This window comes from Leiobunum rupestre, chromosome 7 (assembly GCF_980474605.1).
Source record: "Leiobunum rupestre chromosome 7, qqLeiRupe1.1.hap1, whole genome shotgun sequence".
Lineage (NCBI taxonomy): Eukaryota > Metazoa > Arthropoda > Arachnida > Opiliones > Sclerosomatidae > Leiobunum > Leiobunum rupestre.
In genome coordinates, this window is record NC_143390.1 from 5,649,750 (window position 1) to 5,761,659 (window position 111,910).

Consider the following 111,910-nt stretch of genomic DNA (forward strand, 5'->3'; position numbering starts at 1 on the left):
TCAAAGAGTGTATTTTTAGTGTTTAAATTCCCCTCGTATATTGGAAAAAGCTAAAAGAACCATAGTAGAGATGGCCTAACCATCACTAGAAGCAAAGTAAGATTATCCCCTCAGTTCCCCCCGCAATTTTGTTCATTTGTTTTTGTATTTTAGTGTTATTTATAAATTTGAGTGTTAAATAAAGATTTTGTGATTGATTAACGACAAAGGGTTTCCATTCTGAATTCGAATCTCCCCCTCTTTTTTATTTTTTTCTTTCCCCTGTATGTAACCCCCTCTCTCAGATTTAATTCACTCCACGATAAGGCCACGACTCGCATTTTGTCGCCATCTTCCCCCCCGCCTTGGTGAATGAAAATCTATGAGCAAGGGTTAGGAATATTTCCGTCCATCAATTGTATGACGAATTCCTTAAAAACCTTACAAATATTTGTATTTTTCACTATATTTTGTTTTGCACATACCCCGCAGTTAAAAATTTCTTGTATAAGAATCTTTAAACCAACTTTTTTGTCTTTATCACTTAAAGTGGTATCATAATTTCGGCATTCCTCAATTAGTGATTCTATATCACTATGAAATAGCTTTTTGAACTTGGGGTAGATTTCATCTTCTGGGCACTGTTCAAAAATTTCCCTAAAGAGCTCTCTTACTTCGATATAACAAGAGCTCTCAGCTTTGATTTCTGAGGCCCATTTCACTCTTCTAATTTGATCATCTAAGCCTCCATTTTCAATCAGTTTGTTTAAGGCTTTCTTCGCTTCATCGAAGGTTGAATAAAAGTGCTGATCGTAGTTCAAATGCAATAGAGATTTAGAAGAATTATTTGATTCCAATTTAAAAACATTTGTAACAGACTTCAAAGCTTTTGTCTTTGGAGGTTTAGCCTTTTTTGGAGGAGATAATGCATTTTCTAGACCTGATTCTGGACTATCTATATGAAAAAAATTAAAACCAAACAGTTAAGCCTTGGTACTAATAGTTAATATGATAATTATGATGCTTACCATAACAAATTTGAGGGCCAAAGTTCCCACAAGAAACTGAAGATTCACCAAAAATTAATTCGTATGAATGATTTGAAAAATTTGCCATTATGGTCTAAGAACTATATTTAAATTAGAAAACCAGCAAAAAAAAACAAGCATGGTATTGGTACTAAGAGACGGATGGACATCTGCGGAAAAATATTTCATCCCCCCCCCCCTTCTTGAATTTGTATCAGTACCTATACAAGAATTTCCTGTAATGCACGCAAGCGCCACTAGGTGGCGTCATAATTTGTTCTTTTTACATTTTCTCCCTACCAGACTGTCCCTGTAGTTAATTAGTCCATGTTGCAGCTATTGAGTTGTGATATTATCTTCTCCTATCTAGTTCATTCAGATTTTCCATGAAAAATGTTTTCCTCGATTATCCAAGTGTCTTGCTTAAGGGTCCAATCATGAAAGTGTTCACCTATTTGGTCTTGTTTTACCAGGAAATTTTTCCAAAATGTTTCACACTTGTAAAAACCAATTATTTCATTTATTACGTAAAACTTTTTGATCCTTTTTCCGTAAATCAGCTGGACTTATGAAATTTTGAACTTTTGTCACAGTCTTCTTTGGTTTCTTGGTTTGCTGTTGAGTGAAATACAATCATTATTGGTTTAAAACAATATAACGCAAGAAATATCTGGTATCTTGAAAACCACAAGTCAAAAACCGCGGCGCAATTTTTACTAAAACTTCACGTTTTAACTAGATGGCGGTAGCGCTACCACCTTCCATGGAGCAGCCTTGGAAATAAGGTTTTTTTTTAAACTGGTCCTTATGACCAGTGATCCCCTAGCTTATGAATTATTTAAATGGTCTCATATAAAATGTTCTAATGCCATTTATAAGCCTAAAAAAACCTATATTACATGTTTAGAAGTTAGATTATGTTGGTAACATTAACTTTACACGTATTCAAAATAGTTGACTTTATTTTATGAGTACCACAAGAATAGTACAATATAGTACTATCTCACCTAAGACTACTACAGAGCCTAGAAGACCCTCGTAATTTACCGTATTATCTCTCTTTCTCTAGGCCCCGTAACTCCAGAGCCCCCGGTCCGTTACCGCGTAGCCAGGGTAGCCTACCGTACTTGGGGGAAAGTGAGACTAGAGGATTGAGGGTTTGAGGCCGGAGGGGGGTTAGACAGTCTCACTCGTTTGAGGGATGCGAGCGAAGGGACTCTACATAAAACTTCGGCGTGCGGCCGCGGCGGTAGTAAGTGGAGTCGCTGTACATCCAGTGAATAGTTAAATCAAAATTGATATAAACCTTGAATTAAAAGGTCATCTCCTATTATTTGGAATTATTAAACTGGTCACCTTCTGTTTTTTTGTTACTATTTCGAATTAAAAACTGGACACGGTGACCAGTGACCCCCCAAATTTTTAATAAATAAACTGGTCTGAGCAATTAATTAACTGGTCTTTGACCACCTGACCACCGTTATTTCCAAGGCTGCCATGGAGGCCAGTGTGAGAAATAAGGCACTATCACAGGCCAATGGCCAGTTTAAAAATTAGCTGGGCCAGTTTAAAAATTAAATGTTAAACGGAACCACTTATGGACTGCAATGCAAAGGATGAAGAAATTAGAAATCCCATTATGAAAAGGGATAAAAAAGCTAAACCCTAAACAAATTTGAAGAAAATTAAAAACTTACAAATAGCTCGTACCGATAGGTCTTCGAGCAAACAAAAAGACGCGAAACTCGGACCAAATAGATCTTCGAGTGAAAAATTAAATTAAATAAAATATCCAGAATTTACAACGGTAGACTAGTTTCGTCCTATTTGGGACTCGTCAGTACCGTGCGGGAAGGCTAGCTTGCGACTATTCTATTACACCGAAAAGAGAAGCTAAGCCTAAACATAAAAAATTTCAAAACGAGTTGCGTAGCAACGGAAAGCCGAATAAGGGGGGACATGCATCAGTTTTATAGCCCGGTGTACCGATAAGATTTAAACCACACCACCGGAGGTCCATCATCATAATGCCCTACGCTAGCGTCCGAAAGCCCGGACAGCAGAACCCTACTACTGATGGTCGCACCCTCGACGCAAGCCACTCAACCCAGCAGAAGGTGCAGCAATGGGTCGACCAGCCCCCACTTTGCACACAGCAGTGGGAATAAGAGCGAATGCTCTGGCAACTCCAGCCGACAGAGTTGCCAGATGATTTCCCATTATTTTCAATAGGATCTCATCTCAGTGACGTCACGATGTTCGTTAGCAACGAAGTTAAAAACCTTAGCCCTTAGCAACCACAGCGTATCGAGGCAACCTTTTATAGCCTAAAATTTACTAACCTTGATCATAGCCAACTAAATACATATATGTATTTAGTTGGCTATGCCTTGATGAAGGGCAACTTAATAGAAAAAGGGGGAGACTAGGCCACCTGTTATTCAGATCTGGTACTACAAAATCATATACAATAATTGTAATTTTTTGATTGGACGGAGACCGATTTAGGCTTTAAAATGGCGGACTCCATATCACCGACGAAATTGAATACGCAAAGATGTCAAATGTGTAGCGACAGTAGATATCCATAAACTCAACTGCAAGTTACTGGAAATATTAAGCTTAAAAAACGCGAAAAAAGTAGAGGACAAAAATTGGGGGTAAAAACTAACTTGTAAGATGATCAGTAGTAGAAGCAGATTCGGGTCTCATTCGGAAAATTCTAAAATGCTCGAGGCGACCGAGAAATAATATCTTATATATATCTTATATATATATATATATATATATATATGCTTATTATGTTACCCGCAATTAAACGACGAAAGTAGTTTTTTCCTCAACAATAAGATTTAACGAGTTGTCGGAACGCTGTAGTTATATGCCGGATTAATAATATTGAATAATTAGGCATTTTAGAATTTTCTGAATGAGACCCGAATTTTCGATAGGTCATATCTTAGCAGCCGTTCGACGTAGCCGGATAACACTGGCACTTTCCATGAATCAACCCTTTTGAATCCAAAAATGCAGGTTTCAGGGCCGTAACATCAGTATTAAAAAAGTTGTCAAAAATGATATTTGGCGTTTCCGGCGGATATGGAAATGCTACACGTGAATCAAGACATAGGTATGAAAGATATTAGTAAAATATGAAAAATAAAATTGGTTTCAACTTGCTATCATTCATAGTTTTTGAGATAATCGCAAATAAGTGCCAAAATCCCAACGGCCGAAGACTTATTTAACAGAGTGTACGTGTAATTTACCAAAATGCCAATTTAGGCCTACAGTAGGCCTAAAAACGTAACAGTAGGCCAACTACGCACAAAGGTCAAGTTTTCAATTAGTATTTAATGTGAAATGTTTTGTTATCAACCATTCTCTAACTGTTATTGAGTCTAATCAACATGTCACTAAATTATTCTCGTGATTAGCGTGCTTTTATGGTCGAGTTATTTTATGGTGAAGCCAATCGTAACGCGCATAGGGTTAGTGAATTGTTCGCCGTTCGATATCCAGATAGAAGACCAAGCCACCACAACACCGTTCTTGGAGCTGTTCGTGACTTTCAGACTTACGGAAACGTCAATCCCAGATTTCGTGGACCAGGTCGTCAAAACATCAACATGGAAGACACCGTTCTAGCCTATTTTGTTGTGTATCCTCGGTTAAGCGTCAGAGGTGCAAGCAACGATCTCGGATTATCGACGAACTACGTGTGGACCACTCTTCACAATCACAACTTCCATCCGTATCGAGCAACCCTCGACCAAGCTCTGCACGAAGGAGATATGGAACGTAGATTTGATTTCTGTAACTGGCTAATAACCTTGTCTGATGAGAACCCAAATTTCATGAATCAAATGCTGGTGACCAATGAGTGTTCCTTTGGGAGAGATGGGCCTTTAAACCATCAAAACACCCACATGTGGTGTGACGAAAATCCTCACTGGGGTTTTCCTCACCATCATCAACAACAACTCTGACTGAATGTTTGGGCGGGTTTGCTCGGGGATCGAGTTTTTGGCCCATTTTTCTTCCCAGCTCGTCTTAATGGACAACGCTACTTGGCAATTTTGCAGAACGAAATAGCAGACGCCTAAGAAGATATTTCGCTGGAAGCTTACAGACTGATGTGGTCCAACATGATGTTGCACCACCCCCTAGATGTGTAGTGGAGCATCTTAACAACGAGATCCCTCAGCGGTCACGTTCGATGGTCTGCGAGGTCTCCGGACCTAACTCCGATGGAATTTTCCTTGTGAAGGTTCATCAATGCACAAGTTTACGTGACGCCCGTTGAGAACATCGAAGATTGGCATCACCGAATCATTGCGGCCTTCGAACTTGTCACTTCTGATAAGATCAGACGCTCGTTTCAAAACATGCTTCATCGTGCCCAAAGATGTATCGCGGCAAACGGACTTATCGTAGAACCTCAATGGTAAAATTCTTATGTTTATTCGAATAAAATGTTCAACAAAATCTTTCAGACATTTCTTTCATTTACGTACAAAAATTCGAAGGCTATTGGCCCCTATGGACCGCTTGTTTTTTTCATCAGCTCATATCTTCGTGAAAAAGTGTTTTTTTCCAATAAAACCAATTTCATTGAACATTTTCGATAGCACTCTACAACTTTCTCATTGAAACGTTTTTTCTAGCACCTACCGGTGAAAAAAACCCGAAATTATTTCCGATTTTTATGAAATTTGGGATTTAAAGTGATCTCACACTAGAAATAATACCCTGAAAATTTCGAAACTCTATCTCTTGCAGTTTCTGAAAAAAATGCCCAGTCAGATCAATTCAAAACACCCTGTATACAGTACTATCAAATGATTTTGGTTTACGTAGAATTTAAATATCTATAAAAGGTAACATATTGTCATTTTCGATCTCTGACGCGAATTGTTTATTTAGGTCAATTGAATTTAAAAGGATTGAAAAGGTTTCAAAGTTTTATCCAAAACAATAAACACATCGTCAACATATCGTAGCCAAAATATTGGTAGATTAGTATTTTTGTTAAATATTTTTTTTCTTAAAATCATTTAGGTAAAGATCACATAATAAGGGTGATAATGAACTGCATTATTAAATTTGAAATACGTAGAGGATAAACAAAATTCAACTAGTTCCAGGCACAAAGATAGAGTTGAAACACTTTTTTATGTCGCTTTTGATATTATTTTTACAAAAGTTCCAACGTACAACAATTTTGACAATTATTTTCGTTCACACTTTAACAATGTGTGAACCCTTTGATTATATAAAAACCGAAAGCAAGTACAAGGTAATTCCCAACCATGCAGTGCCGGATTATGCCCTATGGAGGCCCCTAGGTAGTCGGAATCTCGGGGCCCCTGCCGTCCACTATCACCTTAAACATTAATAAACTGTACTTCTAAAATTTATGAAACACAAAAATTCTGTAATTTTTATAAACCAACACTACTTTAGATGACAAATTTTTCAGCAGTTTTAACTTCGAAAAGGTTTTTGTTCAGTTTTGATTTACATCTTCAGCTTTCTGAAAGCTGGTGTAGCGTTTAGATAGAGCCTTGGTTGCATCGGCCCGAGGCTTGCACACCAAATAGTTTCAGTGGATCTTTTTGAAACTAGTGCAGAGCCTTTCTGACGTTCTCCATCTTTGTCCTCAAGATATTCTAGCATAACCGCGCAACGGTAGGTAGATGCCGAGAAGAAGTTGAACATTGCTTGTACAAGCCCGAAGAATGATATTGCGGTAACACAGCTTTCTACAGCACATACACCAACCAAATTAAGTGAGTGAGCTGTGCACGGCATGTAGTGTGCGAGTTGATTTACCTTGGAAATATGAGCTTGAAGATCATAAGACTGCTTTATCAAGTTTTTAATCTCAAAGCAGCATTTGAGCAAGAAGGTCAAAACAGTTTCGGCAAGCTCTTTTCCAGTGCGGCTGATTATGGGGATTAATTTAATCTGAAAACACGTTCTACCACTTCACCATCTGGCAATCCAACATATCTCAGAACAACAGTCAGTTGGTCAATGTGAGATACGTCAGGTGTCGAATCAACACTTATAGAATAACACTTCGCTTCTTGGATATCGTTAATAATTATTTTCAGACCCTTATTGCCCATTATTTCGACAAGTTCTTCACATATTGTCGATGACAAATAAGAGGGTTTTCCTCACCCTTGATTACCATATATTGCTAAATGAGAGCTTAAAAAAGGACCGTACTCAGTTATTAACTCTAAAATACCCAAGTAGTTGCCATTATGTTGAGAACCAAGGAGTTCTGTATAACCGCGAAATGCTAATCCACGTTGCGAAAGGAATTTTTTCGCGTGGTCTAGTTATCAATGTCTGTACACATGTCCGATGTTTTGCACTGTCCTCGTGCATTTTAATTTTCAAATCAGAAAAACCATTGGAAAATTGAGTTCGGCCTATTTGTGTTCCAATAAATAGGACGCATAGAAACAGTACCAATTTCCTGTGGGTGGAGAGTACAGGATGTGGCGCATACTAGACTGATCGTAGACGGAATAACTTTTAAAACTTAATTAAAATTTCTATATACAATTTACTAGATGACGGGTTAAACGGTACATAAACTGGAAGGCTAATTAATCAAAAAGCACTGCCATTTGACAGATACACTACGTATTTATAGAAAAATGTAATGATAAAAAATAATAGTTTTGATAACAAATCGAAGGTAAAAAATGCCATATTTACACAAAACTACGTAGTCGTAAACATTCCGGTGTCCTTAAAAGACCATTTTAAATTATAAAAAATATAGTCCATGTATCTAATGGTAATAGGCATATCTTTGAGACAGGTCGTTGTAGTATGCGATAAGTTCTAATTGTGGCTTCACGAACGCAGCCATCAGCTCCAGGATGGACTTCTTGGATGCGGCCGGGTCTCCATTTTGTAGGCGGAAGCTCATCTTCCTTGAAAAGGATCAGGTCATCGATCTTGAGATTTCGCTTGATGGACGGCCATTGGGACGTTGTTGCAACCTCGTCAGATATTCATTGTACCATCTGCGCCAGAAGGGTTGCACGAGCTGTTGACCGAGCTGCCATCTTGTTAAGCGATTTGTCTAGGTGCCCGTAGGATCAGGCTCTGGGATCGCCATCAAGGCCCAGGAGTGAGAGTGCAGATAATGGCCGAGAATTCAGGCAATCTTCAACTTGGCACAAGATTGTATTCATCTCCTCGAATGTTAGTGTGGTGAGACCCACGACTTGCTTCAAATGGAATTTGGTGGATTTGACACCTGCTTCCCAAAAACCTCCGAAATTGGGTGCCGCGGGTGGGTTGAAATGCCAATGGATTCCTTCCTCGAAGGACCAATGAGCGACTGAGCTGCGGTTGTATTGCATTTTTGCGAACTTCAGGAAATCTCGAAGTTCTCTGCTGGCGCCTTGGAAGTTAGCACCACAGTCACCGTACATATCAGAGCTCTTTCCCCTTCCTGCTGTAAATTGTTTTAGTGCTGCAATGACGGCATCAGAAGTCATGTCACTGACTATTTCCAAATGGATGGCTCGGGTGACAAAATAGACAAAGAGTGTGATATACGCCTTGAATATCCGTTGTCCACGTAGTTTCATGACCTTTAAGGTAAATGGCCCGGCGTTGTCAACCCCGTATCGAAGAAAGGCTCTGGCTGCATTGACACGAGCGGCTGGAAGGTCTGCCATTTGCCCAGTAGCGGCGCTAAGGGTGGGCTGAAGTGGGCTTTAGCCCCCTTGCATTTCTGAGAGGGGCCACATATTTATATTAAAAGGGCCACATATTCATAATTAAGAGGCCACATATTTTAATTTATGAATTTTCATTATCTCTAGAAATTTGTTTTATTGCGAAGAAACGTTTTTCTGGAAAAAATCTTTCAAAATCAATTTGTTTACTCAAAAAGGTAGTAGACCATAAACATATAGATTCGGGAGGAAGGTACCGGAAATTGAGAAAAAGTTGAAAAGAAAGGGGCTTATGGGAATTTAGGGAAATATCCCAGGCATGCACGTGTCCCCTCCAGGTCAGATACAAGGTCAGTAGGGTGTCCAGAAAACGCGACGAGAGCCGCAACAATAAAACGACCTTGCTCTTCTCGCTTCCTGGAAAATTTTGGGTTTATTCGATTTCACCACTTTTGCGAAATATGGTCCATCCAAGGTTCCCGCTAAGGGCCACAAAATTCTTAGGGGCCACAAAATAATTAGCCCACCTGTGAAAAAACCTTAGCGCCGCTACTGCATTTGCCGTTAAAATGTGGTCGCCTTCTGACGAATGCATGGCACACAGCGTCTGATTTGAAATCGCACTGCATCTCTTAGACCACAAACCCAGAAGCGTCGTTGAATAACTGACACTAGGAGATGTTGTTACATGACTGGCGTGGACCGTTTCCAGTCTTGTTAGCTGCCCCTTGGCATGACGTTTGTTAAGTAGTACATCCATGACGCCCTGATGAAGTTTGAATGACTTCCGTATAAATCAGACTGTTCCACAGGCAAAGATTAGACGACCCGCTCTCCTAGATGAGTTGTAGCTACTCACTGATGTACTGAGATCCGGCTCGACGGACCAAAAAAATGTAGCGCATACTAGACTGATCGTAGACGGAATAACTCTTAAAACTTAATTAAAATTTCTACAATTTATTACATGACGGGTTAAACGGCACAGAAACTGGAAGGCCAATTAATCAAAAAGCATGCTCATTTTTCTTCCTTTTTTTTGCCACCGAACTTTGGAGACCCTTTAAGCTTTTTTGATTTCTCTAGCTGCATGTTTTCTTCGTTTTCCTGCACCACTTTGGTATCTCTTAATTTTTTTGGAGCTGACAGTTTGGGTATACGAAAGAGCTTAAAACTATTTCGAACCCTATTTCAACTCAGATGCAAATTGATTAGCGGATACTTCGAACGAAAAATTAATGTAAGAATTATAATTTTTTAGCGTCTAAAAATTATTGTGTTAGTATACAAAATTGTCATCCTAAACTGAAACTTTTTCTTGGCTACGTGCAACGGTGCGAGAAAAAACCCTTATTGTCTTGGTAGTTCGCGAGAGTATAGAGCTTGTGAACAAAGGTATTTGTCTTTTCAACACCAAAGCCGCGGTTTAACCTTTAGACCGATGGGAGAGCGAGAAAAAAAATATTGAGGCAGCGGCTCTAATTATGGTTCAAATGACCTGTATAAAGAACGACATGTGAAATTCAATTTGCAACATAGCGTAGTGTTTGTCGTTGCTTTAGTTAAATAACATTGAACTGAGCTAAATGAAAAGGTAGCAATTTTTTCAATACTAAACTGATATAATAATAATATTGATCAGTTATATTGTCGCGAGGCCCCTAAAAGGCACGGGGCCCATAGGCTGGAGCCTACTTAGCCTATTGGGAGAGAGGGTAGTCACTTAAGAAATCTGGTGAACAATTAGTGAGAAATATAAATTATTTTTTTCCGGAAATCTATAAATACCCGGCCACCTGAATTAATGGCTTTAAAATTCGCTTGATGACTTAGGCCTAAGGAAATCTAGAAATCCAAAGAAATATAAGGAAATCTCGAGAAATCGAAAGAAATATTGGAAATCTAGAGAAATAAACGGAAATATTTCAGAAATATCGTAAATATTTAAGAAATATTTAAGGAATATCGGAAATATTTAAGGAATATAGGAAATATTTAAGATATATCGGAAATATTTAAGAAATATCTTAAATATTTAATAAATATCGGAATTATTTAAGAAGTATTTGGAAATCAGAAATCTGGCTGGTGTACATTTTTTTTCTAAGTGGCTACCCCCTCGCTATTAACTGTTGTTGAGTAGCTATTATAGGTTACATTTGGTTTGAGGTAAATTGATTATGACAGGCGTGGGTACGTACCCTAGTCAACCGACCCTTCCCTAAGCTCACCAACCAAAAACCTACATGTAGTTGTCAGAATCCTAAGTAAAGGATACATAACACATACTTCAGCGTATCTGTAGAACGCCAACCACCCTGTTTACCTCGATTACCGCTAACCTTTTGCTATTATGTAGGTCAATATTGATTCAATGCCGATGGAACACGTACATACACGTGTGTCATGGGACGACTACTCGTATCAAAAATAATATCAAACCACTACAAATACTTATTGTGTAGGTATCACTCGCAATATAATATTTTTAAAATGTTCCTCTGAACTAATATGCTTATATTACTAATACCACTCTTGATCTCGCTATGTGACCTCTATCCGTTCTATACAGGTAAGAATTTTAAATATTTCGAATTTCAAAGTCTCAGTTAAACTATTGTCCAAACGACATAAGACCCAAAATCGTGTCAACTCTACATTTGATTAGAACTATGTTTTCTTCTACTAGTCGTAAGTTGGTTTTCCAAGGACGATTTTATACCTTGCGGAAACCTTATTCTCCTTGGTGTAGCGACGTGGTGCAATTTTGCTCTCATTCGCGAATTTTTCGATTTTCTTTAGGTATACCATTGTCCGTGGCACGGACGTGGCTTATCACCAACGAACCCAGGATTTTATTATTTAGAAAATAACTGAATTAGATTCCGAGAGTTTGACGTTGATATTTTCAATAATGGAGGTTGAAACATTAGGGCTTGCACCCGGTAAATCTGACGCTCACACACTTGGCCCTATAACCAGTCTCCCTTTACAATTTACAAATCATTATTCCCGGACAGAATATTTATGTATTAAGTTTTTTTATATAAAGGATCCTATTTGTCGGTAACCTCGAAAACGTCTTTTTCCTCGGAGTGCATGGATTTTGCTATCGCCTAAGAACCGCGAAACAGTGATGTTCTGAGCGATTTCGGGAACGTACTTCCTCCAATCACAGAACGTATTTTCGAAGCATTTTTTGAGGAAAAACGTACTTTTCGATTTTCCACTTAATACGCCATCTATGAAACAAATTTTCTCCGTTTTTAAACTTCAAAAGATTGAATTCGGCATTGTAACTGCTGTCAACAATTACAATGCCCTTGAAAACACGTTGAATGTCACTTTCAATAGAGGAATTCGGAAAAAGCCAGTTGCTTTGGTGGTGAAATTAGACCACACACTATTTATAAAACTTTCAACGAACCCAAAAAATATCAAAAAATTTAAAACGTATTAAAAAAGTACAACTGTCCCGCTCGGAAAATCACTGCCGCGAGAGGCGCATTTGTACAAAATAAATTCGGAAAATATAATAAACATTCAAAGTTCGGAAAATATATTTCTGCTTTTATTACAGAGGGAAAGGCCATGGCAGATATCGCATGCGCAGTCGTTCTTTTTATCTATAAGATAATTTACCCCCTGCATGGCCACTTGCGTTGCCCTTTAATATTACGTTAATAAACAGCCTTTTAAACGACGTTTAGTAATCTTTCGTACATGGTGTAAGAAGTCTTCAGAGTCGAATGGTACTTGGTCGTCTTAAAGCTTTTCGGGTAGTCACTGTCTATGCCGGCGACGATTGAATCGAAGTATATCAAGCAAACGACAAAGGTCCTTCCACCGGTGACAAGATGCAGACTGCGATGAAGCCCACTACATTGTACCAGGTATCAGCGCCTGATGATTTCAACTTCGCCAATCCATCAGATTGGAGTTCTTAGAAGCGAAGCTTTGAACGATTTCGCTTCCGGTCTAAAGCATCATTCCGAGAAGTTGCAAGTGAATTCCCTGCTTTATATCATGGGCGAGAGATCGGAGGACGTCTTCGAAGCTTTTAAATTGACTTAAGCGTAGTGACTGGTTTACAACAAATCATGGGGAAGTTCGATTCCCATTTCATTGGCAAACGAAATATTCCATATGAGAGGGCAAAATTCAATATCCGTGTCCAGGCAGAAGACGAAGGTGTGGAAGAACTCCTTACCTAGCTACACACTTTGGCAAAAATACTGCGAAATTGGAGCCCTGTATGATGAGCTTGTACGAAGTAGGTGTATCGTTGGCCTCCGTGGCAAGAAGCTATGGCAGAGGTTGCAGTTGGATTCAGACCTGACACTGGAGAGAGCCACCAGCAAGGCCCCTACAAGTTGAGCGGTATAAATGGTATCTTTTAATAACAGGTTATGAAGCTGTGGGACCAAACGGCGAAGACGATTATTGAAGAAACCAAGCCCGTTTTTGCAAGGTACAGGATTCCGGATGTTGTTCGCACGGACAATGGTTTGCAGTTAGGAGCAGCACGATCCGAGGAGTTCCGGAAGTTTTCCCACAGCAATGGCTTTATCGAATCAGCAGTCAAGATAATAAAAGGCTGGTTGAAGAAGCCAGAGGATCTCTACCTAGGACTTCTGGCGTACCGATCGATCAACACCACTATCGAATGATTACAGCCCGGCCGAACTTCTAATGCTCAGTTGAATACGAACTACGGTTCCAACAAGTCCATCCCTTCTGCTACCAGCAGTTCCGCCTCGACAAATTCTGGTCCAGAGCGAACAACGATCGAAGGCGACGCAGAAGTACAATAGGCGCTTCAATAAAACATCCTTGAAGGAAATCGCCAAAAAGTAATATATCCGAGAGCCAGGACCTGCAGGCTACTGTTTATAGTGCTTGTTGAAATAATGGAAACTTTTCACCTGTAAACAGAACGTCGTTTTTTTCTAAGCCTTAATAGGTCAAAAAAAGCTACGTGGTTAAAAGGGAACACTTGTTGCTACCGTAAAGGTGAAACATTTCAATTATTTTAACAAACACTATATAAACAGTGATTTGCAGGTCCTTGCTCTCGGAAATATTAATTGTTGGAGATTTCCTTGAAGATGTTTTATGGAAGTGTCTATTACGATCGTCGTCATGGTACGAGGGAGATGTTCGATCTCAAAGGAGGTGACCGAGTGTGGGTTGTCGACAAAATGGTAGAAGGTCATGCCATCAAGCGAGCAGATCGTCCGAGGCCTTTCGTCCAACACAGATAGCGCGAGGTGTAAATAACCCTGATTCCGAGGGTGGGGCGCCTCTTAACCTACAAGTTAAACCAAAGTCGTTACCAGGTAGTTACTCCCCCACTCTACTCCCTTCCATGGCCGACGTGAACTCGTTGCCGTGGTAAGCAAAGTAACCTTCGATTGTGCTTGGCCCTAATTGAAGTCTTTGTTAATTTCAGTGGAAGGTCAGCACGTGAGTTTAGCGAGCTCTTCATTGACGGAAACCAAGGCGACCACTGTTAGTGGTAATAACAGCAACAACCCCTTTTACGGCTCCGCGAAAGGAATGGCGATTGGCGCTGGGCCTAACGCTGAAGCGGACGCGGGTGGAGTGGTCGGAGGGGAGACGACGACGTACGACAACGGAACTTCCGTCAGACGCGTCGATGGAGGTTCATTCGCCAGAACCACGTCAGAGTTCAATGCGACACCATCTGATCCAATCTCCGTCAAATCTTCCTCTAACTCATCTAGTTCTACCTCCACCGTAACTAGAGTGACTAATTACAACAACACTAAAGTTCAGTCAAAAAATGACGCAATTCCAAGTTCTAATAACAACATTTCTCCGAAACCTTCTGCTAACAAAGGTACTGCTTGTCCATTTGAATATTTAAATAACTTGGATAAGGGACAAGATACCACAGCAGGGGGAACCGGTCAGAGCCAAGGCCTAGGTGCTAACGCTTCAAATATGCTCTCTTATAACAATGAATAAACGTCTAAAACAACTCCAGATAATCTATTTAATTCACTGACAGATATATCTTTTGGATCGAGTGATTTTGGAATGGATTCCGAAACAGTTCCTTCTACCACGGAAAAGCCAAATTCATCCATATATCCAAGTAAGTTTTTTCCCCACTCTCATGGTGTATCAATAAAACCATTCATATACAGGGTGTCTAATTTTGCTATAACATCGCATTTTTCTCAAAAACTAATTGTCGGAAAATTCGAAAAAGTAATTCTTGTTTTTCAAAAATGTATTATTTGATCAGTAGGTGATATACGAAAACATTCAATAAAAAAGTTGTAGAGCATACTTGAAAACGTACAAATTAAAGAGGCTCCAAAGTTTGGTGGCAAAATGTGTGTAAAGTCAGTAAAGTGCGAAATTTACGGTTGACTCTGCCCGCCTCTGCCAAGGCCGAGTGAGGGGTTGGGGGGAATGAAAAGCATGCTCAATTTGCTTTTCTTTTTTCCAACGAACTTTGGAGCCCCTTTAAGTTAGCTCCGTCGAAAAAGGCATGATAAAGATATGAGGTCATGAAAAATAATAAATTGGTTATTACATAACACAAATGTACCAAAGATTCACCAACTCTTAATGGTTAAATAAATTACAAACTTGAAAATTTCGCCAAACTGTTTTATTAAAAACATTTGAAAACCGTCAAAGTTTCGGAGGTAACATGCCCAGTTTGCCCACCATCTTCAGTCGTTTACAATCGTATACTGATTCACAATACAAAAAATTAGCCCGACCGCGACATAGTTCCTCTTGCTGCGAGGCAAAAGTGCTAACCACTACGCTCCTTCAATCTAGTACTTACGTCACGACCAGTTTCACCTAAATATATATTAAATGTTTTTAAATAAACAGTTGTGCGCAAGTACCAAGGATTGATCTTTTTATTCAATCAAAACCAAAAACAAAACACCAGCTAATGACAGGTTTGCTTCAATGCATGTTTCCGCACGATGAAGCATTTCTCGAAATGAACGCTGTATCATATCGGGAGAAAAAAGTTAATTTGGGTAGTCAGTTCAGTGATAAATTGGGCTAATTGCTTTGTTTCTTACGTTACTTATGCTACAACCAAATTTATATTCGTGAAGTCAGACATAAATGGTGTTGTTTCATAATCACTTGGCCAGTTGGACAATGGGGAGAGGCGAATAAGAAACCGTGCCCATGACACTAGACAGTGGCGGATACATATGGGAGTGCGCCCCCCACCCCCTTTGACGCTTAAGCTTTGCATGTGACTTTATGATTTGTTCTTACATCCATAGCTCAAGATGTCTTTTAGCTCTCCCCCTCCTTGAGTTTTTTCTATATCCGCCACTGACACTAGATGGTAGTCTTCGTCGCCCATCTTGACTATCCTCTCCGAGTAAGAGTTTGACGTCATGTACGGCGACTTGGCCAGAATTGTCTCATATTTACTTTACTCCTTTCAATTTTAATATTATTTTTCAGTTGAAACATCCGAAGATGAGCGAGATATATCAAACAATGGCCCGAGCGAACCTCACTCGTCGGCTGTTTCTTTCGGGCGTGGAGGCAGTACAGGCGACGCTGGTGGCAGGGGCTCGGGAAATGGTTTCGTTGATAGTTTTGGGCCTTATTCTACAGCGTCTACCAAATCAAAAGGTGGAGGAGGTGAACTGAGTGTCGAAAATGGTCCTGCCATAGGCTTGGGAAAAGGAGAAGGATTTTCAATATCAAGACCAGATTTTGCTTTGGCCGCAGGTGGTGGGTCGGCAGGTTTCGTAGGTGACGCGTCAGCTTACGGCGGTGGAATGGGTTCTAGTAAAAGCGGTACAACAGCGAATACCCCTCTACCCCAAGAATCATTGTCACCAATGATAGCGTCCGATGAATCACCTAAAACTATTCCTGACTTAGCATCGTCACCGAAGCCCACGTCCGAAGAAACAAAGAAACCCACTGTAACAACGAAACACACGTCCGAAGAAATAAATAAACCCACTGAAACAATGAAACACACGTCCGAAGAAATAAATAAACCCACTGAAACAACGAAACACACGTCCGCCGAAACAGCAAAACCCATCTGCCATATAGTAAATCAACCTGAGCCCATAGATGTCGTAACACCGATACCGAAGCCACGTTTTCATATGCAATGGCCGCCAACCTTTAGAGAAAATAGCGTTCTTATAGAACCAGATAGTTCAAACCGCATGAATAACGTCTTAAGCGATTTCATTTCAAACTATAAATTTGGAGACGAACAAGATACTAAGCTAAAAACCAGAATAGCATCAGATGCAAAAAGTATGAATGATGAAATCGAAAGTAAATTTAGTACAATGGAAAATAACTTTAAAAATATTTTTGGTTCAAAGCAATTTCCATTTAAGTATTGATACTCAGTTCTATTTAACACGTGATTAATAATTTATTAAAGGGAACATAACCTATAGTACTTCTGCTCGCACCCAAAAAATTAGAATACTGCTTATAGTAACCCTTCAGATTACTCTGTAAAAAACACGTTATAGATTATATTTCCTTTAACAATGTAACTTTAAACAGTGAAAAAATGGAACCTGACTTGGGGAAATTTTGTATCAGTCTAGTTTTTATTTATAAAGCTACGAAATAAATGTTATTAACTGTACAAGTTATCACTTTTAAGAGACAGAAAATTTTGTGATTAAAATTATTTTTTTTATGGAATGTTATTTTCTTATTCTTTGTGATCGAGTGCGCCCAATTTAAAAAATATATTTAATACTTAGCACGCGAGAAGTAAGGATTCATTTTAAAAGTAGAAAAGGTTCTCCATATCAGTGTTTGCGGTTGCGTCAACGGGGACATAGATCAGATGGAAGAGCACTTACGTAGCATGCGATAGGTACCGAAGTCGATGCATGGGAAGTAAATAACCATTTGGAAATTTTAAATGGCTCTCCATATCGGTATTTGAGGTTGATGGAATGGGGCGTAGCTCAGACGGTAGATCGCTCGCTTAGCGTGCTAGAGGTACCGTGATCGATTCTAGGGGAAGTAGTTAATCATTTTTAAATTCAAATTGGTTTTCCATTTCGGTATTTATAGTGGCATCGGCGGTGGCGAAGCTAAGATGGTAGAGTGATCGCTTAGCATGCAATACGTACCGAGATAGAAATCCGGCGGCTTTTGGCCAAGTAAGGAATCCTTTTGAAATTCGAAATGGCACTCCATTTCGGTATTTGGTGTGGCATTAACTGGGGCGTAGCTCATATGGTAGAGCGCTCGCTTAGCACGCGAGAAGTACCGGGATCGATGTCCGGCGTCTCCAGGCTAAGTAGAGAATCGCTTTGAAATTCGAAATTCTCCCCTTTTCGGTATTTGGAGTTACATCAACGGGGGCGTAGCTTAGATGGTAGAGCGCTCGCCTATCATGCGAGATATACCGATATCTGCTAGTAACTGACCGCGCTACTTTTTCTCAAGGCAGACTTTCCGTATTTTACTCAGTATACTTATTTCCCACTGACGGACTATTACGTTGTCGCAATTCCAGTTAACCTGACCAGTTGACTAAACATGCTACACCTTTGTGTTTTATTTTTTATCTTACGACATTTTTTCGGACGCAGCCTATTTAACAAGCTTGTGCTTATAATATGGTCGTGACAGCTTAGAACGTAATAGGAAATTTAAATTTGTATCCTGCTGGTCGGTATGAGATATATCCTCTAGACTGTCGCGTCACCAGTAACTTGACTTTCCCTGCTAGGGTAGTACTCTTTTTAACTGCCTTAGCTCAACGAGAAATAAGAAACACGTGTTTATTGAGGCTGTATTTATGGTAATTTTATTCGAATTTAAAAGGCACATTTAACACTGAGAGCAAGATCTCTTACATTGATTTTTCATAAAACTTGAGTACTGGAAACAGTATCCCTTCGACTTCCACTCATTGCATTTCGAATTGTCGTCTTTGCAGCTCACGTCGTGGTTCTCTGGAAGTGGAAGAGAAAACGCCATCAAATGTTTGCTTGACATAAGAAATTTAAATATTAAAAATTTTCATCGCTCTACGAATGCTAAGGAATGATATCGGTTAAAGATAGTTTGTCCGAGTTTGTCTTAATTTACTAAATAACTACCTAATAATTTATCTCTATTTTGTCAAACTTTGCGTTATTCTTACTGGTACAATTGCCAATAAGCCTTGTCTTATTTCAAGAAAAGGCTGTTGGCGGCGATTTCTTGGACATCGTTATCTGACACTTCCAATGACTAGTACCAGCTCGCCATGATTTCTAAGCTAGTACTTAAACAAGTAATGATTTAAGTGGTCATTAGACCACACTTCAATTCCGTCCACCCCTAGCCCTAATGGCCTACCAAGAACAGAGGCTCTGGGTGAATGGCGAGTGGCCCAAAGAAGATCGAAGAGCAGGGGCCCTGCAATGGGTTAATACGGTACTGCCCTGGTTTCCCGGATGGCTCGTTTTCTAAAGAATTGCCTTGTCAAGCAAAAATTCTTTGTTTCATCTCAAAAATAACCACCGCCAATGGCAAAAGTGAAAATAAATTAATTTCCTACGTACCCTTGAATTCGTTTACGCCAATGGGTTCGTCAACTTGCATGTAGTCGCAACTGTAGAGCTTTCTCAATTTGGCGACGTCGGTATCGCTGAATCCTCCTCTTTGACCGATGGTCATTCCGGGAGTTTTAGGGACGATGGTCGGCGAGTAGTTATTCTTCGAGAAAGCCGTGGAGCCGTAATGCATCACCGAATGGTAGTCGTACGCTTCACCCAGGTGCTGAATCTCCGCCAATGAATACTTGGCGAAATTGTACTGCATGCCTGCGTGGAGCAATAAGACCGACGGTAAGCAGTTTAGGCTTTGACGAAGGAAACATTTGATGGCCTATGTTTTTCAAACCACATTGACGCAATGTGGTGGAGTTAACTTAAACAAAATAAAGATATGTTTGTCTCTATTACTTAGAGATGTCACCAAGTGCGTATGAATTCTTATTTTGTGGTGGGGCTATTCTGTCTGGCAGCCACTAGTGAAATATTAGACCGAATTAGTTCAATCTTGTACCTTCATGAAAGCGTTTCTTACTGATTTACTGCGATTTGAGTTATTTTAAAAGTATGAGCTTCCCGTGATGCTTAATCGAGGGAGCCGACATTTTTGTTCAAGTTTTTCGGTGAGCAACGTTTTTCATTTGATTTCATCATTTCACAAAATATATACGTTGCATTTTCGATCACACATACACAGAACATTACTCGTAGAGAAAATTTCTTTAGTATTTGAAAATATGTCAATAACGGCAAGAATGCGAGTATTTATACTTCGGGAGAATGACTCTCCCTTATGCTCAATGAGTAATATTCTTACCCTAAATAGCCCTAAAATGGATTTATTCCTGGGCGATTGAGGCACACGCCGGTGACTTTGTCCGCCCCGCTCGTACCGAGGGAAAACTAGATCGTGATACCCGCGGATCGTCTCAAACTAGTCATTATCTCTAACTATAAATACATATATTCTTCATCATTTATTGTTATACTTTAATTTTGTTCAACCAAAAGGATGTATACGAAATATATGTTTGACTTTAAGCCCCGGGCATAAAATCTGACCGTTTTTCAAAACTTTACTCGTGTGTCGACCGGAAAAACTCCGCTTTGCGACTCTTATGTCCAACAATATATTGCTCGCAGCGCCGTAACCAGCCTTAAAATTTGAGTAGGGCACTAGTAGGGCACTAGTAGGGCACTGTTTTCAGTGGCGTAGTATGAGCGAGCGAGGAGCTCCGCAATGTATATTTTTAAATAGACCTTTCCTAATGTTCGTTACGGGGAAGGAAAACTGTTTTTGCAAGGATATTTTAGATCAACGTTATATATATTACTCCTTGTTTTTACCCTCGCTCGATTCTTGAGCTCGGTATGTCGTCTGCTGCCGAGTGTAAGTATTTACAAAACAGGGCGGATTAAAATTAATCCCAGTAATTTTAATAAATGTGTTATATCAAATGTTTAAAGTATAAAATATTTCGTTTACTTCACTAGTCATAATAGGAGGGGATTTAAATATTTAAAATAACGAAAAATTTTACATGATTTCGATGATGTTTAACAATTATGTTTATAGTCTTGTGAACTAAGGCTTAACATTTCATTGACAGCCACAGTAGTGTATCGGGTTAAGATTAATAAATATATTAACAATACTTTCACAGAGTTGATATAAGTATTGCAATAATAATTCATTCAATTAGTATCAAAAATAAATTAAAATCAGTTTGAATTCCGAAGTCACTAAGCCTAACCCGAGCTCCGCGTAAAATGTTTGGGGAAATTTTTACCGGAAAATGCAAAAAGTACAGCCAGCTTTTTGTTTAGTTTGAGCGAAATTGGTGGTGGGTGACGTAGAAAAAACAGTGAAAGCACGTAGAAAAAATTGATGGAAAGGCCTATTGATGAAAATTATAATGTTTTAACTGTCATCCAATGTGCGATGGGCAGTCAATCAGAGACTGTAACCAAAGCTGAACGGGCTCATCTCACACTAAGAGCCCGAGCTCGATTTGAGACTGAGCCCAAGCTTTATTAAGAAAATGATTCGAGCCCGAGAAGAGACCAAAACGTTTTGTTCATTTAATGTGAGACCGAGATGAGACCATTTTAATATAGCGTATTTTTGTGATCTCGAGATGAGACCATTCAAATATAGTAAATTGCTGTGAGCCTGAGCAGAGTAATATTATAAAGTCCAACTGATACCATATTTTTGTAACGAGCCCGATATGAGACCTTCTAATTTTTAAGAGACGCTTATGTGGTCGTTTTTCCACGATTATGTTTCCCTTGGCCACTAGGGAGTGCTGCGGCGCATAGCAACACGTGCCGTAACCGTACCACTTTTGTTCTCTCCGATACGACCAACTTTGATTACGTGCTGTTTGCGCTATAGTTTGGCGTGACATTTTATAGCTAAAGCTCGAACAGCGCGTGAGCACAGTTGGCCGTGTGAAGAGAGCTCTGGCCTACAGGGTTAATTCGGAGTTTACGTAAAAGACGCTTCAATAAATCATCCTCCCAGGAAATCACCTAGAAGGAATATTTCGGAATATTTCTGAGAGCCAGGACGTGCAAGTCACTGTTTATATAGTGCTTGTTAAAAAAAATTGACACTTTTTACCTTTACAAGCCACAAGCGTTCCCCATGGCGTTATATTTTATCCCGTTAGCTTTTTCGACTTAATAAGGCTTGGAAAAAACACGACGTTCTGTTTACAGGTGAAAACTTTCCATTATTTCCACAAGCACTATATAAACAAAAACCTCGCGGGTCCTGGCTCTCGGAAATATATCTTCTTGGCGATTTCCTAGGAGGATGATTTATTTAAGCGCCTATTGGCTATTTCGGATAACGTGACTTATCCCAGTCGTTTTCTGATTGGTCCAAAGTAGTATACCTTCTGGTATTTTCGAAGATTGCTGTAGTGAAGAGAGTACCAAGCCTAGTCGCCCGGCGGTTTCGTTTGACTTCCTATTTTTCATATTGATAAATAAATCATAAGAATTAAAAGAGATATTAAGAGACTGGAATGAGAACCGCGAGTTATGCAAATTATTATTAACTTGACTGATACGAGCCCTTGTTAGTAACAGAAATAAGTATGAGCCCGATACAAAGCACTAATGTTTATGGAGAGGAATGAGTTCGAGACGAGCTCTTGTGTTTAGGAGAAAATAATATGAAACCGAGACGATCTCTCGTGTTTAAAAAAATTCATGAGTTCGAGACGAGCTCTCGTAGTTAAGAAAAAACTATGATCCCGAGACGAACTCTCGTAATTAGGAAAAAAACTATGAGCCCGAGACGAGTTCTCGTAGTTAGGAAAAAAACTATGAGCCCGAGACGAGCTCTTGTAGTTAGGTAAATATCTATGGGCCCGAGACGAGCTCTCGTATTTCGGAAAACAAACTTATGAGCCCGAGACGAGCTCTCGTGTTTTTGGGGAAATTCTTATGAGACCGAGACGAGACTAAGGCCAAACAAAACGTTTGGTGACACTGAGCGCGAGACCAAGTCTTGGTGTGCAGCTATGCCTGTAACGAGTGACGGGCGCCCCGTTTGTATTAGATTTACTGCAAGTTCATAATCTTAACTTTTCGAGTGGGGTAGGTACACACCGTTTAACTCACACGATAGAAATATCTTTGTATATCAGGTGTAATGACGAAGAGAGATATATAGACTATGGAAAATTTTAGTTTATATTTTTTTTATAATTTTATTTGTTTATATTAATAATTATAATAATAAATAAAAGAAAAAAATAAAAATAAAAATGCGTACAACTGAAAAACTTTAATGATCTCCAAAATATCTGGGTAGGGCATTTTCCTCAGATTTCAATTTCATCTCAAAATTCTAGGTAGGGCACTTCAAATTCCAGGTAGGGCACGGCCCGTGTGGCACCCCCCCCCCCTGGTTACGGCCCTGATTGCTCGTGTGAATTTTTTATATATATCGACCGTTGGTGGCTTCATATCTTTGGTCACTGATAAAACCGTTAAATCGCTACTCCCTTGTAAGGCTTCTGTCATCATGGTCTAGTTTTCCCCTGCCACGGGAATGGGGAATGGAAAACGTCACTGGCGTGCGTTTTAACCGCGTCTTAAAAGGTACATTCTAGAGAACCAGTGAGGTACCGGTTCGATTGAATCCCACTTTAAGAGGGAAATCGTTCTGGCAGACCGTGAATTCATTGTCCCTATAAGCTAAATAAATACATAGAAAATGAAACGTGAAGGTGGAAAAATTATCCTTCGAGAAACATTTCCAGAAGTACATGTATTCAGTGAACTGCGAAATGATATCTTAACGTTAGCTACCTTAGAATTTACACCATTACCAAATTTGATACGAGTATAGTGAAGAGGTATTTACCAGGTATAATGTTCTGCCACATAATGTTAATGTAATCATCTCTGTCTGCTCGGCTTTGTTCGTGGAAGAAGCCGCAAGCGTGCATCAATTCGTGAATGGTTGTTCCCACATAGACGCAACCGCGCCCCAAAGAGACGTCCTGGCCCCCGGTCCGCATGCCGACCATCGAGTAACACCTGAAGATAAATACTCGCGTTAGCGTAGTACTATCACTTTGATCGTAGCTTTGTTGACCAAATGAGGTCTTACCCTTCTCCTTTTTTGATGTTAATGTAGTCCATCTCGTACGACCTCGGAACGAAAGTGATGCACGTTTTTTCGTGATATTCTTGCATGGCTCGCGCTATAACGCTCCTTTCCATCATTCCTAAGTTACAGCAGTTGTCAGAACAGGTAGAATAGACAAGTAAAGCTACCCCTCGAAAAGGTGTAGGAGAAACTTGTAGGATTTCAAACGTAGTTTCACCCAGGAGCAACAAACACAAGGAGAACGCAGCTAGCCTTTAAACACGCTAACGCAGTGTTGTGTACAATTTTCATTGGACGAACCTTTACGCTGAATGTTTAACTGGCAGGGGGGAGGCAATTTCCGAATTTTTCCCTTCTGTAGGCAGCAGGCGCTAAAGCGTCTAACTGTCTAACATATGAAAACTGTACGCAAGCAAATGCACGACTTTTAACGGGTTCCGTTCTCCTTGTGTGGGGTGCTGTGTTTGTTGCTCCTAGGTTTCACAATCTAAACTCATGTACCAAGTTCTCACTGTTTCCGATATTTTGACACGGTAGGCGTGGCCTAAATCGGAAGGCTTACTGAGGTACACCAGCCGCTGTGAAGCGCCTCAAGAATTCTGTTCAACTATCACTACGAGACGCTTAGGCAACAATACGTGCGAGAAAGTTAGGTTAGGCTTCGATCATAAAATGTTTTAAGTTTAGAAATGAAATGGATTCCAGTGAATTTGATAAAAATAAACCTCAGCCATATGCGGCTTATTGGTTATTATACCAGAAGTTTATAATATTTTTACATAAGTGTGACACTTCCTATTCTTCACATGCAAAAGTTTTACTGAGAGCTATTCACAAGACAGACTGCATTACGGGCTTCGTCACCGTCGCTAGTGGGTAATTCTTTCCTTATGATGACGTCACTTCGTTACTAGCTCTCTCTTTCTCTCTCAGTAAAATTTTCCCCATGGAACGATATTATAGGCTTATGTTTTTACTCAACACTATGGTTAATTACCATTACTTAAACTTTTAAAGAACCAATTTAAAAAATAAAAGGTCTAAAACTTACTAAGCCTAATCATTTAACGTATAACAACGGCGCCATATTGTCAAAATTTAACGTGAATGCTCCAGCTTCTCTACGAAACTACGTCTACGCCGGAAATCGACTTCAGCCAAGTTTGTCCACATTGAACTAAAATTATCCGTGATTTTCCTATTCCCAGTATTAATGCGTGCATTTTAAAGCCTGAACAGTGAGACCCCTTATGTTGCTAAGGAAAATACTCAATTACCAAATTCATCGGAAATGACGTAAGGAATTTTTCCAGTAGGCCACAAAACTCGGGTGTCTCGAATCGCATTCCTGTTCTGTAAATAAAATAAAAGCAAATCGAAAGTGTCAAATTGAAATACACGTGTGAAACGAAAGCCGTGGGTACGTTCAGTAACGAAAATCAGTTGGGAATCGGTGATTTCTTAATTCTTGCGTGATGAGGTCGTGTCGTCACAGATTGTTGAATGGTTTCTTTTTCAGTCACCGTCTCTTATATTATGTATGTGAGCGAAATTTTAAACCAATATTCGGGCGTCCGGTTTTTTTTCCGGCGCGCCGCCCCCAAAATATGTATTTTGCGGCGAACCGCACCGCCACGCCGTCGCAGCTGATCTTTTCTTGGCGCGCCGCCATTATTTTTGATAGAAGTTGGCCAACGACGAGTAGTATTCTTTTTAACGAGCTGTTCCATTTAAGTCTCAAACTTTATTTGTTAGGTATGGAAACAGAAGCACTGCACTTCTTTTAAAATAAAGAATGCACACGTTAGTTACTAGTCCATTTAATAATTATTTTTTATTTATTTTTTATTCTTAAACTCATTTTAATGCTTACGCCGGCAAACGCCGCTGCCGCTGATAAAATTACCCTAAAGCCGCCGCCGAAATAGCGCTCTAAAAATAGCTCATTTTTCATCGGGATCGGATTCTAACACGAGTCACTGTATAAAATAATCACGTGCTTATGTTAGTTTTATTTGTAAGGCTAAAGTTGATAGCGCGCGTGCCCTTCTACATTGAAACAATAAAATATAGCGCTTTTACAAGTATGTCCTGGCTCTCTGTATAGACGCATTCACATATGGCCTACCGGGAAATATGCAAAAAGGGGCGAAATCCACCCGAGGTACCTTCCTATTTAATAATGTTTGAGGTAGATGGCGACACTATAAAGTTTATGAAAAACAAACTTTTTTTTAAATTTATTTATTAATTACTAAATTATAGTACTTTAAATTCTTATTAAAAATATATAATTTTTGTAATTTAAATTAACAATTAATTTTAACAGTAGTTAACACTCTCCGCCATAGATGGCACTATAATACAATTTTAAACTATCCAATCAGGGAAGATAATTTTGTATTTTAAATCTCAACAAAACCGTTCTCCACTAAAAACTGAAAACGTTCAACCAATCGTTGAAAATCAAAAATATGACGTCATGTTGCTATCAGAGCGCCATCTACTAACAAATAACGCCATCACCACGTTACCTCGGATGAATTTTACCCCTTTAAAGTTGTCTCTGCCCCTTAAAAATTGTAAATCGATCTATTACTACTTTTAGACAAATCACTGAACAGGTGTTATATAATCATCTATTAGACACTAGTCTGCAACATATTCCAAATGATCTTATCCAGTATACAATATACATACCACGATATCAGGTTCGATGATATCTCCTTCGAAGTACTTTCCGCTCTCGATGGGGCTGTTTGGATTCACGTAGTACGAAGCTAAGGAAAAACCGCCAAATATTATCATTTTATTAAGTTATTATCCCTGGGAATTCTCCGTCTTACCGGGAAGTTTCTGCGCCCGGTCGAAGTCATCCGGATTAATTGGGTCACCTGAAAAACATAACCATGCTGACATATTCGTATTCTGCTCTTTGGTGTGGCCTATTGTAGTTGCGATGGTAACGAATTTATGTCGGCCATGACATTAAGACGCTAATGGTGGTCACGTGACTCTTTTTCGAATTGGATAGAGTATAGAGTGTTGTCGTCTGATACGATTTTGAAAACTTGTAACGTCACAGCTGTAGTGTTAATATTGGCCGCCATGACAGTTACCGTTTTTTATCAATGGGCAAATTACAATGGTGACGTCGCAGGGTTTCAGATAACAACACTCAGATATTGTTTATATAGTGCTTGTTGAAGTAATGGAAACTTTTCACCTTTAAGCAGAACGTCGTGTTTTTGCCAAGCCTTAATATGTCAAAAAAGCTACCTGGTTGAAAGGGAACGTTTGTTGCTGCCGTAAAGGGGGAAAATTTCCATTATTTTAACAAGCCCTACGTATATAAACAGTGACTTGCAGGTCCTGGCTCTCGGAAATATTACTTCTGGTGATTTCCTTGGAGGATGATTTATTTAAACGCCTATTGGGTCCCTTTTACATATTAAACAGACAAGTAGTCGCGTAAAGTTTGTCGTCATCAGTATATTTTCCGATCGCCGTTTATGGCAACGCCGCAGTGATTCTGTGGAGAATGCGTTGAATGTGAAAACACAGACCATGTACCCCAAGAAAGACTACCATCGATACGTGTCCCTATTGGGGTACTTGGTCTGTTTTTAAACCATTTGATATAACCTCCAACGCATTCGTTAGGGATTAGAAACCACTAGGAATTAAGTAGCGGACTTGGTTTTTTTTTCATAACCTCGTATTTTAGCGAAACATATCGCCTTTTTACACCCAAACAACTTTAGGAGAGGAAATGAAACATTCATTCATTCATGAATACAGTCTTGCAGTTTATTACAAACCATTGCAAGCAATTAATTCATTTTAAAACACTTAGAAATATACGTTACCTAGTGGTAATGTATCATCTCCAGGGTCCTTAACTTCCTATTTAAAAAAGTTAAATATCAGAATAATTAAAACAGGATAAATTGCTTACTGAAATCTTTGAATCAGTAAATTTTCGAAAATAAATGTTGCCATCATAATGAAAATATTTTTACAATATTGAATACTGAAATTCCATTTGATTTTACCGTTGCTCGATCTACAATATAATTATGCTTTTATGTTTATATTTCAGTGTTTTCTAATAACAAATCGTGCTTCTCGCGTTGACCGCTACGTCCGCTCTACTTTATCTGAAAATACTAATTATCTACGAGCCCATTGTATCCCCCCGATTTCACACGAGAGGCGATATTTCCTCCCTGTCTAGATCTCTATAGTCTCTGAGATGGTGTAAAAATACTGAAATTTGACTTTTTATTATAAAAGATACCAGTCAGTTCATAGTTATCCCTAAATTTGAAGGTAATTCAATATATTTGTGGAGCTTTCAACGATACCTGACTCGACATGGTTGGGACGAAGCTACTTAATGATATTTCAAAATGTTTTTACCCAAATTTTGAATATGCATTTTTTACGTCTATATTAATTCGGTTAATTTGTTAAACTAGAATAAAAAAATAACTTTTGGTATTATACTCATGGATAATGGAATAATTTAACCAAATTTATTGAATAGATTTTTTTCGAATTTTATATCAATATATTATTTTCCTTATTACAATAATAAGAACAATAAAGGTTAATATATTTTTGGTCCATGGTTCGTTATAATAAAAGATTTTATTTTAAAAATATAGATTTCCACAAAGAGTTTTGGCTCTTTTTCAACTAACGTAAAATTATTAATGTTATTGCAACATTTTCTGTGTAGGGGGTGCCTTTTTACAAATTATCGTATTTGTTTTTTTTTCTTTTTTACAATTAATTAAGCACGCTACCCCATTTTTTAGACCTTCGTCAAGATTTAAGGTACCCCGTTTTTTTATGCATAAACTTTCTTTAAACAGACGTTTGAACCAATCATTTTCTTTACAAATTATTTCGACATCATCCTATTTAATTTCATGTCCCCTAGTGTTCCAAATGTGTTTTGCAATGCCGTTATGCATAACACCTTCTCTAATACATTTTTCATGTTATTTATTTTTTATTTTTAAGGTGCGCTTTGTTTGACCTACGTAATTTGCACCATAGTGTTACATGGAATATTATAGACAACACCCGTACATTCATTTTTATTTTATTTTTGTCTATTTTTCACAAGCGTGTTTTTAGGGTATTATTACTTTTACTAATTAAGTTAATGTCTAGTTTTTTTAATTGACGAGAAGTGCTTTCACTAATAGCTTTTACGTACGGTAATGTTAATAGGTTTTTAAATTTATTTTTTCTTTAGATTCATTTTTAATCATATGGGCATTGAAGATTTTATCAATTATACTAGGGGGATATGATTTGATTAAATCCCAGCTAATAAAATTGTGACTGTCTGTCTGTTACCACCTCGGTGTTTTTTACCGTCTACCTTTTCTTCGAGCGTCAGTGGTTTACACGCGATCGTAGAAATTATTTGACCTAGCTCTTTTCATTTAATGATTTAGTAAATTAAATCAAATAAATCACTAAAAAATAAATGAAACCTTGTTAACGTGATATGACGTAAATCGCGTCACTTCGAATTTCGTGACGAAAGACGCGTCATTAGCTTTATAGATGGGAAACGGAAGTTAGTGAAGTGGATTTTGAAAAAGCGCAGAATTCCTCGGCCGTTTGTGCCTTTAACAATCCATTGTGTAGCTCATGGCTCGCGATTTTATTTCCATGGCAACCTTTTCAATAATCCAAAGATTATAAGAATTCACCATTTTTGGGTCCACTTATAGTATTTTCCATATGAAACAAGTTCTCATAGAATTTTTACCTATGGGAGATATACTTTGGTATCATTATGTTACATATGATTGTCCACAATAAAACCACAATCTTACACGTTATCTAGCACTGGATTAATCTGTCTTACGGCAAATATCTTTGAGAAGTGACCATTTTGAAAAAGAAATGAAAATCAACGTAGCTTACCCGTTCGGCATTGTAGCGTTCTTTGACGAAGGCGGGTAGTTCCATAACCAGGATGGTGTCGTTTTTCTCTTTGGGCGCCGCAGCACGCTTTTCCAGGGAAAAACAAGCGTCTCTCTCGAACCAAATCAACATTAAAATCGCATTCAATAAAAAGTACATTTTATCAGTTTGGAAGAAGACGAACTGGGGTATCGAAGCTTCCGTGGCATATATAGGCGCCTGGGGATGCTGGCTGCAATTAAAACTAACCCCTTCGTTATTAAATGCGGGTGTTAAAAATAATTAATACATTCGTAATTGTGGACAGCGTAATTGTGATATATTGCAATTGGCACCTCGTAAATAACCAATAATCAGGAAAGCGAAAGGTTTACAGGGTGTTTGGAATCGCGCGATTCGGGGCTTATCGTACGCGACTTCACGGAGAAAATGTAAAGATTCGTGCTGTAGGACACTTTGAATCGTAATACCAGCGGTATAATGGGGGGCCTGGGGGCTGACAAAAAGGGGGGAAACACCAGGTCGTTGATGACGTCAAAGCCACAGATTATCCCACCGTATCCCCTTCTCTTTGTTGTACGTCATCACATCAATCTAAGACTGGTAACTTAGAATTCCAAAGTTAACCCTTTCAGTTTACATAGTCACGTAGCAGCCAACCCGAGAAGCACATAAAGTCATAAACTTCTGGATTTTCGTCTGCTAAGCAGCAAATTTGTTATTATAAAACGCAAAGTGGCTGTTTAGCAGACAAAAACCCATTAGTTTTTGAGCTTCTCGGGTTGGCTGCTACGTGGCTCTTTGTAAACTGAAAGGATTATATGGCGAGGTATTTGAATGAAATCGGTCGGGAAAGTTTTAAATGGGGAGCTACGGCTAAACTTTGGCCTGACCGAGCTACAGATCGTCTAAGCAAAAGGAGCCTGATTATTCCATAGGTAGTCCTGACAATGAGTATTTATTCTATTGATAGTCCTGACAACGATTATTTATTCTATTGGTAATCCTGACAACGATTATTTATTCTATTGGTAATCCTGACAACGAGTATTTATTCGATTGGTAGTCATGACAGCAAGTATTAATTCTATTGGTAGTCATGACCACGAGTATTTATTCCATTGGTAGTCTGAACAACGAGTATTTATTCCATTGGTAGTCCTGACAACGAGTAGTTATTCCATTGGTAGTCCTGACAACAAGAATTTATTCCATTGGTAGTTCTGACAACAAGTATTTATTCCATTGGTAGTCCTGACAACAAGTATTTATTCCATTGGTAGTCCTGACAACAAGTATTTATTCCATTGGTAGTCCTGACAACAAGTATTTATTCCATTGGTAGTCCTGACAACAAGTATTTATTCCATTGGTAGTCCTGATAACAATAAAATGTTTGCATTTTTCAAGCTCTATTTCTGAAAATCCGACGATTATGTGACCCTTTATATGAATATAAACTGTACATATGTATGGTGGATGAAAAATATATGTACGGACATTTTTTACAAGCAACTAACGATAGATGGCGCTAGTTACGTTAATAACAAATTGTTCCGCGTGTTGGGAAATGAATTATCGATGCAGAATATACTCAATTTAAATTTTTAATTTTAGTTAAAGCAGTTTTTGAGAAAACTAATCGAACAAATAGAGACACCCTGTAGATTATTTACTCGAAGCAGACGACGCGAGATCTGCTTCGGCACTTCCACTAATTTTACTATTTTTTCTAGACAGAGGCGCGAATGACCTTAACTCTGAGATGCCTTCCAATTAAACGTGTACACGATAAGAATAAAGTGGCTGTTCCTTCATCAATCCATAAATTAATGAATTATTTATTGAAGATAAATCTTCCAATCGCAGATGTGCTTTAAACACTCTTTTCAGCACCATTCTTTACCCCTCTTATTCTCCCCGTCATCCGCCATTATGTTCGTCCCTCTGCGGGGTCGAGTCTGTTTTAAATGAGGGGAGGGGAGGATATGGTAAATGAGGGTTAAGTAAAAACCCACAAACATTTCACAAATCCGCCTTCACGGTTTACTAAGCATATTTATGTTTAGCAGACGAAAATCCAGCAGTTTATGAGCTTCTCCCTTTGGCCGTTACGTGGCTCTATGTAAATTGCAAAGGCTAATTGCTTACAGGCAAACGAATATGTAGTGCGAAGCCACAAGAGGTTCGATTGTAATACTTTGATGTAAAGTAGATAGCGCCATTTAAACGTTTAGGCGATAATGGAATAATTACCTATAGAGTAATGGCACTTTGACGTCCTAGTACGTCACCCATGTTCTTTCTTATAGATAAAAAATTAGCGAAAAAAATGTCGGCCATGGCTAAAGCTATGGAGTGCAGTGGAGTGCTACTACTGACAATCCGATAGTAAACAATGAACCTCCCTCGCAAGTCCAAGCCATTTTGGATGAAATAAGAATAAGTAGGGAGTCCTTAAAATCCCAAATAGATTCGGTGACCAAGAAAATTGATAGCATCGCCATAACTTCTAAAGAGAACGGGGAAAAGATTACGATTCTATATAGCAGGCAAACCAATATAGAGACTACAATTAATAAAATGAAGAACATTTTGCAAGAAATTCCGGGAATCAAATTTCAACTCGGGGAGATCGACGACAAAGTAAATAAAACTAGAATAGAAACTGAGAAAAAGATCGACCAAAATCGAATGCTAATAGACAACCTAGACGTAACTTTAAGACGCAATAATATAGTTTTCAAAGGTATTCCAGACTCGGATACCGAAAATAGAGAGTTACTAGTTCAGAAGGTCCGTGATATTCTGTATAAAAATCTAAATTTGGAAATGGCGATCTCTCAAAATCAGGTCTACCGTAAAGGTCCCTTCAAAGCAAATAATAATAGAGTCGTTATACTTAAAGTGGAATCATATGACACAAAAATGTCAATTCTTAAAAAAAGTAACAATTTAAAGGGTACCTCTTTTTATATTGAACACGACTATACCTCTATTCAATCTCTAGCACGCTATCACCTAAGAACCTTCGCTAAGAGCAAATACCCACTAAAAATGAAATGGATATCGACCAACTCTATTAAAATAGAAAACGATACCTACAAATATGATTATCTATCGGCTAAAATTATTCAAATTTGATCCTTTTTTTTTTGTATATTTAATAGTAAATTTCTTCTCATCTCAATGGTAAGAATTGTTTATAGCAATATTAGAAGTGCCTCAGCGAATCTGTTTAACTTAGTTGGAAATACTCTTTCTGATGAGGTAGATGTGTATGCCCAATGTGAAACATGGTTTAATAATGACTATGGTGACTTTTTAGAAAATTATAATTTCTCTGGTAAAGGCCGGTCAAAGGGTTTGGGTGGTGGTGTTGGTTTTTATATCGGGCAGAATATAAATTTTGAAGTGTTAGAAAAATCTATAATAAATAATGAAGTAATTGAATCCTACGCCATAAAAATTGGAAATACTTATTTATGTATAATCTATAGACCAGATATTAGTTTTAAACGTTTTCTTAAAGAATATGAAAACATTCTAAAAACATGGGCCACTTAAACGATAAAAAAATTATCTTTGGTGACTTTAATATAAACCTGCTAGAAAAAACCTCCGAAACAGAGCTCCTATCTGACCTGCATATTAGCCTAGGGTTAAAACAATTTGTCAATCACCCAACACCTGTTACACAGACAACGAGTACACTAATCGATCACTGTTACGCGAATATAAACATTGACGTAAAGGTTCATACAGACTGGTCGATTACTGATCATTACGCACTCTCAATTACCTGGAAGGATTCCACAGTAAATAAACCGACGAGAATGTGCAGAGACTTCAGCCAACGAAATATCAACCACTTTTTAACAACGCTAAGCAAAACAGATTGGAAGGACATCTATGCTTTTAGGGAGATAGACGGGGCCTTTGATTTTTTTTCTAAACCACTTCTTAATCCTATACAATAAATACTACCCATTTAGGAAAATAAAAACATATAAACAAGCAAGTCTTTGGTTAACTCCGGAAATTATAAAACAAATTAAAGACAAGAACAAGCAAAAAAAAATATTTTCTAAGAACCCAACGGAGAATAATCTTAAAAATTTTAAAAATGCCAGAAACCACTGTAATAACATTACAAGAAACGCCAGAAATAACTATTTTCGCACCAAATTGGACGCCGATAAGGGAAATATTAAAGATGTTTGGAAAACGGTAAATAACCTATTAAATCGCAAAAAAAATCATAAAAAAATTATAGATATAGATTCTACCGTTCTTAATGACTTCTTTAATTCTCGAACCCCTGCTGAGTCAAATATAGATAATAACGACAACTCTTTCAAAAATATAAAAAACGTACCAAATTCCCTGTTTCTCTCAAATGTTTCTGATAAAGAAGTTGAACAGCTAATTCACAACCTGCGTACAGATTCCTCGCCCGGATTTGACGATATCTCTCCTAAAATCTTAAAACTCGCGGCTGAACATATTAAAATTCCGTTGGCGTACTTAATTAATCTATCCTTTAAACTTGGGCTTTATCCGAATACCCTAAAGCAGACTATAATAGTACCTATATACAAGCACGGAGATAAAACCCTACCTAATAGTTACCGTCCAATCGCTTTGCTTTCTGCTCTTGCAAAAAGTTTTGACAACGCTTTCTACTCGCGTCTTAATAGCTTCTGTACAAAATATAAAATTATAAATGACAAACAATTTGGCTTTAGAGCAAATAGTAATGTTGAGGTAGCGCTTAACTGTGTCTATAAAAAAATAATTAACAATTTTGATCAAGGTAACTATGTAATAGGTGCTTTCCTAGACCTAAAGAAAGCTTTTGACTTTGTCAACCACAAACGTCTACTACGAAAACTATTTTTAATGGGTGTTAGGGGCTCCAGCAATGACTGGATAGCATCGTACCTCTCTAATCGCAAATGTAGAACTAGAATAAACGAGGAGCTCTCCAGTGAAACCACGATTAAGTGTGGCGTACCGCAGGGATCGGTCTTGTCCCCAATACTTTTCAATTTATATTTGAATGACCTGCTAACAAAAGATATGGAACAAGACTTTATTCTCTATGCTGACGACACCTTGGGTCTGATGGCAGGAAAAAACTTAAATACAATTATTGAAAAGCTTAACTTAAAACTTGATTATATATATAGATGGCTAAAAATAAATGACCTTGAGCTCAACATTGATAAATCGGTTTCTATGATTTTTTTCAACAATAATAAGAATACTAACTGTGAAAAAAATAATGATTAACAATATAGAGCTTGCAAGGGTTCCCTCGTATAAATACCTAGGTGTTATTTTCGATGAAAATTTAACTTGGAAGCATCATGTCTCAAAATTGGCAAAAGATATATCGTATAATATTTATTGTATAACTAAGAACAGATCTGCTTTGACAGACAATATTTGTAAACAACTGTATTACGCCCTCATTTACTCTCGTATTTCCTTTTGTATTTCAATTTGGGGCAATACTTCGGACTCAAACTTAAAACGTATACTGCTATTACAAAAAAGAATCATTCGCTCAATAGCCTGTGCAGAGTTCCTGGCCCATACTAAGCCCCTTTTTATTTCGCTGCAACTATTTAACATTTACCAGATTTATGAATTTGCCTGCCTTATTTATATTTTTAGATCAGTAACCACATACATATGCAATAACTTTACTCTAAATAATAATATAATAACTTATACCCGTAGACACAATTTCCTAGTAGTACCAAAAGTAAGAACCGTCAAAAAAATCAAATCCATATTTTATAATGGAGTAAAACTTTTTAATCAATGTATGATAAAAGACCTAAAAACCATGACTCAATTTAAAAAACTAGCGAGGGATTTTATAATATATAGGGCATCCATAAGACCCTAATCCCTTTACTTTTAGTGTTTACACATTTTTCTTTATTTATTGTTTTTTTCATTGTTTACTACACTGTTCTCTTTTTTTTTATTGTTTTTTGTTTTTTTTTCTTATTGTCACTTTAATTTTTTTTTGTTTTCTAATTTAAACTATAATTATGTAACCTAGGAAACGCAAACAATTATAACCGGGCAAAAAGTCATATCTGACTTAGCCCTGTACAAAAAATGGTTTGATTCCTATTTTTTCTCAAGAATAAATAAATAATTATTATTATTATTATTATTATTACTCTTTAGCGTTTTCTATTCGACTGCTCCCAAGCGCTCCATATCGCACCGATCAACTTCTCATGTTCCATTTATCGAAACTAATCTCGAGCAGCAGGAATCCATAAGTAGCGTTATGGATTCCTGCTAGCAGTCAAAAGGAAAAGAGCTATTACTGATTTATTATAGGCCAGTTCAATTAGAGTTTTATACGGGGAATTTTAGGTAAAAGCTGGATTTTGGCATATAAATAGCACTTACCGTAAAAAAAATATACTGAAAGTCCCAAGCTGAAGGACGCTTGGGTTCCAAGATGGCGGCCATTCAAGATAGCCGACGCGCGATTTACTATATTGCCTATAACGTCGGTTCTAATTGTCACAATGATTCGTACTATAGGTTAACGGTAATAGTTAGTGTAGGGAGCTGTTGGCTAGCGTGGCTTGCAGGGCTTGCCACCACCCTCCTACGCATTTGTAACCCGGCCACCTGAATTAAAAGGCTTTAAAAGTCGCTCGATGACTTAGGCCTAGGGTGGTGCCTTGGGTATTAGCCTAGCTGATTATTATTATTATTATTATTATTATATCAATTAAAAGCTACACCCATGCACTATATTTCATTTGATATAATGTTATTAGCTATCGGTAGCCATGTTTGAAATTCCACGCTATTTAAATTGACCCACCCAGGGGCGGATTAACCCTTTCGGCGCCTTTAGGCACAGAAAAATTTGGCGCCCCTAGGCATTGGTCAGCTAAGGAGGGGCGTATCGGTTTTTAATAAATAAATAAATATATTTTAGTTTCTCCAAACCTTTTCGGCGTTATTTTTAGTAGGGGCAAGCCAAGTATATGGACCATGGGGCTTTATCAGAGTTTTGGCGCCCCTAGAAAAATGGCGCCCTAGGCACGTGCCTACTTTGCCTAATGGTTAATACGCCCCTGGACCCACCCACTTTTCTTTTGACAATTTTGAATATTATTCAAAACCCACATACAAATTAAAATATTTGTGTCCATTGACAAATATAATTAAAACATATCTTTCATTCGAGATATTGCGGAAGAAAATCCAACTAACAGGAGGAAAGATAATTGAAATTTAATGTTTCGAAATTTCAAAAACAAGTTGGTCAAGACCAAAATAAATAAAGCCGGTTGATAAATTAATTAACGAATTAATCCTCCTAGAGATAACAATGACGAAATAAATGCAAACATTTATATTTTTATGTTAAGTCTTTAGCGTTCAAGTTCGCGTCGTCACCATTTTCCAATATGGACGCCAATTTACAAAATTTTTGTAATAAATATATTTTGGCAACGAATTCGCTTAAAATACAATTTCAGCTGCAAAAGCATTTTTTTCTGATTTCTACCAGATAAAAAATATCGAACGATTCTTGCGGCGCCATTTTCCAAAATGGCCGCCTGATACTTTTAGAAAATTGATTAAAATGTATTTGTCAATAATGCAAGTTTATTGACATAAAAAACTAATTCTATAACATTTGTATGAGTTTGAATGTTTTAAATTTTCATAACCAAAATTAGTGCACTATCTAAAATTTTGCATTATCCTCGTCGTCATAAGAAATTGAACCCGCATTGTTGCAACTGTTCCCACGACAGTGTGCGCACATTGCTACGCACACAAGTCCACCTTTTTGCATATGCAATTCGTTTTGCACGATTTTTCGCAACCACAAGTAATCAGCCCCAGAAGATTGTCTGGGGCTGATGAAAGAGTGCTTACAATTGGTCTTAAGGTACCATTGGAGGTCCGTTGCCATCGCCATTCTTCAGGATTTAAATCGATACCTTTCCATTTCCGTACTTGTAAATATACCCTGTAGGAGTGCTGTTGTGCTGCCGCACTTGTTGGGGGTACTTTCGCTAGTTCAAACTATGATTTGAGATCTAAGCGTGCTAAAGAACGATTATAAAGCCGTGTTCTTACTAGACACTTTGGAACCGTTTTTAAACGTTTTCGAAAGATAAAATTAAACATTTTTGGTGTCAACTGTATTAATAGCCATACGATAAATTCATTCGATATCAAAATTTTAATTTTGAAACCGTTTTAAAACGGATTCAAAGTGTCTAGTGTGAACGCGGCTTAAGTGTAGTACCTGCAGTCGTTTAAGGTGTCCAATTTTTAACCACCGTAAAACGAAACTAAAAACCTTTCTCAAGCTATGGCTATATCACTGTGTCCGTAAAGTGTAAATATGAAACTGCTTTTTGTAATTCTTTGTTAATTTCCAAAAGTTTTAGAGTGGCTTTTTTACCCTTTTCATATAGCGCTGAGGTAGTGTCACAACCAGTTACCGCGTGAACGAAAAGAAGATGCTCTTTAAGATTACCTAGTCGGTTTGGAAGATTATAAATTTTAATTAGTGTACTATAAATAGATATCCGAATCGGTAAGTGATACTAAAAGTACGAACACATCCGTGTCTTCAGAGACTATGGTGACAGTGTGTCAGAATTTATAGCCCGGTGTACCTAGCAACAGGGGCCATACCACCGGAGGCCGATCATCATAGTGCCCTACGCCAGCGTCCCCAAGCCCGGACAGGTGACAAATCCAGCATGGGTAGCAGAACCCTACTACTGATGGTCGCACCCTAGACGCAAGCCACTCAACCCAGCAGAAGGTGCAGCAACGGGGGGAACAATCCCCACTTCGCACACAGCAGTGGGATTAAGAGTGGATGCTATGGCATTTCCAGCCGACACCCTACCTAAGTAGGTAAAGAGTCAAACCCTTTGGATAGAGCTCCTTAAGGGGATTTACGGGCACACAGCGGTTCATATAACCCGGCACAGCTGGCACCGGGGATCCCAGTAGGCTCCAAAAGGCCGGGAAACAGGACCACCGTGCCCTCATACGGAGGCTCGCCACCCCACAGCAGACTACCCAATCCGCCGAGGCAGCCAGTTTGCCTGAACCCTCTCCGATAGCCTGAGTTTAAACTCAGTTTCCAGCCCAAACCTGACCGAAGTCGGAGGTGGAGATAGGACCATTTGATCAGAGCTAACATCTCCAAGTGCGCCACCGCCCTTATGGCTTACAAGAGCCGGACTCCGACTCCCCGGTAAAGCCACCAGTTATTGCACACTCTAACCCATTTACAGCCAGACTATGGTGACAGGAATATTATTTTTTTGCACTACGCTAATTGCAGTAACCACAATAAGTCGGTCGGTGTTCTCTTGTGCTCCCCCCCCCCCCTTTCGATGGCCGTTAAATTTAAATGAGGTTCTGAGCGCCAGACGTCACTAGCGTGCCGGAAAGACGTCACGAAAATTTACTCCTTTTAAAATTCATTCCTGTTAAAAATCGAAAAACCTTGGTAAAAGATACCCAGCTAGGTAACCAAAATAAAAAAACGTCGAAAAAATCATTCGATAGTAATTTTGCAGCTGAAATAGTATTTTTAGCGACTTTCGCTGCCAAAATATAAGCGTAAATTAGCGTCCATATTGGAAAATGGTGGCGATTCAAACTAGAACGCTAAAGACTTAACATAAAAGTGTGAAGTTTTGCATTTATTTCGTCATTGTTATCTCTAGGAGGATTAATTCGTTAATTAATTTATCAACCGGCTTTATTTATTTTGGTCTTGACCAACTTGTTTTTGAAATTTCGAAACATTGAATTTCAATTATCTTTCCTCCTGTTAGTTGGATTTTCTTCCGCAATATCTCGAATGAAAGATATGTTTTAATTATATTTGTCAATGGACACAAATATTTTAATTTGTATGTGGGTTTTGAATAGTATTCAAATTTGTCAAAAGAAAAGTGGGTGGGTCAATTTAAAAAGCGTGGAATTTCCAAAATGGCTAAAGAAAGCTAATAACATTATATGAAATGAAATATAGTGCATGGTTGTAGCTTTTAATTGATATATAGTACGAATCATTCCGACAATTAAAACCGAAGGGAAATATACAAAAAGGGGCGAAATCCACCCGAGGTACCTTCCTATTTAATAATGTTTGAGGTAGATGGCGACACTATAGAGTTTATGAAAAATAAACTTTTTAAAAAGTTATTAATTAATTACTAAATTATAGTACTTCAAATTCTTATTAAAAATATATAATTTTTGTAATTTAAATTAACAATTACTTTTAACAGTAGTTAACACTCTCCGCCATAGATGGCACTATAATACAATTTTAAACTATCCAATCAGGGAGGATAATTTTGTATTTTAAATCTCGACAAAACCGTTCTCCACTAAAAACTGAAAACTTTCAACCAATCGTTGAAAATCATATTTATGACGTCATGTTGCTATCAAAGCGCCATCTACTAACAAATAACGCCATCACCACGTTAGCTCGGATGAATTTTACCCCTTTAAAGTCGTCTTTGCCCGTTAAAAATTGTAAATCGATCTATAAACCATCGATGAACCATCCTCCCAGGAAATCGCCAAGAAGTAATATTTCCGAGAGCCAGGACCTGCAAGTCACTGTTTATATAGTGCTTGTTAAAATAATGGAAATTTTTCACCTTTACGGCAGCAACAAGCTTTCCTTTTCAACCAGGTAGCTTTTTTGACATATTAAGGCTTGACAAAAACACGACGTTCTGTTTAAAGGTGAAAAGTTTCCATTACTTCAACAAGGACTATATAAACTATATCTTGCGGGTTCTGACTCTCGGAAAAATTTCTTCTTGTCGATTTCCTAGAAGGATGATTTATTTAAGCTCCTATTACAGCTGTGCATAAAGAATAACCGCCCCCTATTTGTTTCCGTCGAAAACTCGATAGGTAGTGTATTAGCAGATGCTATTAGCGACAATCAGTGGCGGCGATCCCGTGTGGGCTCTGGGGCTCGAGTCCCCACAGGGTAAAACATACGGGGCAGAGCAGATTTGAGGATAAATAGCAATCGGAAAAAAATCCTTATCTCACTGCCTTTATTTTGGTCCGAAAACTCCGAATTCAGTCTTTTTACAGACATTATTTTGATATCAAATATGCAAGTACATGTAACAGGCTTGTAGGCAGGATTTTTCAGTTGACAAATTGCTAATGGGGCACCCTTAAAAATCCATGTATTTCCTAAGACCTATGAGGCTATGACAAAAGAGCATATAGGTCCACACGGGCCACACTTGCGTTTGACATTGGAACACGTGGTTTAAATAGATATAAATTAAATTTATATAAAAGGTAAATCGAAGTTGAATTTCCAATCATATTAGTTTGGTCTTAATTTCTTTGTGCTTTTACCACAAATTAATTCATACTTGGACTTACAATGGCTTGATTAATCTCACGCGAGCCGATAGCGAAACTAAAATGGTGTAAACTTAGGACAAATTGAGAAAGTTCTATTGTTGTGAAACATAGAACGTCACTACACGGAGGGAATAAAGTGAAATAAGCTGCAGTTACTTCGCCCTGGCCAACTTTGATTACGTGCTGCGCGCTACATAGCGGGCAACCCGTTTGAGTGCGTTACTATGCAAGTAAAATGAGCATTAAAACTTCCGCTAGGGGCGCTGCATCCATACAGAAAATTCTTTCTTTATATACTTATTCAACTAAAATATGTTTTTATCGTAATTAAACAGTTATATTTAATACAGAAGGGTATATATTAATAATTTAATATATTTTACAGTGTTTTGAACAAAACGTTTTCTATATTTAACGATATATTTCAAATTTCGGGAGAAAAACGCAAAAACGGGAGGTAGGGGGAGGAGGGAGTTAGGATTTTGAGAGCACAATTTTCGAACGGTGTAGTTGGGATCCACGTTTAAGCAATAATGCCTTCTTGCTGTGTGCCGAATTGCACTTCCAACAGTTACACCAGTAAGCATTTATCATTTCATGAATTTCCATCAAATGAAAATCCCCGACCATTATGGCTCCTAAATATTTAATTGTACCTTCACAACTATAAAAATAACTATTTAATTTAGGTTTAAAAGTGAGAAAACTTTAAAAAAAAAAGAGTGGTCCGACTATCTTCTCAGGATATCCGAGTTACCTGCAACCACGAATTCCGAAGAAGAGGAAATCTATAGATAACGGTTCTGCCGCAACACCTCAAAAACAAGCTCGAGTAGAACACAGTATAATTTCATCAGAGCTCAGTTGTTCAGGAGTTAAAATATACATTTAGACCAAGAAACACCTTCACAAACAAAACGGCTGAAAACTACTATTCACAATCTCCAAACCAAAATGTGGAGGTAAGTAATAAGCTACAAGACCACACACGTCGATTATTTGAGAGGAAAAATTTAAATTTGAAATGAAGCCATTTAATTTTTTCACCAGGAGTCATTGCCACTCGGAAATATTTAGAAAGTTACTGTTTCAGTCATCCGAAAGCTAGTTTATTCAAAACAGCTAAACCTACCAATAAATATATGCAACAAACACTATGGCATTGAATCTCGAAAACCTAATAAAAATAATTTCTTCAGCCTCGATGACGAACGACTTCTCTGGCTTGAAACAACTTTTCTCGAATACCTAGAAGAGATCAAGATCATCAAGTGCATTGAGCAGCAAGAAATGCTAACCAACAAAACGTACCAAGCAATTACGTTAATAACCCAGTCCACTGTAGCTTGCATAAAATACTTACTGAATCATGGATATTAGAATGAACACTTTTTATTAAAGATTTAGAGCTGAACATTCGAATTTTTTTATAAAAAATAATGTCCAGGAATTTATTTCTATCGCCGCCGCTGATTAGCGTTTCAGGGGGATGAAGTCGACGATATAAATGGTTAAAATTTGCATTTTATTTTAATTTTACATTGTTTTGTGTTTCTTACATTCTCTAATTTAACTACCTCGGAAAAGCGAGGCTTCACTGCGCCATCTATATACGTTTCGCTCAAGAATTGTACACAGCACTGACCCGACTGGCTTGAATGACCACATATCTGTGAAGTTCAGGATTCTGTGTAACAGAAGGTTAAGAAACGAACCGTAAGACCCATTTAAGAATACATTTGGTTTTAATGGTCCTAGCTTACAGATACGTCTATAATAGGAGATTACACAGTCAAAGAATTTGTGTTAGCACAATAATTAAAATAATTATGAGCAAAATAGCCAGAAGTATCAGAAAGAGCATGATTTTTCTCTGAAAAAGAAAAAAATATATAATTAGTTTTAGGGAACCAATGAGATAATTCGCTGATTGGATTTTGCTCCGCCGAAACAGCTTACTCTTCAAGCTTGAGCAGGGCTGGATTTAAGTATTTGCCACCCTAAACACTTTTGAAAAGCCCCCCCCTATTTTACCTTTCCATAATAGAAAAAATAAAAATTGTACTAGATTTTTGTAGGCTACATGTCGGCATAGTATAAAATAGCGGTACCTCACCGTAACTGGGGCCCTGTGCCTCGCATCCTCGCCCTCTGGGCGAAATTTATCGTTTATCGCTGGCTTCGCTGCCTTTGGCCGCATCGAGTCAACTTTGCCCTGAGTCCCTGACCGATCAAATGTGGCACGAAAGTTCATCATAACCATAGAAATAGAAATGAGACTATAACCACTGCGCTTTCCGCCAATTCCAAGGAAACGGGCAAGCTAGAAGGCTGCCATTAGGGTGGAATCGGGCTATCCGCGCCATCTGACAAGCGCATTAAACATTGTCGCCATGGTTACGGCAGAAATTTTGAAGGTTGCGAGCCACTGCGCATCGCGTCGTGCGTACTGGTGGTACTTTTGTGTTCGCGTTTTTCGCGTCTAGAAGCATAACCGCGGAAAATTGAAAATGGTAAAAAATTGCGTATTTTTTGGTCTGTACTAACCGATTTGGGAAAGAAATAAAATGCTAATTTCATAAGTATGTAATATTATAGGAATTATTTTATACTTAACTCGGAATATAAGTGTTTTTCATTTTCAGCGAACTTTAAGACCATATGTTTGACGTTGAGATTTGTAGTTGCCATCATCGCAATAGTTTAATCAGAAAACTAATTATGTTATATGCCAAAGTTCACCTGATTAAAATTTCTAGCGACAAAAACTTGGAAACGAAAGGGAAAGCTTATTTTATTTCAAGGTCAGTAAATTTAAAACGTTTATAAAACTGTAATTGACGGTAATGTAGATTCTTGTGAACTAATGATTTTCAGTTGTTTAAATTACTTATATTATGTCGTTGAAATAATAAATCTGTATTTTTTACCACTCTACAATGCCGAAAACCGATCGAAGAAATGATAAACAAACCAGACGACGTTGCTTACGGCGTTATGCCACGTGATCATATTTAGTTTCAATTTTTTTTATTAGATGGCGCGAATATGCGCGATTCCACTCTAATGGCGGCCTTCTAGCTGGTACATCTCCTCCAATCCGATCGTGGTTCTAGTCTCATTTCTATTTCTATGATCATAACCCCAATATTTTAAGAGAAATTGTGCTATTGGGGTAAAATGGGTACGTGACGCATTAACGAAAAATGTATCAAACCAGCGCCGGCCCTAGCCCTTGGTCAGGGTAGAGCGATATATTTTTTTCTATTGTTGCCACGCCGCCCCGCGCCTCTCAAAGGGCATTTTGGCGCCCCTTTCCACCTGGCCGCTGTCGTGGCGCCTAGAGCGACCGCTCCACTTGCTCTACCCTAGGGCCGGCGCTGTATCAAACAGTATTAAAAACCGAATGCTTGATTTGTTGAAACTGTTGTTGTTCTTCTGACTTAATTGTTTTCTTCAATTTCTATATTTTTATCTTGTAATTCTATTTCATCAGAATTCTTTTTCAATATTTCAAAGCTATAGCTATAGAGTGTTGTTGTCTGAAACCCTGCCACGTCACCATTGTAATTTGCCTATTGATAAAAAAACGGTAACTGTCATGGCGGCCACTATTAACACTACAGCTGTGACGTTACAAGTTTTCAAAATCGTATCAGACGACAACACTCTAAGGGTCGGAAAAGTCGCTCTCGGGCTAGTTAGCGTCTGCACAAAGTCTCTATTTTTGCAGATTATTCCACAACTTTCCTAAGATTTTCTAACTTCATTTTCGCTTTAGCACGATATTTAACACCACTTAATTTACCTTTATTCATTTTAACGTTTTAGCCTTTTTAGTTTTAGGTTATATAATTTCGTTTAAGACTTCGTGTCTTTGTTACAAACTTACAATCGCCTCTCAGCCTCTGTCGAAATGAATTTGGTCAACTAGAACTAAAACTGCGACTTTGCCACATGACTCACATAGTCAGCGTTAGTCACATTTCAAAATCTACGACGATCGACGATGTTGATTTTCTACGGACGGACATGATTATGGTGGGTGCGTTTTTAGTCATTGTCTACTTCCAAGCTCTCTGGCGCTCTTTTAACTCATTGTAGGAAAATGGGGAAAAAACAGGCATACTTCTCAACTCACCCCGTACAACTCCTTAAAATTTTTGCGTAACCTTTTGAAACACCTGGTATATTAAAAGGTGGGTAAAAATGCCGACCCACCCAGAGAAATTTGAATTTACATGAAAGACCAATAAGAAACTGCTATTTCGTTACAAGTCGCCTGAAACGCGGACGATTTTAAACTGAAAAACGGAAACTACGCAAGACCGGAAATTAATCTCCTTATAAGTAAAAATTTCGTAGGGTGGGTTGACATTTTTACCCACCTTATAATATAGGAGTATAGAAGCCACGCTAAAAATCATCTCAAAATAGTCGTTATCGCTAAGTAGTAAGTAGAAACGTGAAACAATTTATGTATACATTAGGAATGTCTAGGGCAATTTTGGCCCTGATGATTCTCTCAGAAACGGGCGTGCTAAACTAAACTCGGCTCCTAGTCGTCAATAAGCCTTGTCTCGAATAGAAATTAGCCTATTTCCTTTTCCCTTTTTAAACCACCTAAATATGCGACTTTACCATTTACGCAGAAATAGATCCGTTTCGTTAAAAATATAAAAAATTCATCAAGATATTCAGTATGAGAACTAACCACTGTATCTTAAAGTGTTGGTTGCACGAAAAGTCGATAGTAATAAAATCGAATAAATGAGGGCTTGTTTTGAAGCCCCGGAAGTTCTATTTCCAAAAATGCCTTTGTCGAAACAAATTTTCAAATCTATTTGTTATTAACTTTGGTGGGTTGGTGGAGTGGTATAGCACTTTCGCCTCGCAGCAAGAGTAGCCGGGTTCGATTCCAGCTTGTGGTACTGGGTGAAAAATCGGAATCACCCCTTCCGCGTTGAGTTTGCAAGTTCTCTCCTCACTGGTTCAAGGGGTTTCCCCTTTCATAAAAACTTGTATAGGTTAACGGTAATAGTTAGTATAGGGAGCTGTTGGCTCGCGTGGCCACCACCAGTGATGTCAAGTCGCCAAATTGAAATTTCCCTCACAGGGACTTAAAATTTCCCTTTTTGACCAAAATTTTCCCTAGTTTCTTTATTAGCCTTCAGAAAGTGATATTTATTACATAGCGCCTTCTAGGTAACCGATATTAAACTATAATTTATATATTTATAATTTACTATTTATCTTAATACATTTCATTGCTTTATATGTAATAGAATAATTAGCTGAAAAACAGTACGTAATTACACAAAATAACGATTTTTTTACTTTTCCCCATTAGTTTAATCAACAGAGTTAGATGACTAGAAACTAGAAATTATTAGATTAATTATAATTGGTTATATAATTTCTCACACTGCACGCGACCACAGTCATCATTCCGAGGAGCAGACGAGTCCTCGATAATAAAACGAAAAAGTGGAAAGCAAAATTGCAGGGGTGCCAGGTTAATAGAAAACATTAAGCTTTCTTGCTAAAATTACTCTCTTTTAATATTTTCATAAAATTCAATCAATTATTTTAAATATTGTGATTATTTAGATTAGTAACTTCACTTTAAAATCACCCTACGTGGAATTTCCCTAGATTTCGCAAATTTTTAGCCTGATTTCCCTTTTCTCTTTTTGGATTTTTAGGGGTAAATATTTCCCTCGACTTACCATCACTGGCCACCACCATGACTAGGAGTTCACACTTCACAGCCGGGCGCTTTTCCCAACACTGTGAACGAAAAATTTCCCCTCTCTGACTTGTACCCCCCCGAGATGAAATATTTTAGTGACGCTCTCTAGCGAGGATTGTGGGAACTACCGCTGAAGAAACAAGATGTCACGGACATTTAAGTACACACAATCCCACTGATGTATTAACTTTATTTTAAATATTAAATTTAAATTTAATAAACCCAAGAGGAATGTTATCGAAAAAGAATTATTGGAGTTACCTGGTTTTGGAAATAAGGTGGCGAAACGCAAACACGTTCATTTAAATTAATTTGTATAAAAACCAAGTTTTTCGAGTTACCTAGTTTTGGAAATAAGGTAGTGAAACGCAAACACGTTAATTTAAATTAATTTTTATAAAAACCAAGTTTTCGAGTTACCTGGTTTTGGAAATAAGGTATCGAAACGCAAACACGTTCATTTAAATTAATTTTTTATAAAGACCAAGTTTTTCGAGTTACCTGGTTTTGGAAATAAGGTAGCAAAACGCAAACACGTTCATTTAAATTAATTTGTATAAAAACCAAGTTTTTCGAGTTACCTGGTTTTGGAAATAAGGTAGCGAAACGCGAACGAGTTATATGGCACCTGTATCAATTGGCACGAAATTCAAATATAACAATAGTGCCTACGCGGGTGGTGGGGTACATTTAAATTGAAAATCGACCAAAAACACTAAAGTGCCTACCGATTGAGATATCAATCGCCTTTATACCACTAACGTATCGCAAGCAATCGTGTGTACGGCAGCTGGTCAAAAAAATATTTAGTGGCACACTTATGCTTAACTTCTGGGCATAACAAATATTTAGGGTCACACTTATTTTTTACGCGCCTGTTCATACGTTATTTCAGCCAGGCTTTCAATGGAATGCGAATATAGTTTCAGCACGTAAAGAATTCTGTTATGACGCTAATTAACTCACTTAAAATTAACTTTTTTCAACGCGACTGCAACCTAAGCTGGAATGGGCCTAGAAGTAACAAAACTGGTGGTTTTTGATCAAATCTTACTTACCTTCTTCCTGTCGTACGACGTGCGTAAAAAGGGCGTTAAACGTGCGTAAAACGTTGAGTGTTACAATTATTGTTACTTCTGGGCATACGCTGAAAGCTCGGCGCGAACGGCCTTGAAAAATGCGAGAGGGAAACTGGCGTTTAGAACTCAATAGACACGCGGATTTACAATGTCGGAAGTTGCGGGGTCCGTATACGCTGTCTAAAAAACCTTACTTAGAATTAAAATTAAGGAACGTAATTGCAAATCTAGGTTATATGGAACTCTCATGGAAATCGAATTTAAATTAAGGAACGTTATGTAGACTTTTAGGCGAAAATATAAAACCGCAAAAATTGGGGTCCCGTAAATTAACCCGAAAACTATACTTAAATTTAATATTTACTGATATAACCGAAGTTGTATTTCAAACGAATCCTAACCTAACCAATAATATTTTTTTTAACGTTATCGGACTTAATTTTAAATAAAATATCTACCACACAAAGCGAAACCACCCAACTTCTCGGGCTCCGATCCCAAAATTACGAAAATCTCGTCGAGGCTATAAAAGTGCCCATCGATTGAGACACCAAGTAGGTGATTGTAATACACACAAATCCCTAAGGATTGTGTGTAAAAACAAGTTCTGATTGGGTTGTATTACGGTAAATTTACCGAGTGGTTTTACCGGTAAATTTACCAATTATTTTCATAAAGCTAAAACACCCAAAAATATTTTGTTAAACTTCAAATAAAAAAATAAAAAAAAATTTGCATTTTACATTGGACCAGAAAACCAAATCATTTTCCTATTAAAGAGACGCCTGAATAACACCGAAATATTGTACAAATTGTACTAGTCTCGAATGTGAATAACACCGAAATATTGTACAAATTGTACTAGTCTCGAATGTGAATAACACCGAAATATTGTACAAATTGTACTAGTCTCGAATGTGAATAACACCGAAATATTGTACAAATTGTACTAGTCTCGAATGTGAATAACACCGAAATATTGTACAAAGTGTACTAGTCTCAAATCTGAATAATCTCGAATATGATTAAACATGAAACTGATTAGCGTCGAAATTGAATCTGTTGGAAGGGAAAATTCCAGGCATTATAGTTTTTAAATGGTGCTAAATTTATTCCCCGCAAATCATTATTTAAAAAGTTATGGTTACTTGAACGAAAAGAGTAACCCCCCCCCCCTGGGATCCAAAGATTCTATACATTGGCGCCTGACGGAGCCGCGCACTCGCGGTGCCACCCCAACCCCATTCTCGCTATCACGATGGGCCTTCTGTAACGCGACATAGGGGACAGTACCTAGCCTTACGCACCAAGTATTGTCGGGAGTGATACTTTTCACTTGGGTGGACCGGCGCCCCCCAGACCTGTTCCTTATGTGCATGTGGCGGAACTATTCCGATTCGACTGAAATCAGTTTCGAAACTATTCCGATTAGACTAAAATCAGTTTCGAAACTATTCCGATTCGACTGAAATCGGTTGTATACTATTGGACCGAATCCCGTTTGACCGAATCCCATTGAACCGAAAAGTATTTTCGTTTATTACCCAACATGGCGGGATTCAGTTGAATGGGAAATTTAAATCTGGTTCGTTTTCACTTCGGGTAGGTTAGTTCAGGTTGGGTTAGGTTAGGTTAGGTTTGTTCAGGTTGGGTTAGGTTGGGTTGGGTTAGGTTAGGTTGGGTTAGGTTAGGTTAGGTTAAGTTAGTTCAGGTTGGGTTGGGTTGGGTTAGGTTAGGTTAGGTTAGATATGGTAGGCAACTATTTCACGTCGGGTCTTATCAAGGTTATTTTCCAAAATTAAACCCGGAAAATATCAAATTTCAAGGGAAAAAGGTCTAAAAATACACGTCGGTACGAAATAATAAATATTTAAGACATAGTTTAGTCCAAATTAGATATACTATCGTCACCTAACCTACGATATATAAATATGTATCACTAACGGTATATTGAATGAAAACCGCGCAAAACGCGGTTTTCGGTCGATTGGAATTCGGTTGAATGGTACATTCGGACGAATGGGATTTCGGTCCAATGGTCTACAATCGACTGAAATCAGTTTCGAAACTATTCCGATTCGAGTTAAATCAGTTTCGAAACTATTCCGATTCGAGTTAAATCAGTTTCGAAACTATTCCGATTCGAGTTAAATCAGTTTCGAAACTATTCCGATTCGAGTCTGTTCAGGGGGCCTATTCTTGTCTCGGTTACGACATAACGATTCCGCCTTATCACTTCGCCATACCGACATTCGAGATAACGACATTCGCTTGGAACCTTATTCTTGTCCCCCTGTCGCTATCAGAAATGTCATAAAAACGATAATACCGCCAGGCGAGTTGTGACGTCAACATCCGGTGACGTGCCCCTCTAATCGTCCAATACGAATCGCACTTATTTATTTCTGTCGGCTGCTGTAATATTTTTGCGTTTGTTTACGTTTTCGCAGTTGTCATTTTTGTTCTTCTTTGGTAGTGTTTTTTAAAATAACATTGAGTCGCGCCACAAAATTCTGCGGAAATCTAAAGGTTTTAATTTTAGAATACATGGAGGCTCAGACCACCAAATAAGGGACGGTCATCTTAATAGGAAATACGGGGAGATTAGAGCAACGCCTGACGCTAGCGCCGCAGTGGCGGCTTTGGGAATTTTATCTACGCAAACAAAACCACGTTTCAAAATTTTAAATGTTTCGCGGCGTTTTATCGGAGTAGCCTCAGTAGCGATACCTCAGAGGCGACACAGCGATGACCACTCTTGAGTCTGGAGTTCATAGTCGAAATAATTGATTTTAAAGTGAGTAAAAGTTTAATTATATCTCAGACCACCAAATATTTGAAATATTGGAAATGTTTTAGAATTAAAGAGTTATTTTTTGGAATTATTTTAAAAAGCAAAATATATTTCTAAAATAATTTCCATCGATTTTCCTCACCTTTTATAGATTTTAAAACCCTTTCCTTAAATTTGAGCCTTGAAACTGTAACAGTAAACTGAGAAAATTTTAAATTGTAAAGGAGTACGCGTGTTTAGTTCAGAATTAAGTATAAGTGGTCGGGATACTTCCCCCACGGGTGTCCCCACCCCTATGCTTTGTTATTTTTGTGGCGGCTTAGAACGTCATTCATAGTGAAATCAATTCTACCACATGCCTTTACCCACGTTTCACATTTTGGATAGTGATATTTTTGGGTTAGGAATCTTAATAAACGTGACATTTTTCATATAAGGCATAGAAGAATATCTTTTATCATTTTTACAAGAACCATACGAACACCTTATTGAGGGCATTATTCTAAGATACTAAAACTGTCAACTTACAAATACTCATAACATCACCATTAGACTTATTATGCAGACGAATTTAATAGTCACGTGAAACGCGAGTAGATAAAATGCGGACGACTGACTTGAGGGGGCGCGCGCTACGCGTTGCCATTTGAAAACGCACGTTTAAGCTTAGCAACACCGTCCCTTATTTGGTGGTCTGAGATGGAGGCTAATGAACGTTTCGTTAGCCGTAAGTTTGATGCAAACTGTACAAACGAGGCGTACAGTACACCGCGATGTGCATTAGTCTTGTCCAAAGGCTTAATGCTTGTGGTGGACCGTACTGGAGGTGCAGTAATTTTTTTGGAATAGAAATACTGTTACTTCTATTACTTATGCATAAATGTTCCAGAGTTTGGCTGACTGGAACTTCCCAAACTAGAACTAAGACAACTGAGGAAGGTCGAGCAAATGTTGGGCAGCTCTCGTTTATTGAGCGGCCTAGGGGGTACATTTGGCCACTACGAAGTACCAGAAGCTGGTTTTGGGGTAAGTATTCTTTCATGAATACATTTCATGCTAACATTTCTTGATTTTAACAACAGATAATTGAAGAAAATGGATGCGGCATTGGCTACTTTAGATCAACGTCCCGCAGCTTCTTCAACAATGGCTCCTCCATATTCAGTCACTATCGCCCATTCTTCTCCCACTGGCTCCCATTCCTGCAGATCTCCAAGATTTAATCATAGTTTACCAGTAGCGTCTGTGAGTTCTAACAATGAATATAAAGCCCCAGGAATGGAAGGTGTAGCTCCGTCTAGTGGAACTTTTGCACCTCTCGTTTTCAAAGAGAGACCTGGTTGCGGTAACCGTTTCCAGTTACTCTGATTTGCTTTGCCGGAAGTTTCTAGCTCGGCCAAAACACGCGGCCAATAATATCAATCCTTCCATTCCTGGGGCTTTATATTCTTTGGTTCTAATCACTCCCAAGGTAAAAATATTTCTCCAGCTGCACGAGGTAAGTAGAAAATCATTTACTTTAAAAATATTTAAAATTTGGAAAAGATAATTTGGCTTAAACCGTTTAAAGGTCGCAACCAACAAAGGCAACAGGGTGATATGCGAGGGCTCAACAATTTCTTGAGAAAATAAATTCAAATCTTGATAAGCAAACTAAGATAATGGAAGATCAGTTGGAAACTTGGTGCCATAAAGCTAGTTCTCAAAGGAGAATTTGTATTGTAAAAACTATATGAGTTTCATATGCTTAGTTTTAAAACAAAGTAAGTGAAAAATTCAAATTTTTTATTTTGAAGAATCTTTTACAATTTCACTAATAAAGTTTTGAAAAGAAAAATAGTTGTTTTTCTGTTACCTATACACCCTCATACTTACCTTTATATTGAGAAGTTAATACTCAAAACTTACCTTAGGAATGATCTCTAGAGTTCTTGGTTGCTAGGTAACTTTTTTCAAAGATATCTTGAAACCATTGATGCCTTGTATATGTGGGCATCATGAGTACGCCCAGGAAACTTGGCTTTGACATTCAAAATTACCAAATCACAATCGCAAAGCTATAAAAACTATGTAAATTTTTGAATGTACATGTATATTATTTATATATTTAAATAAAGCTTACCAATTGCACGTTTAAGGAATGGTTTTCTTTCCTGTTAATGTACAAATGTTCACGATAATTTGAATCTCGTGAATTTGGAGCAACATTTGCAATGTGCGTACAATCTATTGCAGCAATGGCCCCCGGGAAATCTGGTCTTCTCCATAAATCTATACGCATTGTTAAATTAATATTTATCTGCTATGAGAAGATTTGATAATTACCTCAACTTTGTGGCTTCCCTTTACTCAGTGGAAATTTTATCCATTTTGGCATTAAAATGCTATTTATTGCATCGGTTTCTTGATGCAGACAGCGACTGACCGTGGCCTGACTGACATCAAGAAACAAATCTTTGCCAACTAGCTGCTTTCTGGTAAGCACAAAATTGAACAGCCACTAACGCCTAATGAACCACATAATCATTAAAACGCTAATAATTACGAAATATAATTCTTAAATTCATGGCTCACCTTTGAATCTACAGGGAGATCCGTAACTCTTACGTTAGACGCGTTTGACTCTAACGTCGCTTTTAGATGCTCACAAATCTCTATTACTAAATACTTATCTAGGTGAAATAAACTTCTAAACTAATTTTCCGAAAGTTCAAAAGCTTTTGATCTATCTCTTAGAACTCTCTCCCACCCAAAACTCTTCGTTTCTTCCATTTCTGACAGACGCCAAAACTCAAAACATGCGAGCTGTAAAGCAGCCATTTTGAAAATACCGCGATTCGAAGCGAAAAATGACGTCATAACGACAAAGAAACGCGATTCCGACATCCCCAGCCCTGTCGTTATAATTCGCTGGCGATACGGCGATGTCGAAGTGAGTTTTGGAGACAAGAATACGGTTTTCGCCGGTCGATGTCGTTATGGCGATATTTTATCGATTCCGCCATAACGACATGCGTATCGCCAAGACAAGAATAGGCCCCCAGTTTCGAGTGAAGTCAGGGGGCCTATTCTTGTCTTGGCGATAGCCATGTCGTTATGGCGGAATCGGTAAAATATCGCCATAACGACATCGACCGGCGAAAACCGTATTCTTGTCATTTTTCGCTTCGAATCGCGGTATTTTCAAAATGGCTGCTTTACAGCTCGCATGTTTTAAGTTTTGGCGTCTGTCAGAAATGGAAGAAACGAAGAGTTTTGGGTGGGAGAGAGTTCTAAGAGATAGATCAAAAGCTTTTGAACTTTCGGAAAATTAGTTTAGAAGTTTATTTCACCTAGATAAGTATTTAGTAATAGAGATTTGTGAGCATCTAAAAGCGACGTTAGAGTCAAACGCGTCTAACGTAAGAGTTACGGATCTCCCTGTAGATTCAAGGGTGAGCCATGAATTTAAGAATTAAATTTCGTAATTATTAGCGTTTTAATAATTATATGGTTCATTAGGCGTTAGTGGCTGTTAGATTTTATGCTTACCAGAAAGCAGTTGGCCAAGATTTATTTCTTGATGTCAGTCAGGCAACGGTCAGTCGCTGTCTGCATCAAGAAACCGATGCAATAAATAGCATTTTAATGCCAAAATGGATAAAATTTCCACTGAGTAAAGGGAAGCCACCAAGTTGAGGTAATTATCAAATCTTCTCATAGCAGAGAAATATTAATTTAACAATGCGTATAGATTTATGGAGAAGACCAGATTTCCGGGGGGCCATTGCTGCAATAGATTGTACGCACATTGCAAATGTTGCTCCAAATTCACGAGATTCAAATTATCGTGAACATTTGTACATTAACAGGAAAGGATACCATTCCTTAAATGTGCAATTGGTAAGCTTTATTTATATATAAAAATAATATACATGTACATTCAAAAATTTACATAGTTTTTAGGTTTGCGAAAGTGATTTGGTAATTTTGAATGTCAAAGCCAAGTTTCCTGGGCGTACTCATGATGCCCACATATACAAGGCATCAATGGTTTCAAGATATCTTTAAAAAAAGTTACCTAGCAACCAAGAACTCTAGAGATCATTCCTAAGGTAAGTTTTGGGTATTAACTTCTCAATATAAAGGTAAGTATGAGGGTGTATAGGTAACAGAAAAACAACTATTTTTCTTTTGAAAACTTTATTAATGAAATTGTAAAATATTCTTCAAAATAAAATTTTTTAATTTTTCACTTACTTTGTTTTAAAACTAAGCATATGAAACTAAAATAGTTCTTACAATACAAATTCTATTTTGAGAACTAGCTATATGGCACCAAGTTTCCAACTGATCTTCTATTATCTTAGTTTGCTTATAAAGATTTGAATTTATTTTCTCAAGAAATTGTTGAGCCTTCGCAACCTTTAAACGGTTTAAGCCAAATTATCTTTTCCAAATTTTAAATATTTTTAAAGTAAATGATTTTCTACTTACCTCGTGCAGCTGGAGAAATATTTTTACCTTGAGAGTGATTAGAACTCACAGACGCTACTGGTGAACTATGATTAAAATCTTGGAGATCTGCGGGAATGGGAACCAGTGGGAGAAGAATGGGCGATAGTGACTGAATATGGAGTAGCCATTGGTGAAGAAGCTGCGGGACTTTGATCTAAAGTAGCCAATGCCGCATCCATTTTCTTCAATTATCTGTTGTTAAAACCAAGAAATGTTAGCATGAAATGTATTCATGAAAGAATACTTACCCCAAAACCAGCTTCTGGTACTTCGTAGTGGCCATATGTACCCCCTAGGCCACTCAATAAACGAGAGCTGCCCAGCATTTGCTCGACCTTCCTCAGTTGTCTTAGTTCTAGTTTGGGAAGTTCCAGTCAGCCAAACTCTGGAATATTTATGTATAAGTAATAGAAGTAACAGTATTTCTATTCCAAAAAAATTACTGCACCTCCAGTACGGTCCACCACAAGCATTAAGCCTTTGGACAAGACTAATCCACATCGCGGTGTACTGTACGCCTCGTTTGTATAGTTTGCATCAAACTTACGGCTAACGAAACGTTCATTAGCCTCCATGTATTCTAAAATTAAAACCTTTAGATTTCCGCAGAATTTTGTGGCGCGACTCAATGTTATTTATTAAAAAAAACTACCTACGAAGAACCAAAATGACAACTGCGAAAACGTAAACAAACGCAAAAATATTACAGCAGCCGACAGTGCGACAGAAATAAATAAGTGCGATTCTTATTGGACGATTAGAGGGGCGCGTAACCGGATGTTGACGTCACAACTCGCCTGGCGGTATTTTCGTTTTTACGACATTTCTGATAGCGACAGGGGGACAAGAATAAGGTTCCAAGCGAATGTCGTTATCTCGAATGTCGGTATGGCGAAGTGATAAGGCGGAATCGTTATGTCGTAACCGAGACAAGAATAGGCCCCCAGATTCAAGTTAAATGAGTTTCGAAACTATTCAGATTAGAGTGGATCTGATTAGTTTCGAAACTATTCAGATTAGAGTCGATCTGTTCAGTTTCGAGTCTATTCCAGTACTGCACATTGAGCTTTCGAGACTAGTCAGTTTCGACGCTAATCAGTTTCATGGTTATTCATTTTCGAGACTATTCCGATTCGAGGCTAGGACACTTTTTACAATCTTTCGGTGTTATTCACATTCGAGACTAATCATTTGCGAGACTATTCAGCCGCCCCGTTAAGGACTCCGAATTCCCGGCACGGTGATTTTACGTTCCATACATTTAAATTTATTTCTAAGGGGTTATCTAGGAGGTTTCTCTAAGTTTAACGTAACTATAAGACTATGGTAAGATTAAAATACTATTTTTATAATTATTGTGACTTCAAACCATTATTTTGATTAAATAAAAAAGTTAATGGTAAATTTACATAACTAATTAAAAGTCGCTAGATGACTTGGGCCAAAGGTATTAGCCTAGCTGATTATTATTATTATTACCTTATTCGCTCTCAAAAATCCAGAAATTTTGCGCGAATTTTTCTTCTCCGTAGCACGAGCAAATCGAAGCTATAGTTTTATTCCTAAAGTAGAAGCTAGGAGCAACAAACACAACACCCCACAAGTTCCACGTTAAAAATGGTTAACTGCCTAGTTAAAATTAGAAAGGGAGACCGAAAATGCAATTGTCATTTTATTCAATGCCGAAGGTAATTGTAAAAGAGATCACCACAAAGGTCTAATTTCAGTGCCGGATTAAGACCCTTGGGGGCCTCTAGGCACTAGGCTATCGGGGGCCCCTTTAATACAAGTAGAGGACTCGAGGATGGAGTAAGAGGGTAGCTAAGCAAACCAACTTTTTCTAGAGTTGACACAATGACCATTTTGAAAATGGGAAATGGTTTTTTCCATGGGCGCCCGCAGAGGTGGGCAAACGGGGAAATTGCTCCACCCCCCCCCCTTTCTTTAGCCATACCTCTTTTTTCTGTCGAACTTTTTGGGGAGTGCAGTGACGAAGAAGAGTGATCCAGTTACTTGAAATGTGTGTTACATCAATTTCGGGAAACTTATATCCCTATTCCTACTAAGCTTTAGCTATAGCTCGTTCATTTATCGGATCGTTGTATGTGTAAAGGTTGTATATTTCATCGGGCGAGTTCGCTATATGACTTGAAATAATTTCTGCCGGCGTCCATGCTCTCAGTAGCGTAGGGGGTCCACCCATCTGGCTATGCCACTGCATGCTCCTCTCTATTTGAACTTTGTTTGAACCCAAAAACCAACCTTTTTCTATTTGACTAGACAAAACCCTAACTTTTCACCCTACCCCTCTAAGACGAAGCACTTAATTACATACGTTCCTGAATTCCATAAGTGACAATTCACAACGTAACTTAAACCAAAAAATAAATGAAAATGCCATAGCACCCACTTAAAGGAAGTAATAACTGCACCATGATTATCCAAATTATAGTTAGACTATTCATATTTGTTTAATGCTGGGAAAATGTTGTCAATTCAAATCCTAACGATGATTATATAAAAAACTATGCTGGGGCCAAACAAAATGAGCAAGGGTGGGGCAACCCCCTCTATGCTGAGCGGCCTGACACGGAATCACAGAGTGGACAAGAGATTGGTTATGCAAGGTTACAAGGTAGTTGTTTTGGTACGGTTCTACCTCTATAGATCACCGTAAAACGAAATAGAGGCTACGCGGCAGTAGCGGACTGGGTCTAAAAATGTGGACTGCCAGGGGTCAAAGGGGGCCCACCCAAAACCAGAGGCGTAGACAGGGGGGAGACACCCTCCGAAAAAGGAACATTCCCCCTTGAAATATTGTTTTATGTTAATAATTTTTTCGCTTTCATTATTTTTACTCAATTGTGTGCGAACTACGCTACTGCCGAAAACTAGAAGGATAAATGCTATAATATTTTTAATTAAATCAAGGAATACCACTGGGCATGCCTCAGGCTGGAATCAAACCAGCGACCTGTGGGTTACGGTCCCAACGCCTCTTCCTTTTGGACTACTAAGCCCACAATATAGGTGTTCCCTTGTCTCGCGTAAAATATATCCCGATTTTTTATTAAGCCATAGCATTTTATAAATCACCTAGTTGTAACAGTTCCTTTCAATTGAAATACTCTTTGAAACGGCAACTCATAGGTCGCTGGTTCGTCGCCATTTATAAAAGAAATGTTTTAGCGATATAATGTTTTTAATAATTACAGATAACATATTAAAGGCAATATACAGTCGATACTAAATGTAAACATAATTATACAGATTGTTATTTTTAGTTTATATTTTAGACAAATGCCGAAATTTTACTTATTAACCGGTTGTTTAAAAGCATGTTTCATGTTCCACTATATTTTGAGTAATCGTTGGAATACACTAGATGACTGTGCGAATCTGTCAATAATTGCTTCTACATCCAATTCATCTAACAATTCCTTTTCAATTAAGCAATAATTTTAATACGTCGAAGTTCGAAGCAAAAGAAAGCAATTCCAACAAAACTTCATCTTTACTGATTCGTGGAGAAAGCTTAACACCATCCAAGGCGTCATCTTCTAGGCCCTTCTCTGTAATATTTTTAAAATTTGCTGTGTCCATGCAAGATAAATCTTTATACAACTTTTTGTGTTGTAAAAAACGTGAATCTAGTGACTGGACAATGCGGTCCATTATTAGGTTAAACACATTTACTCTTAAATCAGAGGGACCCTGCCAAATATAAGACGTAACTTCTTTCGTCGGGTACTTGGGCTTAGCCAAACTTTTTAAAATGTGTTAAAAATGGTTAAAATTGTTTTGAAAATGAATCCACGCTGAACCGCCAGCGCCTCGGCACCCCGACGATGTCATTGGAACTTTTTTTTTATAAATAAAATATTAATTTATTCAGTAAAAATATAATTTAATATTGAAAGTTTTGGAACTTCTATTATATTTTGAAGCTACACTGAGAGAAAAACCCTAGTTTTAACAGGATAATTTTACATGAACCGTCTGTTTATCACTTGCACAGAATAATCCGGTGATATTTACTGTTATCCTTTAATTTAACAGAAGATAGTTACATGAAACGTGTGTGTACAACTTGTACAGAATAATCATGTACAAATTGCACGTATAATTTATTTTATACAGGAACATAAGTACATAAATGGCCTGTATTCTATAAAAATGGGTTGGTCTTGTAAAATGTACAGAAGGACATTGTTAAAATGTTCAGGAATATTTGCAGCTGTATTTATTACACACATCGAAAGTGTAAAATTAACAGTTCATTATGTAAAATTTACTTGAATAACAGATATGTACATAAACGGCTAGCTTCAGTAAGATTAACATTGAAGTTCCTTAAAAACATTGAGCATATCTGACACTGTAGATATACTGGAATCCAATAATTTCAATTTACAAACTTCAAACGTATAATTCATCAGAGAGGCATAATTTTTGAAAAACTGGTTATTTCAGCACACAAATGTTTTAAACAGAACTTTGTATTTATTTGTTCATTGCTGTGGGGGCGCGCCCCGTACGATCACCCTTCATCTACTTAATTAATAGCATCTGAACCCCTTAAATTTAATTATGCATAATGCATGGTAATTTCTTTGATAATCCTTCACCTTGCAGACCAAGAAGTTATATGGAAATGTTTTCGATTCAGACATTGCCCAAAATTATATTTTTGGGTGCACTGCCCAAGGCGGAGATTGACTAAACTTTGACTTTCAATAGCTCTATTTTGAAATCTATTAATGACAGAGTGATGATATGTTTTGTGGTTATAGTCATCTATTATCGGCCTCAAATGGTTTTAATTAAATATTAATTAATACGTTATGCAAATCGTACGAAATAAATACGAAAAATGAATAAATATAAAAACCGTGAGATCATATTTGATACAACCTTAGCGAGTGTTTCTTTCGGAAAAGAGCGAGCGTTTAATATTTAGTCGTTTGTCGAATTGATTTACAGCAATAAACAATTCGGTAAAATACTACTTACGTGATTATTTACTTTGGTTAAAAGAGAGGCCATAGGCTTGGCCCGATTTATCTTGAACCAGAGAGGCTCACAATTAGATTAGTACCTATCTGGCAAACCTGAAAACCCAGTTGCCTCGTAAAACATGTAAATTTTTGTTCAAAAGTCTTCGGATTTTATTGTTATTTTTTAAACAAAAGCATTTTTACTAGTGAATAGCTGTGTATCAGTGATTACGTAAGCATATAAATTATAATCGTGCTATATTTTGGATTATAGTCTCTTTACGTAGGCTACCTTAGCTATATACTAGAAATCAACCTTACGCGTGAAACTTTAAAAAATACTAACCTAAAGCAGAAGCCGAATTTATAAAAACCAAAGAACTGGTTGTGCTTATTGGGTCTCTCTGAGCGATTAGACCCATTTAGCCCCGAATTGTCTGTTCGGATAACCTTGTAATTATATTTTATTGAAAAATGTGAGATTGGCCTTGCAGATTAGCTGGTTTTTTCTTAGCTACCACGTCAAAAGTTCAGTTTCATATTAGTAAACTTGACTAAACGTGTTAGTGTATTTTCTACAATAGTGTGTGTTGAATTAATTATTTGCTACTTATCGAATTTACTGAGATGTAAAAAGTATTTTTTACCGACGGATGTGTAAAACCAACTTGAATATGCCAATAAAATTACGTATAAGGGTCACGTACTCCAGACTGTTATTCATGTTGATTTGACAGACTTTATTCCTGTGTTATTTACATCTATTTCATCATGCTAAATTAACATAAAATTACTTGTAATATTATAATACGGAATAAGCTGTTATATTTACAGAAACGTCTCGGCATCCCCTGCTTCCAACACTTTCATGTAATTTGAACAGGGTTTTTTTCTCTCAGTGTACTATAATGTTGACATATTGTTGAAGGTTTAAGGTGTCCCACTGACCAAATTTATCATGGGGCCCACCTGCCATCGGTTAGGCCCAGTCTATGGCCAGTCGGCCACTGCTACGCGGTACCTTATCTCGACTTACTCGAATTCGTTTTTTAGTGTTTTTCGGAATAGTATTTCATATTTCATTTATATTATAAATATTAAAAAAAGAATCAATATAGTTTCACAGTTATTGATTGTTTTCATTTTGAAAAAACATGCCGTAAAACTGTTATTAAATTTAAATAAGCTTAATGTTTTTTTTCAAATAACTTATTGTTTGAACTGGCGTATTGACGTGGGATCTTTCGGGGCCCGCTGACCCTCGGGGGCCCCTAGGCACGTGCCTAGTGTGCCTAATTCTTAATCCGGCACTGTCTAATTTGATAAACTTTGCTAACTTCTTTTCTTAGATATATTCCTGTCGTTATTTGCTATTTTATTTAAATAATTCGGGTTTAAAATCCTATCCGGGTTTTCTTAAGGCCCTTTACGATATTAATTTAAAAATTTGAAAGTATAAATCTAATTTTCGTACGTTTTGTAGCTTTGATGAGATTACCAACAAAATGGCTACCTATTTGGTAGCTATGCGCGAAATGGTTTGAAATATTCACTCCCCTCCTGGTTTCCAAGGAGACCATAGGCCCCCTCCCTTAGATGAAAACTATGTATAAAATGTTTACTCTTTCTAATGAATCATTAATTATCCATAGCTTAAATTTCGTGCAACCAACACTTTAAATTAATTTTTGGTAAATCTATTTTCCGAGTGAGTGTCCTTCATTTTCTTACCGCGGCGCGTCTTCTTAGCGACGGCAGACAGCCAATTATTGCGCAAAACACGAACGTCTTACATCAGACTTATTTTCAGCCCCGCCTATTTCTCGAGCCACTCTCGCAGAACCGTGTCAATCGATCCTCAAACATTCCAAGTGTATACATATTCATAGCTTTGTGTTCGTTGCCATGGTAACACGTATAGGTCGGCCATGACATTAAGACGCCCATGGCGGTCACGGGATTATTTCGCAGGATCGTGTGGCGTTTGGCCTCGTTATCTGTGACGTTAAATTATTGTCATGGCGGCTTAGTTATGACGTATGCCTACGACACTACGAGCAAGCACCCAATATAGTTTGCTTGTATAAATAAATACCAACTTGTTAAATAAAGATTCGGAAGGAAATTTGGTTCAACCATAAGTAAATTAACTTATTAACCCCAATATCACTATAAATTAATTTGTCCTACCACCCATGTGCACATATAATGGCTATCTGAAAATGCAATATAAATTGGAAAATGATTGGTTGAGACATGTTAATACGAGTGATTTAGGAAATTCAACATTTTCCAATTAATTTTAAGATTTCGAAAAACAAATTTAATAAAACGTACGATGTTATTGTAACATTTAAGTCAGTCGAATTAATTTATATTTTTTTCGTGACGTCATTTCCATTTCACGTTTACAAACATATTTTTCAGCGTTCATTACAACGTTTCTGTTGACAAAAGCCCCCAAAATGTATCGTTAAAAAAAACTAGCGTACCTTTCGGCTAGTCTGCTTTAGGTCCCTGGCCTTGGCCAGAAACTCCGTCGCTGCCCCCTGGTGCTCTTTCGCCTCAGTTACCAGATGCTCTATTTGGTCCACGTTTCCACCCTTGGAACAAAATATGACGGTTACTTTTAAAACATTAGAACATATGTTCACATTTAGAAGCGACGGTTTCCAATTAATTGAATGGGGATTACGTAATAGTTTCTTTTTTCATGGGCAGTGGCGACGCCAGGAATTTTCGCGAGGGTAGGCAAACCAAATAAATGGGCCCCTGACCCGGGACCAACCCTTTTCTCAACGAAATGCTTCAATAAAATAAAGTAGTGATGTACATGACGAACAAAAAAGTTCTAACAACAGTAAAACGAGTCCCAATATAACAGAACTGGTTTTATTTACTAGGAGATACCTCAAAAATTTCGAAATACATTATCGACAATTGTTTCATTGTTATTTATAAATAATTTTATCTCTTGGGACAATTTTGAGACCCTTTCTAGATCAATTTGAGGCCCCTTAATATAGGGTGATTTTGGGGCCCCTCAAAATTTTAAGGTAGGCAGTGGCCTACCTGGCCTATACCCCCTAGCGCTGCCACTGTTCATGGGCTCTCGCATTTGATAATGGCTATGCCTAATTTTTTTGGCAAGTCAATTTTTATTTATAATTAAAAGATAATTATTATTTTGAAGCGAACCTTGGGTATCATGGTCGAATTACCAAGACCCCGAAATATGTTATTGTCTTGACATTTTTTGGACAAAACCAATTTTGATGTACATTTCCGAGTTTGATCTCCAGCTTTATAATTGAAACTTTTCGTCTACCACCTACCTAACAATTTTTTTTCATACCTTATTAAATATTTTATTTCTTAGATTTAAATATTTTAAAATTTACGTACAGCAAAAATACTCGTGTACTGTAAACTAGTCGACTCGTAAGTACCTAAGAATATGGATCAATAGTACTAGCAGGGTTATTGGACTATACATTGAGTAATGATAGAAATAATTTTAAATAAATATTTACTGAAAATATTTTTAAAGTAATAAAAGTAAATACATTTTATCATAAGTAACATAATTACAATACGTATGATTTTAATTGTTTTAATGCTACTTTTCTTACCGAATCTTTTTTCGACTCTGCCAGCTCTGACTCGAACTAGTAACCGAACTGAGTAGAATATTATCGTCCTTGGAAGTAGTATATTTCGGCTTGGGCATATTTAGAACCTAGAGGGCTCTGTGCTGAATTAAATCGTGACTGCGAAATAGCTCTGAAAATCATTGTCATACTTAATTCTAATATGCTACTTATTATTTTATTACATTACTTTCATAATTAATTTACCCACCATTGTTTTGTTATTTTTACCGAGTTTTAATTTACTTAGAAATCAACATAAAATGTCCCTCTTTCACCCAGATTAAATTGAAGATAATCTGAATTATTGTGGGAATATTATTACTAGTACAGAGTCGTAATCCAACCTCCTAAAACTTGAAAAACCGTGGTACTAGCATCTGGTACGAAATTCGAGTACTTTGTAGAGGAAGTTCTGCTTTTTAATAACAAACTCTAAGTATAGATGGCGATAGTGTTAAAGAATGTAAAGAAAAATCAAAAGCAGACGAACTTTTGCTAGAATCCCTGCAGTTCCATATTCTTATGTACCTAAATTCTACCTTGGAGGACGCCTCTGAGAGGAAGGAGAGTATAATTACTTGTTCGTCGACCATCAGCGCCAAATTGAGAAACATTTCGTTTAGTTCCCGGATGTCTGTTTCCAGTTTTAAGAGGTCGGCGTGTCGAGCCTTGACGTCAGACAGCGTCTGCTTCGCCGCCGCCTCTTGCGCCATAAACTGTCGAAAACCAAAAGATTTTAAATGCTAGATGACAGAGGCGTGCTAATACCATTTTGTTTGCGGATCGAATCGAATATCCGCTTCAAATACTAATTCAAATATTTAATAATATTATGAATGAAATACTATTTCGAATATCAAATAATTGGACTATTTGGTTTTAGTTTTAGTTCTACTTTGCTGTTTAGAAATTCCAAAACACGCCAAGGATCAAGAATCTAGTCAATAAGAGACCTAACGATTATCTGGGCGATTGCAGCGTCATACCTCAACAATCAAGAAAACCCCAAGCGGTTATTCGACCAGTTTAGCAAACTATTGGAAATACCAAATATTTGCTACCACCCTTTTTCGAATATTGGTTGTATGATTGGGGAAAACGAATAATTACGAACACTTTCAAGGTCTACTTACTTACTTTTGACGAATCGAATATTAAATTTGGTATTCAATCGAACTATTTGATGTCAAGCTATCCAATGAGTTTCTTCCAATATTATTTGTCAAACCGACGTAATATGGATAGCAAGGCCATTTCCACTCACTTAGCAGGAGTTCGAAACCCAACTCATTTATCAGAAACAATTTCCAAACTTTTGTATTTATGAAATACCGATATCTCAATGATATTTTCATATTCCATTCTAGAGTAGTATCGCTCTGTAGCTTTGAGAAATGACCGTTATTTTGAGGGCAGCTTTTTATCTATAGGAAAAAGCATGGGTGACGTCGACATACGTCACACCGCACAATGGGGCAATCTGAGCCCAAACCTGGCCAAAAGTAAAAAAAATAAATAGCGCGTATGAATTTTATTTTAATTGATAATATTTGTTTATAAACCACCGCACACTTTACCGGTGTTTGATTTTTGACTGCAAAATTTTATTCTCCACCAGACTCCTTAGAAGTAGTACATTTTTTTTAGAAATTTTAAGTAGGAGTTTTTTCATAGTTTTTGATATACATTCAGGCTTGATTTAAAAGGTAAAGATATTTTTTTTTGCAGACTTTATTTTTGGAAATAAATATCCAGGTTGGGTGGCGGAGTGGTTAGCACTTTCGCCTCGCAGCAAGAGGAGCCGGGTTCGATCCCAGCTTGTGGCACTGGTTGAAAACTCAGAGTAACTCCTTCTGCGTTGAGTTTGCAAGTTCTCTCCCCACTGGTTTAAGGGGTTTTCCCTCGAGTTCTTCGGTTTCCCCTTCCTTAAAAGCTTGTCGAGGTTAACGGTAATAGTTAGTGTAGGGAGCTGTTGGCTCGATCTCGTGGCATGCAGGGCTTGCCACCACCCTCCTACGCATTGTAACCCGGCCACCTGAATTAATGGCTTCAAAAGTCGCTTGATGACTTAGGCCTAAGGTGGTGCCTAGCTGATTATTATTTATTATTATTATTATTTTAGAGTTATGAAACTATTATACAAAGCCGCGTAATTCAAATAGTGTGAATTCTGGAAAACGACGTTAAACGTCTTAAACTAATATATTCCTTTTAGAATTAATGTGACTTTTAGTTATGAATTCAGGTAGATCAAGTTTCAATTTTTTATTTAAGTTCATGAATGTTCATTATTTATCACAATATCGATTAAAAAATTTGCCAATATTTGCCTATTTTCTATTTTTTGTACAGATTTTTAAAAGATATATGAAATTAAAAAGGGTGTCCAATTTAAAAACGATCCATGGCGATAACATCAGAACCGTTTCCTGTGCTAATTTAAAATTTTTATGACACTTAACACGTGTTAAGGGACAATTAAAAATGATAAAATCGATGACCTTGAACCGTTTCTTCAAAGTCATTGAAAAATTATCTCGAGTACCATTAGATTTAGAAACTTACTTGATGACCAACTTGTTTTTCGACTTTCAATTGATCAAATGAATTCGGACCAACATTATTTAGACATAAAATATGATGAGGAACAACAACTTTTTAATTGGAACGAAGTTTCTAAATCTAACGATTCTCGAGATGATTTTTCAATGACCTTGAAGACATGGTTCAAGGTCATCGATGTTATCATTTTTAATGGTCCCTTAACACGTGTTAAGTGTCATAAAAATTTGAAATTAGTACAGGAAACGGTTTTTGAGATATTAATTTTGACAAGGTTTGGGCTCAGTTTGCCCCACTGTGCGCCGATATTCCTCTATTGTTATATTAAAAAATACTTATACTAAATTAATTAATTATTCCTTATAGGGTTCCGAAACTTCTGGTAAATAATGTTATGGTATAAAATGGGAAAAGTGGTAAATAATGGTACATGTAGATAATGGTAAATAATATATTACCAATATAGACCATTATTTGCCACTATTTACCAGTGCGCGATATTCGTAGCTTGCTGGTGGGTGTTTTTTTGTTCGTTGCCATGGTAACGCGTACAGGTCAGCCATGACATATAGACACCCATGGCGGTCACGTGATTATTTCCCAGGATAGTGTGGCGTTTTGCCACGTGATCTGTGACGTGAAATTAATGGCATGGCGGCATGACGTATGCCTACGACACTACGAGCAAGCACCCAATTCGAAAAAAGTGATATTTTTGGAACACATTTCACACTTTTGCAATATTAAAAATGTGTACTTCGGGAGAATGACTATGTTGAGTTCCTTCTTTCTCTATGGTTGAGACTATGTTGACACGACTCGTGTGGGGGGACGTCACCAGCGTCGATTCATTCGTGCAGGAAGACGTCAGGTTTTGGGGGACCAATAAGAGACTGCGCTGATTGGATTTTGTTCAGGGGGAAGGAGTTTAATCAGAAATCCGGCTAATCGCAGCGCTTATAGAGATATGAAACTCTCACGAAAACGCGTCAAGAAAAATTCAAGTATCACCGCCGCCCTCGGCCGGGAGAAAACCCATTTTTCACATATGGCATCGCCATAGGGAACTAACACTCCGTAGCTTTGGCTTTGGCCGCCATGTTGGGTAGAATTTTTTTTCAATAGGAAAAAGCATGGGTGACGTCGTGAGACGTAGAACTGTTAGCTCCCTATAGCTTTATCCCAGACGTCGAGTGGGGCCACCGTCGGCAAACAGAGGGTCGATGGGGGTATTGGGAGTTTCATATCTCTATAAGCGCAGGATCTCTGGTTTTATGTCCGAGTGAGAGGTTGATTGGGGGCCACGCTAATAAAGGTTTCAACGTAGTCATTCCCCACAAGTGTAAATATAAACACGAAAAGGAAATAGAAATTTGGGGCGTACACTGTGGGTGAAGATATTTGGATTATCTGATTCCAGCATATTTTCAATTTCATCGTCAGTGGCATTTCTTCCAGCTGCGAAACGAAACAAAATCAGGAAACAACGAAAACACAGCATCTGACCATTCGATACTCGCAGTCCATATTACCCAATACTAACTACTAACATTAGAGGTTAACCAAAACACTCTAGAAGTTTTAACAACAACGTAAGTCGGAAGAAACATTCTTTAAAATCGGTTAAGCCATCTTTCAGATCACCGGCTAACTCAATCAAATACTTTTGCATTCGAAGAATTAAAAACGTCGTATGAGCAATACTAAAAAATAATTGATGTATGGGTATGAACATAAGTTTATAATATCCTAGTTTCCCTATAAGTTGGAATCGTACATAGACTGCTGCGTTAACAGCGATGTATCCCAAGACGTCGAAGTCGCGGCGTGTCGCCATCTGATGGCGAAAAATCGAAATATGAGCTTGTCTGTGAAATCCAGTATCGTTATAGCGACGGGATCGAAGCTCGATCAGCCTTTCGCGAGTGTTCGCGAAGAGATAAGCTTTGAACTTCGAATATTTTAGGACAAACCAGTTCATATTGAAATGAATAATTTCCCCCAAATCAAGGATTTCGCCAGCCAACAAACTCATTGCCACCCGTGAAATGTTTAAAGGAAAAGTCCAGGTTGGGTAAAACTTGGGTCTATTTGAAAGATCTTGTTTAAATAAACTCAAAAATATCAGTCGTAAAATTGTATATTTTTTTAATGACGAGAAATTTCGCTCGTTTAAAAATTAAGTTATCGTCATTAATTAAAGATACAATTTTACGACTGATATTTTTGAGTTTATTTAAACATGATCTATCAAATAGACCCAAGTTTTACCCAACCTGGACTTTTCCTTCAAAACAAGCGTCAATAAACTGTTCGTCTCATATCTGTGGACGTTGCAGAAGCTAAAAAGATAGGGCAAAAAGTCGCCGTAGGGAGTCACGTATACCGGTTCTAATATTGTATGCGATAAATCGCTCTTAACGTTAGATTTATATTTTTAACTCATCAGTTATGGTCTTAGGGTTGTCGAAATACTATTATTTGTTTCTTCATGTGCCCTGGTGTACCGCAGATGTCTCTCTTTGTATACTCGTACCATAAATCTATAATATTGTTCCATAAGTTTGTCACTTTGGGGAATATTTTACTCAGAGGTGGTAACGGAAAGACGACATCACAAGAAGAAAATATCCCCCTAGCGAGGCACTGTCAAAGGCTACGTGTGGCGCGTTAGCAAGATTACGAAGTGTCACACTTATGTAATAATATTATACACTTATGCTCGTACTTATTTCGCCAAATTCGTCTTAATTGTATCACGCCTAAGCGTACTTCAATTCAAACAACTATTTACGCTTTTTAACAAGTATGCTGCTAGATAAATAATAAGTTGTCTGTCATATCTCTGCTCTGTCTCGATTTGTTTAGTTGGAAAATTATAATTATCAGTATTTTTATTTCGTAAGCTGGACAGAAATATGGCATTGTCTTGAAGTTGTTTGTACTCCGAAGTATAAACGGGAAAGTAAAACGTCTGAAATGTTCAGGTAACTCCCGACGTTGTTGTTCAAACTTCTAGACGGCTATGCTTAATCTTAAACTTAACTTCATTAGATCTCAGTAGCGGCGCTAAGGGTGGGCTGAAGTGGGCTTTAGCCCCCCTGCATTTCTGAGAGGGGCCACATATTTATATTAAAGGGGCCAAAATTTTTAATTAAGAGGCCACATATTTTAATTTATGAATTTTCTTTATCTCTAGAAATTTGTTTTATTGCCTTTCAAAATCAATTTGTTTACTCAATAAGATAGTAGACCATAAACAGATAGATTCGGGAGGACGGGAGCGGAAATTGAGAGAAAGTTGAATGGACAATAGAAAGAAAAGAAAGGAAATTTATGGAAATACCCCGGGCATGTACGTGTCCCCTCCAGGTCGGATACAAGGTCATATAGGGGTCCAGTAAACCCGACGAGAGCCGCAACAAGAAACGACCTTGCTCTTCTCGCTTCCTGAAAAATGTATAAGGGGTTACTAAATTTGTAAAATGGAGTGAAGCTACACTCCATGGTTGTAAGGGCCACAAAATAATTAGCCCACCTGTGAAAAAACCTTAGCGCCGCTACTGTAGATCTACTTTAGTACTTGGCATTTATCTAAGTACGCCACTGATGGAATTAGTCGTCCGCTGTTGTTTAAAGGGAGTACAACTTCAGCTTAAGGTTAAGCTTTTGTCAATACTCACTCTCGTGATGCTACAGTTGCGAGAGTAAATCTCTGAACAATATTTACTCGCAGCTGGATGCATGGAAATTGGAATTATTACATTCTAGACTGTGACGCCACGAGTAAGTATTGACCGAAACTCAACCTTATCTTCTGGGGATAACTAACTTTAAGCAGTTCATGAATTTTGCACTCAAGCTGGCGAAGAAACATTTAAGTGTTCATTTCAAATCTACTGTTTTCTATCCAATCGTTGGTCTTTGGTTACATGATCTTTTACAAACGCGTTGACACGCTCTTTTACTTTAAATTTAATTTTAAGTTCGAAATTTTTTTATTACAGACTCTTGTAAGTTGGAAGTCCATTTTCCGTGTCGGACAATATACAGGGTGTCTGTTTTTGCTCTGACTGGGCATTTTTCTCAAAAACTACATAGTACGGGTAAAAGAGGCCCAAAATTGGACCGTGTTTGGTGTTGATCCCGTTGGTTCTTTTAATGCCGAGTCGAATGAGACTAACAAAGGGTACGTCGGGTGAACCGTTTCCGAGTTATGACCGAATTTGTACTGAATTACGTGGTTTTTTCTCTAAGATGAAAAAAAACCCAAAAATTTTAAATTAAAACATTGAGTCGAGTTGGGTATCGTTTCTGTAGTAGGTTTTAACGCTTAGTCGAATGCGTTAAAAAAAAGAAAAAACGTTTTCAGACACTGTTGGAGGATTAAATGAAAATTTTCTAATCTGAATTTCGTTATAGCTCGGAACGACTAATCCTACGGACTTTCAGTTGGTCTCAATTGATAATTGATTCCACACTTACATGTAGTGGTACATAAGTCGGTTACGTTAGAGGTGTAAATGCCAATTTTAGAACATAAAGCACGAATTATGTTTCGCACATATTTCGTTGAAACTCGGAAGCGTGATTGGTCTCATTAGACTCACAAGGAGAGTACCCGAGGTGTTTATTTCCGACTTTGTTCAAAGTCGGGCATAATGTAGACCTATATGAGATATGAAATTTCCCAAAAGGAGACGTTGCACTACCCATTCGATTTGCTATGGCAACCAAAATGTTTTTGACCACTTTTTTCCTTATTTTACCCAAAAATTGATACAATTTTAACCCAAAAATGTTCCAATTTACCCAAACTTGATGAAATTTACCAAATGTGGTCTAAATTACCCATTTCGTGATTCTTTTTTTAAATTTTCGTAGGTAGGATCCTGTAAAACCGAGAAAATCCCATGCTTTTTTAAATGGAGTTTTTTAAGCGGTCAAAACATTTTCGGTTGCCATGGCAAATCGAATGGCTAGTGCTAGTGCAACGTCTCCTTTTGGGAAATTTCATATCTCATATAGGTCTACATTACGCCTGACTTTGAACAAAATCGGCAATAAACACCTTGGGTACTATCCTTGTCAGTGTTAAAACTACTATCGCGATCAACACCAAACACGGTCCAATTCGTTGAACGCAAATTTCGGGGGTAACGGTCCCCTCTTGCCCCCTTAGCTCCCCCCCCCCCCAAAAAAAACCTACGTTGTCCACCCCGCATCGGGTCCTCAAAGTAGACACCAAAATGGAATTTTTAGGCCACATTGCAAGTTGGGACGAATTTTGACGCTGAGCTACCCTCTTTTACCCGTACTACCAAGATTATTAGAGTATTATGTCTAGTATGGGAACGCTTAAAATCCAAATTTTGAGAAAAATTGGAACATTTTTCAGTTTTTGAAAAATTTATTTTTTGGCGGGAGGTTGAAAGGTCCATCTCTCCCAAAGGAACACTCGTCGGTCACCAGATTAAATTTGGGTCATCATCAGACATGTTATTTAGCCAGTTGCATATCTCCTTCGTGCAGAGCTTGATGGAGGGTAGCTCGATACCGATTGTGAAGAGTTCTCCAGACGTAGTTCCTTGATAACCTAAGATCGTCGCTAGCACCTCTAATACTTGCTCGAGGATACGCGGTAAAGTAGGCTACAACGATTTCTTCCATTTTGAGCTTTTGACGACCTTGTCCACTGAACCTGGGATTGACATTTCCGTAGTTGTCGAAGCCTCGAACAGCTCCGAGAACGGCGTTGTGACTTGGTCTTCTGTCTGGATAGCCACTACTAAACATTTGACATATGAGCGATACGATTGGCATCACCGTAAAATAACTCGACGATAAAAGCGCGCTGCTCACGAGAATAAAGTGGCATAATTGTTAATTAGACTCAATAAATGTTAGAAAATGGTTTAAAACTGAAAGATTTCCCTTAAAACCGCACCTGACAAATCGATTTTTGCACAAAAGCAACAGAAAATCTTTTATTAGTAGGCCTCAGATTTTTACATTTGGATAAATCACATGCTAAAACCTAAGGTGGTGCCTTGGGTATTAGCCTAGCTAATTATTATTATTATTATTATTATTTTAAGACATTTTATTAATTGGCGCACAAAACTGGATATTGCCCCATATGGACAACTTGGTTTTTTTAATCACCTCGTAACTTCGTGAAAAATTGGTCCTTTTCAATGGAATATTTTTCTTTGTACATTATTGACAGTGCTCTTTCTCATTGAAATGTTTAGTCTAGCACCTTCCCGCCACATAAAATAATTTTTTTAAAACGTTAAAAATGTTCCAATTTTTTGAAAATTTGTATTTTAAGCGTTCCCATACTAGACATAATACCCTAAAAATGTCGTTGTAGTTTTTGAGAAAAATGCCCAGTCACGAGTAAAAAAAAAAGACACCCTGTATTTAAACTAACTAACTCTCATCTAATTGAGCGGAGCGAGCGTAGCTCTCTTAGCAGCGAGTTCTATGGGAAAGTTTTGTCCGTCCGACCGTCCGTTAGTAAGTTTCAAAGGAGGGGAGGGAGGCGCAGGGGGTTGGGCGCAAGATAAAGAGGCTTGAGCCACGGGTTGCGAGAGAGAGAGAGAGAGAGAGAGAGAGAGAGAGAGAGAGAGAGAGAGAGAGAGAGAGCGAGAGGGTAGAGGGGGGGGGGCGCTCGGCGGGGATAGGAGCGAGTTGTACGCGAACGTTTTGTAGAGAAGTGGAGGGGGGTGGGGGCTCTGATAATTCGCAGAAATTTCGCAATATCTCGAAAACAGTAATTGATGAGGGGAATCCCTTCGAGGGTTTTTTTTTATTGAGAGATAGGGAAACTAGCAATGGTACTACCCTTACCAAAATGTGAGTCTTACTTTAGTCGCTAATTAGTCTCAATGAAGGATCAAGGATTTTTAAGTATTATGTAAGCATAAAAAACTGAGACCCGAATTTTGGGTCCTAAATAAAATCTATTTTAGTCTCACTAAAAGAGTTTTATTAATATATATTTAGATGAAACTCATTATAGTCTCATTTTGGAAGACCCAATTCTGGAGACTTGAGAGAAGCTTAATTGAGAGTTGATTGTGGGTTACAATATTAGATTAGAATAAGAGTTATTTAAGACTTCACTTTAGTCTCATATGGGGAGACCCATTTTTAAGGACTTGAAAGAGACTTAATTGAAAGTTGCTTAGAGGTTACAATATTAGATTAGAATAAGGGTTATTTAAGACTTCGTTTAGTCTCATATTGGGAGACTAAATTTTGGGGACTTGAAAAAGGCTTAAATGAGAGTAGATAATGGGTTACAATATTAGATTAGAATAAGGGTTATTTAAGATTACACTTTAGTCTCATATGGGGAGATTCATTTCTGGGGACTTGAAAGTTGCTTAGAGGTTACAATTTGAAGTTAAAATAAAAGTAATCGTAAATATAATGGCCACTTAAGTTTGATATTAAACAGGTTATTAAAAGCTTATTGTTCAACTGCCATGATGGATTGCAACTTGAATCTTGGTTACAAAATGGTCATAAGGGATGGGCTGGCTAATTTTGGTTAAGCTCAACTCACTTGAAACCCTAAAATTTTTGTAATAAAATAACCGTTTAAAATGTTTAAGTATACTAAATAATATAAATATATATAAATTTTTAAACTAGGATATTTCCTTTCAAGTAAAATTTATTCCGTATGAGTGTGTAAATAAACTGAGCTGAGTTAAAAGTAGCCTAGCATCTAGAGCCAGCCATGAAGTCTGAAGATTTTAGAACTTACAATCCAGCATGGCAGCTGAACATAGTAGTCATTTTTGTTTCAGTGTTTAATAATTATTTTAACGTTGGATTTGAACGGACACCCGACCGTGAAAGTAGTCTGCTGTATAGCGACCGCCATGCAATAACTGGTGAAGAATTTAACTATAAATCACAGTGGACTGCTCACATATAGGGCACCCTGGTTGTACTCATATCGGCAGATTTATCAGTATATCCAGAGTTTAGATCGAGTCTCCTAAAAATCGCATTAAAAAAGTCTTAGTAGAGTCTCCTACAAATAGTAAAACGCAGGTATAAATAGAGTCTCCTACAAATAGTAAAACGCAGGTATAGAGTCTCCTACAAATAGTAAAATACAGGTCTTAATTGAGGCTCCTACAGAAAGCGAATTTTAATGCAGTGTCTTTCAAATCGCAAAAATCATGTCTAAATTGAGTTTCCTAAAAATTAAAAAATATGGGTTTAAACCGAATCTCCTAGAAAACACGGAAATAGTGTTTAAATCAAGTCTCAAACAAATCGCAAAAAAACAAGTTTAAATTAAGTCTCCCACAAATAGTAAAACGCGGGACTAAATTGGGTCCCTACAAATAAAAAATCTGGGTTTAAATCAAATCTCCCAGAAATCACGGAAAAAGGGGTTTAAATCAAGTCTCAAACAAATCGCAAAAAACAAATCTAAATTAGGTCTCATAGCAAGATCTTAAATAGAGCTAAAAACGAGTCTTCTTTAAGGCTAGCTTAAAGAAACGTAAATAAAACTTGATTGTATCTAGATTTAAGTATATTTTTAGTCTGAGTTTTGGACTGTGGGAGACATATTCATGATTTATTATGGGCTTTGAATAAGTCTTTTTTAAGGTTTTATTTTCGAAACATAATTTTGGTAAGGGTATAGGCAAAGTCATTGACCTTATCTATATTTCCACCGATACTCGCGAGTATTTAAACGAGTTGCCACTTTGTGTGCTTGTTAATTTTCCAACATACTCAGTTCCGTCGTTATACAACAATCTGATACCGATCCCAGCAGTCACCGTTTCGTTTAAAAAGGGGGCGGCCACTTGTACTCGTAAGCAATTCCAACTGCAACTTGCTTACGCAATCAGCATTCATCGTTCCCAGGGCTTAACACTTCAGCAAGCAGTTGTTGTTCAAAACAAGTTGGCAAGCCAAAATATACCTCTCCTCGGAAGAGTTTTTAATTTTCAGTGAAGCGTAACTGTATCCGTGGTTCTGCGGTAGAACGCTCACCTGTCGTGCAAGAGGGCTCGGGTTCAAATCCCGGCCGATTAAAAAATTGTACTACACCCAATGACAAAAAGAGGGCGCTTTTGGAAAAACCTTTTCCCTGATTCTAAGAAACTGGGTAGGCAGTGATTACCCTTTGCCCCGAAAATGGGAACGCGTTCGCAGGCCTGACTGACAGACCCACCCACAGACAGACAGACAGACACGGTGGTTGTATAACCCCTCCTAGGGTACAAAGTCCCCTCGGAGAGGTAAAAAAGAACTGGAGAGGCTGAAACTACTATGATATGTGTATGTCATAAAAATAAAAGTTATTACCTTAATTTCTTTAAATGTGTGTTCAATATTTGAATTATTTATATTGTCGCTAGCTCGTTCCGCTCAGGTTTTTGTCAAAAATACCCGTTGGGGTTTTGTGACGCCCTAGTATTATTTCAGAACGAACACCAAAAATGTACTTATTTATACTTGGGGTGAATGACTATCTTGTGACGCGGGCATCTTGGTCAAATTTCCCCCTGCAGTACGAGAGGGGGGAAGGAAAAACGTCCCCGGTGCGCGCTTCAATCGCGTCAGAAGACGTCAATTTTAGGGGGCATAAGCGTAGAGGGATTGGATCAGCGCTAAAAATCGTCCCAAACTATTCATTCTGCCCGAGTAGAACTAAACACATTCTTGCGAAGTTTATCTAGTGATATCTGGTTTCGTGTGATCAAGCTGGTTTCCACATACTTATTTCCAACTGCCTTCTAAATTGTTTTTTGCATCTCTCCCTGTAACTGACTTGGCTGCTTTTATACGTTTCCACGACATCCATGAATTCACGCGTTAGTTTGTTGTACTGTGGGAAAGTAAAGGAATTTAACTTGCTTTCAGTGAAGTCGCCAGGGTATTTAGGATATATAAATGACTTCCAGAGTGAATCATTTTGGACAGTACTCAGTTTTAGAACTGTACGGCAGAACTGCCCAAACAAATAGCACCTGGTGCTCAGACTTCGATTGTTGTACGATTAAAGGCAGAAATAATAGACAATGTAACCTGTATTTGTCGTATTCTTGAATGAGCTGGTGTTCCTTTGTTCTTGTCGTACAACTCAATATTGCGCTTCATTGCTAAACGAAAATCCCAAAAATATATGATCTTACGAACACGATAATGTAAAGTATTCGAAGAACGCTTACTGTTTAATCTTTTTCGAATCCCATCCATTAGATTCCTCACGTCACCCATTAATTGTTCTAGATTCTTCTTCTCACGTTCTAGAAAGAAGAACGATTGTCTTGATCTCAATTAAACTAAATCATCTTTAATAAAGGTTTTTTCGGTTAAAAACCCAATCCAGTTGAGCGTTATCTTAAACGAGTACAGAATCATTTGAAAATTCCTCCCCTTTTATACTTTGTGATTGAATATCCAACGAATTACAATTTTGCATTTTCCATTCCTACGACCGAAATTCAAACGATTCTGGAGCAGTTTAAGCCTATCATGTTGTTCCAGATATGGGTAGTTACATCATGGACACTGTATCTCTAACCGGACGGGAAAAGCTATAGCTTCCAAAATATAAAATCACCTGCTCTCGGAAATATTACTTTGAAGATGTTTTATTTAAGCGTCTATTGGTATCTATAGCTAGAAGCCGTCACACCAGGCGCGCAATTTAAAAAACTTGAAAATCTACAGGAAACTATAGTTATCAGAAAAAAACCGATTGATATGAGTCGGCACAAAAACATTTGTTTTGAAGAAAAAAATCAAGCTCGAATAGTGTCCGCAAGAAAGAGCAAATACCAGTGATGACCTCTTGAAAACCCCTATGCACTGCCGAGAGAGCTCCAACTACGGTTTCTGGAAAGTCATAGTTTTTTAGCGCCCGTAGAAACGATCGTCTGCGTCATTGGTGTTTGGGATATATTGCAGTGGTGTATATACATGTATAAATATTTTGTGAAATTCATTGTATTGCTGCGCTCCTTTAACAGTCAAACAATACGTGCTAGCAGGAGTAAATAGGGTGATTAGGCATTTGTAGCTTTTGCCGGTGCAAGTCGGCATGTGATCCGCTTTCCACGCGGAGGGAGACCAAAAAAACCCCGAATATTTAAAATTAGCCAATCATAAAACATTTTGGAAAAGATCGCTGGGTGTGCTTGGCTGACGGAGCAAGGTCACCAGTCGTTAACTGAGGTAACTAAATAACGTAGGGACCGCTAACCGCTTGGACGACCTTGAGAGGAAATCGGGGTCGGATTCGATAACGTACCGAACTCTTTTAAGGTGACTTTCAAGGGGGGTGGAAGTTCATTGAAAATACATCCTTCGGTCGCCGTTCGTCTGATTTACAAAGTTACATTCTGATGACGTTTCAGTGACGTTGTTTGAATCAACTTCCGACCCCTCACTGGAAAGTCACTTTAAGTTAATTAAAAAAAAACATACATTTTGTACAGACCTATTTTAATTCCCGAACAACTTCAGAAAGTTAAGTTATTGGTAGTTCTGAAATATATTTTCGGGATGGTTATTGTCCGTTATCAGTTTCCTAGGCCTTAGAGCAACGACCCCGATTCTTAGGCGTTAAAAACCTTATAAACGTTATTTTGCGTTGCAAAAAGTGAAAATTCTACCGAGAGTTAAAGGAACTATATCACCACCCATTTAAAACAAAATAGAGTTGTATTTCGTTTTTTAGATAGCGATGGCGCCAGGGTAGAAACGGACTCACGTGGTTATGTTTGCCAGGAAGATAAGATAGTAGAGTCCATTTAGGTATTTGGGGTAGAACTTCGCAAAAGAATGTTCCACGTTGAGTCTCTAAATGGACGCTTCTAGGAAAAACTCCGCTCAAGAGGCACGTGTGCTCCAAGTGCACTATTGTAAATAGTTTTTAGGTAGACATGATATTCCTCTCTGTCTCGGTTTTTTTTTTGATGAAGAGAAGTTTTAGAAGCTCTTGTGAATCCGCGATAGGAAGAAGATTAAATATTTTAAACCACAGCCGGCTGTTTTATGAAATCAGGGTCTAATTGAAAAATGGAGAAAGAGAAAATTAAACAATGTAAAGTAAATTTAGAACAAGAAGGTTTTCAGCGGTGGTCCATTTACTTCTTTATCTGGAAGCTGCGAATTGGTCTTATTGGTTGAGCAGGGGACTTTTCCAGGTGCGCATTTGCTCAAATTAGTGCGAGTCAGCCCCATGCCCGACACGGACAACTACCTCTTCTTGGCGCGGTATCGTTTTTTTATCGTGAATCTACTGCACGCGTTTCTACATTTGGACAGAATTATTTCGCTAATTAATATATTAGCCATATCTCAACTTTATCCATGCCTATCCTAATCGTTTATTTTTGGAAACCGTAAATTTTGTGACCGATATACAGCTAGGTGTCCATTAAAAAACGATCCAGGGCGAATATCTCAGAAACCTTTTTCTCTATTATTTTAAAATTTTTACGTTACGTAGCTCGTGCAGGGGGCCAAAGAAGAATGATAACCTCGATCACCTTGAACCATGTCTTTAAGGTCATTCAAAAATCATCTCGAGAACCGTTAAATTTAGAAACTTGGTTCCAATTAGAAAGTTGTTCCTCATCAAATTTTATGTCTAAAAAACCGACTTAATTTTATCCCTTGGGAACCTAAAAATTTCACGCTAAAAGCAGGTTGGTTATCATGTTAAACTGGCTACACGAAAGTTATTAAGACACGGACAGAACTTATGTTATGTTCACGAAATTTTAAACTTAAGGGCAATTTAAATAAGAAAAATTTGATTGACCTTGAAAAATGTCTTCAAGGTCATTCAAAAATCATCTTCAAATAACTTTGAACCTATTTGATTTTATCAATTGGAAGCCAAAGATTTTACACCGAAAACGAGATGGTCTTGAAGTTCATGATGCTTAATCAGATACACTTCAGTTTTCATAACTAGGACACAACTTATGTTACGTACACTAAATTTTAAATACGAATTCTTTAAGTTGAAGCAAATTGAAGAGGTTCGAGCGTTTCTTCCGTTTTCATAAAAAAGACGAACTAATTCGACTTTATCTTGAGCAGTATACATAGTTTTATTTCTAAATCTAACGGTTTGAATGACCTTGACGATATGGTTCAAGGTCATCGAGGTTATCATTCTTCTTTGGCCCCCTGCACGAGCTACGTAACATAAAAGTTTTATATTTTATAGAGAAAACGGTTTGAGATATTCGCCATCGGTCGTTTTTTAGTAAACACCCTGTATATAAATATATTATTTTTCAGACCAAATAAAATCCGAAACAATTTATTTGAGGTACTCGGTCTTTTACATAATTCTTCCTTCCAGTGCTTCCACGCAGTTCAAAACTATCATAGGATGCTGCAATGTGTGTTTTTTTAGAAAAGATATTCAACATTCCTTAGAATGAATGAAATTCTTTTAAAATTATCGGTTATTGTTCTGAGCTATATGTTTTACAAATATGTCAAGTCGGGTAAAAAAAAATTTAAACTGAACAAAATCCGTTCATTTTTAATTAAAACGTAACCGCCAACTTAAATACTTTATTATATTATATGACATTTCTTACGATCAAATAGGGGTTACACACTTTGTAGCCTACATTTGCACGCAGCTACTAAATATAAAAGCATAGCTTTATTTCTAAACGAGTTTCCGTTTAATCACGTGAAATTTATACAAGATGGCAATCAGCGTTACCTAAATGTCACTTTTTTAGAATAAAGTCCATGTCAGTGGCATCACGGCCAACTTCGATCGATCACGCGCTGTTCGCGCTATAGCGGCCATATCATTCGCGTAAGTTCCAATGTAATCGAGTGAGCAGAAAAACTCCCGCTAGGGCGTTCAACTCATACACAAATTATATCTTTTTTTATATTGGATAAAGGGGGGAAATTCGAACTTTTCGAATTAAAACTGTGTTTTCGTCGTTTTTACCCAAATTTAAATCACAAAAATTTAACTATTATTAAAGTAATATATTTAACATATTCTACCGAAATATTAATGCCAAAATATACCCAATATTTTAAATACCGTGAGAAAAACGCGTTAATAAGCCAAGTGATAGGTTTTTTTTGGGTGGTGTTCTTGGCGCTATTTTTAAAGCGTGTATACGGGAGACGCGTTTTTTATTTACCAAACGTTAATATATTTTATATAAAATCTTAAAGTTTTTTGGTCCATGGTTAGGTAAGATTAATTGCTGAATAATTAAAAAAATTAATAATGTGTTTTAATGGGTTTTTTGCATACTAATTAGAGAAAATGCCATCTTGTTGTGTGCCAAATTGCACATCCAACACGCGAAACATCAAGCATTTAGCATTTCATTATATTCCCGCAGATGAAAATCTTTGCAAATTGTGGCTTAACAACATTAAAAGAAAAGACTTTCAAGTAAATGATAAAAGTGCATCAGATGTTGTATGTAGCTTACATTTCTTGCCTTCAAAATGGTTTGATATCCACAACGTTTGTAATAGGCATCACGGCATTGAATCTAGGAACCCCAACAAAAATCATTTTTTCTCCGTCAATGATGAAAGACTTTCATGGCGTCAGACAGCCTTTTTGGAATATTTAAATCAAGTTATATGTGTTGACCAGCATCAAATATTACCTAATGAAACTCACCAAGCAATTAAATTGACAACCGAGTCTACAGTAGCCTGCACAAAATATTTACTGAAACATGGATTTGAATTTGTGTTGACTCGGAAACTAACAAATGACCCTGTAGAGATGTTTTTCTAGTATTTTGAGACAAATGTCAGGAGCCAACGACATCCGACGAACGACATGCTAGATGCTAGGGCAGTCGTTTTCTCCATAGAAAACATTCTTAAAAAGGGAACCATTATGTCATCAGTGATTTCTTCAAATGTAGCAGCTGATAGTTTTTGTGCAATTGAAGCCTACAGAGATGACTGCGTGGATTCGAGAATTAACCAAAGACCACTTGAAAATTGTAATAGGCAGATTTCTGAAGAAGGCCTAAAAATTTTAGACACCCTTTTAGTGTACCCCGAAAACCAACGCTCTACCTTGAAATTAGCTAGTTTAGCTTACATAGCTGGATACATTTTGAAAGAACTGGAGAAGAAGGAGGATTTATGAAGCTCTTGCATAGGTAACATTTCACAGCTTAATCAAGGATGTAGACAGAGGAAACCTTCGATATCCCAGTCATCAATTTGTGTTGGTCATATCGACAATTGTTACTTTTGTAGAACCACGGACTGTAAATTTTAGAGGACCGGTATTCCCGAGGTATTTTATGCCCCGTTCACCGATCAGGTTCACGGAAGTCAGTCAAGGTCATTAAAAAAAACTAAAGTAAACGAAATGGCGCGGGTCTTTCGGTCGGCCAGATTTCCAGATAACATGCGTGGGGGGGGGGGGGGACTATCTCTATGCGTGGTACAAATGACCTTGACGGACTTTATCTCTCTATTTCGAAGTGATTGATGCGCTGGGAAACCAAAATTCTACAGGGGAAGGCTACGCTTTACTCGTCCTCTAAAATTTACAGTCCGTGATAGAACATGAATTTCCATTCATAAAACATTCTCAAGGTATGTACTACGAAATCGAGTCGCATGTATTACCCAAACTAGAGATATGCCATGCATTAACTTCCCTTCACGAAAACCATACCAAAACCATTGCTAAAATAATCTGTAAAAAATTAATACCACCCATATTAGATAACACCACACATACAGTTTCAGCAAGATTTGAAAAAGTTAAGGAAGTTAAATACAAACCTCTTTAAAGCAAAATTCATCAATTGAATTAATTATTTATTTTATATTTATAGTTCAATGTGTTATTTTCAGTATTAATTATTTCGAAAAACATGTGGCTTAAGGCTTAAGATGCTTTAAGTTAATAGGCCAAAACTATTCGATCGCTTTGGGACGAAAAGAGTACACCTTTTACCTCAAACAACCAACTTCTTACATACTATAACAGTCAAACTGTATTTTTAAGTTGCTCGCTATTTCCTAAAAAATTACTCCAAAACTAGCGAATAGTTTTCGCCTACTGTGCAATAAACTTTGAGAGCATCATCTCATGACTACACATGACTATTTGTTTTACCTTTTAAAATTATAAATATAATAAAAACAAGTTGGAAAGCCAAAATATACCTCTCCTCGGAAGAATGGTCCCTAGTGGTATTAATTTCTCGACACGACCCCCAAAGATATCTCCGCAATTCAGAGTTATTTACGAAAAACGTATTCTCGGTTCAAACCCTGCCCGGTATAAAATTTTAATTTTAATTTAAATAATTGAGACGAAACAATCGAGTTTAATTTATTCAGAATATTATAAATTAAGTAGTTACAACAGCGAGTTAGACTTACTAAAACAATGCACAATTGAATTTAACCCTTTTTACAGTACATGTTTATCAGTTGAATATAATACTAAGCAAATTTTAATGAAAGAAATATCTACAGATGGTATTTGTATTTTTCTCGCTTACGAAATACTTGCCGTATCTTTAACGCTCATTTTATTTCAACGCTCGTAGACTTCCAGTTGACGTTGTGACACATACCGCATGAAAAAGACCAATGCCGTCCAATTTCCAATATCATATAATGACTCGCACACCCAGGAAATCATTGACTGCGTTAGAAATCGTAGATATCCAAATATCCACACCAAATATATTTACAAGAAGCAAAAACCTTACCATCAACAAAGCACAGAGAGCCACTTGACTAACCGCCAGCTCTTAAAGCAATTAACGTTAAATTATCTCCTTTGAATTAACACAACTATATATAGGTCGTTAATAATACCCGTAAATAAATAACAAAAAAACTAACAAAGTGGACCACCCACAGGGTCTACCCTTTAACCCTCTTATCTCGGCTGACTGCGCTAAAACAAGATTTAACCTTTAAAAAAACCAGATTAGGCCTTCATAAATTCATTAAAAAAAGACTTTATTACCTATTATGCTTACGATGCGTGTCTTAATTTCAGTGAACCTAAGGAGCTATCGGTGGTTCTGTGGTAGAGCGCTCGACTGCCAAGCCGAATGGTCTGAGTTCGAAACCTGGTTGGCGCATTTGTTTTTAATCAATAGAGAAACGCTAAATTAGAATTTCTTCGATGCAATAATTTCAATTTCAATTAAACCAAAATTTCGTACTCTATTAAATACGCTTCCGATAAAGCTGAAGGTCTAATTTTCAATGAAGCGTAACAAGTGTCGGTGGTTCTGTGGTAGAACGTCCGCCTGTCAAGCAGGAGGTCTCGGGTTCAAATCCCGCCCGATGCGATCGCAAATTGATACTAAGACGAATACCGTGTACAACTGGTGGAAGCCCTGCCATTGGACGTTGAGAGGTAGCATTACACTCAGCACTCGGTCCGTCCCAAAGTCATTAAGAAGAAGTTGGAGAGAAAACGCCCATATAAACACAACAGACTCAACATGCACAACCATCAGAATACAAACACAACAAATTCAACACTCACAACCTACGCATAAACATTACAAAAACGTAATACACCAAACCGTCACGACGGTGAGCGAAAAAACACCATCCAAACCAAACCGCAAATGCATCCGTTAACGCTCACCGTCACACGGTGGTTTTGCCAACCCTTCGAGAAACTGCGTACGCAGTGATTACACTTTGCACCGAAAATGACAGACAGACCCCTCGGAGAGGTAAAAATTACAGGAATATAAAAACTATTTCAACGACATTTAAAAGTTTACATTTACTTTGTTTTAATAAAATATAATTAAAAACGTGTTTTTAAATCTTGTTTCGGTGATTTCGACACCAGTTTTTATACAGGGAGTCTCAATTTGCTCGATCAGGCCTTTTTTCTCAAAATGTATTTATGCTAGGGTTCTGAAATTTTCAGGGTTTATTTGTTTTGGAAAATTTATTTTTTCACCGGTTGGTGTCACGCAAAATGTTTCAATATAAAAGTTGTAGGGCATAGTCGAAAGTGTAAAAATAATTTTGGTTCGGTTGAAAAAGACCTATTTTTCACTGAGTTTGGAGGTCGGGGGAAAAAACAAGTTGTACTAGCAGGCAATAGCCTTTAACGTAAACAATCGTACATAATCACAACACACATGTACATTTATTTTAGGGAACTTATGCTTTCAGCTATGTAGTTAATAATCAGATCTGTAAAAAGTTATTGTTAAAGTAAATTATTACGTTCAACACCTAATTAGACAAAGTAGACAAAGACCGCGTCTTCCATTTCGACGGGGTTACGAGTAAGATCATCAAACAAAGATTTGTAGACCAAAAATTACGCTTATTTTTCTTTTGTTGTTTTTTTAACGTGAAATATTAATTGTACGAGTAGTATTTAAAGCGTTTATATTTCAAAGTTAAAACATTATCTCAGCTTGGCTGATTGTTGTCCAGTATGCCACTTTACACTCGAGATCAGCGCGCTCATATGCTAGAATTATTTTACGGAGAAGGTCGTCGTAATGCTACTCTAGTAAGCAAGTTATTTAGACGAAGATTTCCCAATTGCAGACCAAGTCATACGACGGTTCTTAGAAATGTCCACGACTTCGACAGCTGGGGTAATATCAATCCGAGGTTTCGTGGTCGTGGTCTCCAGGACATCGACATGGAAAACACCATACTTGCCTACTTCGTCACATATCCTCGAGCGAGCGTCAGGACTGCCAGCTTTGACTTAGGGTTGGATCGAAACTACGTTTGGAGAACATTCAAAAGACACCATTTTCATTCTTATCGAGCGACACTTCACCAAGGACTGCATGACGGTGATAGACAGCGCCGACTCGACTTCTGCAATTGGTTTTGCCTCATATGACGCACACCAGGATTTTCACGATCAACTACTGATGTCCGACGAATGTTAATTCGGAAGAGATGGGCCTTTCAACCGTCAAAACCAACATATGTGGGACTACGAGAATCCACACTGGGGATTTCCTCACCGCCACCAAGTGCAGTTTCGCTTAAATGTGTGGGCTGGTCTGTTAGGTGACAGAATTATTGGCCCGTTCTTCCTGCCAAATCGTCTGAACGCTCAAAACTACTTGGAGTTCCTTCAAAATGAAATATCCAACGTGTTGGACGACATTCCTCTGGCCGAGTACAGACGCATCTGATTCCAGCAAGATGTGGCGCCTCCTCACCAATATCGTGATGTGGTTGCATATCTAAACGACGAGTTTCCTGGAAGATGGATCGGAAGAACTGGTCCTGTTCGTTGGCCTGCAAGATCCCCTGATCTAACACCACTCGACTTTTTTCTTTGGGGCTTCGTAAAGGACTACGTATACCAAACACCTGTGACGAGCGTTGAAGAGTTACGACAAAGAATCATCGAAGCATGTCGCCGGGTGACTCCAGAAATGGTTCGGGGAGCATTTCGCAATATGCAACATCATGCATATTTGTGCATTGCATCAGAAGGTGGCATTTTTGAAAACATTTTGTAGAAGTCATTAAAAAACATTTGTCACTTGGGCTAATTATTATTAATTGTTTATTTTTCGAAATCTTATAACTGAAATGCATGTTACCTACAATTCGTTAAAGGCTATTGCCTGCTAGTACAACTTGTTTTTCCCCCGACCTCCAAACTCAGTGAAAAATAGGTCTTTTTCAACCGAACCAAAATTATTTATACACTTTCGACTATGCCCTACAACTTTTCTATTGAAACATTTTGCACAAAATCGTTCGATTTTTCTGCAATTTAGTAACCATAGCCTTCCGTACCTAACAAATAAACCCTGAAAATTTCAGAACCCTAGCATAATTACATTTTGAGAAAAATGGCCTGATCGAGCAAATTGAGACACCCTGTATAGACGCCAATGTAAAAAATGCGAGGGGTCGGACATTCCCAAAAAAAAGAGTACGGGATTTCGAAATCTCTGTGATTTCGCGATTTCGTCAAAGATTTCGTGATTTCGTCAAAGATTTCGTGATTTCGTCAGATTTCGCGATTTCGTCAAAGATTTTTCGCGATTTCGTCCAAGATTTCGCGATTTTATTAGGATTTCGCGATTTCGTCAAAGATTTCGCGATTTTATAAGATTTCGCGACTTTGTCAGAGATTTTGCGATTTCGTCAAAGATTTCGCGATTTCGTCAAAGATTTCACGATTTCATCAGAGATTTCGCGATTTCGTCAAAGATTTCGCGATTTCGTCAAAGATTTCGGAATTTCATAAGATTTTGCGATTTCGTCAGAGATTTTGAAATTTGGTCAGAGATTTTGCGATTTCGTCAGGGATTTCGCGATTTCGTCGGAGATTTCTTGCGAAGTGTACGGGATTTTGTACAAATGTCCGACCCCTCGAAAAAATGTGTATGAGTGCAGCAATATATTTCCCTAGCGGGAAAATCCATGCTCATTTAAAATACGCGAATGATATGGCAGCTATAGTGCGAACAGCGTGTAATCGAAGTTGGCCGTGGTGGCATAAAATGGCAAATATGGCAAAATGTGACAAATAGTGACTAATAATCAGTAAATGCATTTAAATGATGTAAATAATATCTTTCAGATATGTAGCATCACTTACATGTGAGATAATGTTTCAGTTTTTCACAAAAGAACCATTAAAAACACCTTAAAGATATATAGCAGACGAATTCAAACTCAGGAAAAAATCGTTGAAAAATTGCCAAAAGACATAACTAAATTGGGCTATAATTGGGTTTCTAACCCAAAACCTGGCAACGAATCCAGTATATTTGTCTAAAAAAGCACAAATATATTTTTCCTTTGGTATGTTTTTTAATTTTATTAAAATTTATTATTTGCCACTATTTGGCATATTAGCCAGTAAAAGTATTATTCGCCATGTCGGTATTTACCACTTTTTGCCACATTATTTGACACCTGACATTTACCACTTCGGAACACTGATGGCAATCATGGCTCAAAGGTAGGTCTTGACGGGGGAAAGGAGGGTTGACACTAGCCTTCCACTGTAAAGATGCTGACGTCACGAGAATACCTCCTATTATCGTACAGGTAGTAATTTAATCTAGTAATGAGCTATTGAAATCATTCACTTGTAATTCGTTGATAATCATAAGCACTACGGATGTATTTTCCAATTCGTAAACAAAAGAAACGCCTTTACAGAAGTACAAGAGCGAAAAAAAATAGATAAAAATTTTTTCCAAAATTAAAATAGCCAGAAAGTGAAACTTATCTACTTCAAACAGGGAGCCAATTGAGAGATATAATATTTGGGGTGGAATGGAAAGGGGTATATACCATCGGGGGTCTCGTTTCGGGCAGACATACCAACCGCCACAGGGGGTCTCACCCTGAAGTCTTGGGTCCCGTGATTTCCCCATTTTAAGCCCTCTAGCCAAATCATCCGATCCCACACCCTCTCCAACCATGAAAGTAATTACAAAAGCGGCCGCAAAATTGTGAGGACGCCACTATGCAGAACTTAGATAACCAGTAAATTTTTGGAAAACAAGGAGGGTCAATACCGTTTTTTTCGGTGATATAGTTCCTTTAAACTTCGAAAGGCCAGCTAGAGCTATCGCCTAGACGCTTCTTGCTTGCTCGGAGCGTTGCACATTGTAGTTCCCTCTCTGGTGGTATGCATCCGCGTAAAAACTCCAGATAGAAGTGAGAGAAAAGGCGGGATAATTCTTGAAAGTGCCGTCTCTCAAAAATGTCAATGATGCCCACTCCCATTATTTACTCCTGGTGCTGGGTATCTTCCCGAGCCCCGCAGTGAGGGCAGGAGTCTGTGAGACTTAAATTAAACTGATTGAGGGTGGCCTTGGTGGGGAGCAGTCCGCATCCAAGTCGCGCCATTAGTGTCTTCACGCCGCTTAACAGTCAAGACATCTCGAAAACTGGGGAATGGCTTGGCAACGCGTAAGGGCCGAGGGTCCGGTAGTGACTGCCAGTGTGAGTTCACGCGGAAGAAACAGACTGCATGCAGGCGCTCTTAATCTTCGCAAGAGTAGAACGAAGTAGGAAGTCTACCTTTGAAGGAAGCTCCAACTGAGTAACACTCGCGAGCCGATCCGCGGTCTCATTACTAGGAACCCCGACATGAGTCTGCTGGACACCACAAGAAGGTAAAGTGTCCAGTGTGTAATGACCGCATAAATCATGGATGAACTGAGCCAATGGAACCAGAATGCGGGTATAGTTGGGTGAGAGCCCTTTTTGAGTCTGAGCAGATGACTTAAGCTCCTTTGAGATTCTGCGACGCGTAGGAAAGACTTTGCGGCCACTCAGGTTAGCACTCGGTTTTATTCACGACCGAAACTAGTATAGAAGGCGCTGTGACGCTAACGCTCTTCCAAGTTAGCACTTATGTGAAAAACGCCTAAATTTGGGCCATTGACTTTGATAATAATATAGAGCCCCAGACCGGATTTTCTCCACAAATGGTAAGCCTAAAGCCTATGGTGAAAATCCGGTCTGGTGCTCTATATTATTCTCAACTCAATGATCTGCCCTAGTAATTGCTCTGTTTTCTCGGAGCCTTAGAGGAAACCAAAACCGTGCAAAATTATAATAATATGCAACTTTTTACCTTTTAACCCTCTAATATGTTTAATAGGCACTTCATAAAACATCTTCAAGGAAATGGCCAAAAAGTATATTTCCGAGAGCTTGTTGAAATAATGGAAACTTTTCACCTGTATTCGCGACTGAAACGAGTCTAGGTGGCGTAGCTGAGCTAGCTTATCCGATGTTTCTCCTCTGATCTAGCGTTTGCTACAGACAAATTAAAGTCATAATAACATTTTTTTCTTAAATAAACTTATCGATGCTAAAATTATATTAAGATGCAAGTATCCTTATTTATTAGGTCAAATTTACGAATAACGACGAGGAAAACTAATAACGTCTGATTTAGCCGCTACCCATCTAGGTTTCAATGGCGAACCAAAGGGTGTTTAGCGATAGTTTTCGTTCTCCAATAGTAATAGGTGATTCGAAAAAAGATCGGCGGTCACATGATTTGGTTACTTTCTGTTGTATGCATAGAGATAGAAAAGAAATAGAGGCACTATTGTATCTGGCGAAGTTGACCGCGAGTCCCGACCCCCTTTTCGCCAATGTAGGAAGCCATGAGCAGCCTTGGAAATAACGGTGGTCAGGTGGTCAAAGACCAGTTAATTAATTGCTCAGACCAGTTTCTTTATTCAAAATTTGGGGGGTCACTGGTCACCGTGTCCAGTTTATTAATTCGAAATAATAACAAAAAAATAGAAGGTGACCAGTTTAAAAATTCCAAATAATAGGAGATGACCTATTAATTTAAGGTTTATATCAATTTTGATTTCCCTATTCACTGGATTTATATGTACAGCGACTCCGCTTACTACCGCCGCGGCCGCACGTCGAGGTTTTATCTGGAAGTACGTATACTAACGTACTTCTAGGTTTTATGTAGAGTCCCTTCGCTCGCATCTCTCGAACGAGTCGAACTGTCAAACCCCCCTCTGGCCTCAAACCCTCAATCCTCTAGTCTCACTTTCCCTGGAGTACGGTAGGCTACCTGGCTACGCGGTAACGGACCGGAGACTCTGGAGTTACGGGGCCTAGAGAAAGAGAGATAATCCGGTAAATTACGAGGGTCTTCTAGGCTATGGTAGTAGTCTTAGGTGAGATAGTACTATATTGTACTACTCTTGTGGTACTCATAAAATAAAGTTAACTATTTTGAATACGTGTAAAGTTAATGTTACCAACATAATATAACTTCTAAACATGTAGTATAGGTTTTTTAGGCTTATAAATGACATTAGAACATTTTATATAAGACCAGTTTAATAATTCATAAGCTAGGGGGTCACTGGTCATAAGGACCAGTTTAATAATTCATATGCTAGGGGGTCACTGGTCTTAAGGACCAGTTTAAAATAAAACCTTATTTCCAAGGCTGGCCATGAGATGGGCAGATTACGTGTCATTTGATGTAAACAAAGGAAGGATAGATGGTGTTTGCAAATTCTGCCCATCTCCGCTTTCATACATGCGCGGGGGGGGGGTGAATTTTCCCGGTCAAAAACAGGGGTGCCTTAACGCGGTAATCTTCCCTCTATTTCTTTTCTATCTCTATGGTTGTATGCTTAAAGTATTTGAGCGCGCGTTTCTTTTTTCATTTTCCTCGCACGCGCAAAATCAAGCGAGCCACAATCTACTAATATATCAAGAGCAGGCGCCCAAATAAGAATCACCTAATAAGCTTCGTGCGTAGTTTAAACTTTGGTCAGAAGTATCGCCGCCTACCGACTGAGGTTTAAATCGAATGTGTGAAAGCTGTCTGCTCATTCAAAATTATCTCGATATAAAAGTTGAACGTTTCAGTTAAAGAACATTCATATTCAAAACTCGTCGGCTATTTCTTCACACATTTATTTGACTAGTATTAAAGTAGATGGCGCTATCTTTTCTAAACTTGAAGCCGTGTTCCATTTCAACCGAATTACGGACAGAATCCCCCGAGGACAAAATCCCCCATTTAATTTCACTTTTCGGACAAAATCCCCCCTAAACGGCGGATCGTTTTTGGAGAGTTTTCGTTAGGGAGGGTTAGGTTAGGTTGGGTTGGGTTGCGTTAGGTTAATTTAAATTAAAAAATTAGGCCAAAACTTTAAAATCAATTTAGACTTACTTGGGGGGATTTTGTCCGGGGGATTTTATCCTAGATTCATTTCAACCAGGTAGCTTTTTTTGACATAATAAGGCTTAGCAAAAACACGGCGTTTACAGGTTAAAAGTTTCCATTATTTCAACAAGCACTATATAAACCGTATCTTGCAGCTCCTGGCTCTCAGAAATATTATTTATTGGCGATTTCCTTGAAGATGTTTTATTTAAGCGCCTATTGTGAACCATAAAATGTCCTTAGGCTAATAGCACCTGCCAGTACGCTACCTATCTAGTTTTAGACGGCAATCTAAAGAAGACGTAACGACCGCTTTTGGTTGCAAATAGGCTTCGAGACTAGAAAAAATAGCGTTATCTGCTTTACTTGCTGTCAAGGTAATAGCAGACGTCGTTGAAGTAAACGTTTATCTATGCTGAAATTTCAGCTGTTAATTTTAAATGAGCAGACAGCTTTCACGTAATCAATTTAATAATCTAAAGGCGTTTATTCTAATCAAAATTTAAACTTTCGCACGAAACCTATAAAACGTTAGACACTTACTGTCTCCGTTACTATATTTATATCCTCCTAGTTTTAGCCGATATTGAAAAGAGGCCTAACTTACCTTCATCTAACATAGAGAGAATTAGGATATCACTTTGTTTTTTAGCGACTAAATCGACTTTTTGGGCAGTTAAATGAATTTTCGAAGTAAGATCTTCAACTTCTTCAAAGAACTCATTCTGTTTAAGTTCGATGAGACCGTGAACCTCCGAATTGTCCGCAGTTTCATACTCTTCCTTGGCCTGAAATAATTTTTTAAACATATTTTAAACTACTACTACTACATCCGAGTAAAAACGAAAAACTCACTGCTCTAAAGGCAGCGGTACGATCTTTAGTCATTTTAATCGAAGAAAGGTTCACTAACAATATCAATACCATATAAGCCTTAAACAAACTTTTATTACGTCAAAGAAATGATACGCTTAATCAGGTAAATGTTGCTTATTCACACCTACTTCCTTTTCCCTTATCTTCCCTATTTATTCGTCGAATTTCGTTGGAGATTATAAAATATAGCCACGGAGGAAAGATAAAGAGAGCCAACTTTGATCCCTGTTGCTGCTAGGTTCGTAATGGAGCAAATTTTGATTTAAAACGTTTTTGAGATAAAATAGAGATGGTCAGGACTCAGGGAGGAAATGTTGCCAAGTATTAATGTTTTATTATAGTAGAATGATCATCATTTTCACACTCGTAACATTTACTTGATTCAAACGGGAGTTGAGAGCAAAGTGTAAATGCAATAGGCGCTTCAATAAAACGTCTTCAAGGAAATCGCCAAGAAGTATATATACCAGCATAGGTGTATAATATTGTTACATAAGTGTGACACTTCCTATAATTCACATGCAAAAGTATAACTGAGCGTTATTCACAAGACAGACTGCATTACGGGCTTCGTCGCCGTTTTGCGTCCGTTTGATAACGCGTCATACGTAGAGTTTGACAGCGCCTCGCTAGGGGTAGATTTTCTTCTTGTGATGACGTCACTCCGTTACTAGCTTTCAGTCAAATATTCCTCAAAGTGACAAACTTACAGAATAATATTATAGACTTATGATACCTGCAAGCTACTGTTTACATAGTGCTTGTTGAAATAATGGAAACTTTTCACAGGTAAGAAGGCAGTAAACAGAACGTCGCGTCGTGTTTTTGCTAAGCCCTAATACGTCAAAAAGCTACTGGGCTAAAAGGAAGCACAAGTTGCATACCGTACAAGTGAAAAGTTTCCATTATTTCAAATAGCACTATATAAACAGTAACCTGCAAAGTTGCAGGTGCTGCCTCTGGGAAACATTACTTCTTGGCGCTTTCCTTGAAGATGTTTTATTGAAGGGCCTATTGAATCTTATTCCGAATTATCTTGTAGCAAGAAATTGACTGCTCTCTCACAGAGATGCTTTCAGGAATCTGCTCTCAATACTCAATAGCCCATGGATTAACAAGAGTTCTTGTTAATCCATAATCGAGTCAACGACAAACGCCTGTCTCCTGTTGGCTCAAGTGATTACGTAAAACGCAGAAAGGCCCCGCCCATCTTAGCCCCAGATGGTAGAAAGGGTAATCATATAGTTCGATATTCTTTCTTTCTCCTTATTGTATATACATCCCATCTATAGTTCTTTGTATGTTTCTGCCCAATATTAGTATGCGGTTCCATTTCGATTAATACATTTGTTTGTTTATTTGGGGTTTTGTAATTTTTTTTAAATTTGTACTTTGTATATTCGTTTCTATGCGAACGATTCTTTACCTTCCTGTAAGTGCCTGCGCAAAAGCCGGACTCTGAAATGAATACATTATAATTTAATTTAATGTCAAGACCCTTTCGTAAAGCAGTGTTGGTTCTTTTAAATCACGTTTGGACAAGTTTTGGGGCTGGACCTTCTAGTCATTCCCCATTTCCCCATTGTAAATATCTGAATTAGTTTTATATTATTGTATAGTGTGTTGTACTATTTACCGCTTGATCTCTTTAGCTTCCCCAATTCACCTGTTCTTGTCTGTACATAATTTTTATACTATTCCGCTTAGTTTTCTTATTATCCGTATTATTTCCCGTCTCATCAACCCCTTGCCCACTTTGTTTATTTTTTGTCTATGTCTCTGTCTTGTGTTGGTAATCTTGTTTTGTATTTTTTTGTTTTATGTTAATATTGTTTTTGAATGCTTGGTGTACGTAATATAAGTGCGTACTCAGGAGCCCAATAAGTTTATTTCACTTTCTCTCTCCTGACAATAAAGTATCATTATTAGTGTATCACTGAAATGGATATCTTAAATAAAAAGCTTTTATTATTATTATTATTCATGGCTCTACCAGAGAGTGGCTCTACTTAGGAAGAGCGTGGCGCCGCAGCGACACCTACACTCGTTTCCGTCGTGAATTTGATATCGTGAACCTAATGAACGCTATTACTACTCGAAATCTGTATATTCGGTGGCCTTTTTAGCAGACGATTTATTTAAACTCTTAAGGTTCAATCTGGACGGTCATCAGAAAGAATCTGATATTTATTGAAAAAAGTTAAATTATGCTTAAATTTCATTGTTTTGAAAAACATTAGCAAATATTTTAGGTTAAAATTCAAAATTATAATTTACTTAAACCAGTCCCACAGACTATATAGAATTTGGTTATTCTTTATGTAAATATTTTTATGTTTTTTAGTTTATAGTTGCATTACCAATGTTACGGTGACAAAGATATTCTGAATATATATTTTGAAAAATTTATGAAAACACGAATTGAAAATGATAAAGTTATTTTCATTAAAACAACAAAAGAAAGAAGGAGAAGTTGGAAAACCAAATCAGAAACGAGCCTCGGCAGCCCAATTGCGAATTACTAAAGGTACGTACTCTTATTCTATGAATTTTGCCATTTTTACTGTATAGCTACAAATGCAAATATACTAACAGAACTTAAATATCATGCATTTGAAAAATTACTGTCTTGGGTTGGTTTTAAATAAAATACCTATACATGAAAATAGACTCCAATAGTCTTGAGTTCAAAGGGGTCATCCAGTTTTCATGATAGCTAAATTCAGTATTGCTAAATCATAATCCTCCTGAATGGTATACCACTAGGTTACGCGTTCTTTAGAAAACCGTTCTGTGTAAATAGTTTTTTTTTTATATTTTTTTAAAACTTTTAGAGGTACAGGTATATCTAATTTACTTCACGCTTCAATGGCAAAGGGGTATAACGAGAATTTTTTTTATGGTTGTATTGCAATAAGGGGCTAAATGTTAATATTTACTATATTTACATGTTTGGCAGGCTTGCGTAACACTGAACAAGTTAATTTAGTGCACTGTTGTAATACAATACTTAAAAATTGTAGTTATTTTCATTTTGTTACATGTAGCTTAATTCAAAATGAATATGTATATGATGTGTACGTTTAAGGTGTTAAAACCATGACAATCGTGGTACAGATTGATTCTAAACTATATCTATTTAATAATTTCCTAAAGATATAAATGAATTGAATCTTCCCAAGACATGCCAAATTGAGTTTCCTGACCCAGATGACCTTCTCAATTTCAAGCTAATCATCAGCCCAGATGAAGTAAAAATTACATTAATTATTTACTTACTTTTCTTATTACAAGAAATAGCATGCCCATATTATTACTTAGTAGCATAATAGTAGCATAAGCTTTTAAAACACTTAAGTTGTCTATAGCAATCCAACACTAAAGCAAATCATTATCAGTGACATCATTTAAGAAACCTATTTTTCACATGATGCGACTTTTTTTAAAAAAAAATTAAGAGGGCCTTACCGATATTCTGGGGTTTTCAATCAGCAAGCCTGGAATTTATGCAACACGTGCTTATGTACTTGGATTTTTTAAAGGGGTTGTAGTTTCGCATAGACTTGCATGATATAAACTTGAACTTCAAATATCTCAAACCACAGAAGGAAGATTAAAATTTGGGCCCAATTATAACACAAGTTTCTTTACTTTAGTTAAAATTTATTTTGTTAACTATTATTGTGACCACATTAAGTGATACCAAAGCTTCACTTAAATAAATTCAAATGCATCCAAATGAAAAAGATTCAAGATTGGCTGTTATTAAAAGAAAACAAAAATTAATTAAAATAATGGAAAAATAGAATGTAAAGATAAAATAGCATGGAAATATAACAAGAAAGCCACAGCTCTAGTAGAGTTTTGTGATACTTAGTAAAGCCATTCAAAGGGTAAAGTCAGTAATATTGGCAATAACACTAGCCAATAAAATCCTGAAATTGACTATTAGTAAAATTTTAATATGGAAAGCAGACTTTCGTTGTGGTATAGCTTCGATATTCCCCATTTTGCCAATGTAATCTTAATAATAATCAGCTAAGCTAATACCCAAGGCATCACCTGGCTAGGCCAAAGTCATCTAGCGACTTTTAAAACCTTTATCCCAGGTGGCCGAGTTAAATTGCGTAGGAAGGTGGAAGCCCTTCATGCCACACAAGCTAACAGCTCCCTACACTCACTATTACTGATAACCTCTGCAAGTTTAAAAGATTTAAAACTTTTGTCTCTAGGGTTTCTACCGTAATGGAAGGTTCAGTTTTTTCTTCAAAGTTAGCCCCAGCTATCCTCATGAACCACCCAAAGTAAAATGTGAAACAATGCTTTATCACCCAAACATTGATTTGGAAGGAAATGTTTGTTTAAACATACTTAGGTAAGAAACTTCTATTAATTGTTAATATGGGGTGTGCCAAATATTTGGTTTCACAAAGTAATTCGATCAAATACCAAATCATATGAAAATATTGCCGTATTGAATGTCCAGTTAATAACGTATTAAAATAAAATCAGTGAACTAAAATATGAATTGAAATTTAATGCAAAGTGAATAAACACATTGCAATTTGCTGGTATAACGTCTTTATTCTAATTTGTTTTGGTTTTTTTTGCAAAGTTTATGAACTATTTTTAAATTATTTGATCAGTTAACAGGTTTAAATTTTTCTCATAAATATATTCAATATTTTAAATAGTTCATTTGCTATTGGCCACGCCTAGAAAAAATGTTTGGTGAAGGATTATATCCTTAAAAAAGTATTTGCACTTTTGTAGTCGTTAATTGTATAAATAAATGACACGAGGAATACACCTAGATCACATTACACTATAAGCCCCCATTTTGTTTCCCCTAAAGTGGCCGCCTGTGCTTTTCTTGATTATGGTGAAGGAAGACTGAAAATTGTTTTGACAGAAAAGAAATTCCAATTCAGTGTATGAATATGGCTAGGAAAAGCTACAAAAATTGTATAGGCTTGATTTTGTTTTTGCTGCATGAGTAATCTAAAATATTACGATTTTTAGTTTAGCGAATATTTTAGTGCAAGAAATCTTTTCAATTCTCTGCTACATAAAAATTTAATTCTTAATATTGTATTGTAGTAGCAAATAAGATAAACCACAACCTAGACATATCCATAGTGTCATTAAATATGGTTGTGTGCCAGACTGAGAATAAATATACTTATAGAGTAGTAGCACTTATTAGCTTCGGCCATGACCGCGAATTTTTTTATGAATAGGTAAAAGCATGAGTGACTAAGCACTGCCATTACTCTATTGAGAAAAAAAAAATTAATTTTTTCATACTGTTCAAATGTTCTATCTGAATATGCAGGCCAGCTGATAAAACTAAAAACTATTTATTTTAGGGAAGACTGGAAACCTGTCCTTACAATCAACTCTATTGTCTATGGATTGCAGTACCTCTTTTTGGTAAGATGGTATTATTTTGCCAACTTAAAACCAGAATCATACTTCCTAAGTGTTTTCTGTATAATGATTGTTAAAGTTAACTGTTTTGTCTCTTTGAAGGAGCCTAATCCTGAAGATCCGTTGAACAAAGAAGCAGCAGAAGTGTTACAAAACAACCGAAGACAATTTGAACAAAATGTGAAAAAAGCAATGATGGGAGGCTATGTTGGTTCAACATACTTTGAACGATGTATGAAATAAGTGGTGGCATTCAGTTTGGATTATAAAAAAGACTTGGTTTCAATACTTGTTTATTCGGAGTTTTCACTTGTATGTAAAATGATGTGTGAAGATGAGAATACTTCGAAAGTTGCCTTTTTAACTTTATTTTTAATATATTTCATTGTTGCAAAGTTAAGCTGACTGAATTTAAATAAGGCAATACGCTTTATGAATAAGTGATGCAAAATTTCTTGGAACAAGGGAGATTACGATAAAACTCAAACATAGGTATTTCTGCCAATTTTGCATCTTAAAAAAAATATCATTCAATTGGATTTTTTTAAGCTTATTTAAAAAGACAGCTTTTCAATGCTTTTTAACTGTCCAATATTATCACTTTAGAAACCTGAAAAAAATTTAATACCCGGGTACACCTGAAAATAAATTACACTTAAAAATTAGTTTGGATTAGTTGTTTTTTTCTTGAAAAATGACATGTAGGGCCAATACTGATATTGAACTCTGCTGATATTAAATGGTTTATCAATTTATGAAAATTAAGTTCACAATGTTTACTGACAAAATTTTTTAGTTCCACAGCTTGTCTTAAGGATACTTGGTTATTTATCCCTTACCAAAAAATAAGTTGTCTAGGAAATACTTTGGTTTTAAGTTTGTATTTGAGACAAATACCAACCAAAAACCACTTTACACCTACTTAAAACTTCCTTAATAAAGACCACTTAAAGCCAACTTTAAACCTTATCGCAATAGAAGTACCAACTTATAACCAACTGAAAAATATGTAATTTTCTGACCACTATAAACCAACTAATTACCATCTTAACAACAACTTATTACCCCTTAAACTAGTTTATTGAAATATGCTGCACACTTGAGCCTACTTAAGACCAACTTAATGTCAACTAAAATGTGTATACCAACTAAAATCCAACTTATTTTTTGGTAAGGGTATTCTAACCTCATTACTTATTTTTAGTGTCATGGTTAGATTGCTTGCTCTAACAAAATTACGCTCTTTACTTCAAATTAGGAAATGAGGCACGCTGAAATTGTTAGGCCTGTGCTAAAGGAAGCCTAAATAATGAGGCTTCAATCTGTTATAAACTAATACTTTTATGATCAGGACATTTGAATGCTTTAGAAAACAAGCATGTGGCTTTATCGTGAGGCTTATTCACAGCGTATTTAATACTCTAATGGTTGCTTTTTAAACCTACTGCCACTACCTTTAAATAGAAATACCTATGAAATAGTGTACTACCCATTGGCAAGTTTGTATTTGGGACAAATACCAACTAAAACCATACTGCCAACTTAATAACCACTTATTACCCCTTTAACAAGTTTTTTGAAAGATGCTGACAACTTAAAACCAACCTAATACCAACTAAAATGTGTATACCAACTGAATACAAACTAAAAGCCAACTTATTTTTTGGTAAGGGAAACCCCATTAAATTACCCTTACCAAAAAATAAGTGGTCTAGGAAATACTTTAAGTTGGTATTTGGAACAAATACCAACTTAAAACCTACTTACAAATAATGTAATTTTCTGACAACTAAAAACCAACTAATTACCAACTTAAAGAAAAAAGTATTTTCCCATCAACTTATTACCCCTTTAACTAGTTTATTGAAATATTCTGACCACTTGAGCCTACTTAAAACCAACTAAAATCCAACTTATTTTTTGGTAAGGGTAAGCTTAAATACTAAACATTGTAATGCCAAATGAATTGAGATTAAGGACAGAACCAAAATGCAAGACTACTTAACCAATATTCCAAATTAAAAACAAATGGCAGTTCAATAAATGTAAAATATTTATTACACTAAATTTAAGGTAATTGACTGTAAAAATGCATAAAACACATTTCACTATCAAAAATTAAGTAGAAAACATCTAAGCGCTTTATTAAAAAAGTTATACTCAAAGCCTAGCACATAAAAGGCATTTATTAAGCTTATAATTTTTGGCACTTTCTTTGGTTTCTCAGAAACAAATCCAACTAATATTTTAATACTCCTTCGCTCAAAAAGCTATTTCTTGAGGTTCCAACCAGTAGCATTATAAAAAATATAATATTTAGATACTTCATAAATAGTTTTGACTGTGGCAGTTTGACAATCTCAAATGCTTAAAAATTGCATATCATTACAGTAAGTTAATGTTGAACGTTAAAATTCATCATGTCTAACTAGGCCTTCTCCAAAGTCTGTTGCTTGACTTCCCACAAAAAGATCATACTTCTCCACAATTTCTTCAGTTGTTAGCATTTTGTCCTAAGTGAAACAATTAAAATTAGTAATTTTGACATGGTAATTTCACTACCTTATAGCGTTTTCCATTGGCCTGGTCCGAGCGATCGCGGACTGCTCGTAATTTTTTTTCGTTTTCCACTAGTTAGAAAAAACCTGCTCCGAGGGCAAGTTACGTCCTCCATTGGCGGAATCATTCGCTCGTGGACCACTCAAAACTGGTCTGTCTTCAGTTACGGAGCAACTTTTTTTGATCTCACAAGGATTTCGCGTCGGTTCGAGTAAGAGTCCTAACGTCATTGTAAAATCCCGAGCGGTCTCCGAGCGATCCCAATGGAAAACGCTATTAGATTTCGCCATGGCCAAAGAAGCAAAGTTGTACCCTGGCCAGATTCCCCACTTTAGTTATGACTCAATTTATTGGAAAATGACTTTTACAAGCAAAGCTATATTTTCATATTCTTAACAGATATCTAAGAAGGAACATTTGCAATGGGTCTTTCTTTTTCCAAGGATAACCTTTTCAGTAAAAATTAGAAAATGGGCACCAGGAAATGGCCATCTTATCTAATGATATAAAACAGTCATTTCAGATAGACTTAGCTTCATTATCTTAAATTACCAGTAAAACTAACAAAATGTTAAGCACAACGCAAAATGTTCACTTAGCTACTGAATTTCCGTCTGCTAAACTGATAGTACACGCTTATGCAGATCGAACAGTCAAGTGAACTTTTTATAACAATGAGAATATATTTATAGTGCAGTAATTAATACAATTATTGAAATTTCTTTTAACCAAGGAATACTTCTGCGCAAGTTTCCATACCAGAGTGACTGAGAAAAACCATATCACCTCGGGCAGAAATCAAACCTAAAACCTTTGGTTTACCATCCCAACGCCATTACCATTGTGCTACCGCGGTAGGCCACGAGTAAACAGACCTTGGACATTCAATTTATGAAAGGTCCTTGATAGCCTATATTCATAACAATGAGATTATTTATTTATATATATATATATATATATAGCGCAGGAATTAATACAATTCCTTGGTTAAAAGAAACTTCTATAATTGAACTTCTCATATTGTCCGCTAGGTGTCATGATAAATTAAAAGGTTCGTAGTTTTCACCAAAATATAGTGACAGTTGATCTCAATGTACACTGAATTACAATTATCTCTTTTTATTATACTTTTAACTTCTTTAATCAATCATATTCCCAAAAATATAAAATGCCGACTTTCCCAATTTATTATTGCAAAAGTATGTCCATACACTTCTTAAATAAGAAAATTATACAGATATACACTTGGAAATGTCTACAGTGCCTGCAAATGGAAAAGGGCAGTATTTAAGCCCATGCAGTGTATCAGTACTCTATACGCCACACCCATTTAAGATGAAGCCTTCGCTCAAATAAGAGTTTACATGCCTCATTTGCCCCATTTTCAAGCATCTATGCAACTTAAATTTAAGTTCTTTGCAAGATTAGTCTAGTTACGTATTAACCTTTGGTATATTTATTTTGGGAGTGAACGTGTTAATTGGTTTCCACAACAGGGACTTTTTACTGAAGACAGCCAATGAATTTATAGTGAAGACAGTTAGCCAATGAATTTATAATGTCTTATATCATACATTCAATGTAGTTTAATCCCCAATTAATTTTTCCAGGTGCATAGGCATTATTATTACTTTAAATAACTTGATAGCACGCAGATAGCTATTGAGCAAATTCATCACGTTTTCTGACCAAATGAGTTGTAATGCAAGATATCTAAACACTTCCACCTCACATTTGAACATATATTCACAAGGTTAATAATTACCCCATTTGCGTCAGCTTCATAAATTAAGTGCTTGGACTCTGCTTCACTATGATCATAATCTGGTGGTAAAATCCAATCTCTTATTTCATCTTGGTCCAAAAATCCATCCTTATTTCTATCCCGGTAGTCATTAAATTGAGTTTTTTCATTCTTAACCCATTCAGGATCTTCATCGTCATCCCCTCCACCAGTATACATATCACCTATTATAAAATATATTATAATTCAATTTAGAAGAAGTTACATTTTAGAAACAAACTAAATTAGACTACCCCATATACTTAGTAATGACAGATTTTGTGACAACTTTCAATCTGATATATTTAAGTTTCGGGTGAATATCATCACACCAACACATGTCAAATTTTTTTTATTTTTGGATACTATAGACGATACTGAACATTTCTGGGCAAAAGTAAACTACAGCAACCTCATCTTGTTTTATAATTATTTTCTGCGGATACGATAGGAGATTACGATGGTATTTTTATTTTGGGCCGCAAATTAAAATTTTTGCAAGTTCCTAGATTTTGGGTTGAAATTCATTTTGTCGTGTGTTCGCCGACACCACTGTTTTAAAAAATTGCTAAAGAATAGTTTTTTGTGTTAGTATAAGTATTGGCGCCGCGCGTTCGCTACGCTCTCGTGCTGGGGGCGCTCGTCGCCACCCCAGCCCCATACTAAAAAAACGATGTGCCTTCTTTAACGCAACCTAGAGGACAGTACCTAGGCATACCCTACCAAGTATTGTCGGGCGTGGGGAAAATTAGAGCGTATATCGCAAGACCAAGGGCAAAGTGGGGTACCCGACTGGAATAATTATAGTAATTGTTGGATTAAACCAAACTCAAATATTATTTAAAAAGCCTTTAATATACAGAAAAATGAACAAAAGTGTCAAGGGTTGTGAGAATGCAGCAAAGCCGCAGCTTTCAAAAACTCCAAAAAGGCGTGTTTCCCTTGCTGTTTAGCCCTGCTAGTAAACATGAAGGTGGATATATACCCAGGGATAAAATTAAATTAAAAAATTAAATAAGCGTTTGCGGCCAAAAAAAAGGCAGCACACCTAGAAATTTCCCAAAATTAAGAAAACTTGTAAATTATTTAACAAACTACCGGAATACCATGTGGATTTTTTTTACAAACTACCGGAATACCACGTGGAAATTATTAGGACTGAAAAACACGTGTTGTTGGCGAACACACGACGAAAATAATAACCACAAAAAAACTTTAAAATACCCAAAGAAGTTTAATTTATTAAGTTAAATTAAAAAATTAAATAATCATTTGCGGCCAAAAGAAAAAATTCCCACACTATCTATGTGACAAGGTCTATTACACGATGAAAATAATAACAAAAAACGTGAAAATACCCAAAAATGTTCAATTTTTTAAATTAAATTAAAAAATTTAATAATCATTTGCGGCCAAAATTAAAAATACCCATGCTATCTACGTGACAAGGTCTATCAGGTGCAAACAAAATAACAATTAAAATCTATGAGGTTGCTGTAGTTAACTTCACCCCATTTCTGTGTCAAAATAATTTTGAGGAAATGAAAATTCACCGAGATATTATTTTTTGAAAATTAACGTTTTCTAGCGTTACTTTTCCATTTGTGATATAGTAGGATACACTAAATTTTTCCTTTTGAGCAATATTGGGCTGGAACAAAGTATTTTATATTTTTCCTGATTATGTGTCCGCTAGGTCGCAATGTTTGACGGCCCATCATGATTAGCAAGAATTGTAACAGAAGGAGTATTCTATATTTATTTATTTAATCCTTAAGTTTCGAACCCAGGCTTACTGAGAACCTAATCGGTTACAGAATAGGGTTGGGATGGCGCCACGCAGCCCAGCACAAGAGCGTAGTTATAATTGGTGTATAATTATATTTTGTTATTTTCCCACGATTCTTTTTTCACTCCTCTTGTGTTCGGAGAGAGGTCCTTTACCAAAATTTGTAGAGGGCATGCGGGCAGTTTAAAAAAATTTTGCCAAGGAGCGTGGCTATGTAAAAAGTTTTACTAACATTTCATTTACGCTAGTTTTGTCATTGGCAAAAAGTAAGGCAAAATTGAACTACAGCGGCCTCATGTAATTTTGCTTTTTTTTTGGTGGAGAATGTAGCACTTGACGCGTAGATTACGAAACTATTTTTTTGGGCCGCAAATGATAATTTTTTAATAATCTTTATTTTAAAAAAGTAGTAATTTTAGGGAATTACCGTTTTTTGGCGGAGAATGTAGCACTTGACGCGTAGATTACGAAACTATTTTTTTGGGCCGCAAATGATTATTTTTTTAAACTTAATTTTAAAAAAGTAGTAATTTTAGGTGATTACCGTTTTTTTTGCGGAGAATGTAGCGCTTGACGCGTAGATTACGAAGTTATTTTTTTGGGCCGCAAATGATAATTTTTTTCATTAACTTAATTTTAAAAAAGTAGTCATTTTAGGGGATTAGTAACGTTTTTCTAAAAAATAGTTCCGTCGTGTATCCGTCGACACCACTTTTTGGACGCGCCCCACACCCATTGCGAGCATTGACGATGGACCTTCTGTAATCGTACCTAGTGGCATCGTAATTAGTGAAATCGTATCAACTTAAATAGTAACAAAAATGAGAACAGGTTTGCTTCCAAAAAACGTAAAAGACGTTACTAAATTCCCCGTATTGGCGTCTGACGGCGCCGCTCACTCACTTCGCGCAAGCGCTGGGGGTCTCCCCAACCCCATACTAAAAAAAGCGATGGGCCATCTATAACGCGACCTAGAGGACAGCATCAAGTATATACTTTTAATATCAACCAGAAAAAAGCGTTTGTGGCCCGAAAATACAAAACACCTAGAAAATGAACAAAAACTGTAATTGATTTTATAAAGTACGGGAATATCACGTGGAAATTATTAGGACACCGAAACTGTGGTGTCGGCGAACACACGACGGAAATAAGTACAATGAAACACGTGAAAATGCCCAAAAATTAGAAATTTTTAAAATTACATTAAAAAATTAAATAATCATTTGCGGCCAAAATAAAAAATACCCTCGGCATCTACGTGACAAGGTCTATCAGGCGCAACCTAAATTAATATAAAATTCAATGAAAATGAGAAATTTTTAAAATTAAAAAAATTAAAAAATCATTTGCGGCAAAAATAAAAAATACCCTTGGTATCTACGTGACAAGGTCTATCAGGCGCAACCAAAATTAATATAAAATTAAATGAGGCCGCTGTAGTTCACTTCACCCAAAAGGAATGCTAAAAACAGTAATTTTACAAAATTAATATCTCTGTGAATTTTCATTTCCGCAAAATAATTTTTACTCAGAAATGTTCGGTATTGTCTAAATCATCCAAAAAAATTTTGCCAAAGTTTCATATATTAAATAATGATATAATATAATCCTTTTGGTAGCAAGTAGGAAGTGTCAGAAATCTTTCTTATTTTTGGATTACAAATCGAAAGAATAAAGCTTTTCAGTATCCCTTTAAATGTTGAGGATTAAAACTAATACCAATATATTCATCTAGTGATATTTTTCCATCTTTATCTTTGTCTATGTCATCCAGAGTTTCTTCTACTACAATGTGATGCATTCGGGCTGTTTCCTCTGGGTGAAGAAAATCAATGAATTCTTCTTTACTTAAACTTCCATCTTTGTTCTGATCAGCCGCTTTCCATCTTCTCTGATCTCGCTCAATCATACTCTTATAAGTTTCACCATTTGCATCATTTTCCAGATCTTTTTCATCTAAATCTGGAAAATTTAAACAAAACTAAGATTTATATGAAAAACTTTCATGAAGTCGTATTTTATTGAGAACTTGTGTGACATTACACCATTTATGTCAGGAAAATTCAAGGAAAATGTTTTCCATCCTTGTAATAAACCTAGTTCACTAAGCAAATGAAGTATTTGCACAAAGGTAAAACATTTATGGTAAAGAAGTAGGTGGTTTTCGTATAATAGGAAATCAAGTTTTTTTGTTGGGTGGTAGGACCTAGCACTTTGATCAGAGGCTCTTGTGCTAAACGAGGTTCATTTCTTGATGCTAGTACCAAAGTTGTCACGTCGCAGGCTACTTGTAGGCACTGGGTTTTTCCATAGTTTAATTAAGAACAGCGGGGTAGTGTTTACAGAGGAGCCCTGTCTGTGATATTTATTCCCACTACGAAATGTTTTAGAAGTCAATAATTCATAAAACTTAATTTCTAAGCTAATAGAATCTGCTAAAAAATCCACCTCTAAAATTAACCAGTGAATAAAAACCTGGGGGTAGCCGCTGTATGCGTCACCATGGATTAACAAAAACTCACAGGGATAGTTCCGATTTCACCCACTAGGACCTGAATGGAAACTATACAATTTGGCAGAGTTTTTTTATTCTATTATTAATCCAAGCTAGAAATATGGCTGCTGAAATTTTACGAAATTTTTTGTATTACATTTTGGTTTTTTAAACTTAATTGAAATATTTTCGGCTAACACTTATTGGAACTTTAGGTATACAGGGTTGCCACAAAATTTTCAGATTCAAATTCCCTGTTATCCCTGACGATCTCCAAATTCCCCGACTTTTCCAAGTTTTCAGGCCCATTTTGAAATTCCCTAACACGTGGCAACCCTGGTAAACCTCAAAAAAGTACAAAGCCATTTTTAGATGATAATATTTAAATTTCATCAGGTAAGATTTAGATTTGATAACAATAATATAGAATAGAAAACTTAAGCCTTGGTGTAGTAACAAAAATTGAATTGTTGCAGGTGAAGAAGATGGAAACTCTTGGGAATATAACGGTGAATATGCAATTTAAAGTTCGTGAAAATTTTATTGGAGCTTTTAATAATTACTAACCATGTGGAATACCATAGCTAAATCCATTTTTAAAAACCAGTGTTCATTTCAGACACAAGATGGTGTTACTATTTCCGGATTTGAATCATTTTTGCAGTGGAAAGTGGGGAGCGCAGGACTGTCAGGGGGGAGGATTGGTAACAAACGTAAGAAAACTATCCATGTGAGTTCTTGTTAATCCATGGTATCACCTTGCTTTGTTAAGGCAATTTTCAGAATTTTTATTCCATAAATACCTTTCATGAATCCATAGGTTACATTCATGTAATCCTGCCAAGTTAGTAACTCTTTTTGATTAGGATTGTGAGTTGCCCATTGACGATCAACATCATCTAATATGTATCTCTTTTGTGTATACTGAATCCACTCTTTCAATTCAGCATGAGTAACAAATCCATCCTGAAATATTTAAAAAGATTTATTATGTATGAAATAAACTAAACTTAAAAATGCAGTGTATAAGAATAAAGAGAAATCTTCATGAAATGGTATTAAAAAATTATTATTAAATTAAAACTGGATTTTTAACGAAAGGCAAACCTAAAAATTTAAATCTCAATAAAATATCATTAGAGAATAAACCTTTATGATACCATGTTGCAAAAATACACAACCTAAATGCTTTACGTTATGCTGATCACTACTGTAGACCAAGAGAGGGTTTCTGTGTCCTAACCCCTCCCTAAGTCAATGCTTACAAATTTGTGGCTATGCCACTGTTGCTCATTTGAAGAATCCCTAGAAATTTCTATGTTTTAAAAGCATTTGAAACATCACCATTCCAGAAGGTATTGATAGATTTTGGTATTAGGAAATAACGCAAATAATTAAGATGGATAAAATACAGAATGCAACAGCAAAGCAAAGAAAAAATTACTTTGTCTTTGTCCATTTTTTCAACTATTTTCTTTAGCCTCTTAATACTTTCTTCAGGGGTAAGTTCATTGAATGCTTTTGCATCTTCACCCAAGATTGCATCATGGTCATAAGCAGTATTATGGTCTCCTTCAGCGTAATGTTCTTCGTCACTCAAAGGCTGAAGTAAAAACAAAATAATCAGACCTTAATATGATAATGCCAGGACTAATTCAAAATTGATAAATGTTTCTAAAATTTGGTAGCAAGGTACCAACACACTGTTTTATTATAAACACTTGGGTTGCTAACACAAACGGAGCAAACTCATGGTGTTACCCACATAGACCATTTTGTACCAGACTTTAGTGTTCGTACGGGGTCAGTCTAACCCCCCGCAAAAAAAAAGTAGGGGTCGGGGTTGGGGATGGAAAATTCTTTGTATTTATTAAGAATAGAAAAATTATAAAAATACCCCAATTTTACTGGTTAAGATTAGATAGTGTATCTTGTGTAAGCCAGCCTCTGAGCCTAGGGACTATTAGTAATAGTCTTAGTTGATAGCTACGCCGCAAAATTTGTTTTGAATCTGGCAGCCTTGCCTGCCTTCCGGCCTGTATCTCCATATCGAAAATGGCCGACGATTTCGCCGCCGAAAATATTTGATCGGCGGCATTTTTTACTGTTATTTTGTATTATCAACTAAGACTATAGTAAAAATAGATAAGATAGGTAGATTTTAAAATAGAGGTCTATAGCTTAGGCATTGCAATTGTTTAAATAAGTTGTTTTATAAATTCCCAAGTTATTAACAAACGTTGTAACTCCCCACTCGTTAGCTCAGACAGGGAGCCCGAAACAACGGCAATTATGAAACTAAGACTTAAAATCGATTCAAGTCGGAGTCAAGCGAGAACCACGTCAGCGGCATCAGCCGAAGGTCATTCAGATCATTCTATTGTCACCCACGAAAAAAGGGAGTGAAGGAATCTATCTATTTTATATTTTTAGGATTTAGCAGGGTGCGTCGGCGTAAAAATTTAAAATAACACTACGAAAACATAACCCCGAAAAATGGAAAACCCCCCACTTGTTTTGCGACAGTCGGGGTCGGGGATCCCAGACTTTCAGGGTCAGGGTCGGGATCCCCATACGAACACTAGTACCAGTAATGTTCAAGGGTGTATTTATAGGGGGGTTTTGGGGGTTCTACCCTCTCGCAAATGCATCAAGGCTGGTTCAAAATGGGCACTTGTTAAACGACACCAGAAATTAAATGCTGGATACACCCTTGGTAATGTTTACTTTGAACAGATTGATTAAATTCTATGTTACGAATAAAAATAAATCCCTAACCTTATCAACAACTCTTTCCTTTTTGTCATCTTGCTTCGGAATCGCAAAGCCCAATGTATAAAACAATCCCAACAAAAAGCATAGCTGGGCGAAACAAGGAAATACTGGAATTTTCATTTATACAAAATCTGAAAAAAAAAACCAAAAAAATGCACCATTTTATTACCCAATTACAAGCATGTGTGCAAATTATATAATTCATAAGACGGCCCGATGAAATGAATATGAAAATTGTAACTCTAGCAATACAAGGATGTGGAATTAGAATCTGAAATCCATATCAGGGGTCACAATTTTAAAGTAACCACCTTTTAAAACCACAATCCCCCAAAATTTGGTTTGTAGAAACAACGGAAGCACATAAAAAAAAACTTAAAATTTTTCTGAGAATTCAATATTTCTACTAAAACCTTCAAGGAGAGTTTTTATTGACTGCAGAAATATATTATTTTGTAAATTAAATGTTAAAGGGAGTACACACTTCCATATTTATGCTGGATCAACAAATTTCACCAGCCTCCAGGTGTAACAGAAGTTACAGGTCATTGACGCTAGTTATTTCAAACAAAATTTTTGAATATTTGAAATGCAGCTCTCTGAAATAGTTTTTCCTATGCTAAAGGAAGCATAAATAATGAGGTTTTAACACGAATACTGGTAATTTGGTATGATTAGGAGAAGCGAAAGCCTTAAAAAAATGCAGCTATATTGTGATATTGATAAAAAGGCACATTTAATATTTTGGACCAAGATATCTTTCCTAAAAAATCATAACTTTAAATTTTTTGCTTGCGATATTTCAATAGTTTTTAAGAGATAAATAAACCTTTTAAAAAGGTTGAATGAAATCCACCACTATCATACTTTTTGCATAATTATATCCCTTACCAAAATAAAAGTTGGTATTTAGTTGATATTAAGTTGGTTTACACATTTTTGACAACTCTGGAGATAAATGAGGTCCCATTTTAACATATTCATCGTAACAGTAGGATTGCAACTGCTCCTCTTTTTAAGTAGTTTCGTACTAAAGGTAAATGGCACTGCCATTTAGGTGTGAAAAACTGTGCTGTCCAGGCTTTAAATTTGGTTTCCATTTTCTACTTTTAGTTGGATTTAAAATATTTCTATTTGATTATGTCAAAATGACTTTGTTTCTGAAAACTAACACTGAAAAACCATGGAATAGCCGGCTATAGCAGACGATATACAAAGGCAGAGATTTAAGAAAGACAATTAGCATCTATCGTTGGCTTCCTTAATTCCTATTTATCAAACCGGTGTTCAAAATTATTTGATTATTACATACTTGAGAACGTGAAGAATACAAATTGAATTCAACTTGGTTAACGTCGACAGTCTGACCTTTCTCGTCTGACGTTTTTGGTGAGCTGCCGTCTATTGTGACACGTTGCCAAACACGTTTCATGGCTTTTTTTCTTCTCCTCTGCTCTTGGAGTGTTCTCAGATGGCCTGTCGTGTTCCAATTTCTGATTCAGATTGCATAGCTAGAACCATTTGAGAGGGTTCAAAGAGCGCTTTCAGAACGTCACGGCCAACTTTGCGAGAGATGCGCGAGAAATCAAAATTGGCCGTGAGAACGTAAAGGGATTGACGTCACACTATTTGCATTTCGGTGCAGCCTCGGAAATAAGCTATTTTTTTAACTGGTCCTTGGTCCTTATGACCAAGGACCCCTTAGATTATTAATTATTAAACTGGTCCTTGTGAATAATGAAACTGGTCTCATATAAAATATTCTAATGTCATTTTATAAGCCTAAAAAACCTATACTACATGTTTAGAAGTTAGATTATGTAAGTAACATTAATTTTACACGTATTCAAAATAGTTAACTTTATTTTATGAGTGTCACAAGAATAGTACAATATAGTACTATCTCACCTAAGACTACTGCCATAGAGGAACTACTGCCAAAGCCTAGAAGACCCTCGTAATTTACCGTATTCTCTCTCTCTCTCTACTCTAGGCCCCGTAGCTCCAGAGTCCCCGGTCCGTTACCGGAGGAGGTATTTCGTAGGAGCCGCCGTTACCATGCTACATGAGAGAGAACGGGTTTTGGGGGAAAGAAATTTCAATGGTAGAGCTACATGTAGTACACTTATGGTAGCTTCCTGTGAAGGAAGCTGGGGTATAGATCCTGGGTGGGTGGTAAACCTGCATATATTAAAGTGTATATAACCTTAGGTATTTTGTGTGGAACACCAACGTTTGTAGCTCTGGCCCCTCTTGCATTTGGCTTTAAAAATGTTTGGCACCACTGTACTGGGAAAGAGAGATCGTCCTATCAACATTTCAAGTTCCATTGGCGTGCTAATGATTTCTTCTTCGTCTTCTTCTTCAATGAAATGTACCAAAGCCATCAGGGGTCGAAATCTTTCTTGTTTAAAATACAGGTGCCATGTAGTATGGAAAAAGGTTCTCCTAGGTCATTGCTGCTGTACCGAACTTGAAAATAGGGAATAGATAGAAATTGTCATCTTTCGTCAGCTGACTGGTCTTTAAGCTCAGGTACAAGTTTTGTGAGCTTATTTAAGGATTAGTCATAAGATTGTAGTCTCTTTTGAGATGAGGCGACCTTATAGGTGAGGAAAAGTCAAACAGCGGAAGGAGAAAAGCATGAGTTTCTGCGTTTTGAAGTGGAAAGATTGTCGGACAAGCCAGTGGCGTAAACAAGGGGGGGTTTCCGGGTCTAGACCGCCTTGGGCCAACCTTGGACTGTAATAAATTTCCATCCCTTCTAAACCCCTCTCTTAACATTAAAATACTTCGCCCCCCCCCTTGACGAATTTCTGGCTACGCCACTGGGACTAGCCC

General features: G+C 37.2%; 5 protein-coding genes and 1 long non-coding RNA gene across 7 annotated transcripts; 1 reads left to right on the top strand and 5 right to left on the bottom strand.

The window, feature by feature from the left end:
* Positions 1-8,134: 8,134 nt before the first annotated feature.
* On the bottom strand, positions 8,135-8,722 carry LOC149934172 (uncharacterized). The gene has a single exon (XM_090153387.1). It carries the CDS (start codon positions 8,720-8,722, stop codon positions 8,135-8,137), a length of 588 nt encoding a protein of 195 aa, XP_090009513.1.
* Positions 8,723-18,554: 9,832 nt separating this feature from the next.
* Positions 18,555-26,912, bottom strand: LOC149934173 (hatching enzyme 1.2-like). The gene is made up of 7 exons (XM_090181639.1): positions 26,764-26,912; positions 26,618-26,697; positions 25,195-25,270; positions 23,918-24,035; positions 23,669-23,844; positions 19,294-19,554; positions 18,555-18,699 (listed from the first exon to the last, which is right to left on the bottom strand). Exons 1-7 carry the CDS (start codon positions 26,834-26,836, stop codon positions 18,575-18,577), a joined length of 909 nt encoding a protein of 302 aa, XP_090037765.1. The 5' UTR covers positions 26,837-26,912; the 3' UTR covers positions 18,555-18,574.
* A 16,131-nt stretch (positions 26,913-43,043) lies between these two features.
* Positions 43,044-92,298, bottom strand: LOC149934174 (syntaxin-1A-like). 2 transcript variants are annotated; one of them, XM_090153973.1, is made up of 9 exons: positions 92,216-92,298; positions 91,968-92,148; positions 76,869-76,946; positions 76,726-76,799; positions 76,417-76,525; positions 68,036-68,109; positions 64,668-64,805; positions 62,929-63,039; positions 43,044-43,190 (listed from the first exon to the last, which is right to left on the bottom strand). In XM_090153973.1, the coding sequence occupies exons 1-9, from the start codon at positions 92,285-92,287 to the stop codon at positions 43,110-43,112; spliced, it is 918 nt and encodes a 305-aa protein (XP_090010099.1). In that variant the 5' UTR covers positions 92,288-92,298; the 3' UTR covers positions 43,044-43,109. The 2 variants fall into 2 exon arrangements, with proteins under 2 accessions (XP_090010099.1, XP_090010100.1); XM_090153974.1 differs by lacking the exon at positions 43,044-43,190 and adding an exon at positions 43,213-43,540.
* On the bottom strand, positions 55,257-56,103 carry LOC149934175 (uncharacterized). Its single transcript, XR_016472326.1, has 4 exons — positions 55,888-56,103; positions 55,688-55,824; positions 55,419-55,631; positions 55,257-55,346 (listed from the first exon to the last, which is right to left on the bottom strand). It is a non-coding gene; the product is annotated as an uncharacterized LOC149934175 (long non-coding RNA).
* A 2,064-nt stretch (positions 92,299-94,362) lies between the features above and the next one.
* UbcE2M (NEDD8-conjugating enzyme UbcE2M) lies at positions 94,363-97,952 on the top strand. Its single transcript, XM_090180685.1, has 5 exons — positions 94,363-94,763; positions 95,393-95,487; positions 96,469-96,611; positions 97,606-97,669; positions 97,769-97,952. Exons 1-5 carry the CDS (start codon positions 94,664-94,666, stop codon positions 97,907-97,909), a joined length of 543 nt encoding a protein of 180 aa, XP_090036811.1. The 5' UTR covers positions 94,363-94,663; the 3' UTR covers positions 97,910-97,952.
* Positions 97,953-99,701: 1,749 nt separating this feature from the next.
* Positions 99,702-110,550, bottom strand: LOC149934177 (calumenin-like). Its single transcript, XM_090180684.1, has 7 exons — positions 110,382-110,550; positions 109,073-109,200; positions 107,739-107,897; positions 107,098-107,260; positions 105,520-105,762; positions 101,991-102,193; positions 99,702-100,179 (listed from the first exon to the last, which is right to left on the bottom strand). Exons 2-7 carry the CDS (start codon positions 109,187-109,189, stop codon positions 100,075-100,077), a joined length of 990 nt encoding a protein of 329 aa, XP_090036810.1. The 5' UTR covers positions 109,190-109,200; positions 110,382-110,550; the 3' UTR covers positions 99,702-100,074.
* Positions 110,551-111,910: the final 1,360 nt, after the last annotated feature.

What these genes read in the sequence shown, in the direction of transcription:
- LOC149934172 (XM_090153387.1), bottom strand. Translation starts at nt 8,722, where the DNA reads ATGGCAGACCTTCCAGCCGCTCGTGTCAATGCAGCCAGAGCCTTTCTT.
- LOC149934173 (XM_090181639.1), bottom strand. Translation starts at nt 26,836, where the DNA reads ATGTCAGCATGGTTATGTTTTTCAGGTGACCCAATTAATCCGGATGAC. An exon ending in CGTCATTTCCGATGAATTTG is followed by an intron (nt 24,036 to 25,194) that starts GTAATTGAGTAT and finishes GCTGTAACTTAG; the next exon opens with GAATGATGGAAAGGAGCGTT. An exon ending in GTGGCAGAACATTATACCTG is followed by an intron (nt 19,555 to 23,668) that starts GTAAATACCTCT and finishes TGCTCCACGCAG; the next exon opens with GCATGCAGTACAATTTCGCC.
- LOC149934174 (XM_090153973.1), bottom strand. Translation starts at nt 92,287, where the DNA reads ATGGTATTGATATTGTTAGTGAACCTTTCTTCGATTAAAATGACTAAA. An exon ending in TAGAAGGCAGTTGGAAATAA is followed by an intron (nt 68,110 to 76,416) that starts GTATGTGGAAAC and finishes TTCGTTTCGCAG; the next exon opens with CTGGAAGAAATGCCACTGAC. An exon ending in CAAATATCTTCACCCACAGT is followed by an intron (nt 64,806 to 68,035) that starts GTACGCCCCAAA and finishes GGTTTTCGACAG; the next exon opens with TTTATGGCGCAAGAGGCGGC.
- UbcE2M (XM_090180685.1), top strand. Translation starts at nt 94,664, where the DNA reads ATGATAAAGTTATTTTCATTAAAACAACAAAAGAAAGAAGGAGAAGTT. An exon ending in GTTTGTTTAAACATACTTAG is followed by an intron (nt 96,612 to 97,605) that starts GTAAGAAACTTC and finishes TATTTATTTTAG; the next exon opens with GGAAGACTGGAAACCTGTCC. An exon ending in GATTGCAGTACCTCTTTTTG is followed by an intron (nt 97,670 to 97,768) that starts GTAAGATGGTAT and finishes GTCTCTTTGAAG; the next exon opens with GAGCCTAATCCTGAAGATCC.
- LOC149934177 (XM_090180684.1), bottom strand. Translation starts at nt 109,189, where the DNA reads ATGAAAATTCCAGTATTTCCTTGTTTCGCCCAGCTATGCTTTTTGTTG. An exon ending in AACCTATGGATTCATGAAAG is followed by an intron (nt 105,763 to 107,097) that starts GTATTTATGGAA and finishes TAAATTTTCCAG; the next exon opens with ATTTAGATGAAAAAGATCTG. An exon ending in ATGAAGCTGACGCAAATGGG is followed by an intron (nt 100,180 to 101,990) that starts GTAATTATTAAC and finishes TGTTTCACTTAG; the next exon opens with GACAAAATGCTAACAACTGA.